The sequence below is a fragment of the Erythrolamprus reginae genome, chromosome 2 (genome assembly GCF_031021105.1).
Source record: "Erythrolamprus reginae isolate rEryReg1 chromosome 2, rEryReg1.hap1, whole genome shotgun sequence".
Classification (NCBI taxonomy): domain Eukaryota; kingdom Metazoa; phylum Chordata; class Lepidosauria; order Squamata; family Dipsadidae; genus Erythrolamprus; species Erythrolamprus reginae.
The window spans coordinates 293,105,776-293,207,478 of record NC_091951.1 but is presented as its reverse complement, the minus strand read 5'-3'; the positions used below and the strand labels follow the sequence as shown (position 1 = coordinate 293,207,478).

Below are 101,703 nucleotides of genomic sequence, written 5' to 3'. Positions count from 1 at the left end.
CTAACAGCACACATACCCGCAAAAATAAGCTCCACTGAACTAAATGGGGCTTATTTTTAACTACGGTAAATACCTACAAGGACTGGATATAGGAAGAAGAGAATCCCATTTGTTCTCAGATAGTCTTCCTGGGTCCTTTGATCTGAACATTGTAACTATCGAAATTTATTTATTTATTTATTTATTGATTGATTGATTGATTGATTGGATTTGTATGCCGCCCCTCTCCGAGGACTCGGGGTGGCTCATTTAATAGTTCTCACGCTGCACGGAACTAAACTAGCACTGCTATTGTGATATACATTGTGTCCATTTCACGCGCCTTGATCTGACAATTCTCCTAGAGAAGCACAAACTTATCAACGCAGATATACCATAGAGTTTCTTTCCACCTTCACGGCCGGCCGATAGCTGTCGTAAAATATCGCCACGCGTGAACACTACGCATGCTTGGGAACACATTTCCACCTCATCTTTCAAAAGAGCTCATGCGTGTGTCCGCTGTCATCCAACCTAGCGCTGTTATGTTAAAGGAAAAACAAAAAAAATGTTAAGGGGAGAGACGTCATGGTTTCATTGATCTCGCGATGTTTCCGTGCATGATGAGCTTTCGGCGCATCCTCTCGGACTGAGGCTGCTTTGAGGCGGAAGGAGAGCTCGCGTGCGTGATTCACTCGAGAGAAGCTCTTGGTCTGCCCATAGCGGGGAGGCGCCTGTGAGGAGGCCCGCCCCACACTATGTGCGTCCGTCACCTCCTCCTCCTCCTTCTGAGAGACTGATCAGCGGCCGAGCAACTCACAGAGCCTCGGCGGTGAGCTCGGGCGGCTGTCTGGCCGGCCGGCCGGCCTGAAGCAGGGAAGGAAAGGTTCCGCTATGAACCTGCACCAGGTGCTAACGGGGGCTGTCAACCCCGGGGACAACTGCTTCTCCGTGGGCAACGTCGACGGCCACCCTTTCACGGTGAGTCTCTGCCTCCACTGGCGGGGCCGGTAACGGATTCCCCCTGCGTCCTCTCTCCCCGGCTCCTTGGCAGGGTTTGGCCTCAGCCTTTAGTGCGGAGCCGGATGGCGTTGGTGGCTGGTTCAGCAGGTGCCTTGTTAACCTGCGCGCGACCTGTCCGTGCAGCGTCGGTGTCAGCGCCCATGTTAGTTGTTTTTTTTAAAGTGGGGGCGGGATAAATCCTTGTCCTTTCTAAACTGGGAAATTGAGGCTAGTTTGTGAATGCTTTATTAATCCTTCGGTTTCCTCCCCCGTCGTCTTCTCCTCATGTCAGTATTTTTGTTCCTGTTCATCCTGAACTCGCCTTTACAAAACACAGAGAATGTAACAGCTGAATAATATTCCTGTTCCTTCCCCCCCCCCCAGACTGATTTAAATATTTGAAACCTGAATATCAGAGTGAAGAGGAGGAAGAAGTGCTAGAATTCAAGCTTTTGTTTCTAGCTTCCTTATAACTCAGAAAGGGGAACGCTTATTTCCTGGGACTTCATTTTCTGAGTTCACATGACACCCTTTTGGATTATAGCATATCAATAGCATTTACACTTATATATCGTTTCATAGTGCTGTTACAGCTCACTCTAAGCTGTTTACAGAGTTAGCATATTGCCTCCAACAATCTGGGTGTGCATTTTACCCACCTGGGAAGGATGGAAGGCTGAGTCAACCTTGAGCCAATGGTGTTATAAACTAACACCGTACCAGCTTTGCACAAATACTGGGCTAAATTATCTGGCTATTATACTACTTGGTCGGTTGTGTGGATGTTGGATGGTTCAGGTGGGAAATTGTGGCGGGTTGAGCATGTTCTTTTGGATTGTTGTGTATGTTGAGATTGGTCTTCAGCGTCATACGAATTTCATTGCATGGGTATACAATGTATATACATACAATGACAATAAAGTATTTTATTTATTTGTTCGTTCGTTTGTTTTGTTTGTTTGTTCATGATTAGCTAACTACATTCACAGTATGCTTAAGCCCCAAGTAAGGAACAGTAGCTGTGACATAGTATGGTATGTCTAGTTCAATTCAATTCAATTTATTGGATTTATATGCCGCCCCTCTCCGAAAACTCGGGGCGGCTAACAACAGTCATGAACAATATACATGAACAATATACTGTACAGTAAAAATCCAATACTAAAAACTAACTTAAAACCCCTTAATGTATAAAACCAGCATACGTACAAACATACCATACATACAGTTGTATCAGCCTAGGGGGAGAAGAAGTCTTAATTCCCCCATGCCTGGCGGCAGAGGTGGGTTTTGAGTAGCTTACGAAAGGCAAGGAGGGTAGGGGCAGTTCTAATCTCTGGGGGGAGTTGGTTCCAGAGGGCCGGGGCCGCCACAGAGAAGGCTCTTCTCCTGGATCCCGCTAGTTCTGTAAATCATATTATTTAGGTTGATTGTGTTCAAAAGACTGACTTCTTTATCATTTTTTAAATCAAGTTTATCATTTTTATAACTCATTTTAAGGCGCCAGAAACTCCTTGACATGACTCTAGGTGTTGAACATAATAAAAAACAGACAATATCAACTGTGAAATAGAAAACATGTCCTTTAAAAGTTTTTACAGATGGAGCCCACATCTGTCAGCATAGTCCCCTCTAAGGTGAGTTGTGCACCATAGCGTGCTTAGCTGCAGCTGTCAGCACACATTTTTTGAACGCTGTCCAGAAGACAATCGCCTACCTTTTGCAAAAGCCTACCTTTGGTGATTGGCTCCTGAGCAGGGTTCAAAAACTGAAAGCCGCAGCTAAGTGCACGTGGGGGGGGGAGCCTCCCCCCCCCGCAGAACCAGGCGAGCACGTTGCTGTCAGGGCAGCTGACGTCAAGCCCTGCGCCGGCCGGGGAAGCGGCGTCCTTTTCAAACGCGGCGCTGCTTTCCTGCACCGCCACGACAACAAGGAAACACAGGAAAATGTCCGGAATTTAAGGCGTCTGGCGGGCTGGCTTTGGGGTCGACCGCCCAAGATGCGCCAGCCAGAAGGACGCCGCCCGGTCTCCCCAGCAAGAGGCGTGGTGAGGAGAAAGATTCCCCCGTGGATCAGGGTGAGGGCTTCCCTGGGCGGAAGGGGCAAAAGCCTCAATTTCCCCTCCCTCATCCTGTTTTACACAGCCGGGAGTCGAGTATCTTCTGGGCTCTTCCGAGAATCGCAGCAGCAGCTGGTGGGTGAGTTGAGGACGGGTCGGAGGAGAGGCTGGGAGCAAGAAAGGCTGCCTGATTTCCTCCACAGCGAGGAAGCAGAGAAGCAACCAGAATATAGAAAAATACATTGGTGGTCCTATAGTCCAACCCCCTCCTCAAGCATGAGAACTTAGAGCCGGCGAAGGTTTTTCTTATTTTGAATGTTCCGGAGGGGCTGGCAGGGGGATGGGGAGCGCGCGCGCCCGACATTGAAAATCGCCCGCGCCTGCCTCTGCTGTGAGAAGAACGGAGAGAGAACGAGAGACAGTGAGAGCAACAGACAGAGCAAGATAGAGAGAAAGGGAGAAAAAGAGAGGGAGAGAAAGAGGGGGGAGAGAAAGAGAGATAGCAAGAGAGAGAGAACAAGAGAGAGAAAGAGTGAGAGAGAGCAAGAAAGAAAGAGAGAGAGATGAGAGAGGAAGGAAGAGAGTGAGAGTGAGAGAGAGGAAGAAAGCAAGAGAGAGAGAGACAGAGAAAGCAAGAGAGAGAGAGAAGAGTGGAAGGAAGAGAGAGAAAGAGAGAAATGATAGGAAAGAGGAGAGAAAAAGAGAAATGAGAAAATTATTGAGGCAGAGAATGACAGGAAAGAGAGAGAAACAGAGAGAGAAGTGACTCTTAATTTAAAGCATATGGTAAAAGCACTTAATAACAGAGAAAAAAACCCCCAGCCCTCACCTGTTTTTATTAATAGTTATGTTTTTGATTTTGCTGGTTGTTTAGTTTTAATAGTAATGGATTTTGTTTTGTTTTTTTAATTATTAATTTCTTTTAATAAAAAAGAAGGGATTTTTTAATTAATTATTTATACATACATACATACATACATACATACATACATACATACATACATACATACATACATACTTCTATGCCGCCCAGTCCCAAGGGGACTGCCGCTCAGACACTATACCTTTCCTCCCACACCAAAAAAAAATTAGAGGGAACACTGTCTGTCAATATTGTGAGGTTTTCCAGATATTTACTATATTGTAAAAAATACATTAACAGATTGTTGTCTATCTGAAAGTACATTTATCATGTGTTTCCATTATAGCCCAAGAAACTATGAAAAAATATTTCTGATATGTTTGCCATAGCCACGTTCTTTTTGCTGGCTAAGCCACTGCATATCTGACCATTGGCCCTGAATATGGGTCTTCTCCTGCTTTCCAGGGTCATTCCTACATGCCATTACAAAATTCTTTAGCTCAAAACATGGAAAAAGACAAAGTTTCAAGCTAGGTTTAAGGGAAAACGTGCCATTAAATCTGGGGTTGATGATGATTAAAAGGCAGATGTTATGATGCAGCCAACATCTTCCATAAAATGATATTGCTTCTTGGATGATATGTGGCTGAGCTCAGTGGCTGAGCCTTATTTTCAGAATGGTCAGAAATAATGGGAGAATAATGTTCCCTCAGATAACTAGGAATTATGTTGAGGAACTTTGTATATAAGAAGTAACCATTTGGATAGCACCCATAAGCCTGCTGGTAGCCACTGCATCTTTTGCAGAGGAAATGTTACGAAAATTCTGGACAAATGGTCTTAAAGGCAGCACAAAATCTAAGTATCTGTACAATGTATACTAATGTCACTGAAAAATTGTAGAATTGCGATTTATTAGAGAGTTGCTTATTTTTTCATTGACAAATAGACATAGTGATGGCTACTAGAACTATATTTTCAGTGATTCTTACATAAAATTTCATTTAAGAGTCTTAATTTGTTTCTTAATTAAATGGTAGCAGTAATTATATGCCAATTTCCATTATGTGTGTGTGTGTGTGACATATGTGTAGCATCATCTTGTATTTTTAAAGTAGAGAAGAACCTGACAGACCTTGAAGAACCAGAATTTTACAAGCTAAGCATATGTATTGTTTACCAAATAATATAAGAATATTTAATGTCAACAATGATAGTTGATGGGAATACAAGGAAGCTTTACCTCAGAAATCACATTTTTGCTTTAGATTCCTTGGAGAACATTCTCTTTATTTTAGACGGAAATTCTATTTGTCTTTCTATTTTCTTCATTTTGATAAATTTCTAACAGTATACCCAAAAAAGTAAATATTGCAAGGCAAGATAATAGATTTAACCCAATGGTTCTCAAAATGGGTGGTATTGCGCCCTGGGAGGCAGTGGGAAGACTTATAGGGGTGCTAAGGGGCAAGTGGTTGATAGGGGAATGTTAAGAGGCAAGGAGGTGACAGGGGCTGCTAAGAGGCCACATTGGAAGGCAGAAAAGCACGTTAGAGCAGCGGGGAAGGGAGATAGCAGCCTACTCAGCCTTCACAGTGGTTCCCTTCTGCTTGCCTTTTGATAGCAGCCTACTCAGCCTTCACAGTGGTTCCTCATGCTGCTTGCCTCCTAAGGTCCAGCCTGGTCTGGCCAGTTGGTAGGCAAGCTACCCTTGGTGGAAATGCAGACCATGGGAGGGGCAGCAGAAAGGCAAGCGGATGTCCCGGGGGTGCTGCACATGCACCTGCCCTATTTCTGTAAAGGCAGAGCCCCCTCTTTGCAGGACAATCCAAAGAGAGGAAGAGGCTGCTACACAAAAGGCCACCTTTCACCTGAGCACAAAAGGCCACTTCGCTCCATCGTGCTTGGGGCTCTGAAGCAGCCCACTGACTTCGCACCTGGCCACCTGCCTGCTCTCTTTGCGGATTGGCCCAGTCAACCTCCAGCACCACTCTGGGAACTTGACCCGCAATGCTGGGCTGGAAGCCAGTGGGATGCTTTGGAGCCCCAAGTCCCACGGAGCCGGCATGGGTGGCTTATTCTACAGCATCACCCTCCCCTCTTTATATCATCCTGCAGAGCTCTCCCTTTGCAGAAACGAGGAGGGTCGATTGGCAGGGGGGATGCACAGCTCTCCAGGATGGAAAGCAGGACAAAAGAAGGTACAATAAGCTGTTCTGTCCCGGCGGTGCTCAACCAGGCTTCAGCCCATCCTTCCCATGGCACCGTGAATTGGCTCCCCCCTGCCAGTTCTGTCTGCCGCCACTTCCTGTGAATTTCCCAGGAGACAGTTGGAACGAGGGGCAGGCAGGAGCACATGGGCCCAGCCGATGCTTGGCTTACCTTCTTGGCAAGACTGGGAAACCGCCCAGCATGCCCATCTGCCAGCTCTCCAGCAGTGTCACTTTCTCCCTGCCCTGCCAAGGCCCCTGCCAACCTAGAGACTGCTCTTCGGGACTGCATATGATGGGGACACACTGCTTCTGGGCCAGAGCGTGGTTGCCGTCTCCCCTCTTGCATTCCCAGCTTCAGGCCTGGGACCTTCGCGGGCCGGGAAGCATCAGGGCATGCATTTATGGAGCTCCATCGGCATCAAGAGTCTGCCAGCTTCTGGGCTGGCGGAGGGCCTTGACGGGAGAGGGAGAAAGTGGCATCGCCTGGAGAGCCAGAAGATGGGCGTGAAGGGTGGTCTCCGAGCCATGCCAGGAAAGTAAGCTGAGTGCTGGCCAGCTTTCTTTCTTCTTCCACCGCTGAGTAGAGAAAGAAACAGAGAAAGAGGAAGGAAGGAAGGAAGGAAGGAAGGAAGGAAGGAAGGAAGGAAGGAAGGAAAAGATAAAAAATATTATAAAAAGATATGGAAGTTTCTTGGGTGCATTTGCACATTCATGCCCTCACTTTCTCTCATCCAGATATTTATTTATTTAGTCATTTAGTCATTTATTATTTGAATTTATAGGCTGTCCTTCTCCAATGGACTCAGGGCGGCATACAAAGATAAAACAGAAATACAATATAAAAACCCAAAATATTAAAAGACATTCGTCCATCTCTCATCCATTGCACTAACACACTACTGGCTGGAGCACAGTGTTCTAGCTCAAAAGCCCCAGGCTACCGACAAAGCCAAATTTTTAAAGCCTTTTGAAAGGTCAGGAGGGTGGGGGCAGTGCAAATCTCCGAGGGGAGTTGATTCCAGAGAGCCAGGGCCAAAAAGAGATATACCTGCACACACGGAACCATTTTATAAGCCATAAACTCTATGTCAGTAATCCTCCGTCTTGGGGGTTTGTGAGTAATTTGGAATTTTAGGAGCATTTGATAACTCGTGTCACAAAAAATTTGCCTTGAGGGAGATTGCTTTCTATTGCAGAAGAAAGAGAGGGAGAGAGGAAGGAAGAAGTGAAGGGAAAGAGGGAGAGAGGAAACAAAAAAGAAAGAAGGAAGTGAAGAAGAAAGGAAGGAGGAAAAAAGAAGGAAATGGTAGGAAGGAAGACAGAAATAAAAAGGAAGATTGAAGGAAGACAGAAAGAAAAAAGGAAGAAGAAAGGTTGGGAGGGAGGAATAAGGAAGAAAGATGGTAGGAAGGAAGGCAGAAGGAGGGAAGGGAAGGAAGGAAGACTTACGACCACAATTGAGCCCAAATGTTTGGTTGCTAAGCAAGAGAATTGTTAAGTGAATTTCACCACATATTATAAGTTGGCCACACCCACCCAGTCACTTGACCAAGCCAGGTCCACCTGAAAGGAGTGGGGGCACTAAGGATGAGTGGAAGGTTGGTGGACTGAAAATGTTTGAGAACCACTGGTTTAACACTTCAATAAGATAATTAAGTCAAGGAAGATAAGGAAGCTGATAAATTCAGTATACTGTAGTCAGCTCTCATTTCAACTGAGAATTACTATATGAATGCTATATGTAGCTTTAATGTAGAACTGGTCTAAATAGCGTTATAATGCTCAGAGTCTTAATATTTTCAAAACATAATAGTTTAAAGGGGCTAAATATTCTGGATATTTTCATGTATCAGCACTGCAGCAGTGACCTTGGCAGCACTCTGGATTGGCATGTGGGGGAGGGGGCCTGAACTGGATTGTTGCTATGCATCCTTTCTCTACATCTGTCGGAACTCTGACAGGCTGATCTTGGGGTGCTCTATAGTTTTCTGGAGCTCCAAGAGATGAAACACCAGAAACAATGTCAAAAGCAGTGTTGCGGAAAGACAAAGAGTGAATCTTACCAAGCATAAGTGAGAGCCTGTATTCAGACCTATAATATGGCAATAAGGATGGCAAAACATTGCTATTTCTCTACTTTTATTGCATCTTTCTATAGCTGCTCAGCAGCCCTGTTCAGAAAAAACCACTCCCTATTGAAATAATAGGTTCCATAGGAATATTTCCAGGACTGTCTTGAGAAATATTGCTATCCAGCAGAGTTCCTCATATTCTCTCAAAGATTGGAATTTGATTGGTTAAGTCCTATTGAGTTGCCAAGGAATAGTCTTATGATATTAACTGGAAAATCACATAATTGTGTTATGTCCATGGAAATGGAAAAGATCTTTGCCAGTCTAGTTAGCTATTTATTAGATGTTGGTTACATCTGGGTTATTAAAACAGCCAGATGGTAATTATGGAATATATTCACTGAGTCCTTTTGACGCTGAGATAAGTGGTGACTCCACCAGACTTAAAGGAGGTGGTGATATGCTCCCTCCTCAAGAGGTCATGACTTGGCCCTTTCCTGTTGGAGAATTATCAGTCAGTATTCAATCTTTCCAGTAAAGATTGTGGAAAATGTGTTTGTATAATAGTTATAGAGGATCTTTCAGGAAACAAATAATCTATATCTGTTTCAGTCTGGCTTCAGACTAGAGCAGTGATGGCAAAACCTTTTTGGTTTGCGTGTCAAAAGGGAGGTGTGTGTGGGGGGTGCTAACATGCATGCACGTGCCCACACCCCTTCCCTCCCTCCCCCCTCTCTGCATGCACACTCACCTCTATGCTGCCCCCTTGCATGCACACAGGCCTTTTTAAAGCTGGGTAGGTGAAAAAAAAATCACCCAACAAACAAAATGGAAGTTTGGAAAAATGCACTTCCGGTTTACTGTTGTGCATTATTTTTCACTCTGGAGGATTCAGTGAAGCCTCTCCAGAGTACAAAAAAGGGCACACGTTCTCAGGATGCTGGGGGGGGGGGGGAACCAGACAGCAGGATCCACCACCACCCCGCCTCAGTAGCCCGAGAAGCCCCTCAGTAGCCCGAGAAGCCCCCAGCATGCAGCAAGGATTCCAGGCATCCTGGTTGGCAAGAAGGCAAAAGCAGAGGTGAGCCAGATCAAGGTCTCCCTGTGTGCCTCAAGCAGCTCCGGGCCCACATGCATTTCACTCCCACTCCTTGTTTGCTTCCCGAGACAGACTCGCTGAGATGACTGAGTCTCCCCACGTTCCCCCCTCCACTTAAGCAACACAATACAACTCCAAGTAAATCAAACTGTCCACTTAGGAAGCAACACTGATTGACAATCAATTCACATGCTGTTGTGCACATTCAACTTTGTACAGAACAAAGTATTCAATGAGAATATTTCATTCAGATCTAGGATGTGTTATTTGAGTGTTCCCTTTATTTTTTTGAGCAGTATGTTTGAAATGTTAATTTGTATTGCCAGTCCATGTATAATATACTAAATAAATAAACTGAACAGGATGTCCTACTTCCCTGCCATGCCTGAGTTGATCAGTTTAGGATAAACAATTACATGACTATTCAAGTGATTTTTTATTGAATATTTGAGATTGTATTTGATTCTTCTAATGGACTGGTTTTAGTTAGCTATCATAGTATTAGGCCCAAATTTTAACTCACATTAAGATGGAGATGAGAGCATCTATAATTTTGAAGATAGCTTGATTCAGTTTACTATAGCTCTGCTAGCCTCACATGATTTTTTAAATCATTGTTTATCAAATCTGTATATAGTCTTGTCTGAGACACACATTTGTTGCAGTGGTGGGAATATAAATATGCCACTTTATATAATTCAAGTATTTATATTAACAAGCTAGAATCTATTTTAAATAAACTATTTTGAATTGTAGTTTTTTTTAAAAAAAACAACCTACATTGTATTTCTTTGGTTCTAATAAGGTGAATAAAGTAATCTACACTCAATTTACAGTTTGATATTTCTTTTTCTCTTCCTTGTTAAATGATTGGATCCACAGCTTCTTCCACTGCCAAATAGGAGTATTTAGGAAAATGTAGAACATGTTATATGACATCTCTGTCATGAATTTTATTTTGAGTCTATTTACACTTACGCATTTGTATGAATATATGCACATGGTATATATTACTTATTTGTATAAATATATGTGTGTGGGTATATGCCAGTGATGGCAAACCTATGGCACGGGTGCCACAAGTGGCACACGGAGCCATATCTGCTGGCACACAAGCCGTTCCCTAGCTCAGCTCCAATGTGCTGGCCAGTTGATTTTTGGCTCACACAGAGGCTCTGGGATGTGTTTTTTGGCTTCCAGAGAGCCTCCTAAGGGGAGGGCATTAACTCTCCCCTAGGTGGGGGAAGCTATTTTCACCCTCCCCAGGCATTGAATTATGAGTGTGGATACTTGCACATGCATGATAGCATGTGCGCACACTCTTTTGGCACCCAAGGAGAAAAAGGTTCGCCATCACTGGTATATGCAATGTGTATCTTTCTATATACAGTACTAATAAAACACTTGGTCTATAACCTGTAATTGGACTAACAGTACATCATAGGGCAAAACATTTTGAATTGAAGTACACTATCTCAAATGGGCTGACTTACAAAATCCAGGATCCATGACTCCTGTCGAATTCAAATTTAGCAAATTTTATAAAGATTTTATGACATAAAATTATCATGAAATCATTTACAATTTAATAAAAAATGTCATAAAACTTTCCTTGTAATAAACTCTTAATGTTTGTGCTATATAGTTTAACACAGGCTACTTTCAAGGTATATCATCTCTGAATATTTCCCTGAATTTTAAAGAACTTTTCAATTAAGCTTTGCTACTATTGAAGGGATATAGGAATTTTTTAAGGGCTGTATCTCTGAAATGATGATCCAGGGGTCACGGGTTATGTAGTTTCATTTATAGAGACAAAACTAGTCATTCACTACCTCCTGATGATCAAGTGATATGTACAAGCCACAGGAATATATGTTAAAATAGTTCCTCCCTCTTTGGTGGAATTATAAATCTCCAATGTGAATGTATTTCTTATAAAACAGTTCTATCTCAAGTTTGAGAGCTCATATAAGGAAAGTTTATATGGTTCACAAATTGTACATTTTCCCTTTGTAATTATATCTTAATGAAATTCATGAGATAAAAATTATAAGAGGAAACATATCTTATAAAGTGGCTATTCACATAGCATCTGAATTTTTTAAAAAATTATGTTTCTGGTTGATTATTAAGGTAATATTCCTTTGCATTATAAACATGATTAAAAGTACTGTATTTTTTTGGAATATAAGACGCATCAAAGTATAAGATACATCTAGATTTTAGAGGTGGAAAACAAGGAAAAAAGTATTTTGAATCAAATGGTATAATAGTACAGTAATCCCTCGCTACTTCACGGTTCATCTTTTGCGGATTTGCTACTTCACGGGTTTTCAAAAGCGCCTTAAATCCATTGAAAATTTTAAATCCATTAAAAATTCATAAAATTATTCTACAATACTACTGTACTCTATTAAAGAAACTGGTAGGATAAAACATGTAGTTCCAGCTGAGAAACATTATAAAATGACAATTTAATGCAAAGGGTGGGTTTTAAAAGTCCAAATACTCGTTAAATACATTAAAAAAAATCTTTCCTCTACTTCACAGAAATTCATTTTTCACGGGTGGTCTTGGAACGCATCCCCCCCGAAAAACAAGGGATTACTGTATATTATTTAATAAAATACCAATGTAGCAGAATACTTTTTTACAAACTTCAAACTTGACAGCTTTAATACTTGTGGACTTCAACTCCTAGAATTCCTCCTCTAGTCATGTTAGCTCAGGAATGGGAGTTTAAGTCCACAAGTCTTAAACTTGCCAAGTTTGAAGACCCTTGCACCCCTAATCCAAGGGTCGCCAAACTTGCCAGCTTTGAGACTTGTGGACTTCAACTCCTATTCCAGTCATGCTAGCTCAGGACTGGGAGTTGAAGTCCACAAGTCTTTAACTTGCCAGCTTTAAGACTAGTGGACTTCAGCTCCCAGAATTCCTCCTCCAGTCATGCTCGATGGAGTAATTAAAAGGCAAAACCACACCAATTTCTTTTCGCAAAAATGAGGTGGGCAAAGGGTCTGGGAGCTGAAGAGAGCTCCTGAGTGCTGGGGGATAGCAAACATGCCTCCATTTTTGAAAAAAATGGGCCATTTTATGCCCATTTTTTCAATAAATGGGGTGGACAAAGGGTCTGGGAAGCCTGCAGAGAACTCCTGGGTACTGGGAGATGGCAAAAATACCCCCATTTTTGTGAAAGACAGGCCACTTTTTGCCCGGTTTTTCATAAAGATTGGGACATTTTTGCCTTCTCCAAGTCCCCAGAAGATCTCCGCAGGCTTCCCATACCCTCTGCCCGCCCCATTTTTTCACAAAAATGGGAGGCAGGGGTGGGGCTTCAGGACATCAAAATTGTATTCAGTGTACTGTATAAGACATTTGCACCCTCTTTTAGGAATGGAAAAAAGTGCATCTTATAGTCCAAAAATATGGTATGTGTGTAGACTGAATTAAGGACACTAGATATTATTCCTTTCTTTGGGCTGTCAACAAAAAATAAAACAAGTTATTTAGTCAATTTTCCTTTTCCCCCCCCCTGTAGGCTTATGCATCAGGATGTGACATAGTGATATTGGGGACAGATTTTGAAAGATTACAAATAATTCCTGGAGCAAAATATGGAAATATACAAGTAGGGTGTGTAGATTGTTCCATGCAGCAAGGGAAGGTAAGTAGTAATGGTACTTAAGTTATATTCTAATTTTCTATACAGATTATAGTAATGACGTATCAAATTCTGTAATGCCTTGCTGTTGTCATTCACCTGGATCTATACTTAAATAGATAAAAATGCCATATAATATATACTTAATTTGACATAAATGGATAAATACATATAATAGATAACAATTTCTTACAGTTGAATAATCAATTATATTTTTAGCTTCCGATGTATTTAATAATAATTGTGTAACACATTTCTATATGCATATTAAGCAGGATAAAAGTGAGGATCTTGATTTTCAAATTGCTCTGAGACAAAGATTTTTGAGTAAAATGGCTGAGTGCATGCAACATAAGCCAATACCAAACATTGGCTACTTCGGTGCATAAGACACACCCAAGTTTTCATCCTCTTGGGAGGTAAATGTCTTATATTCTGAAAAATATGGTAATTCTTTTATTAGCTAATATTCTTTCAGCCAACAGGACATGATTGAATAAACTTCTGTGCCTTAACAGTTCTATGAAATGAAGTCTAAAAAACCTCTGACTTTAATTGCAATTTGTTTTAGATTGCAGCTGCCTATGGAAATATAATTTGCATTTTTGAACCGATCAAACATCTAAAACAGAAGAAGAATCATAATTATGTAAGTGATTCATCTTTTCTGCAATATTAATTATATACATAATGTGATTTACTTTGATTATTTCTGAAATCTAATAAACTTTGCGTGGATTTTTAACAATTACACAAATATCCTAAAGTTATAACAGTGTGCATTGTAACTTAAGACATTAAGAAAAACTAAATTGTTGACTTAATTTTAAATTAATTTTTATATGGAGTTTTGGTCAGTCTAATTTATTGGATTGATTTTATCCAGCATTTACGCTATTACTGGTTTTTAATAGCAACTGATGGTCTTCAGTTATTAGACTAGTTTTAACTCCTATGATTTAAATTTTTATGAACTATTAGGCAAAACAAAAGTCTGCGGAGAGGGGCGGCATACAAATCCAATAAATAAATAAATAAATAAATTATAAAAACCGTCAAATTAGCACCAGACTTTTGTAAAGTGTCTGAAAAAAGCCAGCTTTCTTAAAGTACTTTGGTAGAAAAGGAAAAAGGTGTAGCGGTTGCTTGTTGTGTAAATTAAGTTTTTATTCAGACTTGAAGGTAAAATCATATTGAAAGAAATTAATTTTGTAATTTTTACATGGACAGTTTTTATATATTGCTGACTGGCATTTTTTCCTCCTTTTCTGCCTATAGTCCTGCAATTTCCAGATAATTTTTCATCAGGGAATTAATCTGCACAGTTTATAAGTAGCATTCTAAAAAGTAGAAATTTTAAGTCACATTTGCTGTGACTGCTTTATTTTTATACTAGCTGATTACCGGTGTTGCCTGGGTATTTATTTATTGCAGTCTTGTATTAGTCAAGAAAAGGAATTATTATATCTATAGGGTTGTATTTTATTTGGAGGGTTTTAAAAATATAAGGACCTTGTTCAAATCTTAGCTCTGGAACCTGTGGACAGCTGGAGGATTTAGAAGTGCCCCTGCCTCTGCCACTATCCGTTTTAACATTTCCTCAAGCTGGGCCTGGAACTAGAACATAAATCCCTGAGCTGGCCCATGCTGTGCCTCCTCCACTCCTGCTGATATAGGCTGGGTTTCTTCTTTGGCCTCAATACCTGTTTTACCTTGGTTGGAGTGGACCCGTCTTTCTTATAATGAGTTGGAGTGAAGGACAAACCTGGAAACAAAAGTCAAGGGTTGGGTTGGACCATTAGTTTAGGCATGGCACACTCAAAGGCCTCTGTACTAGCCTAATCAGGCTCCCTTCACTTCGTGGACCTACTGTGTGCGGGAAGCCTAGGACTGAGTTTGGGTGAAGGATGATCCTGGGAGCATGGGCCGAAGCTGTTCCCTGCGAGATTCGGCTGCCGCAGTGAGGTGGCGTAGGCAATTCATTTATACCATGGCACACTAAATGAAAGGCCTCTATCTTGACCTAATTGTGCTCCCTTGATAGGCCTTCTGTGTGAGGGAGACCTAGACCTCTTCAGAAAAAACACTGAGCTAGGCTCAATGTACAAAACATGACCATTCAGAAAGGGCCACCCCAGGAGTGTCTTACCATAGTAAGTCATATGTGAACCTAGTTTGGTTGAAGTTGCTCAAGGCATTCCAGCCATTTTTATATATAAAGGGGGGGAAGGAGGAGGAAGAGGAGGAGAAGAAGAAGAGGAAGAAGAAGAAATTGGATGGATGGATGGATTATTATTATTATTATTATTATTATTATTATTATTATTATTATTATTAATTATATTTGTATGCCGCCCCTCTCCGAGGACTCAGAGCGGCTCACAACAAATAAAACATCATATACAAATCCAATGTTAAAAACAGTTTTAAAAGACCCAAACATACCATACATAAAGTCAAGGCATATATCAATTTCTCCATGCCTGGCAGACATAGATGAGTTTTCAAAAGTTTGTGAAAGGCAAGGAGGGTGGGGGCAGTACTAATCTCCAGGGGGAGCTGATTCCAGAGGGCCGGGGCCGCCACAGAAAAGGCTCTTTCCCTGGGTCCTGCCAGACGGCATTGTTTCGTCGACGGGACCCGGAGAAGGCCAACTCTGTGAGACCTAATCAGTCGCTGGGATTCGTGCGGCAGCAGGCGTTCCCGGAGATATTCTGGTCCGATGCCATGAAGGGCTTTATAAGTCATAACCAACACTTTGAATTGTGACCGTAAACAGATCGGCAACTAATGCAGACTGCGGAGTGTTGGTGTAACATGGGCATACCTAGGGAAGACCATGATTGCTCTCGCAGCTGCATTCTACATAATCTGAAGTTTCCGAACACTCTTCAGAGGTAGCCCCATGTAGAGAGCATTACAGTAGTCGAATCTTAAGGATGGATGGATGGATGGATAGATAGATAGATAGATTGATAGATTCAGATGACTGAATTTTTAGCCATTTACTTACTTATTACAGCTGGAATGAATAAATAACACTGTGAAACAGAAATAACATTGCAGTACAACCTTTTATGCTTCATACTGAATAAAGTTTACTTAATTCAATGTGGTCTTTTATAGGATCAAAATATATTGAATTATAATGATCAAACTTTACTCTTAATAAGATTTGTTTTGTGGAATAGATTAATATGTGGTGAGCCACTCCGGGTCCTCGGAGAGGGGCGGCATACAAGTCTAATTAATAATAATAATAATAATAATAATAATAATAAGAAGAAGAAGAAGAAGAAGAAGAAGAAGAAGAAGAAGAAGTTTGTGTGATACCTGTTACATCAATGGTGGATGATCTCTGGCGGGCCCGGGACAGGGGCTTGTCCTCGGTCCTGGTGCTCCTTGACCTCTGAGCGGCTTTCGATACCATCGACCATGGTATCCTTCTGCGCCAGCTGGAGGGGTTGGGAGTGGGAGGCACTGTTCTTCAGTGGTTCTCCTCCTACCTCTCCGGTCGGTCGCAGTCGGTGTTAGTGGGGGGTCAGAGGTCGACCTCGAGGTCTCTCCCTTGTGGGGTGCCTTAGGGGTCTGTCCTCTCCCCCCTGCTATTTAATATCTACATGAAACCACTGGGTGAGATCATCCAAGGGCATGGGGTGAGGTATCATCAATACGCCAATGATACCCAGTTATACATCTCCACCCCATGTCCAGTCAACGAAGCAGTGAAAGTGATGTGCCGGTGCCTGGAGGCTGTTGGGGCCTGGATGGGTGTCAACAAACTCAAACTCAATCCAGACAAGACGGAGTGGCTGTGGGTTTTGCCTCCCAAGGACAATTCTATCTGTCTGTCCATTACCCTGGAGGGGGGGAATTATTGACCCCCTCAGAGAGGGTCCGCAACTTGGGCGTCCTCCTCGATCCATAGCTCACATTAGAGAAACACCTTTTAGCTGTGGCGAGGGGGGCGTTTGCCCAGGTTCGACTGGTGCGCCAGTTGCAGCCCTATTTGGACCGGGAGTCATTGCTCACAGTCACTCATGCCCTCATCATCTTGAGGCTCGACTACTGTAACGCTCTCTACATGGGGCTACCTTTGAAAAGTGTTCGGAAACTTCAGATCGTGCAGAATGCACCTGCGAGAGCAATTATGGGCCTCTCTAAGTATGCCCATATTACTCCAACACTCCGCAGTCTGCATTGGTTGCCGATCAGTTTCCGGTCAAAATTCAAAGTGTTGGTTATGACCTATGAAGCCCTTCATGGCACCGGACCAGAATATCTTCGGGACCGCCTTCTGCCACACGAATCCCAGCGACCGGTTAGGTCCCACAGAGTCGCCCTTCTTCGGGTCCCGTCGACTAAACAATGTCGTCTAGCGGGACCCAGGGGAAGAGCCTTCTCTGTGGTGGCTCCGACCCTCTGGAACCAGCTTCCCCCTGAGATTAGGATTGCCCCCACCCTCGTTGCCTTTCGTAAACTCCTTAAAACCCACCTCTGCCGTCAGGCATGGTGGAACTAAAACAACTCCCCCTTGCCCATGTTGTTTGCTGTCTGATTGATTGTGTGCTTGTTTTTTATATATATTGGGATTGTTTTATGAATTTCTCAACTTAAAATTGTAATTGGATTGGTGGGCATTGGATTTGTCACTATGTACTGTTTTTTACTATTGTTGTGAGCCGCCCCGAGTCTGCGGAGAAGGGCGGCATATAAATCTAATCTAATCTAATCTAGTGCAAGTCAACGTTTTCTATTTTGTCTTGTTAAACTTGATTTTATTGTTTTTCTTTCTATAATAATACCTAACCAGATACATATTTTTATTTCTATTTATGCTATATATTTGTTTTTAAAAGGTACAAATGTGTTAAAATATTATTTGCCATATCAGTATTCTCATTTGATAAAAAAAATAATTCTTTTAGATTTATTACCAATTTTTATTCAGCAACAGTTTCAACTGATTACATGCTAGATTTAAGGATTTCACCTTGAGTTTTATGTGATTTTAGGGATTATCTTATCAATGGCAGAGTTCAGATCAGATGTGCTTGGAACATGTTGTGCATAATTTAACCTGGGATCCCACAGGTAAGGAAAGATACTTCTTTTCTTAGTTTTCACTTGGAGATAGATATATAGATATATATACACACACACACACAAAAGAAAAAGTTAAAATCTACAAGTTAAAAAATTAACAGGAGCTGTTTACTTGTTCATGAAGTATGTGTTCAATTATTCAAAGTTTTTAGTTCAGTTCTCTTACTTTCCTCACCTCCTTACATAAAGACTTTGATTTTTTTTTGTCTTTAAATGATTTGTTATATTTATTCATTTATTTTTATTCCAATTTTTATTTTTATAAATAACTAAGCTAATGAACATATCTACTACTCCTTCCTTCTCTTATCCCTTTACAACTCCATGAAGTGGGATTGATATTTAAAATTACATTTAAAAATTAAATTTAATTGAATGTGAATACAGTTAACATAGTCATATGTCACAGAACCAATCTATCTTTTATTTTTTCCCAAATGGCAATAAATATAAATAGAGATTGACATTAATATTTCATAAAATTAATTGTAGTCTATATTTCAAACATTTTCATAGGATAAAAAGGAATGTTTTTTAAATAATGTTCATTTAGTCTTTCTTAAAATGTCTGTCTATCTAACATTTATATACAGTATGGTATTCTCCATGGTTTCATAGTAGGTAGTTCAAATTTTTCATCTAAATATCTTGAATTCCATAATGGAATTTTTTGTCTGTTAAGCTAAATAAATTTGTACCTGCCCCGAGTCTTCGGAGAGGGGCGGCATATAAATCTAATAAATTATTATTTTTAATTTGAAAAATCTAGGGTCTCGTCTATTGACTAGTTCCAGTTGTTTGCAGCTTTGGTCTAATGTCAGTTTTGAAAATCTATCAGAAGATGAAAATCATGAAAAAGCTGATACTCAGAACTGGAGAATCATCTGGCAGAGCAAGTAAGAAATACATAAATATTGCCTTACTGTCTTTAAATTATTGCCTTAAAAACATTATTATGTTTTTAAACTTGACTTGTAGTTTAATTTAGGGTAGTATGTGTTGCAATTTAGAAAATATAGTGAGAAACTGCATTTTATCTTTTAAAATAATACTAATAGTTTAGCCTTTATAATATCTCCAAACACGTGCATGAAAGCAGTGAATAACAACAACAACAACAACAACAATAATGATACAAAACATCCATTAGAAATTTGGGGATGGGTAAGGAAGAAAGCCTACAAGAATCTGTACATTAGCAACATACTGTACAGAATAGAAAGGGCAAGATAAAAAGGTTCAACAAATAACTCGAGATATTACAGTAGAAATATTTAAACTTTCAAGGAAGAAGAATATTCCAGAGTATATTATATATCTGCTTATTTATATGCAAACAATAAATGAAATAACATCTGCTTTTATCTTAGAGAAATACCTACCTATGACATATTGTAAGACGTATTATTAATTTTGGCATAAGTAAGAACCCACAATTTTTGCAGTTGATTGAAATCAGTAACAGCAAAAGCAGATGATCAAAATGCAGCCTATTCCAATCTAGATTTATAAAGAAATAAACCCAAATGTCACCAGCATTTTGATAACTATTATTTGCAAAACCCTTGACATTTTGTCTTGATAGCTTCACATAAATATTAAAAACCATCAGAAACTAAATAACATCCCCTGTCAACCCACATTATATTATGGCTGTCAAGATGAAGGTATGCAGTTATTCAGTATTTATATTTTCTGAGACTTTACGTGGAAGTAGGAATTGGTCTACTGTAACAATTTAGCCCCAATCTTTGACAAAAAGAGATTGTCCAGGAGAATATAATGGCAAAGTATCAGAAGGTGCGGAGAGATTAATAGAATTAGAAGAGTTGCCGACCCAAGCTGATTCTATTTCCAAACAATTCATGAACTGAGTCTGTAAAGACTTGAAATAATCTCTGTCTTCCAAGAACTTTGCCAGTGTATAGTATATTGTTCTTGAGAACGTTTTCTTGCTGTTTGTGACTAATATATGATTGAAATAATTCGTTACAGAGATATTATCTTTAGGATTGTACAGGTCGTTGTTTCCCTTATGGCTGGCAGCAGGGCTTCATCACAAAAATGTTTTCAACCCTCTCTGACGCCACCTGGTTCAGATAGTGTTTATTTAGCGATTGCCTTGTTTAGTGACTATTCACAGTAAAAAAAGTGACGCAAAAGTAACTTTCCAATCAATCCTTGCTTTTATGATCTTTACAAATCTATAAAGCAAAAGAAAACTGAAGTAAGATGATTAGCATAGTCGCAGTTTCACTTAACAACCCCTTTATTTAGCTATCAAGTTGCCTGTCACAATTATCATTAAATAAGGGCTATCTGTAAACTGTCCTTGGTTAGCTAAAATAAGAAAGATGCACCCAAGATATATGGGTGGATAAAATTTATTGTAGATTGATCTGTGATGGTCTCATGATGAGTCAAAAGGCCATGTGGCAGGCTAGATCAAAAGTTATGTCGTCCACATATTCAGACATCAAAATATGAAAGAAATTACTTCAAAATAGATCATTTACATTTGACATCTAAGTATGTCCCAATTAGAAGCAGTATCTATGTTGATGGGAAAAATGATTACATCTAAAAAGTGTCTAACAAATTTGTCACAACAAATTATTAAGCTTTTAAAATCTCAATTACTGTTGTACATACTCCTGGTCAGTTGAAGGATGATGAAGAAATTGAGGACTCTGATACAGACAGTGTTTATGAATTAGTGGTGAGCCCGGGGTTACAGGTAGTAGAACAGGTGGGGAGCCAGCCGCAGGATATGGCTATGAGTCCAGAATCTAGCGAGGAAGAATCAGACGTTCGCTGGGTCAATCCTAAATTCAGAAGGGTCCAAAAACGTAAGGAACAGGTGTTTGGAAGAAGATATTAAGGGGAGGAATGGGTTAAATACTGGAGTGATGTATTTGGTATGTCAGGAAGTCAGTGGGGAAGAAGGGTGGAGTTTCAATGTTGTAGGGCTAAAATGAAAGGTATTTTGTTCAGCTCCCAAGCAAGCAAATCCATTCTGTGTTATTTTACAGTCATTTCTGCTGTTTTTGAATGATGCTGTGAGAACATAAATCTTGTTAAACGGAGAAGGCTGGGAGGAATGTATGAGGAATGCAATTAAGAAAGATAACGGGAGGAAGAGGAATTTGCTAGTATGAACTATATTTTGAATACGGAGGGGAAGAGAAATCTGCATTTAGTAAGAATTATTTGTAATAGCTAAAGTTCTACCAGAAACCAGAACAATTACCATGCTTTCTCTTTCTTTTTATAGGACTGCTTCTCAAGTTCATCTAATGATGTTTTCACCAGATGGAGAATTTTTTGCTACCGCAGGGAAGGTATGTTAGAATTTATTTTTTATTTCAATTTGTATCTTTTTGTATAGGACATTAATATTTTGTAATAGTAATAATAATGTTTATTTATTTATAAATTTATTTTGACTTATATGCCACCCACTCCTACAGGACTCAGGGCGGTTCACAATATTGAAAATAATTTAAAATGATTTTGCTATTAATATATTTAAAATTGCAAGAAAGTTGAATCTTAACAACCCAGAATCCAGTGTTGGAATCCAAACAACTGGTTTGGTGATTGCACTCTACATGCATGGTGCGTGTGTATGTGCAGTTTTACAAAAACTTACCTTCTGTGTTACTGCTGGCAAGAAACACAGCTGAGGCTTGGCAATCCATTATGCTGTGCGAGTGGGCCCACCTGATCTTCAGAGGGAACCAGATCGCTCCCAGCTGATTGTCAGAGCATGTGGTTCCCCTGAACCAGTCCAAAATGTCTCACCCCTGCCACAATTTCTACTTAACAGAAAGGGGAACTAGGGTATATGATTACATGATTTTACGCTTACAGTTACATTGCTTAGCAATAGAAATTCCAATCCTAATTACTATCCTTAAATGTGGATTACCTATACTGTATAAGCAATTTTTGTCATTTTTCCTCTATAAATAGGAATATTACTGAATTGAACTATAGGCTAATACATGTTATAAAAATAGTAAATGAATTTCTGATTATTACAGTTGAAAAATGCTCTTCTGTAGAAGCTACAGAAATTATATATATGGATTATTTATTCATTATTATACAGGATGACTGTCTTGTAAAGGTGTGGTATAACACTGATTGCTGGAAATCAGTAATTGCATCACAGCATACAGCACCAGAAACTACAACGCAGGAACTCAGATTTTCATTTATTTATCTGGTTCATCCTCGGTCCGTTGATGGTTTTTCATGGCGAAAGACAAGCAACTACATGCCACGGTAAGAATAACTACAAAGTAAATAACATTCAGTAAATAAAAGTTGTGATTTCTTTATATTTTCATGTATATGGTTTATATATATTGTAATTTATATTCTCTATAGCATATGAGCCTTTGCACATGCAGAATTACAGTACTTATCAAACTTGTACACAAAGGCACACAGAACATTAAATTATTTCCTAATAATAAATTTAAGCACCATAAAACTCATGGTTCATGAGGAATCTTGCACAAGCTTGCTGCTTCAGTTTAACTGCATCAGCAAAATTGCTTAGTGTCCCCTGAGTGCACACTGAGTAGGTACTCCTGGGCGTAAGCTCCTCAGTCCTTTTCTTTCTTTGGAGGATGAGTTAGAGACATGCCAAGCACATCTCAGAGCTTCCTACATGTCAAGAAGTGTCTTCCTCTAAAAAAAGGTTTAATTAATTTCCATCTTCCCTCCGACAAAGGCTTTATAAACTTCTTTTGAGATTCAGGCCACACAATAGCTCCCTTTTGGTCCACAATAGCTACCTTTATAATTTTTTTTCCACACACAGCAGATTAGAAATTAAAGGGAACATTGATTGTAACCAGCATGATTTAATTCAATTCAATTCAATTCAATTTATTAGATTTGTATGCTGCCCTTCTCTGAAGACTTGGGGTGGTTCACAGAATAAATATAAAACAAGCATGTAGAACAAATTTAATATTAAAAAGTATGGCTAAAACCCCTATGTAATACACAATCATACAGTCCAATTACACCATTTAATTATACATTGGGATCAATTAATGTGAAATTTATTTTAATACCTTACAATTTTTTTAGTATTACCAACTGTATATGTAGTCTTTGATTTACAGCTGTCCAATTACTGACAGTTCAGTTACAACAGATCTCCTCAGGGCTACTTAGGATCCCAAATCAAAGTTGTAATACCCCTCTCTGCAGTCACATGATCACATTTTGAGAACTTGAAAACTGGCTCACATTCACAGCCCTTTGAAGCATCCCACAGTCACATGACACTGTTTTAATTTTTTTCAGGAAACAAGATAGACAATGGTTTTGCTTAGCTACTGCAGCATTTGCTTAACAACGTCATGATTATTTAAGTGATGGCCACAAAAAAAAGACAAATTGGGCTTGGCCATGTGCTAACCCATTTAATGATTGACATAACTTACGTTTGTCTTATTGTGTTCAAATGCAGGTTGAGGTCTTTTGACACAGCACCCAGTGTGCTGATTACCACTGGGACCACCTTACTAGTTTATGCCAGAGTTGTTGTAGTTCGATTTTAAGATCTTGATATCAGCTAGGGTTTTTTTTTATTTTTAATCAGTTCGACTGTCACCTGGTATCGCAATATCAATAATCCACACTTTTTTTTTCACAGTTGTGAGGTCCGATTTATTGTGTTCTAAAACCTTGTTTGAAAGAACCAAAGTATTTTGGCATTTTTGTTTTCAACTATTTTCTAAGGTTTATGATCCCACCAGTTCTTTACCACTGGTAGGTGGTCGTTGTGGCACAGGTTCCAGTGAAGCATCTGGGCCACATAGTTGTGTCTCTGTTTGTAGTCCATTGTTCTGCTGGCGTGTCCCAACCGCCCGTAATTACAGAGTAATTAGTCCAAAAAGACACACATCACATGATAGAAGGAAAACCAAAAGTCTTTATCAACAGATAAATGTCAAAGGGATTTTCTGGTACTCACAAGGCACAGGTTAAATGCAATCCAATTTCTCACCCAGTAACTGGAAAATTGAGTCCAATTCCAAAGTCCAGAAAGTTGGATCTGCGCACATCATACAAAAATACATTATACAGTCCTAGACCCTTGGGAAGTGTTCAGCTTGTGATATTGTGATACAAAATCCAGCATATAAATCTCATTTACTGGGTATTACTGTTTTTTGTGAATAAAATAATAGTAGCAACAACAAGAAACAACAATCATCATCATTATCAGTGATACCAATTGTCATCTGGGCATTTAGTACCATGTCCAGGTATTTTACAAAATACATCAAATTTGAGCTTCCTGCAATAACACCAGAGGAACTCCAAAATAGTACATTACTCTTACATTTTAAAGAGATACTTGGTTGATACCTAAGATTCTGGCAGCAACCCTTATCAACCATCAACACCACTCAATGATATTTGTGACACATTTTTAAATGTTCAGTTGACTGAGTTTCATGTTTAATGAATAAAATAGCAATAACATAACTCATATACTGCTTCATAGAGCTTTTACAGCCCTCTCTAAGCGGTTTACAGAATTAGCATATTGCCCCCAACAATCTGGATCCTCATTTTACTCACCTCGGAAGGATGGAGTGAGCCAGTGGTGAGATTTGAACTGCTGAATTACAGCTAGCAGTTAGCTGAAGTAGCCTGCAGTGCTGCACACTAACCACTGCGCAACCCCGGTTCACTCAGATAATAATATAATTTAAAAAGCCCTGCAATCCAGAAATAAAATAAGTAATGAGATTTTTAAGCATCTGTTGTTTGAGCAGATCTGTTTAAACAAACAATGTATATGAAACCAAAGTATGTGATATTGCAATAACACTGAATAGGATTCAAAAATCATCTTTCTGAAATTTATATTTTCTTTTTGCTTAACTTGGCTTTCTTTCCTAGTGGTGCTGTGTGTAATGTACTATTGACCTGCTGCAAAGATAATATATGCCGCCTCTGGGCAGAAACACTGTTGCCTAATGATAGCCTCTTATATGAAGGTGGATATAACCATTGGCCTGAGCCAGTGAAATTAAATAACTTTAAGAGGAATGCTTCTAGCAAAGAAAGCATGAAAAATTCTTTAGAGGTAAGAAGTGACATCTACAAGATTTTAAAATTGATAAAGCCTGATTTGAATATTTAGTTTGAAAATGAGTTTTTATGTATATTTTTAAGAAAGGTAGCTACTCAACCCAATTTAGAGGTAACCAGAAGGTTCTGTTCAGAATTATACAGACATGTAGAAAATGTTTTTCTGCATTTCATTATGTGTTATGAACAATATATTCCTGGTCTCAACAGTTAAATCTAAGACCTTTCCGACGAGGAAGAAGAAGATCAATAGCACTTGCACATACTGGATACTTGCCCCATCAGCAAGACCCTCATGTAGTTCATCGAAACAGCCCATTGCAGTCAAATGCACTTTGCCATTTCCACATTGCTGCCAGCATCAATCCAGCCACAGGTGATCAAGAATAAGCAACTTAATTCTAGAAGTAGTGGTTTCAATTTAGATTTATCTCGATAAAGCACATTACAGTGGAACCTCAAGATACGAACCTAATTGGTTCCAGGGGGAGGTTCGTAACACGAAAGGTTCGTAAGACGAAACATTGTTTCCCATAGGAAACAATGTAAAGTCAATTAATCCGTGCAACCAAAAAAAAACCCGCAAAAAAACCTCTGCCGCCCGGCTGTGACCTTTTAAAACAGCCGCGCGGCTTCCCAGCCGGGCTGGGGGGCTTCCCAGCAACCCCCCCAGCCCGGCTGTGACCTTTTAAAACAGCCGCGCGGCTTTCCAGCAGCCTCTGAACGCCAAACGCGGAAGTTTGGGTTTGGCGTTCGGCTTCAGGAGACGGCTGGGAAGCCGCGCGGCTGTTTTAAAATGTCACAGCTGGGCTGGGGGCTTCCCAGCAACCCCCCCAGCCCGGCTGTGACCTTTTAAAACAGCCGCGCTGCTTCCCAGCCATCTCCCAAAGCCAAACGCCAAACCCAAACTTCCGCATTTAGCGTTTGGAGGCTGCTGGAAAGCCCCCCAGCCCGGCTGTCACCTTTTAAAACAGCCGTGCGGCTTTGCAGCAGCCTCTGAACGCCAAACGCGGAAGTTTGGGTTTGGCGTTTGGCTTCGGGAGGCGGCTGGGAAGCCGCGCGGCCGTTTTAAAAGGTCACAGCCGGGCTGGGGGCATAGTTCCCTCTAAGCTGAGCAGTGAGCAATCGCTCACTTAAAAATCATCATCAACTCAGAGTTTTCCAAACCTGCCCAGAAGCCGAGAGGGAAAGAGTGAGAGGGAAGGAGAGAGAGAGGAAGAGAGAGAAACAGATAGAAAAAAGAGAGGAAGGAAAAGAGAAAGAAAAATAATGGGAGTAAGGAAGAGAGAAAGAAAATCAAAATCTAGTTTGAAACTAGCTCAACTATTTAAGTGGCATTTTGATATTGATAGAGTTGCCCTATTATGAGCTCACTGTTATAGAGTATTTTATTTTCACAGTACAGTATTTTATTTTGAAATTCTCTGAGGCAAAACAGGGTGGGTTTTTTCTTTGTTTGTTTGTTTGTTTATTATTTATTATTTCGGTGCCGCCCAGTCCCAAAGGGACTGCCGCTCAGACACTATACTTTTCCGCCCCCCCCCCCAAAAAAATTAGAGGGAACACTGGCTGGGGGGGTTGCTGGGAAGCCCCCCAGCCCGGCTGTGACCTTTTAAAACAGCTGCGCGGCTTCCCAGCCATCTCCCAAAGCCAAACGCCAAACCCAAACTTCCATGTTTGGCGTTTGGAGGCTGCTGGAAAGCCCCCCAGCCCGGCTGTCACCTTTTAAAACAGCCGCCCGGCTTTGCAGCAACCTCTGAACGCCAAACACGGAAGTTTGGGTTTGGCGTTTGGCTTCGGGAGACGGCTGGGAAGCCGTGCGGCCGTTTTAAAAGGTCACAGCCGGGCTGGGGGGGGGGTTGCTGGGAAGCCCCCCAGCCCGGCTGTGACCTTTTAAAACAGCCGCGCGGCTTCCCAGCCATCTCCCGAAGCCAAACGCCAAACCCAAACTTCCGCGTTTGGCGTTTGGAGGCTGCTGGAAAGCCCCCCAGCCCGGCTGTCACCTTTTAAAACAGCCGCGCGGCTTTGCAGCAGCCTCTGAACACCAAACGCGGAAGTTTGGGTTTGGTGTTCGGCTTCGGGAGACGGCTGGGAAGCCGCGCGGCCGTTTTAAAATGTCACAGCCGAGCTGGGGGGCTTCCCAGCAACCCCCCCAGCCCCGGCTGTGACCTTTTAAAACGGCCCGCGCGGCTTCCCAGCCGTCTCCCGAAGCCAAACGCCAAACCCAAACTTCCGCGTTTCGCGTTCGGAGGCTGCTGTAAAGCCCCGCCGCCCGGCTGTCACCTTTTAAAACAGCCGCGCGGCTTCCCAGCAGCCTCCGAACGGTTCAGAAAAAATTTGTCTCTTCTTACGAACTATTTTTCGTGATACGAACGCCAAACCCGAACTTCCGGGTTTGGCGTTCGGAGGCTGCTGGAAAGCCTTGCAGCTGTTTTAAAAGGTGACAGCCGGGCTGGGGGGCTTCCCAGCAGCCTCCGAACGCCAAACTCGGAAGTTCGGGTTTAGCGTTCGTATCACGAAAAAAGTTCGTAAGAAGAGGCAAATTTTTTCTGAACCCCGGGTTCGTATCTTGAGTTGTTCGTAAGACGAGGGGTTCGTATCTTGAGGTACCACTGTATATTATAAATGTTTATAGATGCTAAAATTGTGCTGAAAAGATAATTTTATTTTAAAGTTGTAAAACCATGCAAAACATTGCATTGTAAATTCTTCCTACTGCATCAGTAATTATTAATAGTATTTATGATTGCATTTATTGTGAACTGGTCTTTTTGCGATTTTATGGATGTTTCTAGTTCCATGTATTGCAAGCTGCCTAAAGAGGAATTAATAAATATAAATGTGATTTGTAGCAATGATACCATAACAATCAGTAACTTTTGTTATAAGTTTTCATACAGCTTCATATGAAGAATCCTAATACTTTGGTTTTTAAGATACCATAATTAGTGTTAATTAGAGTAATTATAGCAAATTGGTCTATTAAAAATTAGTGATCTCACCCAAAATGTGTAGATGTACATATATCAGTGTATTCTTTCTTTGCAAAATACTAAATTGTACATTTTGCATTGGCTTACTTGGCTCTTTCTAAAAGCCCTTTAGAACTTTGCACCAACAAATATGTGTAACAACATTAGTCCTAATTAATTTATTTTTTGAAATAAATTATGTTTTACGTATTCTACGTATTTATAAAAAATTGCGGCAAGTTAGTTCTGCTAAACAGAGTATCTTGGTAAATTACTGTTTAGTACTTGCTGCTGGAAAAGGAAATTATCTGTCCTGTAATTCTGTAAATGTACCTTTCTAAAGTAGTCTGCCTAAAATGTAAAAATAATTTAAATGTGTGTTTCTGAATATATTTTTGTTTGTAGACATTCCCTTGCTCCCTTCTATCATGTCTCTGAGTCTTAATGAAAGTGAAGAAAAAAGTGGTCCTTTTGTAGTGCACTGGCTAAATAATAAAGAATTACATTTTACCCTATCAATGGAAGTTTTTTTACAACAGTTTAAAAGAAATTTTGAGAATATTTCCTCAGAAGCCAGCACTGAAGAACCTAATCAGATGACTTTCAAATCTGATGAAGGTAAAATGTATATTGTTATCTTATCTCCCTCTGTTCAGACTGCATGGACTAATTAATTGACTCATGTACACTGGCTATTTTAGAATATGGAAATATTTCCTGTGTTTTACATAGTCTTGTGACCCAGAATTTCTGGAACATAAAGGGATGCTTATATAATGTTACTAGGCATCTCAAAAAAACTAATATAAACAAAACAATTCTTTCCATCAGGTGGCAGCTCAAATGCCCTCCAAGCTTGACTTAGCCCAATTCTGGAGGGAAGAGCTAGATCTTCATAGCATTTCAGAAAGTTAAGATACAGGTATAGGAATCTTTTGCATGTCAGGTAGAAAGTTATTCTAAAGGGCTGGGGTGGCTCTTTGGATGTATGCCTCCAGGATCCCATCAAGTGACAACATTTAATGGTAGAGACCTGGAGCATACCCATAAAAAAGCTAGCTCTATGCCTTATAGAGTATTAATGATAAAAAAATGTATTGTAATTGGTCTATTAAAAATTATATTAAAAATAATCTAGTTTAGTAGCAGCTTTTCTAAGATCATTGATCTTGTTTTTACTCAGTATTTGTAAGACATTGCAAAGGTGTCTAAAGGAAATAAAAACTTAAACATTCTGGAAGTTTAATAGAATAAAATAAAATAGTCCAGATTATTTAACAAATAGATAAAATATTAAAAAACACAAATATTTATTTATTCATTCATTCATCCATCCAATATGTATGCTGCCCATCTCCCTAGGGACTCTTAAGTGGCTTACAACCAGAATTAAAATATACAAATAATATTAAGACCGCTAAAAACAATTTAAAAACAATTTAAATCCAACACTTAAAACTATAATACCATTTATGGCCAGATCACAATGGTGCACCATCAGATCAATGGCCCCAGGCCTGCCGGAAAAGATTGGTCTTTACAGCTTTCTGGAAGGCCAGTAGAATGGGGGCAGTCCAGATCTCAGGAAGTAGGTAGTTCCAGAGAGTCGAAACAGCTACAGAAAAGGCCCTTCCCCGCGGACCCGACAGCCGACACTGTTTAGCTGATGGGACATGGAGAAGACCTACACTATAGACCCTTATCGGTCACTGGGAGCTATGTGGTAGAAGGCGGTCTCAAAGATAGTCTGGCTCTAAGACCTAAGCCATGTAGGGCTTTAAAGGTAAATAACCAGCACCTTGAATTGCACCCGGACACCTATCAGGAGCCATTGCAATCTGCGGAAGATTGGTAAAATGTGGGTGTACCTAGGTGCACCCACAACAGCTCGTGCAGCTGCAGTATTTTTAAATACTTAAAAATAATTGACTAAATCAGGGGTCTCCAATGTTGGCAATTTTAAAATTTGTGGACCAGTTAGGATTCTGGTCATATAGTAAAAGCAAATGAGATGGTTCTTGGAAGAGGTGGAAATTCTTAACAAATGCCGTTATGAATAAATATTCAATAGAAGGCAAATTCCTACACAGCATACCTCTTTGCGCAAGTAAATACTAGCCTAACAAAGGATTTTATGAAACGAAATGTAACATTTTAAATTATATAGGAAGTGTCTTAATTCTGTACTATATATAATTATGATGTTTTTAACTAGGATTGTTTTAAAGAAGCCCAACACTTAACTCTTTACTTTTTTTGTACAATATTTTTACTAGAAACTGATGACAGTAGAGAAGAACAGAGAAGATACCAAGAACAGAAAGAATTTGCTGGTGAAAAACCTGTTTTAAATTCAAGCTCCATTCCCTTGCCTTCAGCTGTTATTGATCATGAAATAGAAATACAACTAGCTGAATGGAATAAAAATGCAGACATGCTATTTAGTATTCATCCTATGGATGGATCATTGCTCGTATGGCATGTTGATTGGCTAGATGAATACCAACCAGGCATGTTTCGTCAAGTACAGGTATTACAAATTTCCAGGTATTATGTCTTTTAAAATGTAATTGTTTTGGAAGCTTGACTTGATTCTGAAGATTTTCTCTCTCACCTTTTTAGGTGTCGTTTGTTTCAAGGATTCCTGTTGCCTTTCCTACTGGTGATGCAAATTCACTTTGCAGAAGTATAGTGATGTATGCTTGTACAAAAAATGTTGATCTTGCTCTTCAGCAAGGCAAACAAAAATCATCTAGCCTTGGTCGCTCGTGCTCTATGTTAATTTCTTCAGGTCATAGCAAATCACCCAACAATGTAAAACTAAGCATCTTCACCCCAAATGTTATGATGATTTCCAAGCATGCAGATGGATCTCTAAACCAATGGCTAGTCAGCTTTGCAGAGGAATCTGCTTTTTCAAATGTTCTCAGTATTTGCCACAAATCCCGATACTGTGGACATCGTTTTCACCTTAATGATCTGGCTTGCCATTCAGTACTTCCGTTGCTACTCACAACATCTCATCACAATGCAGTGAGAGTGCCAGTTCTTGATAGCAACGAAGAGACATCTCCAGAACATCAGAATAAAAGTTCTGCCTGCACATCTCAGGATCTTACTGCTGTTTACAGTGAACTTATCCTCTGGAGAGTTGATCCAGTTGGCCCTTTGTCTTTTTCTGGTGGAGTTTCTGAGCTTGCAAGAATAAATTCTCTTCACATATCTGCTTTTTCAAATGTGGCATGGTTGCCTTGTCTCATACCTAGTTATTGCTTAGGTACATTTTTTTCCTTATAAGTAAAATTAGTATATATTATAGAAAATATATTATGATTGTACAACATTTACAGGAAATTCTTGGGGATTCTCACATAATACTTGTCAGCAACGCCTTTAAACTAAAAAAAAGCATAGGATGCATTGGAAATTTTTTTTGTTAAGAGTTATATCTTTCTAATTGTCTTTAGGTGCATACTGTAATTCACCAAGTGCTTGCTTTGTTGCAAGTGATGGACAGCATTTGAGACTCTATCAAGCTATAATAGATGCCAAAAAGCTACTCTGTGAACTGTCAAATCCAGGAATTTCTGTAAGTTAAAGCTCAACCCAAATTGTAATATTGCCAGTTAAATGTTCTGGTCACTGCACCTCAAGAAGGATATAATGGAACTGGAAAAGGTACAAAAAGGGGCAACAAGTATGATCAAGGAAATGGAGCACCTCCCTTATGAAACCAGGTTGCAACGCCTTGGTCTCTTCAGCCTTGAAAGACAGCATTTAAGGGGTTACTTGATTGAAGTGTATAAAATCATGCATGGGATAGAAAAGGTGGATAGAGAAAAATTATTTTCTCTATCACACAATACTAGGACAAGGGGGAAAGCTCATAGGTAAGAAAGTAAGGACAAATAAAGGGAAATATTTCTTCACCCAGAGGGTCGTTGGTTTATGGAATTCACTTCCAGAAGAGGTCGTGACAGCTGTCAGCCTTGATAGCTTCAAGGCAGGATTAGACAGATTCATGGATGTCAAGTGTATCGGTGGTTATTGAAATGGATGTCCATGTGCAGCTTCTATGTTGGTTGAGGCAGGCAGGATTCCCTTGAGTACCATTTGTTGGTGGTCAAGGGAAAGGGAGAGTTTTGCCTTCTCTTTCTGCTCAAGATCCCCTTGTATAATTGGTGGGCCACTGTGTGACACAGAATGCTGGACTCAATGGGTTTTGGCCTGATTCAGCATGCTATTCTTATGATCTTATATTCTTATGTTCTTAAATTTAGTTTACCTACTGTATCTGTTCATTTAACCAGAATATTAATTTTGATTATAAGAAATATTTTCTAATCTCAGGATCATAGAACCTCTGAATAAACTGTCATATGCAATGCTCTCTACATGGGCGATGTTTGAAGAGTGTTCGGAAACTACAAATTGTGCAAAATGCAGCCGTGCAAGCAGTCATGGGACAACCTAGCATGTCCATATTTCTCCAACTCTCTGCGGTTTGCACTGGCTGCCAATTGGTTTCCAGACTCAATTTAAAGTGTTGGCTATGATCTATAAAACCCTACATGGCATCGGACCAGAATACCTGCAGGACCGCCTTCTGCCACATGAGTCCCAGTGACTGGTCAGGTCTCACAGAGTTGGCCTTCTCCAGGTCCCATCAATTAGACAATGTCACTTGGCGGGTCCTAGAGGAAGAGCCTTCACCGTGGCGGTCCCGACCCTCTGGAATCAGCTCCCCCCAGAGATTAGCACTGCCCCCACCCTCCTTACCTTCTGTAAGTCTCAAGACTCATTTATGACGCCAGGCCAGGGGCTATGAGACTTCTGCTCTTGGCCAACGAATTAGTGGATTTATAATAAATGAATGAATGAATAAATGAATAAATAAATAAATATCATTTTCTTGAGTAGGGTTGTTTAAATAAATGGAGACTTGGGCAATGTTACATGAGTTTATTACCTATACTATATTACTGATGAACTATATAATCTATAAACCACCATCTTTGAAGTACGTTCATTATGATTACTTCTGGACTAAGAATATCTGAAATCAACATTAAAAAGTATTAAGTAGAAGGATAACAAATTGCATTTCACTTTAAATTTTTATTTCCCAGTTCCATTATTTCACTATTAGCAGAATTAATGTCGGTGTTCTATTTTTATGTATTAAGCATATACACTCTTAATAAAATACATTTTGTTTTTTTTTTCAAAAAGACAATTAGAAATCTTACAATCTTAAACTATAAACTAAAAACTAAAAAAACTATAGTATATACATTTATTTATAATCATTATCAACAGTAGTGGGTTTAATTATTCTTATTTCCCAGATGATTTGCTGCCTTCACAGACTTTGAATATTTAAGATAAAGTTAAATATGTTACATTGTGCCTGAGTTAATTGCTTATTTTAATTTTCATTTTTAAAGTTTAATATAGAAAAGATGACCTGATACGCTTGCTTCCTACCAGGATATTAGTTAACTTGTTTCCCCCCCCCTCATAATGCAAAAAAGGAACAAATGAAAAAGGAAGTTCTTATCAACAACCAATTACTTACAAGAATCAGTGGATCTCATTACCATTCTTAAACATTATGTGCTCCATGAATGACTGGAGCCAATTTTTGAAGGTTATCTAGCTACCTCCTTGCCCAAAATAACTCAATAAAGTTTTGTTGAATTATTGCAATGTAAGCAGTTTGCCTTCCACTAAATGCATACTTTCTGATCATATTAACACTGGCACCTCCTTTGTAAAATCACTGTTATACTCCAAATATACTCACCAGCTTAAAGATACTACACATTCTCATTGAAGGCTACTTGATAAAAATATGAAGGTTTCTTTTTTTCTCTTCTCTCTCCACTTCTATCTCTTTCTAATACTTTCTCTGTATGGGCAAAAGGCTCTTGAAGGAGGCAATTTTTTAGGAATTGAAATTCACGAACCTTGTCTTATTTTATATTTTCAGTTTTGCTGGTGCTTTATTCTGGGCAGTTCACAAAACCTAAAAATTAATATCAGGGTGTCCAGCAAATCTGGAAAACAGGGAAATCAAGGAATTATCAGGGAAATCGGCGGTTCGGGAAATATCAGGGAATTATCGGGGAATTTGTGAAAAAACAGAATAAATCAGGGGGAAAAAACAAACTATTAAAATGTTTAAAAGTCAGGGGAAAATCATGTTAAAAAAAGGATCATGCTGCCTGGCAGAGTCAAGCAAAAATTAGCATAACCGTGGCAACAACTTGCTTTCTCGGCTACCGATATTTCTCCATGGCTTAGCCATTTGGGTATGGCATCATCTACAATCACGCCTTAATTAGATCACAAATTACAGGGAAATGTCAGAGAATTTCAAAATGCTTCCCCCCTGGACACCCTGAATATGAAAACAAAATACAATAGAGAAGATTGGAATATCCAGCAGTACCCCAATGACTATTAGAATACATTGGACTTGAGTGACTATACATTTAAATAAATAAATACATTTTATCATTTTCTGGTTATATTCAAATTTTTTAAAAAGTGAAAAATGTGGTTTGTCCTTGTTTTTATAAGGTAAAATGTGATTTTACTTACTCTATATTTAATTAGTTGATCAAATATTCCATGATATGCAAAATATTTTTTCCATTTTGATTCACTTAAGTATTGCATACACAAAATAAAACAAGAAACAAATACATCGTGAAAGTTACTTTTGTTGCTATAAGGAATTACTAGGTTGTTGGTACAAAAAGTAGTTCCTATTAATATTGTATGGCTAATTGTGTTAAATATAGAGTCAATAGATCAAAATGAAATTAATACTGTATTATGATTACATGACAATTAATTACTTGCTTTTGTTCCTAACTGCAGAAATATGTTGGCAATTTTTTTAACATAATAAGTCAGCAGTCTACAGCTAGACCGGGTTGCATTGTAGAACTGAATTCTATTACAGAGCTGGTAAGATTTACTATTGTTTTATGTAATTATGTTATGTTTGAACTACTCCAGTAAAATATTGACAAATAACAGAAAGCAAAAAACGTTAGCCAAGTATTTAATATTTCATATCATAAACTAATTAATTCATTTTATTATATTTATATTGTTGCCATTGTTTATTATATTTAAAATGTATCTGTTTTTAATTTAGCATGGTGAGAAAATGCAGCTACTTCATGTTTTTCAAGAAGATTTCATTATGAATAATCTTGAGAATAGATTCTCAGAAAAAAAGTCAATACTACCTGATCCTGGTAAAGCATATACACTTTATGGTTTAATAAGCAATTTTGCTTGTAGCATTATGTTTGTAGTAAAACAGTTAATATAATTTATAATCAGATACTGACACTTCCTTTCTACACTAAAATGTTAATAATTTAGATCCAACTAACACTTTTAGTTTTACCTGTTATTTGATAAGGAATGGTGTTGATATACAATTTTATATCTAAATTTAATTGTTTGATTTCTATTTTTAGATTTTATAACTTGTAATTTCTCTTGATGTACTGTGGGAATAGAAAGATAGAAATCTAATAGTAATAAAAATCTGTCAAAGATTTCCTCTCTCCTAAATTCATTTTATTCAAACAGCATAGAAAGAGAATCGTGCCAGGCAAATATTACTACATTTAATATGCTATTCTTATTAAACCTGTAATAATTATCAACAAGAAAGAAAGATGCATAGGACTGAGCCTAACCAATAGAAGAAAGAGGATTGTATGACTTCTTATTACAAATTAAATTGTTTAAAAATACTTAAATTTTAAAGAAAATAATTTCCATGAGAAGACAAAGTTGTCTTAGTTGATGCCTTGCTACATTAGTTTTATGTGAGGGAAACTTCAGAATTTGCATTTTGTCTATACAGTGATCCCCCGATCATTGCGAGGGTTCCGTTCCAGGACCCCCCGCAACGAGCGGGTTTTCGCGAAGTAGCGCTGCGGAAGTAAAAACACCATCTGCGCATGCGCAGATGGTGTTTTTACTTCCCAGCAGCGAGGAGCCGAAGATTGGGGTTTCCCCGCCGCCCACGCAAACTCCTCGCTGCTGCTGCGCCCGCCGCTCGCCCGCCCTGAAAGGGAAAGCCCCCCCAGGCCGGCTCCGATCCCCCCAGGCCGGCTCCGATCCCCCAGGCCGGCTCCGATCGTTTTAAAACAGGCGCGCCGTTCTCCACTGACTCCTGGCGAACTTCCCCGCTTTAGGAGTCAGCGGAGAACGGCGCGCCTGTTTTAAAACGATCGGAGCCGGCCGGCTCCGATCGTTTTAAAACAGGCGCGCCGTTCTCCGCTGACTCCTGGCGAACTTCCCCGCTTTAGGAGTCAGTGGAGAACGGCGCGCCTGTTTTAAAACGATCGGAGCCGGCTGGCTCCGATCGTTTTAAAACAGGCGCGCCGTTCTCCGCTGACTCCTGGCGAACTTCCCGGGCGAAGGGCGGGCGAGCGGGTGCTGGGGGGGGCTTCGCCCTCCCGCCAGCAAGAGGGGGAAGACCCAGGGAAGCCGCCCAGCAGCTGATCTGCCCGGCGCCATCTACGCATGCGTGCCCATAGAAAAAAAGGGCACGCATGCGCAGATGGTGTTTTGACTTCCGGGTTCAAAAATCGCAAATTACCCTGTTCGCAATGGTCGGGGACGCAATAACCGGGGGATCACTGTAATCTGAAATAGTACAGTAATTTTATCACCTCCTCCTTACATGTGCTATATAATAGTCAAAGCCAAGAAGTATAAATAAGCAAACAACTGATTTTCCTCTAAATGTAAATGTGCTGTGTTGCATGTTGTCACTGATAGAGGTTTTAAAATTGGTCCAAAACAGCTCCTTTCTCAAATCGTATTGACTTCCGGACTAAATTAAACATAATGCAGTGGTACTTCTACTTAAGAGTGTCTCTACTTAAGAACTTGAACCGGGTGTTCAAGATTTTTTTGCCTCTACTTAAGAACCATTTTCTACTTAAGAACCCAAGCCCAGAAAAGTTTCCTAGTTTCCTGCCATTCCCCCTTTAATCCCAGCCATCTTGGACTTTTCTGGGCTGCCAGAGGAGCCTTTCAGGGGTGCTTAAGGAGGCTTTGGCAGCCCAGAGCGAATGGAGTGTTTCCCTTTCTCTTGGCACTTGGAGAGGGAATAAACCCTGTGGTCACTGTGGTGACTCCCTCGCACTGCCTCCCATACACCCGGCGTGAGGTTGCCTCTCGGAGTGTCTGGGTGTGGAAAGGCAAAAGGGGGTGCTTCGCCCCAGCCAGATCAACTCGGCTTCAGCAAACCGAGGAGTCACCACAGTGAAGGAAAGGCGCCAGTTACAAAGCGAACGAGCGAGAGGAGATGGGAGCCCTTCAGCATGGGAAGAGGCAGCAGCAGCCGCCGTTCGGTCAAAGGAGCGGGAGGTTCCCTCCTCTCGACCACTTTGTTTTCTCTTTCTGGCGCAATGTATGGGAGGCATGCCGCCTCAGAGTACCTCTTTTTTTTTTTCAAGCCTTAAAGTTTTGGATTTATTTTTTAATTTTCCTCACCTCATCTTCTTCCTTCGGCAGCGACTGTCCTCCTCCTTCTTCCTCCTCCTCCCACCCAAATTCCGAGCTTTTATTTCTTTCCTAATGAGTTTGCACACATTATTTGCTTTTACATTGATTCCTATGGGAAAAAATGCTTCTACAGTGGTACCTCGAGATAGGAGTTTAATTCGTTCCGGACCTGGGCTCTTAAGTCGAGCAGCTCTTATCTCGAACGACTTTTCCCCATAGGAATTAATGTAAATAATTTTAATTGGTTCCAGCCCTCAAAAAACTCACAAAGTTAGTCTAAATTATGCAGAAAGACATGTTTTTAATGAAGAAATGTACATGTACATATAAATGAATAATGAAGTTTCTTTCACTTAACTTGTAAACTTTCTTAAACTTTTAAATTTACATATGTTCAACTTCTCTGCCACCCAATCCTGTAGGACAGAGGTCCCCAACCCTTTTTGCACCAGGGACCGGCTTTAAGCGATCAAGAGAGGAATGGGTGAATGAATGGACGGAGGGTGGGAAGGAAGGAAGGAAAGAGGGAAGGGACAGGAACAGAGGAAGGAAGCAAGGAAACTTTTGAAAGGGGAGAGTAAGAGAGGAATGAGTGAAGGGAGGGAGGCAGGGAAGAAGGTGGGAAGGAGAAAGAAAAGAAGAAATAGAGGAAGGGAAGGTAAAAGAGAGAAAGAAAAAGAGCAAGAAAGAAAGAAAGAAAGAAAGGGGGAAGGGACAGGAACAGAGGAAGGAAGCAAGGAAACTTATGAAAGGGAAGAGTAAGAGAGGAATGAGTGAAGGGAGGGAGGGAGGGAAGAAGGTGGGAAGGAGAAAGAAAAGAAGAAATAGAGGAAGGGAAGGTAAAAGAGAGAAAGAAAAAGAGCAAGAAAGAAAGCTGCAAGCACCCCCCCCGAGCCCCCCAGGCCGGCTGCAACCTTTTAAAACACGCGCGCCGCTTCGCAGCTGTCTCCTGAAGCCGAACGCGGAAGTTAGCGTTTGGCTTCAGGAGACAGCTCCTTGGCGCTTGTATCTCGAATTTGGGCTTGTAAGTAGAACAAAAATATCTCTCCCCTCCCAGCTCTTATCTCGAGTTGCTCTTAAGTAGAGCAGCTCTTATGTCGGGGTTCCACTGTACTTAAGAACGTTTCTACTTAAGAACCTGGTCACAGAACGAATTAAGTTCTTAAATAGAGGTACCACTTTATTTCAAAATCCTTAAAGTAGTCTATGCATAGAACTTATCATAATAATATGAACTATCTGTGAGGAGTTTATATGTTTAATGAAGTTAATCTGATAAATTTAACCTAATCTGATTAAAAGTAATCTGATCTAAAAGTATCAATGGAACATTAAGTCCCATTGATACCTTTAGATCACTGTACTGTAGTTGCACCATTAGTACCAAGAAGACTTTTGAATTATAAACTGTAGAGAACTGCAGCTTCTTTTAAAATCAATTTGCAAGACCTACTAAAACATACAAAGGAACAATAATAAAAAGCTGGAGATGTTTTTAATCGCTGTGTTTTAGTGAAAACATTTTTTTCTTTTTGCAGGATATGAAGAAAATAGATTTTCTGAAAAATTCTATTTAATTGTAATTGAATATACTCAAAACTGCTCGTTGTTACATATGTGGAAATTACATTTGAAGTCCCTACCAGTTACAGTGGGTATGTTCTAAACATTTGACAATATATGTAAGAATTTATACATTATGCTTCTTGAAGAATGTATTCATTTCATAATTGCAGGATAAATTCATTAAATATTTATTATTGAATTTCTCAGTTCTGTTTTCTGTAATTTCTGAATTCTTTTTCACTTACACGTGTATGGTTTTTAGTTGTTCTTTATTGTCTCATAATCGTTACATATTTTGACTAAAGGCACAGTCAAAATATTAATAAAGTAAAATAATATTTCAATTGTCTCTAAGACTAAATAGACAATGTATACACTAGGTTTTTTGGTGGTGCACTAATACATAAGAATTAAAAAGTAGAAGGGTATTACAAGCATGTAGAATCCAAAAGCATCAATGAAACTTCCATATAGGAAGTTTCCTATAGGAAACTTCCATATAGGTAGGTAGTAATTTCATTTTGTCATTGCAGTCAGATTCAGGACTGTTTGAACCTGAATATTAATGAAGGACATGAACTAAATGCTAAGCTTAATGGGCTAATAGGTTCAATGTCAACATTTTTAATGTTAATAGTTGTAATTCAAGAGGTGAATTACAACTAGTGTCTCTATACAAAAAGTTCTATAGACCCACTAGATCCAGTTCATAATGCTTCCAGCGTATAATATTGTGCTGGATGAAAATGAATTCATGCTAAAAGAGGTGTCATGGTCCAGATAAAGGTCAATATGTCCTGAAAAATATTTTGCATATGAAAGGCAGGGCATGTAAATATGAAATATTGTTTTTAGCAATTGGCTCATCCTCTGATGATGTTGGTTTCTAGTAACTTGTAAAAAAATAAATATGTTGATATAAACATAAAAATTAATTTCTGAATATCTTGAAATTTCTTAAAACAGATTATATTTAAATAAATTATCACAATTTTTGTAGATGAAAAAATAGCTCCTAAGGCTGAAACAGCATCTCAAGAACTGCATTCTTCTTCTTCTCCGGACCAAGAAAAGCTTCACAGTTCCTTTACAAAGAAATACCAAGTTTGCAGAGATAATCTTCAGAGTACCAGCCAATTAGTTCTTTCTTCCGAAATTGTCTATAGTCGAGAACTGAATTTACCAGAAGGAGTGGAGATAGTAAGCATTAAACCATCAGCAGGTTTGTAAATTAAAAAACAAATAGGGAAGGAGGAAATTATGTATTAACTGACTTTCATCTAACTCTTCTTCAGAGTTTTTATTAAATCTTACTGGTAATTTGAAAGCCTAATATTTAAAGAAAATTTATATAAAAACAGTTAAATCGCAAGGTTTTAAAAACTCATCTTTGCCAGCAGGCTTGGGGCCGTTGATTGTTACACCGAACTTCGGCCATCGACTGGAATGTATATGGGATGAATGTGCATGATTGTTTTTAATGTATTGGAGGTTTAGACCTATTTTAAATTTAGATTTCTTATATATTGTATTTATTTTGTTGTGAGCTACCCTGAGTCCGCGGAGAAGAAATCTAATAGATAGATAGATAGATAGATAGATAGATAGATAGATAGATAGATAGATAGATAGATAGATAGATAGATAGATAATAAAACTTACACCATGTTACAATAGTAAACTTGGTTTTTATAAGCTGTAGAGCACTAAACTTTGTTCTTACGTTCTGAAAAAAAAATGCTTGAAAATTTCACGTTCAACTCAACGTATTCTAAGGATTTTTGTTTCTTAATCTTAGGTCACTTAAGTTCTTCTTCAATTTATCCCATCCGCCAAGCTCCTTATCTTCTTGCAACACTTTGCTCAGATGGGAAAGTTAGGTTTTGGAGATGTAGAATGGCACAAGAAACAGAAGTATTATCCAAACCAGAGAATACTAAGAACAGTGGTACGTATGTATGGGAAGAATGGCCATTACTTATTGAAGATGGACATCTTAGTAGCAGTGCCCTTGAAGTATCTGGTTTATCTCTTGAAATTAGCTGCGCTCATACAAATCGTTTAGCTGTGGCATACAAGCGAACACCACCCCAAAACAGTAATTCTCAAGATTTTTTTGTGAATGTCGGCATTTTTGAATGTGAATCTACAGGAGGCTCTTGTTGGAACTTGGAACAAACACTTCATTTAGATGAACTAAACCTGACATTGGATTCTCTGAATGTCAGTAGTAGCTCACTGGTAGTAGGAAATAAGAACTTAACATTCAGAACAAAGCATTTGGTTCATTTAGATTGGATGTCTAGGGAAGATGGCTCTCACATATTAACAGTAGGCATTGGTTCAAAGCTTTATATGTTTGGTCAATTGGCTGGGAAAATTCAGGAACAAAATGCTAAGGAAATGCTTTTGCTGCCAGTATGGGAAAATGCTAAAGCCTCTTGTACATCTAGATTTATACTGTTACGATGTGTGGATTTGGTCTCATCAGTAGAAGGGTCACCTCCTTTACCAGTTTCTTTGTCTTGGGTTCGTGATGGCATCCTTGTGGTTGGGATGGATTGTGAAATGCATGTTTATTCTCAATGGCAGCCATTTTCAAATCAAAATCCCATTGCTGCAGACTCTTACAGTGGTAGTACACCATCTATAACAAGTTTAGTTAAACAAAGCCAGTCATCTGGTGTTCCCCTGCCAAAGCGAACATTGAGCAGATCCATGGCTAGCTTTGCTCAAAAACTTGGTGGGAAACGAACTGTATTTGAACTGTCACTGGAGATGGAAGATTCTGGTCTTTTTGAAGCAGCTCATTCATTATGTCCTACTTTACCTCAGTATCATCCTGTGCAACTTTTGGAACTCATGGATCTAGGGAAAGTACGTAGAGCAAAGGCCATTTTATCTCATCTAGTCAAATGCATTGCTGGAGAAGTTATTGCCTTAAGTGATCCCTGTCATGAGAAAAGGTATCGCTCTCTCTCAATCTGTGCTAGTGGGAGTAGTACAAGAGACCCTATGACATTTAACAGATGTGTAATAACAGACTATACAGAAATAGATTCTGTTCCACCACTTCCTTTGTATGCATTGCTTGCTGCTGATGAAGAATGTTCCTTTGCTTGTACTGAAAAGTCAAATACTCCAAAGAACCTTAACAAACATATGACTGATGAAAATTATGAGGAACTATTTCAGAATTCCAACCTATATACAGATGAACTGACTACAATTGAAGTAGATGAAGATGAAAAAAAGCCAAAAGTTATTGATCTTTCTCAGTATAATCCAACTTACTTTGGACAAGAGCATGCCCAAGTTCTTTCTCGTCACTTGCTTCATTCTAGCTTACCAGGACTTACCAGGATGGAACAGATGCTATTGATGGCATTAGCTGATACAATTGCCATTACCAGTACCGATATAGGAGAAAGCAGAGACAGAAGCAAAGGTAAGTTTTGTAATGACTAAGTTTTGTAAGGTTTTCTTTTTTACAATCCTGTCTATACTTACTTAACTTAATCAATCTAATCAGTCAATTGCAAATACTTATAAATACTTCTGAATTTAGTAATATTGATCTCAAAAAATAAATATTGTAAGGCTCTATTTGTATGCTGTAATTACATCACTTAATATTATGCTAATTCATTTTTGATTGCTTTAAAATCCATTGTAGTATATAAATTTGTTACTTGTTCCCTATACAGTGGTACCTCGAGATACGAGTTTAATTCGTTCCGGACCTGGGCTCTTAAGTCGAGCAGCTCTTATCTCGAACGACTTTTCCCCATAGGAATTAATGTAAATAATTTTAATTGGTTCCAGCCCTCAAAAAACTCACAAAGTTAGTCTAAATTATGCATTAAGACATGTTTTTAATGAAGAAATGTACATGTACATATAAATGAATAATGAAGTTTCTTTCACTTAACTTGTAAACTTTCTTAAACTTTTAAATTTACATATGTTCAACTTCTCTGCCACCCAATCCTGTAGGACAGAGGTCCCCAACCCTTTTTGCACCAGGGACCGGCTTTAGGCGATCAAGAGAGGAATGGGTGAATGAATGGACGGAGGGTGGGAAGGAAGGAAGGAAAGAGGGAAGGGACAGGAACAGAGGAAGGAAGCAAGGAAACTTATGAAAGGGGAGAGTAAGAGAGGAATGAGTGGAGGGAGGGAGGGAAGAAGGTGGGAAGGAGAAAGAAAAGAAGAAATAGAGGAATGGAAGGTAAAAGAGAGAAAGAAAAAGAGCAAGAAAGAAAGAAAGAAAGAAAGAAAGAAAGAAAGAAAGGGGGAAGGGACAGGAACAGGGGAAGGAAGCAAGGAAACTTATGAAAGGGGAGAGTAAGAGAGGAATGAGTGAAGGGAGGGAGGGAGGGAAGAAGGTGGGAAGGAGAAAGAAAAGAAGAAATAGAGGAAGGGAAGGTAAAAGAGAGAAAGAAAAAGAGCAAGAAAGAAAGCTGCAAGCACCCCCCCGAGCCCCGCAGGCCGGCTGCAACCTTTTAAAACACGCGCGCCGCTTCGCAGCTGTCTCCTGAAGCCGAACGCGGAAGTTAGCATTTGGCTTCAGGAGACAGCTCCTTGCCGCTTGTATCTCGAATTTGGGCTTGTAAGTAGAACAAAAATATCTCTCCCCTCCCAGCTCTTATCTCGAGTTGCTCTTAAGTAGAGCAGCTCTTATGTCGGGGTTCCACTGTATTGTAAAACTGCCTAACAAGTAAGATTTAAATATATATGTATATAAATAATGGGAAATGTGGTAAATAATCATAGAGTTTTGTTTAAAGCATTTCATTTTATTGACTAAATCTTCATTCATAGGAGGAGAAACACTTGACGAATGTGGTTTGAAGTTTCTTTTGGCAGTTCGTCTTCACACTTTTATGACAACTTCTCTGCCACCTGCTCATAGAGCTCAGCTATTATATCAAGGTAAATCCATTCTTTGTGAGACCCTAATGCAAAACAGAATAATATTTTAGATAAAACTAGGATTGTTTCTGAGGAAATGTGACCTTTGGAGATGGAGAAACGTTCGCATAGTGCTGATAATCAAAAGATGCACTGAATAATGGAATACTATGGACTTTTCTAACTGTTTTTGGCTGTAGGATAGTCTCATCAAATCTGTGGGTATTGATGTATTTTTAAAGTACGGGGATCTAAGTTTTTGTTTTACTTGCAGCATACAGATTTAATAAATATTTTGCATTTTACAACTTTAAGTGTAGCTATTTGCAAGTCATTACAAAAATTATGACATAGAAACATAGAAGACTGACGGCAGAAAAAGACCTCATGGTCCATCTAGTCTGCCCTTATACTATTTTCTGTATTTTATCTTAGCATGGATATATGTTTATCCCAGGCATGTTTAAATTCAGTTACTGTGGATTTACCAACCACGTCTGCTGGAAATTTGTTCCAAGGATCTACTACTCTTTCAGTGAAATAATATTTTCTCACGTTGCTTTTGATCTTTCCCCCAACTAACTTCAGATTGTGTCCCCTTGTTCTTGTGTTCACTTTACTATTAAAAACACTTCCCTCCTGAACCTTATTTAACCCTTTTACATATTTAAATGTTTCGATCATGTCCCCCCTTTTCCTTCTGTCCTCCAGACTATACAGATTGAGTTCATTAAGTCTTTCCTGATATGTTTTATGCTTAAGACCTTCCACCATTCTTGTAGCCCGTCTTTGGACCCGTTCAATTTTGTCAATATCTTTTTGTAGGTGAGGTCTCCAGAACTGAACACAATATTCCAAATGTGGTCTCACCAGCGCTCTATATAAGGGGATCACAATCTCCCTCAACATGATTCTTTTGTATATTACTTCATGTTACCAACTTTTTTAAAAAAGTATAAGAAAAAGAATTACCGGTACTAAATATTTTAAAGGTAATATAGTTCTAAATTATAAAATAATTACAAAGTAATTATGTGTGATTATTTCAGGTTTGTCTTCGAGTCATTTTGCCTGGGCGTTTCACTCTATAGCGGAAGAAGAGCTTCTAAACATGCTTCCTGCAGTACAGAAAGGTGATCCAACATGGTCAGAGCTTAGAGCTATGGGAATAGGATGGTGGGTTCGAAATACCCATAATTTGCGCAGATGCATTGAGAAGGTAAAGGCAGTTTATAACAAACTAGCTTGTATCTTGGTAAAAGTTTCATTCAGAAACTTAGAGTGCATGATATATTTTTCAAATTTTCTTTAAGTAGAATAGCTTTTTTTAATATGCATTAAAAAGAAGATTGAAAAGGAATGTTGCCATGAAAAAACTTCCCATGAGCAATTTTTCTTATTATTAGCATGTATATAGTTCATCTTCTATAGTCACATACTATAATTTTCATATAATAATACAGTATTGCTGCAGATAAGAACAGTAGGCTGTTTTTGTCTGCCTGTTTTACATCTGTTGATTACTACTGAAGCAATCAATGTGACAAATACTTTGCCTTGAACAAAACTGAAGTTTGCACTTGAACTTATTGGCATAACTGTATCCAGCTTTATTTTTATAAAGAGGGATACAGTAAGTAGAAACATAAAATTTAATTATTTTAAATAGATATACTTTAAAGAAATGGCAGGGCACAGCCGGATAAACTAAAGAGAACTTACTCTTAAAGTAAAAAGTTCTTCTATATTGATTTAACTACTAATTCAGCCAATGAATAATTTTGTAAAGTAAAAATAAACTTGTCTTTTTGTTAAGCTTGATTCCTGATAACTATATGGACACAGCCATATCACTTCCTTAATATCAGTAATATTGTTTGTTCCAAAATTCCAATCTACAACTCCAAATGTTTTTCTTTACAAATAAACAAAGAGTCAACTGCTTTTAATCAAACCTAACCAAGGTAGACAAAATACTGTCACTTGCTGAGATTATTTACTATAATGTCTCACTTAGATAGTTGGAGAAAAGACATACATCTTTTGAATTAACCCATTCATGATATGTTTTAATTTATATGGATATTGTGTCTGTAATGTTTGCTTTTCTTTATTTGTTTTAAGTGGCAGAAATCTTAATTTGATTTATTTTTGTAAGTGGTTCAACTATTCCCAGACTCCTTCAGGTCAGTTGGTGCACCCAATATCCAGATAAGGGGCCCTAGCCTTTTAAGTACAAGATGAAAATTATCATAACTATGACTGCCTGATGATAGGTTTCAAAATTACCAGGCATGAATGTAGTTAAAGCAAGTGTTTGCTTTTCTCAGATTTATATCAACTCTTTATTTAAGCATTAGCTGGATAGTTGATCCAGGGAGAGAAAATGTTTTCTAATTCTACACTAAGCTTGAAATGCAAGATATTTTCTAGAAGGTACATCTCTTATCGACATACAACATACAATATACTTTTTATAAATAATGGTTTCACCTCAAAATGCTTTATAAATAAGAGTTGGTTTAGCTTTTTCTGTGTGTCAAACATAAATTGTTTCATTAATTGCTCAGCATTTTTCTGATATAATTATGACAAAATACTGTAACCACAAATTTACTATTATCTTCAAGGTCGCTAAAGCAGCCTTTCAAAGGAACAATGATCCTCTGGATGCAGCCATTTTCTATCTTGCAATGAAAAAGAAGACTGTAATTTGGGGGCTATACAGGTACAATTTTATAGCAGAATTTAATTCAAAATATATTGCAACTACTGCTTGGTAGAAGTAGTAGACATTCCAGTAGTACCTAAAGGAGATTAAGGAGCAACATAGAGTGCACACGCATGAGAGAGAGATGGTAGATTGAGAGAGAGAGAGAGAGATTGTTCCTTAATGTACTTATGTACTACTGGAATACCTCCAATTTTTTTCAAGGTCCTAAGTTTCTCAATTCTTTAACTGAAATTAGCTTAGATCTACTACCACTGTTCCTTGTAAGCTGCGCATGCGCACATGCGTGCACCCCAAAATATCCCCTGTGCACCCTTTTCCAAGGGCGTGCAAGGAGCTGGGCGTTGGAGTTGGGGCGGGGAGCGACAAAAGTGCGGAGGCGCCGTGTGCGTTCCCCATCCGTGGGGGCAGGGGGGCACTGGCAGTAGACATGGGTGAAAGGAAAGGGAGCCGCGGCCGCCCCCGCCTCCCCTTGGTGCCTCCGGCCCCCTCACGCCCCTGGCCTCTCGCCGCTGCCCCCCGCCCGCCCGATCCGCCCCTTCTCCGTCTTTCTCCGCCTCCTGCCTTGGGGCATGACTTCTCCGGTGGTGGATGCGGCTTCTCCTTCTCCTCATCCATGCTCCCAGCCAGGGGGCTGCGAGAGGGTTTTCTCCACGCGCTTCGGGAATGCCCGCCCCGCCCCTCTCGCAGCCCTTCGCTGGGAGCGCTTTCGTCCTGAGCTTTCAGCAAGGGGGCTGCAGTAGAGGCAGGGTAGGCATTCCCGAAGCGCTCGGAGAAAGCACTCTCGCAGCCCCCTCGTTGACAGAGAGAGAGAGAGAGCAACAGACAGAGCAAGATGGAAAGAGAAAGGGAGAGAGAAAGTAAGTGAGAAAGAGAGAGAGATAGCAAGAGAGAGAACAAGAGAGAGAAAGAAAGCAAGAGGGATAGAATGAAAGAGTGAGAGAGAAAGAAAGCAAGAGAGAGAGAAAGAAAACAAGAGAGAAAGAGTGAGAGAGAGAGAGACATAGCAACAGACAGAGCAAGATAGAAAGAGAGGGAGAGAGAAAGTGAGAAAAAGAGAGAGAGAGCAAGAGGGGGAGAGAGAAAGAGAGAAAAATGACTCTTGATTTAAAGCATATGGTAAAAAGCACCCAAATAATAACAGAGAGAAAAACCCCCAGCCTCGTGTGTGTGTGTGTGTGTGTGTGTGTGTGTGTGTGTGTGAACTCTTGAACTATTTCCAATAGCCCTCAATAGTTCACACACACACACACACAAGGGGGGAGGAGACAGGGATGGAAAAAGAGGAGAAGATAGTAATAATAGTAATAGATTTTTATTTATGTTTTATTATTAATTTCTTTTAATAAAAAAGGGATTTTTTTTCTTTTTTTCTTTCTTTCTTTCTTTCTTTCTTATTTATTCATACATACATACATACATACATACATACATACATACATACATACATACATACATACATACATCTATGCCACCCAGTCCCAAAGGGACTACTGCTCAGACACTATACTTTTCCGCCCACACCGAAAAAAAATTAGAGGGAACATTGTTACTGCATAATTTATATCATCAGTACTGGGTGCCTTTCAGGGATAAAATAATATCATATAACTTCCACATTTTTATTTGAGGCTGTACTTTTATGGCTATCTAAAAAAATAGAATAATGAAAGGAAACAATTGCATATAGAACTTCAACTAAAGCACAGGTTACCTGCTATCTAGCCAGATATGAATCATCAGGTACAAAACAGAACAGAATAATCCTCAGTGATATGAAATTTCTAATTGCACATGTAGAATTTAGCAGCAACTTGGTTTTTAAAATATGCCATTTGGAATCTAAGAGCATATACAGAAGTCCCTCACCTATCGCTGGTGTTACGTTCCAGACCTGGCCGCGATAGGTGAAATCCGCGATGGGGAATTTATCGACTGATAGTACTTATTTAAGTATTTATATTGTAATTGTTTGGTAAGTTTTCATTGTTTTAAGTGTTTATAAACCCTTCCCACACAGTATTTATTTTAGATACAGTATTTAAATACAGTATTTACAATTTTAGATATATATATTTTTTTGAAAAACCTGCCGATCGAGTTCGGCGGGCTGTTTAAATCTGCCGATCGGCTTCCTCAGAAACCCGCGATGAAGTGAAGCCGCAGTAGATGAAGCGCGGTATAGCGAGGGACTACTGTATTTCTTTGATAAATATAAATTATTCAGTTGTTTCTGTACATTGTGATAATAGTTATAAATGATTACATTGACAGGTCTCTAAAAGATACTAAAATGACACAGTTCTTTGGAAACAATTTTACTGAGGACAGATGGCGTAAAGCAGCACTGAAGAATGCTTTTTCATTGCTAGGCAAGCAGCGTTTTGAACATTCTACAGCATTTTTTTTATTGGCTGGTCACTTAAAAGATGCCATTGAGGTAACTAATGTTTTCTCCAGATTATTGAAAGAGATTGCAATATATCCAATAATGTATTTACACACACTCAATGTTTTAATAGTACAAGCAGATTTGAATATTATGTTGAGATCAACAGTACTTTGAATATAAGAACTTAATAGCATCTCCTAAATATGGTTCGGTCAGATATGAATATAAATATGATAGTCCACTATGTTTATACAAAACAAAAGGAGTATAGAATGCTAAAATATGTTTTAATACAGAATGAAGAAATGGAGAAATTTTCAGCCTAAAGAGCTCTGGTGGCTCAGTGATTAAAATACAGGATTTTTGGCAAGGTCACATCACATAACAGTTAAAAAACTGTTATATATGAAAAAAAAGACAGTAAAGCTGAAAAACATGCATAAGACGGTAATCAAAATTATATAGGAGTCTTTGAAGATTTTCCCTATGAGAAAAGGCAAGAATATATATGAACTCTAGTCTAGGGAAAAGGAAGTAGGAGAAATTCATGAAGGACAGATTTATCAAAGGCTATTGGCCTTGAAGATGCAATGTCATCTCTAGGCTATAAGCATTATGCCCCAAAAAACAGTTGTAAAGGAACAACAGCAGAAAAAAAATGAAGCCTCCATATTAACTGTAAATACTACAGATGTATCTGGATGGCTGCATACCTCATCCTGGACTAAAATAGGCCTGTGTTTCTTATTTCTGATTGAACCTTAAAAAAAAATCATTCTTTATTTTAATTAGGTCTGCCTAGAGAAATTAAATGACATTCAGCTAGCTCTTGTAATTGCACGACTGTATGAATCAGAATTTGAAACATCTGGTACTTACAAATCAATTCTTCAGAAGAGAATTCTGGGAAGTAAGCCTCATTCCACTGAAAATCCATCAAACCCACATTTTGATCCTTTTCTCCGAAGTATGGCTTACTGGATTTTGGAAGAGTATGGTCATGCTCTTGATACTCTTTTAAGCCATCCTACTTTGAATACTGAAGGTAAGCTGAGACAATTTAAATCTACCTTTGGAATGTGTGTGTGTTATATTTAGCCTTAAATTATTAAATTCCTGATAATAGGTAATATTCTACATATTGTCCTGGGTGGTTCTCATGAATGGTGAAGAACTGTGGCCTTCAAACCAACTAACAGTGAGTTTGAAATGATCAGGTGTTATCTAAATGAAGCACAAAACACTATAGGTTCTGATTTGTTTTTACTATGTCACAATGTTATCCAAAAGCATCATCTTGAAGCTTTCTATGATTATTACAACAATGAATATTAAAGAATTATACTGTGATGGAATAAAATATATGTGATAGAGAAAAAAGGCTTAAACATTTCATGATAAATCGTTTTGCCATGTTAAGAAACAGAATATAGCAAGACGATCAACGATTCGACTTTTTTGTGTGTTCCTAAAATAAAGGGGGTATCTGTGTTTCCTTAAGGTATAAATGTGTCATAATATTGACAGCAAGACAATATATGAATTATTTATTCTAGGAAATAAATTCTTCATTATTTTGTCATGTGTTATCTTTCTAGATGAAGGAAACGTCTCAAACTGTAGCCCTTCGGTATTTAATTTTTATAATTATCTAAGGACGCATCCTCTCTTGCTGAGACGCCATTTTGGATCTTCAGATTTATCTTCCACAAGGATGTGTGTAACAGGAGAAAATGGGCTGGCAGATGAAATCAATTTAGAGGAAAGAAAACTATTCTTTACTGCAGCGTATACTCATTTGAAGTCTGGCTGTCCCATGTTGGCTTTGGAAGTATTATCAAAGATGCCTAAAGTGGTCAAAAAGTCAAAGTGTTTAAGAAGAACATTCAGTTTAAGGAATACTAGTAAGGAATGCTCACCCTCTTCTCCAATGCCAGTAGAATCAAAAGATGAGCAGTTTTTCAGGACTGACAGAACAGAACCAATGCTAAATGGTTTAGGACCATCATCAGATGTTTCACCAGACAAACATTCAGATTCTTGTGCTTTGTTTGATTGGAGTCAGCCAGCTGTAGTCTTCCAAGATGACCCATTGGAATTAAAATGGGACAGTGACAAAGAGGAGGAAAGTGAGGATTCTTGCCTTGTAATGAAACCTTTGCAGAAGATAACAGATGAAAAAACAAATGAAGTTACTTCTAGCTGCACTGAAACCTACAGTTCAGAAGGTGAAAATGATGTCTTAGCTTCATTAGAAGACATCATCTGTGTACAGCTGAAATTTAGGGCATGCCTGAAGATTCTTACAGAGGAACTTCGAACATTATCCACTGGCTATGAAGTAGATGGTGGAAAATTAAGATATCAGCTGTATAATTGGCTTGAAAGAGAGGTGGTAGCCCTTCAGAAGACATGTGAATACAATATTGAAGCAGATGATTTTCAGAGAGAAATTATCCCAGTAATGGGTGAAAGTTCCTTAAATGAAAGAACTGAAGACCTGTCAGATATACAACTGAAGGAAAATATTCAAAGAAGACACTGGCTTATAAAATACCAATCACTTCTGCGAATGTTTCTTAGTTATTGCATCCTCCATGGGTCTCATGGTGGAGGCTTGGCATCTGTACGAATGGAACTGATTCTGCTTCTGCAAGAATCTCAGCAGGTATATAGAGGCCTTTTTTCTTGATTGATTGGGCTTGTGCTTAAATATTAATACATAATAATTTAAAATAAATTATAAGCAAACTATTTTAGCTTATAGGCTTATACCAGTTTGATCAAATATTTCTACATCTAGAATGCTAGGTTGTTTTGAGCTATACAGTGTTCCCTCGATTTTTGCAGGGGATGCGTTCCCGAAACCACCCATGAAAGTCGAATTTCCGCGAAGTAGAGATGACACTATTTTTGGCTATGAACAGTATCACAAGCCTTCCCTTAACACTTTAAACCCCTAAACTGCAATTTCTCATTCCCTTAGCAACCATTTAGATTATTACTCACCATGTTTATTTATTAAAGTTTATTTAAAAAAATATTTATTAAAGGTGGACAAAAGTTTGACAATGACGTATGACGTCATCGGGCAGGAAAAACCGTGGTATAGGGGGGGAAACAGCGAAGTATTTTTTAATTAATATTTTTGAAAAACCGTGGTATAGCCGTTTAGCGAAGTTCGAACCTGCGAAAATCGAGGGACCACTGTATATTTATAATTTGGTTTTCATATAAAAACCAGGAAAATTACAGTTAACATTTTCCCAATAAAAAGTTTCTAAGTTCATGCTTCTAATATGATTTCCTGAAAATGATAATTGAACTGGAAGTTTGAAAAATAAGCTTAGTAGAGCAGCTATAAATTGAAACCTGGGTCTGAAAAATTCAAAGTAATATGTCTATTAATCACTGGATCGATACTATTGTTCCTAGACTTTATTTCAAGCTAAACTTTCCCACCAAAAAATCTTTAGATTCCTTCTTTTTGTTCACCTTTAATGGCATTTTTGGGTGAGAAAGGAGAATAACTGTTCCAATTAACATTGTATCAATATGTACATGTGGATAGAGAAGAAAATTCATCTTTGTAGGAAATTTGAAAATCAAAGTATACTCTTTATTTTTCATCCTATTTTTGAAGGAATTTTCGGAGCAATCATATAGCAATATTGTATCTGAGCAGAGCACAATACCTCTTCTTTTTGCCTGTACTGCAAGTGCCAAAACGGTGGTGGCCAACCCATTATTGCATCTTAGTAACCTGACACATGATATACTACATGCTATTATTTCTCTTGATTCTCCACCCCACCCAGATGTACAGAATAATAAGGCAAGTACAATTTTACAGTATTTTAACGAACTTTTAAAAAAGATTTTTATTACATTAATTGCTGTAATCATAAACCCATATTAATATTTATATGTATATTGGAAGTTTATTTTATGTTTAAACTAGCTGATACCAATGCTTCACTACAAAACTATGTGATGGGGATGCTTGATAAATTGACACCTAAATCTTGAAAATTAATGAGTAGTTTAAAAAGGGACTGTATTATTTCATTAGAGATGGTAAGCTAAGTTTCTATTACAGATTAAGACATTATTTGCATAGTATAGACTTTCAATATGTCCCTCAGATTAATTGCTCAGGAGCTCCCTGTAAACAACATTCCTAGTTTTGCTGTCTGGCTGGAGGGTGACTAGGCTGTCAGGTGAAATGACTCTGCAGCATGCCACATAAAACATGGAAGAACAGACTCAAACTCAATCCGGATAAGACGGAGTGGCTGTGGGTCCTGCCTCCCAGGGACAATTCCATCTGTCCGTCCATAACCCTGGGGGGGGGGAATTATTGATCTTCTCAGAGAGGGTCCGCAACTTGGGCGTCCTCCTCGATCCACAGCTTACATTAGAGAAACATCTTTCAGCTGTGGCGAGGGGGGCGTTTGCCCAGGTTCGCCTGGTGCACCAGTTGCGGCCCTATCTGGACCGGGACTCACTGCTCACAGTCACTCATGCCTTCATCACGTCGAGGTTCGACTACTGTAATGCTCTCTACATGGGGCTACCTTTGAAAAGTGTTCGGAAACTTCAGATTGTGCAGAATGCAGCTGCGAGAGCAATCATGGGCTTCCCAAGGTATGCCCATGTTACACCAACACTCCGCAGTCTGCATTGGTTGCCAATCAATTTCCGGTCACAATTCAAAGTGTTGGTTATGACCTATAAAGCCCTTCATGGCATCGGACCAGAGTACCTCCAGGACCGCCTTCGACGAATCCCAGCGACCAGTTAGGTCACACAGAGTTGGCCTTCTCCGAGTCCTGTTGACTAAACAATGTCGTTTGGCGGGACCCAGGAGAAGAGCCTTCTCTGTGGTGGCCCCGACTCTCTGGAACCAGCTCCCCCCGGAGATTAGAACTGCCCCACCCTGCTTGCCTTTTGTAAAGTTCTTAAGACCCATCTCTGCCGTCAGGCATGGGGGAACTGAGACATCTCCCCCGGGCCTATACAGTTTATACATGGTATGTTTGTGTATATATTTGCTTTTAATAATGGGTTTTTTAGTGTTTTTTAAATTATTAGATTTGTTCTTACATTGTTCTTGTTATTGTTGTGAGCCGCCCCGAGTCTACGGAGAGGGGCGGCATACAAATCTAATAAATAATAATAATAATAAAAGAAACAGGCAGTTCCCCTGGCTTGTGTTTTCCTAATCCCATTGGGGGGGGGGGGGGAGATCTGTCTCTGTTTACCAGCATCCATTGGTATTCATCTCGCTAGAGTCCTGTTAGTGTGTGAGAGAGTTGAAGGGTGTTTGGAAATTGAAACAGTATTTGCTGTGTGAGCAAGAAGGAGACAGGAAGGAGCCTGGGCATGGCTTAGTTCAACTATTCATTTGGATCACAATTTGTTTCCTGTGGGGAGGGTGAGTAGAATTCCTTAGCATCAGAGCTTGCTAATAATAATAAAAAGAAATACTCATGCTCCTATGATCTTTTTGAAAAATCCTTTCTTAGTGAGCACTTAGAAGCTAAGAGGAACATATGTGGCAAATTTCAAGTTTGTAGGCTTTATGATTCTGTAGATTTTGTGATTAAAGTGTGGGTAGTTTTCACTTTTATATACAGTATATATAAATAGCCATCTAATAACTTATTTGAACAAGTAAAATGAAAACAAAGAATTCAAGATCATACAAATATTGTTTTTAAAAATATGTGTTTCTTCCAGATAAACGTAATGCACACATTAGCAGCATCTTTATCAGCTTGCATATACCAGTCTCTCTGTGGGGGTCATAACTACAGGTATATATATGTAATATATATATTACAAAAATAAGCTTTCTGGCACAATGAGAACAACATTTTTAGTTTTTCCTTCTGTGAGGAAGAATCAAAATTTGGTATAAAATGCATCTTTGCTTGTATAGGTAGAACTCGATTTACAGTAGTTCATTTAGTGACCATTTAATGTTACAGTGGCAAAACTTTTAAATGAAAAAGTTGCTTATGACCATGTTTCATACTTATGACCATTGCAGCGTTTCCATGTTCATGTGATTAAAATTTGGATGTTTGGCAACTCATAATTATCACTGTTGCGGTAACTCAGGATCACGTAATTATATTTTGCATCCTTCTGACAAAGTCAATGGGGAAGCCAAATTCACTTAACAACTGGGTTACTAAGTTAAGAATTTCAATGATTCACTTAACTGGCAAGAAAAGTTGTAAAATTGGACAAAACTTATTTAACAAATGTCTCACTTAGCAACATCAATTTTGGGCTCACTTGTAAATTGAGGACTACTTGCATTCTTCAAATATCATTTGAAGGGCCACAGTGGGCATTGCAGAGTGTTTCTGGGGCTGGGGAGGGTGAAAACACGACTCGCGAAAGATTCAAGAGGCCAAAAACACCTGTATTTGGTCCTTAAGAGTCACCTAAATTTTACCCATTTTTTACTGGGTGAAAATACGGTATTTTGTTTTTGAATGTTAGGTTTACCTGAACTTAGTAATAGTATTAAATCACTAATGTATTCAGTCAGTTTGAAGCTGACTTTAAATAGCAGGTCTCATAATAACAGATCACAATGCAAAAGTTCTGTAGCTTTTCAGCGTTTAAAACATTTGATTAGAATATTGTATGAAATAGTTAACTAAGTAAATCATGATTGACCATTATATTAAATCAAAATACAATAATTAATACTGATTTTTACAATTTTTTAATAGTTTATTGCAAGCAAACCAATTTACTGGAATGGTTTATCAGACGTTGTTGCTCTCTCACCGGCATTCTCTAAGAACAGCAAGTTCAGATGAAACAGTAACACCAAATACTGCACCAGCTCAGTGGCCTGGTAATTAAGATTTAATGTTCTTCATGGAATTTTGAACTGTCTGGCTTCTTTGAAGTACAGTATATTGAGCTGTGTTACAACAGAGAATTTAAAATGTGGGATTGCGAGTATGCTCACAGTGACATTATTGTTCATGCAATGCTCATGGAGACTCCAGCGTGAGCATGGATGGTGCACACAATGGCCAGCCACTCATGCAGCCAGTGGCCAATAGACCATGGCCCAGTAGGAGGTGCAGGTTGGAGAGCCCTGGTTTAGTATTCACAATGAATGCAACCTATGATCACGCTGCATTCTTCAGAACCAGAAGCATGCTCAAGATGAATTCTGGTGAAAAGCTTTTAATGTAAACTTGTAAATATAATTTTATTGATTAAGCAATAGTACTTACAACTTTGTGTATTATCCAAATCCATGAAAGGTGAGTTATTTCATCTATTTGCTTTGACATTGCTTCAATGAGTATATCGGATTGACTTTTTGATTGTAATTACACTAAAAATAGTTAATTAGTAATAAGACAAATAATTTTAAAAAGATAATAAATAATTTTTCAAAAAAAATGATATAGAATTTTGTAGTTCATAAATAAAACATAATATCATATTATCGCAACAACATATTGCAGTACAATAAAATAATTATTTATTTATTTATTTATTTATTTATTAGATTTGTATGTCGCCCCTTTCCGTGGACTCGGGGCGGATTTCATTCATTAATAAATGAAAATGATTAAATCATAATAGGATAAATCAGAAACAAAAAAATGCCAGTGTTGCAAAAGGCATATACTTTTAATTAGATTTAAAGGCATTTAAATCAAGTAATAATCTGTTCTCTGTATAAAAAAAACAACTAAAGGAAATTCAGAACGTAGCAGGGGATACTTCTCTGGGAAAAAGTATACAAGAATACATAGAAAGTTATAAGAAGAAAAAACCTGGAAATATATCTTGTAACCACCAGGAAATCCTTTCTTTCCCACCCAACTATTGATTCTTCAATCTTGGTAACTTCCAGATTTGTGGATTTTTGATTTCCAGAATTCTTAGTAATGGTCATGTTGTTTGGGAGTTCTGGAGGTTACCCTTATAGTATTATACCCTTGTAGTATTATAGTGTTTCTGGAGATAATTGCAAATGGCTTCTCTTGTCTTCTTTTGTATGTGATTTATCACTAAATGGCACTTCTTGTCTATTCAGGAATAATGGATTTAGTACAATTGCTGAATCAAGCTGGGGAAGAAGCTCAGTCTGGGATCACAGTTTTACTCTGTGAAATTCTTACAGCAATCTACCTTAGTCTCTTCATTCATGGTCTAGCAACACATTCCAGTAATGAATTATTCAGGATTGTGGCCCATCCCCTTAATGACAAAATGTGGTTTGCTGTCTTTGGTGGTGGTGCAAAGATTCCTAAGAAAGGACCAATTCAAGAAACAACTAAGATGGGTTAGTATATTCCTTATTTTTTTCTGTATGTAAATATTTACTGAACCCAGATGTTGTTGGTTTTTTAGTTTTTATACTGTGTATGTTATCAGAGTGATGTGGTGGCTCAGCAATTAAGATGCTGGTATTGTTGACTGGAAAGCAGGCAGCTCAGGTTCAAGATCTGAGCTCCATGTGATGGGGTGAGCTCCCATCCTCACCCCAGCTCTTGCCAACCTAGCAGTTTCAAAAGCATGCAAATGCCAGTAGATAAATAGGTAGCTCTTCAGAGGGAAAGTAACAGTAGTCCGTGACGTCATGCTGGCCATGTGACTGTGGCCAGCACTAGCTCAATGGTCTTGAAATGGAGATGGGCCCTACCTCCTGTGGTCAACAATGACTAGCAGAATAAAATCCTCTGAGACACATTTTTTATGTTATCATACAGTGACAGAGTTCCTAAACCTTAATTATCATTACATACATGAGCAGAAATATCATTACATAAAAATTGAACTTTCATGTTTTGCGTATCCATCTCTTCCTTTTTCTTCCAGTTTAAGGAAAGAATAAACTAGAATTTGGTTTCATTTTATTGAAGTATTGATTTATTCCTTTTGGGGGGGAAAATGAATGTAGAAAAAAATTCTGAGTAAACCAGTAGGGAATAAGATATATTACCTCTTGCTGGCTTGTTTAACAATGACAGTATTAGAATTATATGAGGGGGAGTGGGAACATTATAAATGTAAAAGAGTGAAAAATCAAGTTCCAATACAGGAGGATTTCTATTAGTGCATATGGCTTAATATTGTATATAATATTCCTGTTGTCAAAAAATAATTTTACCGCTTCACTTTTCATGCATGCCTACATAGGGGAATACACTTCCCTATATTCAGGAATCTAGTGCAGCAGTAAATCATTCATAGTTTTAATATAAGTAAAATTGTTGCCTTATGAATATACAATGAATGCAATGCATAAATAAAGAGTCCTATATAAATTTGAAAAAGGTTCTGCTTGGAAAATTAAAATCATTTTCTGTTTGTAACTTTATAATGTTGATAATATACTAGTTGAACATTTTAAAAAATGTTGGAAAATTTGTTTTCTGTTATGTACGACAGCAATATTCTATCTAAGTGTAGTCTTATGTTTTCTCTCTTTGGCAGGTAGGCACTTCCCTATGCCTAGCCCGCATCAGGTAGTAGTATTTTCTATGGAATGCGTGGGGTTTACCAAATCTCTAACAACCATCAGTACTCATAGTCCCACCAAACTTGCAGGCAAGATGCTAGCTTCAGTTCTAGGCATTTGAATCTAGTGTTGATATGTGATGTGACCTTGCATAAAAAAAGTAATCAAGCAAAAACAGTCACTTTGTAAGTCATGATCTCTGATTTGTGGTTCATTATGACAAAAAAATTAACCAAACTTTCAACTATTATAAATCATGTAGTTGATTATTTTCATACTAAATTAATTTTAATAATGAAGGAAGACCATGACTTGCAATTATCAGAAATATTTCAATATATTTGTGCCCATCGAGCTTCTTGTTTGTGTCACATGATTGTATGCATGTGGCTATGAATTTTTATTAAGTTTAGCATAAAAATATTTTGAGAATTTTTAATTTAATTTATAATTAAATATTAGTGTAGGCTAGTAAATAATAAAAACAGGATGGCATTTACAAATGATAGCCTTATAAAACTAATTTTATTTTGATTATAATTAGATATGTAATTAGCAAGTCTTGACATCAAAAGATCTTTAGAAAGATCTGTAGCCTATAATCTTGTATTGAATGTTTTTACTAAAGTAAAAATAATATGGTAAAATGTGTAGAGTTTCAACATTAAATTGATATATTTTAAATAGAAACTAATGTCAGCTTTCTTTAATGGGTTTAGATGAAAAAATCAGGATGAAGTACATAAAATTGATTTCAGTGACATTCAGATAAAACAACTTACCGTATTTTTCAGAGTATAAGATGCACCTTTTTACTCCCCAAAAAAGAGTCAAAAACTGGGTGCGTTTTATACACCAAATGCTACATCAGACATACCCAGGGGTGGGAGTTGGCATGATGGTGGTAATAGCTGCAGTTGGTGGCAACAGACTGCTGATTGGCAGTATTTAGGAGATTGATCCAAACGCCAATCTGAAAAGAAGAACAAAGGGAGAGATTGCGAAGTTGCAGCACTTCTCTCGCCTATTGGAATTGACAGAGCAGAAACAACCGAAATGGCAGCTTCACCGGAGAAAACTCAATTTCCAGTGTGCTCTGATCAGCCTCTGATGAGGTGGAGAAGGAAAGCAGGCCAGCCTCAAAGGCCAAACACTCAGCTGCAATGAAAGGCTTTGGGGGAAAGCTTCTTTCCTCCCGCCCCTGAGCAGCCCATCAGCAGAGACACTCTCTAGAAAGGACGAGAGAAGATGTTCTCCTTGTGCTCTCCCTGCATGACCTGAGTACCATGCTCTGCTGTTGCCAGGTTTGAAGAACCTTGTACACCTAATCCCTAACCCAGGGGTCTTCAAACTTGACAGCTTTAAGACTAATGAACTTCAACTCCCATTCCTGAGCTAGCATGACTTAAAGGAGATTCTGGGAATTAAAAACTACAGGTCTGAAAGTTGCCAAACCTGGCAACTTTAAGACTCCCATTCCTAAGCTAGCATGATTGAAGGAGGAATTCCACAAGTCTTAAAGCTGTAAAATTTGAAATTTGTAAAAAGTATACATGTTTGTAAAAAGTATCCTGCTGCGCTGGTATTTTATTAAATAATATATTACTGCACCATTCAAAATAGTTTTTTCCTTGTTTTACACCTCTAAAATCTAAGTGCTCCGAATATACTCTGAAAAATACGATAATCTGTTAATAGATTTTTTTGGGGGGGGGGACTGCTTCAGAGGAAGCAGCATTATCTATTAATCTAGATTTGAAGTTTTGGTAGAATGTTTTTTTAGGGTTTTTGTTTGGATAGAAACAAATAGAAAATTACCGTATTTTTTTAGAGTATAAGATGTACCTCCCCCCCCCCCCAAAGAGGCTGAAATTTTGGGTGCATCTTATACTCTGAATCTTTTCGAAGCTTTTTTTTCAAGCTCTAACAAGAAACTAACGATTTTCCAGGCTCTTACCAGCTTGCAGGCTTTTTCATTTTTACTCTCTCCAAAGAATGTTTTTTCCAACCCTAACCAGGGGATAAAATAATATACAGCAGCTGACCAGACTCAAGTATGCTAGCCAGATGAATACCTGATAGGCAGATTTCCCCCCTATTTTCCTCCCCAAAAACTAAGGTGTGTCTTATGCTCCGGTGCATCTTATACTCCAAAAATATAGTATGCAATTTTTCAGAATAGACTGATATTACTTAAATGTATATTGGTACTTATGTCAACTTATGTCTACTTTTGAGCACAAAGTTATGGTTGCTAAGTGAAACAGTTGTTAAGTGAGTTTTGCACCATTTTACAACCTTCCCTGCCACTATTATTAAATGAATCACAGCAGTTCTTAAATTAATAACACAATTGTTAAATGAATCTGGCTTCTCTATTGAGTTTGCTTGTTTTGCAAAAGGTTGTCATTTAACCCCAGGACATGCAACCATCACCAAGCATCCAAATTACAATCACATGATCATAGGAATGCACTTTTTTCAGTGCCATTGTAACTTTGAATGATCATTAAACAAATGGTTGTAAATGAAGCCCTATGTGGTTTGTTCAATAATTTAATCATTCTAAAAATGAGAAAAAAAATTATTCCTTTTACGTTAGCTTGCATTATTTTGGTTTGCAAGAGTGGATGCATAGATTTAAGGACTGCAAATTCTAGGACTGCCTTAGTTATGGAAGCCAACTGGATGATTTTTGGGTCAGTCACTCTCACTTAGCCCAACCCCACCACACAGGATTGTATACAAAATAGGTGACAGGAATATTAGATATGTTGCCATATTGAGTTTGTTTGTCTCTCTATGTGTGTGGATAAATGGATGCAAGGAAGGAAAGAAATATATTTCTATTGGTTACTTAAATTAATTGCCATTAGCTATTACATTTATGAAATATTTATCTAGATAAAATACAAGTCACTGGGTTTTAAAGATGCCCAAGACATATAAGTATTGACTTTTAGTTTGCTAGAGAAAAGAAATTTTCAAAATTCCAGCTTTGGAGAAACCTGATATTATTATAGATTTTATTTGATAGGCAGCAGTGCTATAATGGGCCCATCTAATGATTGTTGTGGTTGGCTCTGGCCCAGCTCCTGCCCCAAGGAATGTGGAGGTAGATGCAGGGGAAACATCAACATGTCATAGGCCTGTTTTATTGCCGACAGAGTCAGGTAGTGCAATTTCCTCGGATGAAGAAGAAGGTGGGGGTGACTTGGAAGAGGGGGACTTGGCACACAGCCTAGGAAGCCAATTTCCATTATCTTCAGTCAATTCGGATGAGGAAGTGTTATACCCACGCATGCGCAGAATGATGTATTGAAGAGACCAGTATTACAGGAGATAAGAGAGGCCACCTGTGTTTGGGTGGGGCTCCAGTAATTAGAGCTGCTGATATAAATAGCAGCGTGCTGGCTTGGCCGTTGTGGAAGATTATCTGATCATTGTGTTTCAGGACCGTGCCTCTCTGTTTCCGGACTTTGTTGATTTTTCACGACTTTGAAACCAAAGCAGAACAAAGTGTGTGTGTTTCACTTTGTGGAAGAAGGAGGACTGTGACGTTCCTTCACAGATGCTAGCTAAGTACTTAAGGACTGATTAAGGGGATTGTACAGACTACCCGGTTGTTTTGGGACGAGTGCTCTTTGCAATGCAAAAAGGGTGCTTTGTTTCTTTTGAATTTTTGTGATAAAGAACATTGTTTTGAACTTTCAAGTGTGTGTGTGTCTGAAATTTGTACCCTTGAATTTTCGGGAGACTCATACCATAGAGCCTTGCAGAACAGTGATGATCAGAGCATTACTTGGTCTTAATGATATAAACAAAAGTGGCCTGAACCTCTGGAGTGGGTTTGATGAATACATGTGAAATTATAGGTTAGTTTGTCAAGTGTGCTTGGAAGGTGTTTGACAGAATTTTGATTGAAAAGATACAGATGGTGACCATGAGCAATATTTGGGGTCAAAATAAAATTTATATTTTGGAGAGGATGCATAGACCAGTTTTTTTCTCCTTCAGTAATAATTGAAAAAATAGGTTGTTACTTGATTTTTTTAAAAGTATGTGAATAATCTTGAAAAATGTAAAGATATGTGAGAATAAGGATCTGAAAATTGCTTGCTCAACTTGGTAAGAATAATATGTGAAAGAAGTAAACATCCATAAGAATCATAGGAATGTTGAGTGAATGGTTCAGCATTGTGGAAGGGAAAAAAATAAGGATATATAATGTTGTTTAGTTGCATAATACAATTATGGATGGATAAATAAGGAATATAGAATCTTATGATATCAGAAGTGTGTTGGATGGAGTATGAATGTGTTTGTATTTCAGTATGTAATTTATACCATTATGAAAACCCAAATAATTTGCAATACATGTTAAAATATACAATACAAGGAGGAACATGGCTCTAAAAATTAATCTGTCAGACCAAAGTACCTATGTTCAAAATGAAAATGGAATGAACAGTTGAAATAGTAAATTGAATAAAAGAGAATTTGGATGAAGAAAATTAGTTTGTGTAACCAACAAAAATGTTTTTTTCTGCCTTATTAAGGCTATTTCCCTGCTATAGGCTTAAGTATTTTCATACTACAACTCAAATGTTGCTAAAGTCATATGCAGTTTCTTATTGCATTTAAACAATTATTAGGTAATTCTATGTAGATACTGTAAGGAAGTAGTGGAGAAACAGAATCAATATTTAGAATTCATTGAGGCACTCTATAGTTAATTATAATGATTTATTACAAATTGTATATTCATTATGGATCAGTAGCTGTTCTCTGATTAGTTTAGCTGTTATATGAATTTTTCAGTTTATTTGATTGAAGTGCTTAAAAACAGACCTCTTTTGTACCCAGAAAACCTGATGCTTAAGTGCTAAAACAATTCAATAAGGGTTCAGGAAGATCAGGTTTGAAATTTAAAAGCATATAAAAGTAGGCCATTGAATATTTTAAACGTAAGAATAACACCTTTAAATGATAGCATCCTCTTTGAAAACCTATATAAAATAATTTCCTGAGAATTAAGTTATAGTAAGAATGAAAATATAGTAAGAATGAAAATATCGTGGCAAAATATTTTTATGTAAATGAAATTTCCATTTACATGAAATTACATGTAAATGAAATTTAAATTTACATTTTATGTTTTATGTAAATGAACATTTTAAATATGTTATTAGCAAATAAATTAGCAGGAATTCGACATAAGTTGCATACCTTACTATTTTGTGAAATAAATAGAACATTTGTAAAATGATTACAGATGAATACAGTATATTTAGATTTACATATTATATTGCAAGCAAATATTTCAGTAATTATGAATGCTAGATTTTTACCTGGAAATATTGCATACATACCATTATTTCAATTAAAAATATTTTACAGATAAATTGTAGCTTACTTTTTTTTAAAAATCCACATTTTAATTTAATTCTATTATTTCCTAATATATTAAAAAAGGCATGCCATACCAAAACAATTCTGTGATATCATTCAATTAAAATTAGGTCACATGGAGCAGTGTTGGGGGGGGGGGCGTCACCCTGGGGAACATGCTTTTTTTGTTGCAGGGAATAAAGTTTTTTTGCACTGAACAATAGTACACAGCACCAGGGCATGAGATAACAAACCCTTAAGAGACACCATGGAAAAATATTTAACAGGGATGAAAAGAAAGGAAGAGAGGGGCAGAGATAATGAGACAAACATAAGTCCCGAAAGCTAAGGCGAGGAAATATGATGAAGCATAATGTAACACTTGGCTTCACTGTGACTCTAATGGGAGACGAGGAAAGAATAGTATGTTTACCGTGTCTAAAAATGTTGGCAGTGGACAGCGTGAAGCCAAATAAATTAAGGCATCACTTAAACACGTTATACCTCAATCATGCTGATAAGCCGCTTGAGTTTTTTCAGCGAAAACATGCCGAATATTGGAAGCAATCGTCCCGGCGGAGAGTTGGGGGAGCACGTAAAATATTTTACTTCTTCCTGGGGAGGGGGGGGCATAACAGAAAATAATTGAAAAGCACTGGGTTAATGGAATGCAAATTGTTATGAATGTTGCAACTTTCCATTGCAAACTGTGGAATGCTCAAAATGTTGCTGCTTTTGCAAAACATGATACAGTTTATGGGTTTTGATACTAAGGCTGTGTCATTTCACAATGCTTTTTAATTTATTTTTATTTTAGTATTTGGAATAGAATTTGAATGAATTATATTTGAACAAACTCTGTATGCTTGGGACCATAACTCGGAAGTTTCTTTTAGAAAGACAAAACATCTTGATTTCACACATCCTTAATTCTTTCTCTCAAAATGACAGTAAAAAATCATGTCAAATAAATATAGCACCTATCTGCAAATCCTTAAAGAAAATGTGTCATTTCAGATGATCATAAGATTGCTATGGAAAGCCATTAAAGAACTCTTGGAAAGAAACATTTGCTTTAAGGACTTATAGATAGGTGTTACATTTGTACCCTATATGTTTTAAAGAACATTTTTGTCTTTGACAAAGATAAAATGTTCCACACTTTTACCATGCAAGAGTTCTTGTAATTTCAAAATAAAATGGTAAACCATGTTTAAAGTGCATTCTTAAAAAATACAGTGGTATTTTCATTTTTTTAATATTACGTTTAAAGTTACTTGATAATTTTATAATTAATGGGTTAATAATATTGCCTGCTTAAATAGTAAATTTATTTCATAAATGGGAAGATTGAATGTGAATCAGAGATAAGCATATTTTTCAGCTTCTGTATCATGTAACATTTCGTTTAGCTTATTATTTTGTGCCTCCATTTCAATATAAAATTAAGCTTTATTTTATTTAGTTGAAAAACTAATGTTTCCTTGTCAGCAATGCATGTGCATGCTTGTTCTGGCTAAAAGACTTTAAACTGTAATTTATAATATTTGATATATCTTTACCATAAAGGTAAGTGAGATTTTTATCTTTATACAGTATATTAAATAGTTTAATGACAACTATTTTGAAATAATATTTATTTTCATTAGAAAGGTTTATACATAGACCTAATAGAGAACAGTGAAAAGGACAATACTTGTATACCCCTGATATGTTTATATTTTCTATTATAATGCATCTCTAAGAATTTGCTTATATTTTCTGTTATAATGCATCTCTAAGAATTTATAAAATTAAACATATATTTATAGTATAAGCATTGAATATTTCCATTCTCAAATTTATGCAAAAAGAATGATTATGAATCATTTGTTTAAAATGCATTTCAGATTTTCTTGGAAACGTAACTAAAAAGTCACAGCCCGGAATAAAAACTAGCCATGTTATTGTTTAATTGCAATAAATAAACATAACAGCATTGATGAATAGTTCTTGTTTGTTTTTGTTACAATTAAGCATGTAAGTTATAGTTGATTTGAAAGATGAATACAATATCATTCATTTATTTGATAGGTTTCATTGTCTTATAAAGATGAATGTGGTTTTTTTATAGCCTCTTCTCCTGTAGATGATTGTGAGAAGCAAAATATGCTGTTTAGACTGACATCAAAATCATCATTAAAAGAAAATTCACCTTCTTTACCTGGAAAAGAACAAGACTTTTCAAATTACAAAGAGAAATTTATTCCTCCTGAACTTAGTATTTGGGACTACTTTATAGCAAAGGTATTTTTTTATGTGGTTGAAAATAAAACTTGTCCTAATGTTCCTCAATAAATAGAGAATCTATCTCTGTCAGCTCCTTCTTCAAACTTGAGCACTACAAATGATAATCTTTTCAAATAATCCTAATACCTGTTGAGATATATAAGGATTAATCTTGCATTCTTACATGTATATATATTGTAAATTTAATAAATAAATAAAATAATAATGGGTTAGAAATGCATAAAATGCCAATTCAGTATAAAGGCAAGACAAAGGCTATTGTTTTTCTTACTTCAATAAGCAAAATAGTAACAGCTCAACAATGTTTTCTTCATTTGTTTTCTTCTTTTAGCCATATCTTGGATCATCTCAAACTAAATTTGAATATGATTCAGAAGAAAGTCAGGACAGCAGTGATGAAGATGAAGATGCAACATTCTTATCAGATTCAAAACTTCTGGAACACTCTAACTCAAATTCATTTAGGTATAAATTATTAATAAATATATCTACAGTATACAGTTTTCCCTGTCTTGGTTGGGACAGTAGTCGGAAGAAATCCCTCTAAAATGTTTGACATTTCAGCAATGCATTGTATATTTTACTTAAATCCTGCAAATTAAACACATTATAGTTTTCTCTAAATAAAACTAGGGTGCAAAACTTAGATTTTAGTTTAGCATAGGCATAAATTGTAATGCAGAAGAAATTATATAATTCTTTACTAACGATAAGGCTTCTCAAAATTTGCATCATCATGATTTCTTAAAATTATTAATATATTGCTGTGACTTCCATCTCCTATTCCATAGATCATAGTAACAATTTTATTAGAGTTAGCATTGGGCAAAAATTAAATAGACACTTTCAATAATTATATTTTAATGTATATATTTAAAAAATTATTGAAACTTATAAATGAAATCATTTCATTGGAAATAAAGTTCAAAACAAATGTAAAACCATGTTTTGATGGTAAGGATAGGATGTTTTACATTTGCATAATTCCTGAAATCTAGATTTAAATTTACCTTTATTTTGGATTAATATTTGTTCTTTGCAGCAAAAACTGTGAAAGACTTTACTGTCAGTTTTTCCAAAAAGAGCAAGTGTGAATAACTGACAGCAATCCATATTATTTGTATGTTCAAATATTATTGTTGTTGTTGTTGTTGTTGTTATTATTATTATTATTATTATATAATTAATAATGTATTAGATTTGTATGCCGCCCCTCTCCAAAGACTTGACTAAGACTAAAAAAATACCTGCGTCCCTCCTAAAATTTGCATGCAAACCCTTAAGGGGATAATGAGTTTGAGACCTCATTTTTAGAGTAGTAACTCAAAGTTTGTTTATTGATTTGATTTGATTTGATTTATGCCGCCTCTCTCCGTAGACTCGGGGCAGCTAACAACAATAATAAAACAGCATATTTATTTATTTATTTATTTATTTATTTATTTATTTATTTATTTATTTATTTATTTATTTATTTATTTAGATTTGTATGCCGCCCCTCTCCGCAGACTCTAATCTCCACAGACTCTAATCTCCGCAGATTAGATATGACAAATCTAATATTTAAAATAATTTAAAAACCCTTATTAAAAACCAATTATTATACCATGCATAAATTGTATAGGCCTAGGGGGAAAGGAATATCTCAATTACCCCATGCCTGACAACAGAGGTGGGTTTTAAGGAGCTTACGAAAGGCGAGGAGGGTGGGGGCAATTCTAATCTCTGGGGGAAGCTGGTTCCAGAGGGTCGGGGGCGTCCCAGAGATCGGTGTCCCCTCCCCTCCCGCCTCTCCAGTGTCAAGTAGGCCAATTAAATCATTCATACCATTTCCATTCAATTCATCCATACCAAAATCCCACCCACCCCACCCATAGCAATCACTCATTTCATATCACATCCGCCCCAATTATCCATCAAATTTTTTAAAAAAAATTACTCTAAAAGTTACTCTAAAAATTGATATTAATTGATAATCAATAACATTAACAATAATCATTAACAATGGTACATGTGATATGATATGAGCCGGGGTGGCGCAGCAGGTAGAGTGCTGTACTGCAGGTCACTGAAGCTGACTGTAGATCTGAAGGTCAGCGGTTCAAATCTCATCACCGGCTCAAGGTTGACTCAGCCTTCCATCCTTCTGAGGTGGGTAAAATGAGGACCCGGATTGTGGGGGCAATAGCCTAGCTCTGTTAAAAAGTGCTATTGCTAATATGTTGTAAGCCGCCCTGAGTCTAAGGAGAAGAGCGGCATAAAAATCGAATAAATAAATAAATAAATAAATAAATAAATAAATAAAATATATAAATTAATTATTAAAAAATTAAATTTAGAAATATTTAAAACTGTTAAGAATACAGGAGATAGTCCAGTTCATATGGTGTGAATTAGAAATTAATTGTTCAAATCTTAACTCAAGAGTAGCCTTATATAATTACAATATTATATCCAAAGGGAGTTTTAACAGCTACTTTATAGGATTGAAGTATATATGGGGAAGATGATGGCAAAAGCATTATAATTAGGGTTAAATTTAAAATAAAATATTAATTATTTTTTGCTATTAAAATGAATTGATAATGCCTTGTAATAGATATATGTACAGTAATAAAAGAAAAAGGAAAACAAATATTAGCTAAATAGTTAAATACAAAATATTTTCGGTCTTCAGCAATATGGAAATTGCTGGAAAAACAATAACATCTTTTTTCTTGTTTAGTTGGTCATTGATGCGCTTGGCTATGGTTCAGCTAGTTCTCCGTAACTTGAAAAGTTTCTACCCATTGGCTGGACATGATCTTACAGGTAATTAATATATTTTTGACCATTGGTGAACATCATTGTCTTTTTTTATATGTGCATATCACTGTATTCATTTAAATTAGAACTACTATATGCCAGATATTTTGAGTAAATGGGAAGTCTTTTGATAGGTGTGGTCATTTGAAATGACCCAGTTTTGATTTGAAATATAATACCAAGCTTATAATGAATGTTTTTCAGGTGGGGGTTTTTTAGAATGATGACAGCCAAATGGAACTTTGTCAGAAAAATTCAGAACATACAATATATGATATAAGTATATGATAATAGAATGTAAGAATATATTAACTGCAGACATTTAAATTCAAATGAGCTGTCTATTTATTCTGTACAATTTCAGCAGACTGTTTTCAGACAGTTCACAAACTGTTTCACAATTCATGCAGTGTGGGATTAGGTGGGTGAGATGAGTTGAGAAATAAGCATTTCTCCCTTTCTCTCAGCAATACTGCTGCAGATGGCAATGTTTCTAGTTGAGGAGCTTCTAGGAATTGGGTAAATTTATTTTTCTTTAGGACATTTTATTAATAGCTAATACAGACAACCTATGCATATTTAATTAGAAACTAGGTCCTGTTTTAATCCAGTAAAATGTTTTTGTTAAGTCTGAAGAGGTCTTATATTGTTTTTCATTCAACAACATACAGTGATACCTCATCTTACACACGCCTCTTCATATGAACTTTTCATGATACGAACCCGGGGCTTAAGATTTGTTTGCCTTGTCTTAAGAACCATTTTCATCTTACGAATCCGAGCCCGGTTGCGTGTGTTCTCTTACTGCGTGTGCGCTCCCTTACTGCCGCAGGGATTTCCCTGCCTTGTGACTGCCAAAGCCGACTGTTGCCGGTGGAAGCGCCTGGGATTTCGCATTTGCTTGCAGCAGCAGCCCGGAAGCAGAGAATCCCAGCTGTAGCAAAGACCAACGCTTCAGCCTCAGACAAGGCTCCCTGGCTCTCACTCCATGCCTGGCACCCACTTTCTCCGGGGGAGTCCCTTCAAGGTGCCCAAAGTAGCAGACTTTAATTCCTCCTACCTTCCATCCCCCCGGACCCTTCCCGATGCCTCCCTGCCTACCACCAAGAAAGAAGAAAGAAGAGAGCATGAGGAACTAGAGCCGGGCAGAGGAGGAGGAGGGCGCAAGGCAGGGTTTATCCCCAGCCTTGCTCCCGATGGCCAGGCCGCAAAGCAAGCATCGGAGTCGCCGTGGTCTTTTGGGGAGCGCTCTGTCATGGAGGTCTCCAGGTTTTGGCCACTGAAGGCTTCGGCACCGCTGGGATCGCTTCTTCTTCTTAGGGACTTTTTTCTTTTCTTTCACTCAGTTAAAAACACCACCCTTCATTTATTCCTCCTTTCCTCTCTCTCTCTGTCTCTCCAAGCATTTGGGCTTTTTGAGTGAGGCTGTGTTTATTTTCTTTCTCAGAGCTTGGTAAGGAGAGGACAGGGCAATGAGAGACACCTGGCTTGCCTGCACCCCCTCCCTCTGCCTGCGTTTCCCCAATTCTCCCGGGCGGCTGGAGAAAAGAGACACCAGGGACACTGCATCCCCCTCTGCCAGCCTACGTTTCCCCCATTCTCCCAGGCTCCGTTCCTTGTTGGCCCGTCTCTTCGGTCCATCTTGCCTTTCAGCCTTGCTGAATGTTGCCTTGCTCGGGGGAGGTTGAGGGGGGGGCTCGGATGGGGTTCCTTGAGTTCATCAAGATGCTCTTCACCATCTGCTCTGGGGCTGGAGGAGAAGGCGTAGGAGACCCTGATCCTCCCTTGAAAGCAGCAGGTCCTGCGAGCTGTTTGCTTGGCTGATGCAGGGTGCGGGACCTGCCAATGTAAGGTCTGGGATACATTCGCTTTAAGTTAGGTTTGCCCGGTGAACAGCTAGCAGGTGCTGCCCGCTAAGTTTTTTTAACCTTATAGAGTGTATAAGGTCTATCTCTAACCCTTTTAAAACCCACATGTGTGCGCTCCTTCCTTCTCTCCCCCCTTAAGAGTTTGATTACAAAGACATGGGGGGAGGGATATATATATAGAGAGAGAGATGCTGTGTTGGAGGTGTGGTGTCAGTAATCGAGAGGTGGCTACCTGGGCTGTCTGATGCTTGCCTTCTCTTCTTCAAGGGCAGAAGTGCCTTTTAAATTGCTGGAGGCAGAGACCAGAGGAGCTGACAAGCTAGTCCCTTTGTGTGTGTGTGCACCTGCCTCTCGCTATCCTTCTAGCAGCGATCCAAATTTTCACCAGTTCCTCTTCTAACCCGAGCCCACCTTCGCCGCCTCGTTTGAAGCACAAGGCAGCCCCGCGCACCTTCCATTCATTAAGGAAAGGAAAGGAGGGCTTTCGCCCCTTTTGGCTACCATGTAGGCGCTGCCAATAAAATAAGAGAGATTACTACTGAAAAATTCTATGGATCCCTAATAGGATTTAGGAGGAATCCAAAAAAATAATAATCCTGCTCGCTTTATATTCGAAATAAGGAAATTAGCGTTTAATTTTTTCTAAAGGGGGGATTCTGGAGATGCGGGTCAGAGTTGGAAGCTTGTAGAAGAGGAATCTGACATTGCCAAGGAGGCAAAAAAAAAAAATTAAATCAGATTGTCACCCTGAACCATGGTGTTAATTCAAAAGTAACTCCAAATTGCTCTCCAGCTTTCCGAACTCCTTTCCTTCCGAGAAAAAAAAGGGGGGGGAGGTCTCATAATCAATCACAACTGTAAAGAACCTCTACAAATTGATGTTTTCATTTTGTTTTAACAGTGAACTCCATATAGTCCATAAAATGCATACTGAGATTAATTTAAGTTGCCTCTGCAGAGAGCGTGTATCAGTTGTGGGATTTAAAACCCCACGTCCTGCTCGGGAGGGAGCAGCTCATTGTGTGAAGGAAAATGAGGCTCCCCCACCCCTTACCTGCCATATTTTACCCCTGCACACAGAAACACACACCTGAGGCTCGAGAAAGATTGGATTCAAGTGCACTTAAAGAGATGAATCAGGTTCTGTTGTCCGTTTTGTACTTAAGTCATTTTAATCACCCACGATGGCTAGTATATGCCGCCCAACGAGCTGCTGATTCCTCCTTTCTGTTTCTTCTTTTGTTGCTTTGAAAATGCCAGACTGTAAATTGCCTGCAATTTCGATGAGGAGAAGGTGAAAGGGAGAAGGTGAAAGGGAGAAGGAGGAGGCTTGGAGAGAGAATCAGGTCACCCTGGCGACTGGCTTTGCATTGCAGAGCTTCGGGTGGGGAAAGAGAAGGTGGGGCGGAAACACCCAGCAATTTTGTCAGTTGCAAAGACTGATTTGATGTCCTTGATTGTCATTCAAGGGAACTCCCTTCCCAGCCCCCCCCCTTTCCCGGAATAGTCCGGAGTGGCAGTGAAGGGCTTAAATGGGTAAATAATTGGATGGTTGAGCGAAGCAAGATTACGGAAGCCAACACAAGCCGTGAGCTCGGAGATGGTACCCTAAGCAACACCCACTTTTAATCCCAGGCGGTTGATTTGCTTGCTGGAGACACCAACCTCTCCTGTCACCCAATTGGACCGTCAGGGAAAGGCAAGGATGCTCTGCCTCTCCGTGGAGGGATCCTGGAGAAGCTGCAGAGTGGTGATGCTCTGACTCCACAGTGCCCACCCCCAAATTGGCTCTCGCGTTCTCTCTTTCTCTACCCCCCTCCTCGTAGTCACCCAGCCAGCAGCAGAAGCAGAAACTTCACCTCCAACATACAAAGCCAGCTCGTAGAGAGCAGGGAAGGGGGGGGGGTGCACAGACTTTTTAGGCAGATCTCTCCCCCGTGCAGCACCACTGCACGGCCACTGCCCCGCCTCCCCTCCAACGTTGCTACACCCTCTCCTTCCCCCTAAAGGCTGCTGGAGGCACAACTGCATCTCCAGAGCTTTGTTCCTTCTCGGCTTCCTCGCGAGCAGGAAATGTGACTCTCTTCTTAGAGACTGGGCTGAAGGTGCGTTCCTCGGAGAACATCTCTATCATCCGAGGTGAAGAGACCCGGGTTGCATGCATTATTCGCTTTTACATTGATTCCTTTGGGGAAAATTGCTTCGTCTTACGAACTTTTCAACTTACAAACCTGGTCCTAGAACCAATTAATTTCATAAGACGAGGTACTACTGTATTTGGTAATTTCAGTTTTGATATACATAGCTATTTCAGAAGTTCTGCCGTTCACCTTAATGAAAATACATGTCTAGAAGGTTTTATTGTTATTAATGTTCTGACAACATCAACAATTGTGGAAATTCTGTAGTATAAAATATTCAGAAAATATAATATATAATTTAAAGAAATTACTGTATTGAATTAAAAAAAATATTTGTCCTTAGAACTTCCAGTTTGTTCACCGTTATGCCATGCAGTTCTAAAGGCTCTTCAGCGCTGGGAACAAGTTCTTCTCAGACGACTTGAAATGCATGGAGGTCCACCAGAAAACTTTATTTCTATTCACATTTTACAAGATGCCTCATCTTCAGGCCCTGCATTACTTCGCCACAAAGCTTTGCTAGAGCCAACAAACACTCCTTTCAAGTAGGTTTATACCTTGAACAGAATAAATTTTGTTATATTTCTTATCAACTATTTAGTGAAGAATATGGAATCTCTTGGGAATGCTTATTTTTCATTCACAAATTCAAAATTTAGTTCTGCCGTTTGTACATCTTTTAACTTTTCATTGCCACAAATATTGCAAATTATTCAGCTTTGATTAAGTAACTGAAAATAGACATAAGAGATAATAAAACTAGGGCCTTGAAAATAATGAGTTCTTTGCATGAAAACAAGAATTTTGCATCAAGAACAACCAGATAATTTTCGCTATTGGTTGCTTTTTTATTTTCCATATTTCCTTGATTTTATTTGTTTCTAGATGATATTTCTTGATAAGATATTTGTTTATCTTCTTTATCTTTTTTTCTTCCCTCTGCTCTATCTTACTTGTTTCTGATCTTAGCATGCTGAAGTTATTTTCTAACAAGAACTGCCATTTTTATGGTGTACCATTTGGCTTCTTTTCTTGTATATTAGTTTTATATCCCTGATACTCAGTTATACTTGCAACCATGCTGTAGATTAGTTGGTTTGTTTCTTGCGGAGATAATGTTTATATTTGATATTGTAGAATTAGCATCTTTTTATACTAGTGCTACCTGTTCTTTGGAATAAGTTTCAATATGGACAACTCATGTTTTTGTACGTTTTTGTGAACTTTCCACAGTCTATGTTGATTTGGGGAGCCATGTCATCTGCTGGTGTTGGTCCACTGTGCTTCATTAAATCCAGGGTCAAAATATATTGTAAAATATATTATTTGAGTAACATCCTTCAATCTCGCAACCATCCCATGTTCCATGTTTAAATTAATCATATCACATATCCAAACAGTTCCTCAGTAACATTATTCAGTATGATCAGCAGACCCAACCTATGTTCCATATTTTCATGTTGCAACTATACAAATTATTTTTGAGAAGAATAAAATAGATGATCTAGTGGATAATATCAGATATATTACAATTTACTTGTAGTTATGCCATTTTCATTCTATGCCTGAGGAATATTTGCAATAGCTATCTTCAACCTAAATGTCATTGTGCTCTAAAATGCTATGGATTTTACCCAAGAAGTGTGTCTTTAGCAAAATACCTATTGGAATGAAACAGTTATTGTTTCTCATAAAAATTTCTGATTTTACAGACTTCTTATTTCATTTGTCAATATGTATTTAAAATTTATCACTTGTATTTGTTTGAAATTATATCACATGTTAAAAATGATTCTCATTTTAGATCCAAAAGTCATTATGCATTATCTGTAAAAAGACTTTGGCAATACCTCGTTAAACAAGAAATGATCCAAGAAACCTTCATCAGAAACATATTTGCCAAAAAAAAGTGTTTAAATGAGGTTAGTGTTATATGTTTATGTAGGAATTTAAATCTATTTATTACAATTTAATTAAACTAGTATTTCTTTTAAAATTTACTACTATTCTACAGAATTAAATTCCAAAACATTTCCACTAGGAATTAGTAATGGAAAAGGCAAAGATATTGCATTCCTCTGTGATTTATTAAATCATTAGATTATATTACTGGCTATTAAGAAGAAGAAATATTCATCATGTTAGTTATCTCTTGATATAAAATAATATATGGTGTTCTTTTAAATTTTTTGAACCATCAGACAAGTCTAATTCAAGTTGAAGTAGATCTGTATAATGTCCGTAAAGGCGTATATCTATATCTATCTATCTATCTATCTATCTATCTATCTATCTATCTATCTATCTATCTATCTATCTATCTAATCTATCAGAATAGAATAGAATAGAATAGAATTTTATTGGCCAAGTGTGATTGGACACACAAGGATACATTTGTCAAGAATCATGTGGTACAACACTTAATGATTGTCATAAGGGTCAAATAAGCAATGAAGAAACAATCAATATTAATAAAAATCTTAGGATACAAGCAACAAGTTACAGTCATCCTAAGATGACTAGATCCTAAGATCTATCTATCTATCTATCTATCTATCTATCTATCTATCTATCTATCTATCTATCTATCTATCTATCTATCTAACATGTTTCCCTGAAAATAAGACTCTGTGTTATATATTTTTGAACCTTGAAATAAGTGCTCAGCCTCATTGCCACGCACTGAGAAGTCCAATTGGGCTTATTATCAGGGGATGTCTTACTTTGGGGAAAACAGGATATAATCCACATGTAAAGCAAGTTATTTAACTTTTTTTTAAAAAAGGAGGGAATTATGCTGACTACAAGTAATTTCAAAAATGTGTTTTACTATATATGCCTTTCTATTAATATATTATTTTTTCATGTAGTTCCTTTTGTTTTTTTCCTTTTGGATTTAGTCATTAGAAGATCAGGCTGAACTTACAAAAACTAGTTCAGGAGAAGAATCAGGAATCAATAAAGTATGTATCATAATAATAATAAGAGATGTATGCTAATTATCCTAAAAGGTTTTCTAGAAAATCTTTTAGTACCTCATATATAAGATATTATTCAAACCAAATTTGCTATAATCTATAATCAATTGGCTTTTTAATCTAAGCAGTATACAGTGGTACCTCAACATACGAGTTTAATTCGTGCCAGATCCGAGCTCGTATGTCGATCAATTCGTATCTCGAACGAATGCATTTAGATTTGGCTTTTCGCGCCGAGATAACTGGAAAAAATGGAAATCTTGCGCCACCTAGTGGACGCTCGGCTCGTATCCCGAATTTGAGCTCGGGTGTCGAACAGAAATTTTGCTCGCGTCTCAGCTCGTAACTTGGAATACTCGCATGTGAAGCAGCTCGTATCTAGAGGTACTACTGTACTAGTGTTCAGGTACTTCTTGACGTATCATTCTTTAATGACCTTTCAAAGTTACAATGGCACAAAAGAAAAGTGACTTTTGACCAGTTAACACATTTATGACCATTGCAGCATTCCTATCATCATATGGTGAAAATTCAGGCACTTGGCAACTAGCATGTATTTGCACTGCCACAGGGTCATATGCTCACTGTTTGTAACCTTACTAGCTGGCCTCCTATAAGCAAACCCAATTGGGGAAGCCACATTTGCTTAACAACCATGTGATTCACAGTGATTCACTTTACAAATTTGGAAAAAAGTTTGTAAAATGAAGTACAATTCACTTAACAGTCTTGCTTACCATTGCTCAATTTTGGGCTAAAGGTCAGGGTTCCAGATAGCATCCAAAATGAGTCTGAGGCAAAGTATTCCTCAAAGTTGCAATTTATTAGCAGAGCCATGTTGGCATATCTGGGAGAACTCGGTTGAAAGTTCAAGCCCTTGTCCCCACACCCCCAAGTCTATCATGTTGGTCAATTTTCAACTGCCAACCTGGCAGAATCCACTCATCTATTTCTGTGCAGATGTAGAAGTGCAAAGGCAAAGGATGACCTTAACTATTTAGTAATACAATTTGTTATGGCTACATACAGACAGTCCTCATGCAATTCACCCTCCCAAATTCCCATACTAAAGAATACATATTAGAATAGCATGAAGTGTGGCAGACCCCAACTAAAATGGCTTCGGCATGACACTTAATTGTTGTACCCTGTTTCCCTGAAAATAAGTCACCCCCAAAAGTAAGACATAGGAGAGGTTTTGTAGAATTGCCTAATATAAGGCATCCCCTGAAAGTAAACGTAGGAGACATTTCATTTTGAAGCATTCCCGAACAGAACATATATAACACTGCTGTCCATAAATTGCATCCCAAAACGCTGCATCAGTCAGATTTAAAACACATCCAACACGCATCCAACATGCGCCTGTGTGTTTGGATGTGTTTTTGCTGCAGCAGGATACAGGATACAATTCATTAAGAAAAAATAAGACATCCCCTGAAAATAAGACTTTGAATATCTTTGGGAGCAAAAATTAATATAAGACACTGTCTTATTTTTGGGGAAACAGAGCAAGTTAAGGAATACTGTAGAAAATTGTACAATATTTTGTAAGACCATGAATACCTTGTTATAGGGTTAGAATGTGTTCAGAGTCCCATATCTTGACTTATCAACATGTGTGGCAATAGTTTTATTCAGTGATTATGTACATTTATTCTGCATTACTTTTTATTGCTTTAGATTTTTATAATATATGTCACCTAGAGTCACTTCTTGAAATGAAATAAATAAATATTGTACTTTACAATGTTCTAGTTTGAAGTTGCTGGTTTTTTGGAATGATGTGTAATAAATATCAAATAATTTTCAAATTCCAAGCAATTAAATGATCAATGCTCAGTAATAAATGAGATATTTCTTAGCCTAAGCTTAGCTTTTAGGAATTTTCACTACCATTTTCTAGTTTCTTTAGATGAATGAACTGAATTTAATCTGAATGAATGATTATTTATTTAGTTATTTATTTATTTATTTATTATTAATTGAATGTATATGCCACCCCTCTCTGAAGACTCAGGGCGACTTAGAGCATATAAAAAGGAATAATAAAATATAGTGGCTAAATCCAATTAATTAAAACTAGATAAACTAATTTAAAATCCCCAATTATGTTAAAAATCAATCGTACATATTCAGACATCAACCACCTATTCCTGGTTAATATTTATCATTTATTTTTAGTATGATCTATTTATTGTGATCTATTGTCTCACTATTGTGTTGCATTGTGTATGTTGCCCTTTTTTTTCTCTTTTTAACGCAGATAGAGCATGATGCAGGATCTTCTGGAAGTAAAGCAAGGATTATCCATAAAGAGTCTGACATTATTACTGCCTTTGCTGTCAATAAGGTATAAACAGATGGTTTGAATATGGGAAATATTTCTTAAATATTTTGAAATGTTCTAACTTACATCCATAAGAAGGAAATTCTATTGTACTTCCAACTAGAGCAGTGGTTCTCAACCTTTCTAATGCCGCAACCCCTTAATACAGTTCCTCATGTTGTGGTGACCGCCAACCATAAGTCTAGCACCAATTTTCCTAACGGAGCTTTAAGGTGATAAGGTGATTGGCAGGAAAGTCAGAAGGACCCCCACTGCAAATGCCTGATTGGTCGGATTATAAAGATATTGTTCTGTCTGGGTGCCCCCAGACTTCAACACCAACTGAAAAAAGCATCCAGACACGCTGGTAAAAAGCAAAGTCACTTTATATTGTTGAAAACAAACACAGAGAACAAAAACTGTTCTTACAAACTGGAATGCTATGAGGCTTCACAGAAGAATCACGACAGCCAGACAATACAACAGGCTTCTTGTTGGCACACACACCACTGTAGATAATAAAACCCACGCCTCCCCCACGTTTTCAGCCTTCGAGGCCACAAACCAGAATCAGAGACGCCAAGGATCGAAGCAAGGTCACAGAACTCCCAAAAGATAACTCTCCACAATACAGGAAGGGCGGGCCTGCCTTTTCAACCTTTCTGAGGAGAACCACACCCAAACCCAGCTGTTGCCTATTAGGGATGGAAATACCTGGCTAATTGTCCCCTTCGTTGGGAGGCCCTTCTCTGCCTCATATCGATGATGGCTTGTGCGTTCTCATCTAAGGATTCCAGGCTATTCGCTGGGGAGAGCTCTCCCCCCGGGGTCTCAGGCTGTTCTCCCTCCTCTTCATCCTGGCATTCCTCTTCCCCGTCTGCCTGGTCCTCCTCCTCCTGTTCCTCGTCCTCCCCCTCTGAGCATGGAGCCGGCAGATTTCCAGCCGTTCCCTGAGGAGCCTCAGACTGAATCACAACAGATATGTTCCAACATGCCAGAATAGAAGCATTAAGTCCTAACACCATGGGAAATTTGTTTTTTTTCCATGATCTTAGGCGACCCCTATGAAATAGTCATTTGACCCCCAAAGGAATCCTGACCCCCAGGTTGAGAACCACTGAACTAGAGGATCTACACTAAATTATTACTTTGTAATAAAGGTTTTTGGTTCTGTAGGACCAAGGGCACTGACATCTTTCTTGAAGTATAGTTTTTATTTGTATTGTTTACATTTAGAAATCAGCCATCACCCTCACAGAGGGACCGTGGCTGATGTAAAATAGAATATTAAAAACATATATTTATTTATTTATTAGATTTGTATGCCGCCCCTCTCCGTAGACTCGGGGCGGCTCAAAGCATACAATTAAACAATTCATGACAAATCTAATAAATTTAAAAAACATTTAAAAACCCCATTATTAAACCAGACATACACACAGACATACCATACATAAATAGTATATAATTATATAATATATAATATTATAAACATAGAAACTGTTGTGAGTGATCCTTGTCCACCTCAGGTCATGCCTGATTCTGAAGAGGATGAGCCAGGGTACCCTGGGGCAGGGGGGGCTGAGAGGGAGGCAGACAGTGACTGGGGAGAGCCTGAGGGGGCTGATGTGACAATGGGAGATTGGTCTCTGTCAGACAGTGGGGAAGACATATTAATGGAAAATACTTGGATTAATCCATGCTATAGAAGAATGGCTAAAAGGCAAGAGATCCAGAGTAAAATATAAAGGAAGATTTGTGGGAAATGGGAGAGTGGACTTTCAACATTTGTTACGTGGAAGAGCCGAGAAACTGTGGTGTGCCTGGAAAGAAATCCAAAAAATTATTATCTCTGTCTCAAAATACATTCTATGCTGGGTCTCTGTGTTAGCAAAAGTATTTGGTGAGTTTCTGTCTATGTTTTTGTTAAGGAGAAGGGAGTTATCTAGGAATTTGGTAAGGATTGAATTTGAGGCTGGTTTCTTAATGAGATAGAATTCTGCTTCATAAGCTACTTAAACTATGCATTGCTTTCATGTATCCTGCTTGAGTGAAAATAGTGTGATTTATTGTGAAGTGATTAGACCCCTGCCCTGGAGCTGGGCATAGATATTGGGGCAATAGACAGATGACGTGAAATAAATAAGTATTTCTGCATTTTAGGCCAACAGGAATTGTATTGCAATAGCTTCGAGCCACGAAATTCAAGAACTGGATGTTTCTGGAATTTTAGCAACTCAGATCTACACTTGGGTTGATGATGATATGGAAGTGGAAGCTAAAGGGTATTTCTTTTTATTGTATTTTTGCCCATATCCTTAACATTGACTTAACATTGAACATTTAATGACGTCCTGTTGAAATAATTACTTATAAATAATTATCTATCTTGTAAAACTTTTTAAGTTTCATGTCCCTTTTTTTTAGTAAACTTCAGCTCATACATCTTTCTCTTTGTCTTACTAAACTTAACTTCCTGATAACTAGTTTTGACTTAACTGTGTTATTAAAAACATTCATTTTGACTGGCAGACAGCATTTCTCTTCTCTTCAACCGCTAACTGGCTTTGTCTTCAACCATCCACTGATTGGCTATGTAGGTATAAGAGCTCATAAAAAGTCTGAAGTACAAATCCACCACCAATCAGATAACCTACTGCCAATAACTCAAGTGATATTAAATGAGAATTCATAGATATAGGTAGCTAATCATCTTTGAATTAGAATAGAACATGATATTTGGACACACATACAACCTGGGAGAAACCCCTCTTAGCAGTAGCGACTGCGAAAGAGACCTCAGAGTCTTGGTGGACAATCAACTAAACATGAGCCAACAATGTGCAGCAGCAGCTAAAAAAGCCAACACAATCCTAAGCTGCATCAACAGGGGAATACACTCCAAGACCAGGGAAGTCTTAATACCACTCTACTACGCCCTGGTCTGACCACACCTGGAGTACTGTATTCAGTTCTGGTCACCACACTTCAAAAGAGACATTGAAACTCTGGAGAAGGTGCAAAAAAGAGCAACCAAGATGATTAAGGGATTGGAAACCAAGACTTACGAAGAGAGACTGAGGGAACTGGGAATGGATAGCCTAGAGAAAAGGAAGGCCAGAGCGGACATGATAGCAGTCTACAAGTATACGAGGGGATGTCACAGAGAGGAGGGGATCACTTTATTGTTCAGGGCACCAGAGGGCCGGACGAGGAACAACGGCTGGAAGCTGACCAAGGAGAGATTCAACATGGAGATAAGGAGGAACTTCCTGACGGTCAGAGCGATCAACCAATGGAACAACCTACCAGCGGACGTTGTGAACTCCAACACTCTGGACATTTTTAAGAGAAGATTGAACTGCCACTTGACTGGTGTACTATAGGGTTCCTGCTTGGGCAGGGGGTTGAACTCGATGGCCTTCATGGCCCCTTTCAACTCTAACAAACAATCAATCAATCAATCAATCAATCAATCAATAAATAAATAAATAAATAAATATCTATCTATCTAATCTGTCTGTCTGTCTGTCTCTCTGTCTATCTATCTATCTATCTATCTATCTATCTATCTATCTATCTATCTATCTATCTATCTATCTATCTGTAGGTAGTAATTCATAGCCAATATTTATTTGAACATTTTGTTTTATAGAACTGATGACTTCTTAGTTATACATGCCCGTGATGACTTGGGAAACATTCAAGGAACTACTCCTTATACACACAGCACTCCTGGAACACCAATCAATATGCCATGGCTTGGCAGCACTCAGACCGGCAGGGGTGCTGCTATGGTGAGTCACTTGTTATCAACTATTAATGACCTCAAACATTTAATGGCTTTTATTTTAACAAATACTTAACAAATACTTTGAATTTTAATTTACATCAATATTAATGTGGTTTATTTGAACAATTTTGGTTGTGAGGTTACATGTTAAACTACTTTTTAGAACTTCTGTGTGTAAGTGAAACCTAGGAGAGGATTTTCCTATCTATTTTAGTATTGTCTTCTCAGGCAGCATACAGACTAAGTGAAAAAAAGGAAGCCAAATCAAATAATCGCCATGCTTTGCTTGATACTTTAATTATAAACTAATCTGGACTTGACCTTTTCTTTGCTTTCTTTCAACCTTCAAACTGTTTTTCAATGTCGTTGTCACTGTCTTTTGATTTGGATGAGACTTATTTAATTCTTTTGGTTACATTTGTCAAATCTTCAAGCTGTAATAACAGTTATCTTTGGAATTTTTGAAGTTGCTTAGGTTGGTTTTATGCTGATATTTTATAATGAGATATTGTTTCTGAGGCTTCTGAGGCATTGTTAGATAAGGTATTGATTTATGAATCCAATATAGAATATTTTTTAAATTAGAACATAAAACTTTCTTATATTTTTATTGTTTACATTTTTGTCATGCAGCAATTACAAAGTTTTACTTATCCTAAGTTATAATATAATGCATGAGTTTTAATAGAAATAGTTAAGTTGCAATATGTATCCATAGTCTTAATTTTTGACCTCCTTCTATTAAATCTCTGCAAATTATTATGTTTTTAGCTTGCTCTGCCTCTCACAGCTTAATCATCCCAGTTTATACTCAAAACTACTATTTCATTGCTTAACAGATTTTATGTAATATAGTTTTTTTTAAATTTCTTTAGTAAGACAATATAATCAGCATTTACATACTGCTGTGTAGAGCAGGGGTTGCCAACCTTTCAGACCTTTCGGACCACTAAATTCATAATTTTAAAACCATCAATATACATTTTTTAAAAAGATAATAGTATTTAATGCAATATAAAAAATGCAAATAATTTTTCTGAGGACCACCAAAATTTTCTGACAAGACCACCAATGGTCCATGTACCACTGGTTGGTGACTGCTTATGTAGTGTTCAAGTACATCACAACTATTATAACTGTAATTCTTATTGTAAGCTGTCATAATAAACAGATGTTATACTCATTTTGGAGAGAGTTGGAAGGAATCTGACAAAAGTATACCATAGAACAGCCAACATCTTATTTGATTCTTCTTGCTTTTCATTTAGATTCCCAATATTTCCTCAATAAAGTGATTCTACCAATGAACTTTTAAACTTCTCCCCCTCCTGAGTCCTACTTTATTTTTAATTATTTTATGTCCCTTTTCTCCCCAGGGACTCATGCGAATTTCTCATATAGGTCTATCACATTCTCACATAATATTCCTGAAAACCTTTGCTTGTTTTCACTATCCAGCATTTAAAATCTGAGGTATGACAGCTCAATCACTAAACCATAGCTTCCGTATGATCTTAATCTGTTATAGGTCTCTAACATCAAAGAAAAAAGACAGACATAATTAAATTGCTGACATTTAAAAATCTCAGTCACTTTTATCAGACAAACCTTACTTTATACAGATGGGCTGCTATTTATTTCTATTTACAACTTTCACACCTCATTTTAGAAAAAATAATCTTACAGTACAGACTGATTAAAAAATCTGATTAGGAAGTAAGTTAATATATTTTATTGTTTGCAACAATTTGTGCTTTGTCACAAATTACATAAACCTTCCCCCCAACCAATGCATTTCACACCTAAGTCTTCTGTGGATGATTAAAAGCAAAAAACATAGTTTCTTCACTCCTGCTTATTTTTTGTTAAAGTTTGTTTAACTCTCTCTTACATGCCTCTGCTTCTGCCTTTGTCTTACTTACCTTACAATATACAGGAATATTCCAATAAATTTAATGGAATCAGAAAGGAATTGGCAAGAAAAGAGGTAAGATTGAAATCTAGTGTATGTGATTAGCAAACCTTAGATTTATGGACCAAGAGCTCCCAAGAACCTGGATTTAGATTATGTAGATATGAATTAGGATAAATACTGTAGGAAGGGTTTTATTTTCATGGATTGCCATCCATTTCTCAGTTCAATTCATGAAGGGAAGCAAACATAGTAATTTCTGCATTTTACCCTACTAATAAATTTAAAATAATATATTTCTGAATAATTCTGAATGGATCTTTTAATCTTGGACATTTAATAGATGATCAAGAAGAATCTCAATAATGTCAGAAGAATGGCTTCTCACCCAACACTACCCTATTGTAAGTTTTTTTTTTTCTAATTTGTAACTTTGCTGTAATTTATAAGATAGAAAATTCTAGATGGAATCTAGAAAAGTCTAAATATCTTTGAAATTATAGAATATCTCAGTTAGTTATTTGCAGCTATATTTTTTGCAATAGTATTTGATTTGGCTGGGCTTGAATGAGTTAAAAAGTTTTCATATTATGCTAAGATCCTTTAATGTAGTACAGTTCAAAGTATGCTCTCAATAGTAAAGAGCCAATCATTGTTATATCTAAAAATATAACCAAAATAACAATAATTGAGGAATTTTTATTTTAATAATTTAGGAGTATACTTCTAAATGATTATAATTGCTAATCTGTCTTGAAAATAATTCTTCAGTTCTTTTTTGAGTTTGTTGTAAGTTCCTTTCCCCCCCTTCCTTTGTTAAGTTTTAAAGTTATGTACTTTTCTACTGCAGATTTGACAGGCGCCCAGGATGGCAGTGTAAGAATGTTTGAATGGGGCCATTCTCAACAACTTGCATGTTTTCGATCTGGTGGTAACTCCAGAATTACAAGGATGAGATTTAATTATCAAGGCAATAAGGTACTATCCTTTTATCTCTTATAATCCTTAAGATTTATATTAATATTGATTGTTTCCCCATTGCTTATTTGACCCCTATGACAATCATTAAGTGTTGTACCTCATGATTCTTGACAAATGTATATTTTTCTTTTATGTACACTGAGAGCATATGCACCAAAGACAAATTCCTAGTGTGTGCAATCACACTTGGCCAATAAAGAATTCTATAAGACAAAAAGAAATATATTTAAATGTCACTTATAGCTCTATATTCCTTTAATTATGGATCACAGCAATATTTACAGATTTCTAAATAAGTTTATAAATTTACAAATTGTTTATAAATTTGCTGTTGTTCCTGTCCAAAAATGATATGGTTTTTAATCATTAAACATCATCCAACAATTACAAACATCACAAATGAATATTTACATTTCTTTTTGCTCTTTAAAACGTAATAAATTAGCTATTAGCTATTGCTCAACAGTAATCCAATAGCTACTATCGCTCTTTTTACTCAATATATAACATCCTCTAAATTCAGACAGATTGTGTGTCTAGCAAAGAAGAGTGAACCAAAATTTCAATGCAATCCCAATGCACTTTCTTTAGCTTTTTTAAATTGCTTATTGTAATAATAATTGTCATGCCAAAACCATTTTACTGGAATCTTTGGCCTGCCACACTTTATGCTATTTTAAAATATATTCTTTGCTGTGGGAATTTAGAAGGGGTAATTGCATGAGGGTTATAAATTCTTTCTAGATAGTCAAGGTTAAACTTCGTTTTTGCACTCCTGCATCTGCATGGAAGGAGATGGGAGTTTCGGCCAAGTTAGCAGATGAGGATTGGTCAACATGTAAGGGTTTGAGGGCAAAGGCTTGAACTTTCAACTGGGTGGAGAAACCCTGGGACTTCAGATTCGGACTTCTCTTAGATGTGCCAACTTGGTTCTGTTAATAAATTGAAATCTAGAGGAATACAGTGATCCCTTGATTATCGCGAGGGTTCCGTTCCAAGACCCCTTGCGATAATCGATTTTTCGCGATATAGTGGTGCGGAAGTAAAAACACCATCTGCGCATGCGCACCCTTTTTTTTCCATGGCCGCGCATGCGCAGATGGTGTTTTTACTTCCGTACCTGGGAAGACCCAGGGAAGGTTCCTTCCGCCACCCAGCAGCTGATCTGCTCGGCAGCGCCGCAGCAGCGAGGAGCCGAAGATCGGGGTTTCCCCACCGCCCACGCAAAGGGGAAACCCCGATCTTCGGCTCCTCGCTGCTGCGGTGCTGCCGAGCAGATCAGCTGCTGGGTGGCCGAAGGAACCTTCCCTGGGTCTTCCCCGCCGCCCACGCAAAGGGGAAACCCCGATCTTCGGCTCCTCGCTGCTGCCCGCCCGCCGCTCGAGAGCAAGAGGGGGAGAGATAGAGAAAGAGAGAGAAGGAAAGAAAGAGATGAGACAGGGAGGAAGAGAGTGTGAGAGAGGAAGAAGCAAGATAGAGAAAGAGAGAGAGAAAGAAAGATGAGAAAGGAAGAGAGTGACGTCATCGGGTGGGAAAATATTTTTAATTAATATTTTTTGAAAAATCGCGATATAGCGTTTCACGAAGATCGAGATCGCGAAAATCGAGGGATCACTGTACTTCGCCTCGGACACTGATTTAGTTTTGGATGCTATTTGGAACCCTGACAATAATAGTGATTGATCATTTTCAATTATTATTTGATCATTCAAATAATGAATTGAGAAACATGATTCCACTTCCACTTTGAGACAACGCAACCCAGTGTATTAAGCTGCTAAGAAATTTGTCTTGTAGATTTAGACTTTTAACTTATCATGCCTAAAGCTTTCATACCTAAGGCAGGACTGGAACTCATATATTTTTAGCTTGGTGCCTTAACAACTAGACAAAAGTGGCTTCAATACAGGCATATATTATTATATGTAATTCAATGTAAAGATTAAAGAAAGTTTAATTATTATTAATATGTTTTGATTATATGGGCTTGCTGTTAACACAGTGTCGATTGTTATATAGCAAGAGGGATTATAGAATAAGAAATGTACCTAGTTTTTTTTCTTCTTTCTAAATGACAAGGATTGTCTATTTCAGATTTTTTCAAATTTATCAACTTTAAGACTTGTGGACTTCAACTCTCAGAATTCTGGGAGTTGAAGTCCGCAAGTCTTAAAGTTGCCAAGTTTGGGGACCCCTTGTCTACTGATAAAAGTATAGTATCATTTGTATAAGTTTCCCAATTATTCCATATTGCAAACTATCTTTTGCACTATATAATAGTGTTTTTAATCTTTCAAACTGCATATACACACACTGCAATATCAGTGTTTCTATTTTTACTAGTAACTATTGAAGTTTATTTTGTGAGGGATTAAAAAAGAGATTGGTTTTTTATATTTTTCAAAATTATAAGATGAGGGAAAGTATCTCCCATAGAAAACCGTCTCCTGTTTTATTTTTGAGGGTCCATTCTCTGTCCACTAGCAAATGCAATTTCATGACCAAAATTACACAAAGAATCTTTCCAGATATGAAATTATAGCTCACTGAGATCTATGAAATCTCCTTTTTTGTCATACTTTAGTAGAGTTTAATGTCTTGCTTATACATAAACTTTTTTATTAAACTAGTTGTAGCCTATTGTCTGATTCTGTAAAAATATAATGTTATACAAAAAATATTTACATGAATGAATGCAGAGGCTTTTGTTCATGTGAATTCCATTTGCATTCAGTTCTTCCAGATATGCTAGGAATTGCTAATAACTTAATAAGCATATCCATACACATCTGGAACAGCTTAACTATGAATGAATCAATTAAGTATTAATATAATGTAAACACATGTCTCTACTTTCTTTAGTTTGGGATCGTTGATGGCGATGGACACATAAGTTTGTATCAAACAAACTGTAAACGTTGCCTAAATAATGGAAGCACACCAAAACCATACCTGGTAAGTCAGAATATTTCCTAGTTGTTGTTGTTTTATTTACCTTTTTATGTTTTCTCTATAACCACGACAACTGTAAGTCCTTATTTTAATATAGTTTCTTTTACACAGTAGACAAATATTTCTGGTTGAAAATTGCATATAAATAACAAATCTTCATTATATTATAAGGAGAGCAAAATTCCAAGAAACAGTAGGACTTTCACATTTTTCCTCCTAAATTTGATGCTCTTGAAGAATCATTTGAAATATGTAAACTAACTGATTTAAGATTGTAGTATTTGATACAGTCCAGGAATTACAGGTAGTCCTCAAGCCCAAAATTGTTGCTAAGTGAAATATTTGTTGAGTAAGTTTGTCCCATTTTATGATTTTTCTTGCCATATTTGTTCAGTGAAGCACTGCAGTTGTTAAATTAGGAACACGGTTGTCAAGTGAATCTATTTTTCCCATTCACTTTGCTTCTCAGAAGGTCACAAAAGGTGATCACATGATCCCGGGACAGTGCAGCTGTCGTAAATGTGAGTCAGTTGTCAAACATCCGAATGTAACTCATGTGACCATGGGTTTGCTGCAACGGTCATAAGTGTGAAAAATGGTCATAAATCACTTTCTGCAGTGCCACTGTAATGTCGAACAGTCACTAAGTGATCTGTTGTAAATCAAGGACTACCTGTATTGAGATAATCCATAAACTAGACATTAAGATTCAGTTATTAATAGAACTGGAGGTTCTGAAAAAAGAATAAGTGGGGAAAAAACTCTGCTAAGTGTACTGTTGCAACCTGCTTCGATCTGAAATTAATATATTTCTAAGTAAATAAGCTCTAATGTTAAATTAACCATATTTTTTAAAAATATATTTATTGTTCTTTGATATTTTCAGACATGGCAATGCCATAATAAAATGGCTAGTGATTTTGTTTTCATCAGTTCTTCATCTTTGATAGCTACTGCCGGGTTATCTACTGACAACAGGTATTAAAATTTCTTCAAGATCATACCATACATTGTATAAATAAAAAAAATATTGATTACTTACTTATCTAATACTGTAGTAATTTTGTACAAAAATTATTTCCATGTTCATTCCTTTTTTATACCATACTATTCTTTGTAGAACAGATTTTTAGATTGAACAAGAAGCAAGTGTGCCATGACATGAAAGTAGAAATTGTATATATTAAGTACAAAATTCCCATTAGATACAGTCCATTTTTGTTTTACTTGTTCCTTACGAGTCACTATAGGGCCTAGGACCTTTTAGGAATGTCCTCTCTCCCATAAAATTTGTCTGCTTAATTTGATCCTGCAGTGATGACATACTACAGGTTCCTTCAAATAAATGGTATAATCTCTTAGGACCCCAGAAGCCTACCTTCTCAATAGTAGCATCTGACTTTTGCAACAAGGTTAACCCCTGAGATTTGCATGATCCTCACTCTGGTATTGTTTACACGAGTTATGTAGCTTTTCACCTAGCTTGTGGTGAAGGGAAGCTTGCCATATTTTATCTTCACTTTTATGTTTGGTTTGTTTTATTGTAATTTCTTTGATTGTTGTGAGCCACACAACTCATTGAGAGAGATTGCATAGAAGTTTAATAATAAGTGATTAAGGTGCTGAATTGGAAATCAGGAAACTATCAGTTATAGTCCCACCTTAGGCCTGAACGCTGCTAGAAGGTCTTTTGGCTAGTCATTTCAGCCCAGCCCACCCCACTGGGTTGTTTTGGGAAAAATAGAAGCAGGCAGTGCTATTATTCTGTTCAGTTTTGAGTTACTTATAAAGTAACAAAAGCAAGATAAAGTAACAAAAGTATGATAAAAATCAAATAAATAGTAAAAAACAGCCATGATGGTTCCAGAGTTTATTCACACATTAAATGCTATGCTAAAAAATCTTGGATAGCACTTAGAAAATCTGCACATTGACAAAATTTCCATCTGTTACTTAAAAACGGCCACACTGTTAGAATCTGCACATATACAGATAGTCATCAAATTACAACTCCAATTGAGCCCAGAATTTATGTTGCTAAGTGAAACATTTGTTTATGTTCATTTTACCCAATTTTACAACTTTTCTTGCCACATTTGTTAAGCGAATCACTAACAGTTGTTAAATTCATAACACAGTTGTTAAGTGAATCTGGCTTCGCCATTGATTTTGCCTGTCAGAAGGTCGCAAAAGATGATCAGTTGAACCCAGGACACTGCAACTGTCAAATATGAGCTAGTTGTCAAGCATCTGAATGTAAATCACATGACCATCAGGATGCTGCAATGGTCATAAGTGAAAAAAGGTCACTTATTTTTTCAGTGATGTAACTTCAAACAGTCACTAAATGAATTATTGTAAGTCGAGGACCACCTGTTGATGATCATTGATCATTACAACATTCTACATTCTTGGGAAGAACTCTATACATATGAAGGCCAAAATCGGCTAAAAAACCAGCAACTATGACTTCATATTTTTCTGTGTAATAATAACTGTAATAATATCTGCCTATCCCAGGTCCTTGGGAAAGACTTGAAAGATGGATAAAAATGCCATCTCTGGTCTAAAGCTTTGACTGACTATGTCAACAGTTGTAATAATAAACATTGTATTTATATTCAATTAGTTTTCATTTGAAATATAATATTCTACATCTGCATTATACTAAAGGTAGTCCTCAACTTACAACAGTTCACTTAGTCACCAAAGTTAAAATGTCACTTAAAAAAACACGATATGAGCATTTTTCACATTTATGATCTTTGCTGCATCTTCCTGATCGTATGATCAATATTCACATGCTTGTCAACTGGTTCATATTTAGGATCGTTGCTATGTCCTAGGATCAGGTGATCTATCACCTTTTGAAACCTTATGAATAGCAAAATCAATGGGGAAACCAGATTCATTTTACAACCATATTACTAACTTAACAACCGCAGTGATTCACTTGCAACTATGACAAGAAGGGCAATAAAATAGGGCAAAACTCACTTTACATAAATTTGAAGCCCAATTATGATTTTAAGCCAAGGACTACCCATATTTCAAAGCACTACACTAGCATTGTACTATCTAGTTATATTTTCTTTTTATAGTTTTCCTCTCTCAGGGTTACTGTTAAACTGTAATTTCTATAAAAATATTTGAATAGAAATTGTTAGATGTTATCATTTTAAAAAATCATATAGATATTATTCTTTCCAATAACAAAAATAAAATGTTTCAGATAATTTCAAACATTGTTGCTCATTTGTTGCTTTTTAAATTCTAATTATTAATTCAGTTTGTTCTTTATCATGGTATCATTAGATACATTACTATCTATGTGTTTGTTTCCTTTTAGAAATATTTGTTTGTGGGATACTTTGATTGCCCCTTCTAGTAGCTTGGTTCATGGTAAGCTTAACTAGCATATATACAGACATAAAACTATAAGTTTTGAGGTTTAAAATCTTAAATTACACTTCAGCTTCCTATTGAGAAATAAGATTTTGGTTAGAATTATCTATTTTGCAAATATAACATGCACTTGTACATGCAGTTAAGGTAACTGTATTTGATAAAATATCCATTTTTATGTATGTATATGGTAATGATAAATAAGGAATGTATAAAAAGTTTCAAAATTTGAAACCTTTGGAACTCAAAACCATGGTTTTGAATTTGAAATTGTCTTAACCTCACATGAAATATTTTTTCAATCACTGTAGAAGTTTTTAAATTTGGAAAAGCTCTCTCAGAATAGTCCAGATTTTGATAATATGGTAAGCCATGATAATATATTTCAGCCAAGAATAAACTTATATAAGCTACTGTATATAAGCTATATAAATTGGTTGAATAAATACAAAATAGATGAATAGATAACTTACAGTTATAATTAATGGTTTATGACCCCTCACATCAGATTTGTTTTTATTTAGACAATATGCTGAATGCTACCATGGTATACCTTTAACATATTTTATGAACTAGGCCATATTGAAAGTTGTGCTAGTGTTTATAAAAATAAACATCTTGCTATGGGACTTTTCATGGAAGTAATAGAATAACAGAGTTGGAAGGGACCTTCAAAGTCTTTGAGTCCAGCCCCCTGCTCAGGCAGGAAGTCCTATACTACTTCCTATAGGAAGTAATCCTATACTACTTCCTATACAACAAATGGTTGTCTAATCTCTTCTTAAAACTTCCAGTTTTTGAGCATTTCCAACTTTTGAAAGCAAATTGTTTCACTGTTTAATTGTTCTAACTGTAAGGATATTTCTCCTTAATTCTAGGTTGGTTCTCTCCTTGATTAGTTTCCATCCATTGCTTCTTGACCTGCCTTCAAGTGCTTTGGAGAATAGTTTGACTTCTTCTTTACAGCTACCCCTTAGATATTGAAACTGCTATCATATCACCCTTAGTCCTTCTTTTCATTAAACTAGGCGTACTCAATGATAGCAACCATTCTTTTTATGTTTTTAGTTTCCAGTCCCTAATCATCTTTGTTTCTGTTCTCTCAACATCCTTTTTACATTGTAGTGACCAAAACTGGATGTAATATTCCAAGTGTGGTCTTATCAAGGTATTATAAAGTGGTATTAACACTTCACATTATCTTTATTCTATCCCTCTGTGTTGACTTTTTTGGCAGCTGCAGCACACTGCTGGCTCCTATTTAAGTGATTGTCCACTAAGATTCCAAGATACCTCTCACAATTACTACTATTACTACTAAAAATGGCCAGGTACCACCTATGCTGTACCCTCGCATTTGAATTTTCTTGCCTAAATGTAGAACCTTACTTTTTTCACCATTGCATTTCATTTTGTTAGATAGGGCTCAATGTTCACGTTTGTCAAGATCCTTCTGTATCTTGACCTATCTTCTGGAGTGTTGGCTATTCCTGCCATCTTAATATCATCTACAAATTTGATGTGTTCCCCATCTATCCCCTAATCTAAATCATTGATGAAGATATGAAGAGTACTGGGCATAAGATAGAACCTTGGGTACTCCACTGCATACCTCCCTCCATGTAGATGCAGTTCCATTGAAGACTACATGTTGAATGTGATTGGTGAACCAGTTATGAATCCTCCTGGTGGTGTTATATTATATATACAGTATTATATATATTTATTAGATTTGTATGCCGCCCCACTCCGAAGACTCGGTGTTGCTGTCTAACCCACATTTTTCTTTCATTTAAAGTAGTAGGTTGTGGTCTATTTTATTAAATGTAAATTATATCCAGAGCATTTCTCTGTCCCACTAATTTTGTCACTTTGTCAAAGAATGCAATAAGATTTATCTGTCATGATCTCTAGCAGAAGTAGAACAGATTTACTTAATTCACACACAAGAGTTAGTCATAATTCATTTCAGCCTACCATAATATATTTGCCATCCAATGTTTTAACACTATTGGATTTTATTGTATATTGTTCATGATTGTTGTTAGCCGCCCCGAGTTTTCGGAGAGGGGCGGCATATAAATCCAATGAAACTTGAAACTATGATTCCTCAATGAATTATAATTTTTGAAAAACTTGGATTAATTTTGAATACAAAAACAGATACTAAATTCATTTGACCTACTTTTCCTGTTGTGTGAAATTACTGTATGTATAACTGTTGTGTAATACAAATTATTTTGTATAGGAAAGGTAATTATATACAGTGATGCTTAAAATGTGATGCTTGTGTACTCTTGTGAACTTTCAATATTTCTTCATAAATAGGGCCTAATTTTTTATCCGCTCAGAGTCCATTTTGGAGTGAGCGTCATATAAATGCAATACATGTAAATATAAATGCAATAAATAAATCTGTTTTCCACACAATTCCTAAAGCTAAATAATGAGAGCTCCATTAAACAAATCAGTCATATTGGAAGTTGTGCTAGGGTTTATAGTTTATTTATTTTTTGAGGAAAATTGTAAAAAGTTACTTATTTGTGTATTTCCCTTCCTTATTTATTTAATAATATTTTTCAACCTCCCATTTCCCTTGCAGAAAATTCATGTGCTTCTTTTAGGTAGCAATAATTGCAACTGAATGTTTCTGATAAATATTGATACATTCTATACATCAGTCTGGAGGAATTTTAGCCTATTTCTCCTTACAAAACAACTTCAGCTCAAGGATGTTGGTGGGCTTCTTCACATGAACTGCCCTCTTCATAATATTTCTATAGAATTAAGATCCGTACTTTGACTAGGCCATTATAAAATATTAACTTTTTTTCTCATTCTATCATTCTATGCTTATGCAACTTGTGAATTTGTCTCAGTATATGATCCACTTTCTCTTGAGTTTCATTTACAGACAGATAACATGTCAGTAGAATTTGCTAGTACAATTCAAAATTCTTAATACACAGGCAAGCTGTTGTATTGTAGATGCAGCAAAATAGACCTATAATTTTGCTAGAATTCAATGGTTTATTTTTGCCAAATATCATATTTTTCATTCAAAACAAAGTTATTTTTTAGTCTAATGTGTCCATAGAAAATTCTTCCAATAGTCTTCTGGCTTATCCATGTTCTTTCAGAAACTGTAGATCAGTAACAATTTTCTTTTACAGAATAGTGGCTTTCTCTTTGGAAGCCTATCATGCACACTGTTTTTATTTACTCTTCTCCTGATGGTGGTTTCATGAAAACTGATATTCAATAATGCAAGAGAGGTTTTTAATTCCTTAGACATTACCCTGAAAGGGTTTTTTTTAAAAAAAAAAACTTTCAGAATATTATGCACCTTGCTCTTAGAGTGATCTCAGTTGGTCAGCCTTTCTTGGGGAGGGTAATAGTGGTGCTGTATTGCCTTCATTTGAACAGATATGCCTGACAGTGGACTTGGGGAGTCTCAGGTCTTTGTAGTTTTTTAACCATTCTAGCATGGTGAGTATAAACAACTGTTTTTAAAAGGCTCTCAAAATGGTTAAACTTGTGTGAATCCAGAACAAACAAGCCAAGAATACTAGCTCTACCTATATTTTAATGTTTTTCATTATTAAAGTAGTAATGTATTATGTTGTAATGTATTAATAACATTAACAGGATCTTGCCTATCCCTCACTTTTACTCTCCCCCCAAAAAAACCCTAAGGTAGATCTCTTCTGAGATGTTTTACCATTCCTGGGGCAAGAATTATGGCTCTTCTTCCTAACTCCCATGTTCATTCATTCTTGGACATGGCGATTGATTGTGGCAAGGTATCACGTTCTACTCATCCTCATCCTTGAGTATCATTCCATTGCCTGAAACACCTGGCTCCAATTTCCCCTCAACTGAACTGATAATCTGAGAGGTTTGCTTACTTTTGCCACAAAAAAGCAGCTTTGGATCATTTTCCTCAATAAATAAATGAATAATATAATGTTTTTGACTCATTTGTTTAAATGGGTTCCTATTATTTGGTTTTAAGACTTCCATAGAGATTAGATCACATTTTAGATAATTATTCTGCAGAAATAATGAAATTTCAAATGGATTCACAACTTCTAGCACACAGGTATGGGATCAGAAGGTTTCAAAAGATCATAAATAGGGTGGAAAAAAGAATTTTACTAAACTTCTAATAAATGTTTTCCCTTGATCTATTCAAAATCAAGTTGATTCATCCAATAGTTCAGTACTGGTACTTTATTAAGCAGTATTCTATAATAAATATATTCAATAGTAAAATAATATTATTTACATTATAATTTCTTTTTTAAAAAATTGTATTTCAGCATTTACCTGTCATGATACTGGAGCAACTGTTTTGGCATATGCCCCCAAACACCAACTATTAATATCTGGTGGAAGAAAAGGCTATACCTGCTTAATAGATCTTCGTCAAAAGCAACAGAGACAGTTTTTCCAAAGTCATGATTCTCCAGTTAAAGCAATTGCTGTAGATCCTACAGAAGAATATTTCGTTACAGGATCTGCAGAAGGAAATATCAAGGTCATTATATTACAAATTTCTATCTTGTTAATTTATGTAAGAGTAGTTTCTTATATATTCATTATAACATTCCTATTTACTATAAATAAATTATAATAAACTATTTATTTTATTTAAATATTTATATAACTGGATACCTTATAACAAATGTCGGGCAGCTTCCAATCAAAATTTAAAATAACATGATATCCTTATTAAAACTATCAAAACAAATACATTAAAAACAACAACCTGGCTCTAAGTCAAGCATCTAATATGCACTCACCTCATCCCAGTGCCGGGGGAGGGGAGTGGGGGAGAAGCCTGATGAACTCCAGAGGGAAGATGTTCATGGACAGGAATGCATGCTTCCTAGCTCCCATAAGATGGCAATATTTAAGGGAAAGGGATAGGATTGTGCCCACCCTATCTAACCTGGTAGTACAGGTAGATGTCCTATTTAAAACATATTCTAAACTGTTAGAATTATCCTTAACTTTAAAAAAAAATACTTATTTACTTATTTAAATATTCATCTTTAACTTCCATTCTTAATTGAACTCATAAAAAGAACCATAACTAAAGCATCTGAGGGTTTACATAATTGAAGCATATTTATTAAACTTGGGGAGATCAACTCAAAATCACAATCCATTTTTTCTCTTTCTGTTTGTGTTTTAGATATGGAGCCTGTCTAATTTCAGTCTTCTTCATACTTTCCTCAATGAACACTCTAGACAATCTATTTTCAGAAATCTTGGGACAGGTGTCATGCAGATTGAGACAGGACCAGCAAATCACATATTCTCCTGTGGAGCTGATGGGACAGTGAAGATGAGAATTTTGCCTGATCGATTTCATTCATTTGGTGAAGTGTTGAAAACTGATATGAAATATGTGTTCTAAAGTGCTGTTAGCACTTGTAAAATATTATAGAATATTATCAAGCATAATTGTACAGGTAGCCCTATAATAATATTTCCTGGTGTTTATATTTATTTATTGGAGATATAGTCCTTAATGCACTAATGCCTTAAAGGTTAGCAAGTTCCTTCTTATTCTGCATAAGAATAGTTTTCAATGATTCAGTAAATATTTATTATGTATTTTGTTGAGTATTGTTTGTTCTTAATTGATAATAATGCCTCATTCCATGTTGTTGAACATGGTCTTTATCACTTAATTTCTAAAGACCGTTCCATAAAGAAGCCTTATAATATCATCTCGTTTAGCCTGACAGAACAATCAGTTGCCAAATTCATTATTCTAACTGTATATGGGTTGTACTCTGTAAAATAAACATACTTGACATAAGCAGATACCCATGCTATACTGAGATTTGCTATAGGAAGAAATGCTACTAAATGAGCCACTGTTGGTAAAATTTTCCTGAGATTTGTTCACTTTTACAACTTGAACTCGGTCTTTAGTGTGAAGAATTAAAAGATAAAAATTTGTCTTGGGACTTTTCATGCTTGAATGACTGCTATCAGGATAGCAGTCTTTTCCTTCAACCAAGAGATATAAATAAAATATATATAATCAAGTCCTTATTTAAAGTAGGCAATTAGAATATGAATATGTAGTTTACATATTGTTTTAGGAATTATATTTAAAAATAATACATAACGTTTAAAATCCATGAAACTGCATTTAAGTATATGTTGCATAGGATAACTGAATTATCTGGGTGGGGGTTATAAATTATCTATGCTTAAATCATTCGTAAAACACAGGAAATTGAAATATAATGTTATTTTCTCAGTAAAATTTGTTTTAATTTAATCCAAACATGCTTATTCTTCCGCTGGCCCTTAAATCATAGTGTTTAGCTTTTATTTCAGAAGTAAACAAAATAAGAAAAGGTTGCAAAAGAAAAGTGTTCTAATGTATGATAAATAGTATAGATTTATATTTTTTAAAAAATCAAGAATTTGAATTTTTTTTTGTTAAAATGTAATAACTATGTACACTTAATTTTTTTGACCAAAAAATGTACAAATCTTTCAGAATTTTCTATGTGCTAAAATAGGCCATGTGGTGTAATTATTTGGAATTACTCTTATTTTACTCATGTAAAACTCTCAGAAAATAATTGGATTAGAGATAGATTACTTAAATGCAAATTATAAAAAGTTTACTAAAATATTTTTGTGGAAAAACTGTCAATGCAATTTCATGTGAAACAGATTTTGTCTGGGAATAGATGCTGTAAATAAAACAAAAGTGAAGGGCTTGTATAATTAATTTTATACTATTCTCAGGACACTTAAAAGTAACATTTTTTACCTTTTATATAGCATTTAAATGTAATTTTAGCATACTTCTATGCAAGCATTAAATGAAACAAGTGTTAACATAACTGAAAATACATTTGTGCAATAACCTGTGCTATTCTTATAAAGGAGAAATACACAGCAGCATTTTAAAAGAGATAGTGCAGCTATCTGATGCAGTGAGTTAAATTTTTGACTCCGTTTGCAGGTAATACAGTGGGAAGAAGATAAATTGCAATGCTAAATCACAACAATGACTTTGTGAAAATAGCTTTAGGTCCATTCCACATATATTCAGTTGCTTGCTTAGAAAATATAAGTTTAGTAGCCCAATCCTGTACTTGTTTAGCATGTATGTATACGCTTGGGGTTACGAGCCATCAACAACAGTAATGATCCACTATGTGTGTAGGAAATAACACTGATATAACAGCTAGTACCAGTATTTAGGTAGAGATGTTAAATGTTAGTGTTATAATGATTTATTTCATTTAAGAATATTAAAATTAATTCTGTTGCCCTTCATATTTCATTCAGAAGATTAATGTGGGGGAAATCATTTTAATGCTTAGTATATAAAGCCTGGTTTACTAAATTTTATATCTGAATTGCAAAATCTGAAATTATACCAAAGTCTTAAAGAATTTAACTTACTTGTAGTTCAAAGTCCTTATATTAGATTTAACATGGGATTTTGAGAAAGGCTATAATCTTTAGTAAACTTTTTGATAAATTCAACTAAGTTTAAGATTCCAGTACAGTGTTCTCTCGATTTTCGCGGGGGATGCGTTCCGAGACTGCCCGCGAAAGTCGAATTTCCGCGATGTAGAGATGCGGAAGTAAATACACTATTTTTGGCTATGAACAGTATCACAAGCCTTCCCTTAGCAACCATTTAGATCATTACTCACCATGCTTATTTATTAAAGTTTATTAAAAAATATATTTATTAAAGTCGGATGAAAGTTTGGCGATGACATATGATGTCATCGGGCGGGAAAAACTGTGGTATAGGGAAAAAACCCACAAAGTATTTTTTAATTAATATTTTTGAAAAACCGTGGTATAGACTTTTCGCGAAGTTCGAACCTGCAAAAATCGAGGGAACACTGTATTGTGTAAAGCTTCATTTTTACTAGGCTTAGTGTTTTCATTAAGAATATGCTTAAATCTGATACTTTTAAGACTGATGTGTATTTAGTACATACCTACACAAACAAACATGTATAACTTTTACAATGCCATAGTTGCTCAACACTTTATTTGAAGGCTTAAAAATTTAAGTTACATTAAAATGTTACGTGCCTCTTTTTTGTCCAATTAGTATCTAGAGAATGTTTTTCCAATTAATGTACTTATCCCTTCTCTTTTGTTAGTGTACCAAATGAAATAGCTGATTTTATATTTTTCTAAAAGAATATTAGAGGTTTGATTTATTTCATCCATTATTTAAAAGAAGGCAAAATAATCAAATGCTTAAGCATTCTACCACTAGTAACGTCTCAAAAAACTAATAGGTAAAAGTGGTGCAATTGTTAATATTATAGTTGCCATTATTATGATTCTGTACATTTTGTGTGTACAAAACAAATTACAAAGTATATGCATAGGTTTAGAACCCCCAAATAAAATTTATCATTAGCTAATTAGTTCTGTTCAATGTTTGCTTTTTAAATGGTATGTAATTCAACTTCTAATACTGTTTGTAATGATCTACGTAAGAGATGCTTCCCAACTTACAGTCCATGGACCAGTACTGGGCCATAGCTTGCCAGAAAATGGGGCATGCAAATAAGCGAAGCCCCATCTGCCGGATGCAGGCAGCACACGAAATCACACCCCTTCGGGGCTGCAGAAAAACCTTTCTCCACGAAACAGGTCCCTGATGCCCAAATGATTGGGGATCGCTGCTCTTAACTTTGACTATACTGGAACCTTGTGATTTACACTGACATCTAAGAAGGTTTGTATTGTTTTGTACTTCATCAATTTCGTGGAGCCTACCATATCCCAGTTTTGTACCAGATGGCTTTTGAACTATATGCCAATATTTACCTGTATTCATTCTGACATCAAGTCGTATCTTTATTTTTCATTACTTTAAAGTATCAATTGTTTCTTAAAATCAGCTTAACACTGTTTAAAAGTTATAAAATAAAACAGAATTCTCCACGGAATTTATGGATAATTCATGATCTGGAATACCAAAATCATGCCATGAATGATCCATAAATTTCTCTCCTATGATTTGAGGATATGCCATGGTTTATAATTCATATTTGTACTAGCTGTGCAATTAGCGACCAGAACTCAGAGAAAAGAATTTCATGCTTACCACATGACCCAAGTTTCACTTTCATTCATATAAGGGGAAATTATTTTGTTTGAATCAACTACTAGGTTGCTTAGAAAACAGTAAAATCATAATTTCCCCTACTCATATTAACCTGCAGATATCTTCAATACTGAAAACATTTTAAAAGCAGCCATGACCCATTGCTACATATGATTACAATGGCTCCTGTCATTTTTGTGTGCTTTCTCCTAGAAATGTATAGTTTCTATGCTACTAGAATACACAAATAGTATGAATACTATAAATACTGATATAATGGATAATGAAACATCTGCAAGAAAACAAAGTTCAGCACTTTTCACTTCAACCCTGAATTACAAATATTCTCCTTTACAGTGCATACACATACAGCCATTTCCTGTGTATTACATAGCAGTATCGTGTATCTCTTGAGCTAGCTTGCTACAGGGAGTAGATGAATATTTGTTTCCATTGTAAACTTCAGTTGCTAGTCTGATTTGAGCCGGGGTGGCGCAGCAGGTAGAATGCTGTACTGCAGACCACTGAAGCTGACTTGTAGATCTGAAGGTCAGCCGTTCTAATCTCATCATCGGCTCAAGGTTGACTCAGCCTTCCATCCTTCCGAGGTGGGTAAAATGAGGACCCAGATTGTGGGGGCAATAGCCTTACTCTGTTAAAAAATTGCTATTGCTAACATGTTGTAAGCCACCCTGAGTCTAAGGAGAAGGGCGTCATAAAAATCGAATGAATGAATGAATGAATGAATGATTTACCCGTTCATAAAAGAACTGCCTCGGTAGTATTTTCTTGGTACCAGTCTTTTCCAATTGGGAAATCAAAGGAATCGCAAAAAAAGGTTTGCTATTTCTGAGAATATTTTTGAGAAAACCAAGTGTGTGTGGTATCTAGGGCAACGCTTCTT

At 37.1% G+C, this 101,703-nt stretch overlaps 1 protein-coding gene across 3 annotated transcripts; it reads left to right on the top strand.

Moving 5' to 3' along the window:
- The first annotated feature begins 779 nt into the window (after positions 1 to 779).
- Positions 780 to 100,110, top strand: DMXL1 (Dmx like 1). Of its 3 annotated transcripts, XM_070742875.1 has the most exons (44): positions 780 to 960; positions 12,828 to 12,953; positions 13,522 to 13,599; positions 17,966 to 18,044; positions 18,826 to 18,952; positions 21,331 to 21,397; positions 22,171 to 22,346; positions 24,996 to 25,182; positions 25,398 to 25,563; positions 28,565 to 28,777; positions 30,436 to 30,689; positions 30,782 to 31,436; positions 31,627 to 31,748; positions 35,048 to 35,137; positions 35,331 to 35,433; positions 39,250 to 39,366; positions 40,278 to 40,499; positions 41,076 to 42,725; positions 44,099 to 44,209; positions 45,238 to 45,407; positions 46,819 to 46,916; positions 49,194 to 49,359; positions 50,104 to 50,356; positions 50,910 to 51,979; positions 52,955 to 53,146; positions 55,054 to 55,130; positions 56,064 to 56,191; positions 57,398 to 57,646; positions 66,330 to 66,502; positions 66,837 to 66,970; positions 69,231 to 69,316; positions 73,663 to 73,864; positions 75,124 to 75,241; positions 76,220 to 76,282; positions 78,564 to 78,650; positions 80,790 to 80,911; positions 82,282 to 82,423; positions 84,675 to 84,735; positions 85,182 to 85,309; positions 88,175 to 88,267; positions 89,151 to 89,242; positions 91,614 to 91,666; positions 95,992 to 96,209; positions 96,870 to 100,110. In XM_070742875.1, the coding sequence occupies exons 1-44, from the start codon at positions 874 to 876 to the stop codon at positions 97,092 to 97,094; spliced, it is 9,030 nt and encodes a 3,009-aa protein (XP_070598976.1). In that variant the 5' UTR covers positions 780 to 873; the 3' UTR covers positions 97,095 to 100,110. The 3 variants fall into 3 exon arrangements, with proteins under 3 accessions (XP_070598976.1, XP_070598977.1, XP_070598978.1); XM_070742876.1 differs by lacking the exon at positions 76,220 to 76,282; XM_070742877.1 differs by lacking the exons at positions 84,675 to 84,735; positions 85,182 to 85,309; positions 88,175 to 88,267; ... (2 more) ...; positions 95,992 to 96,209; positions 96,870 to 100,110 and adding an exon at positions 84,356 to 84,500.
- Positions 100,111 to 101,703: the final 1,593 nt, after the last annotated feature.

Excerpts from the sequence above, each read along its gene's own strand:
- DMXL1 (XM_070742875.1), top strand. The coding sequence starts at position 874 with ATGAACCTGCACCAGGTGCTAACGGGGGCTGTCAACCCCGGGGACAAC. Across the intron at positions 40,500-41,075 it reads AAGCATTAAACCATCAGCAG|GTCACTTAAGTTCTTCTTCA; the intron begins GTTTGTAAATTA and ends TCTTAATCTTAG. Across the intron at positions 78,651-80,789 it reads CTGCCTTTGCTGTCAATAAG|GCCAACAGGAATTGTATTGC; the intron begins GTATAAACAGAT and ends TCTGCATTTTAG.